Consider the following 144,179-nt stretch of genomic DNA (forward strand, 5'->3'; position numbering starts at 1 on the left):
TAGGTACCTGAAGTTTAAAAAATAGAGCATCATTAAATGAGATTTCCCTTAACAATACTTATTTAATTTTTTTTTTTTATTTTTTTAAAAAATATCTTTATTTATTTATTTATTTATTTTTAATTAATTTTTATTGTAGGTTGTTCAAAACATTACATAGTTTTTGATATATCATAATTCACACTTTGATTCAAGTGGGATATGAACTCCCATTTTTACCCCATATAATTTTTAAAAAAAGGAAAAAATTTAAAAACCGTGCAGGGGTTTCTTTTCTAATTTCGCTTCCTCTGTCAAGCACTATGAAAGTTCTTATCACAGCTGACCTCCGTTGCTGGGCTTTGCCCTTGGGGGCTGTGCTTGTCTGCTTTCAGCTTAGTCACTATAACCTCTTTACTGCAGCTGTTCTGCCTAAGAGAGGAAGGCAGGGTTATGGGTGTCTAGAAAATAGGGCATGAAAGACAGCAGGTGCTGGTGTCAGTAAAGGCCTTGCCTGGCTTCCCTGGTGAGAATCCAGGCCGTGTGTGTGTGTGTGTGTGTGTGTGTGTGTGTGTGTGTGGCAAAAATCAGTTCCTTGGGATTAGCTGGATTTATTTCAGCTTCTGAGTGAGCTTGTGTTTTCATGGAAAATGGACAAGAACCTTCCACAATTCTGTCTTCTGCAAGTCATGAGAACAGAACAAGATGTTCCTGTATGCTTTGGAATCAGAAGAATCATTTGGGTTTCTCTTCTTTCCTTTGATAACTCCTCCTACGCATCATTTTCCATGATAAAAATATAATACAGTGGTCCCTTGATGCTCATGGTTTGGTTCCAAGACCCCCCACCCTCACTCCTGTGGATACCAAAATCCTTAGATGCTCAGGTCTCCTATGTTAAATTGTAGTTTTTGCATAGAACCTATGCACACCCTCCCATGTACTCTTCTTTTCTTTTCTTTTTTGGTACTGGGAATTGAATCCAGGGGTATTTAACCACTGAGCCATATCCCCAGCCCTTTTTGTTTTTTATTCTGAGACAGGGTCTCTCTGAGTTGCTTAGCGTCTTGCTAAATTGCTGAAGTTGGCTTTGAACTTGAGATCCTACTGCCTCAGCCTCCAGAGCAGCTAGGATTATAGGTGTGTGCCTCCACACCTGGCCTCCTTGTGTACTTTAAATCATCTTAGTTACTTACAATACCAAAAAACAATGTAAACACTATGTAAATAGTTGCTGTGCTCTATTCTTTGGGAAATAATAATGGCAAGAAAAATATAAGCTCAGTATAGATGCAATGTTTTAAAGGAATATTTTCCATCCACAATTGGTTGAATCCACAGATGGAGAACCCCTGGATGTGGAGGGCCAATGGTTACTTCATGAGAGTCCCCTTCTGAGCAGCATCTGTGATTATGGTTTTTTTTCAGGTACTATTTATATTTAGGCCCCACATTCCTATGGAAGCTTCCCAGACAATGTCAGACAGATACCTGGGAATATTTAAGGTACCCTACCAAACCGTCAAGATACCAGTGCTATTGAACCAAGTGAGAAGAGACCCATCTGGAGTTCAGGACCCAGATTCTTTATATAGATTTGGAATTGATGTTGGGGTAAGTCAGTGCATTTTGTAGGATCTTGTCTTTAACTGTAAATGCAAGTGTTAACTAGAAACGACTGGGAGTGTATGTGTATGCATGTATGTGTGTGCAGTTTTTTTTCCCATTGTGGGTGTGAGTGATCACATGTGTGTAAATTTTCCCCAGAAGAGGAATACCCAGCTCTTTCTTCTTCAGTCGTTCTTTTTTTCTTTTCCAGCCAGATCCCCAGAGTCCAGTTTATAAAAGGGGAGTAATTGGAGATGCTGTTTGTTAGAACTGGGATCTGGATGCTGTACTTCCTGGCTTCATTCTAGTCTCAAGACTAGGGAGGCTGTCCCACCCCCCATCATGAGTACCACTAAAAAGGCTTCGGAGTTCTTTCCACTTCAGAGATTCGCTTGGCTGCAGTCCCTAAGCCTGGATCACCTGGTTCGCACCCGTGATATAACTACTAAACACAAACATCTGGGAAAACAGTGTCCCAGGCATGGTGTGACTTCTCACAGGCGGCCTCTTTGATGGTGATAGTGCTATGTTCATAATAAAGTGCTGTTGGAAGTCCTTTCTGCTGACCTTTAATTTCAAGGACTGCACAGAATTCCTGGCAAATCGAGCCATTAACTCCTCAGCTTAATAACTGTGTCGCCATTCTGGAGTTGATGGAAAAATCTGCGTAGGTGTGAAATTTTATCTAGAACATAAATTCAAACCGGCCTGAATTTAAGCCTGTGCACTCCTGAAATAAAGTCTAATAGAATGAAATTAATTGCTTGCTTACAGACCCGATAGGATTTCACCCTTGTTCTTGTCCATGTACCTACAGATTCATAGGAAAATACTAGATTAAGTACATGGTGTAGATTGTTGTTCTGGACAGTTACCCTCCCCTTCTAATTTTCTATTTTTCTTATTGTTTTGGTCAGCTTCTATAAGAAATTAGGACTGTAAAATCGAGAGAACAAGTTACCCTTGAATGATTGACAATTTAAGTCCTTTGCATCCTTAAAGACAAAGAATCAGTCACACTGATGAAGGAGTTGCATTTCTACCAGCTCAGACCATCACCCCCTGTATAACAGACTGAGGCTCAGTCTAAGTGTATGTTAATATGATTCCCTCAGATTTGTCTAGGACTCGAGTATTCTTGACCCACATTATGGGCCTAAGCATTTAGTCATGTGGTACAGAGAATCTTGTGTCTGGCAGGAATCTCCCAGGACCATACGGAGAAAGCAGTTAATATTTATTTAATGTTTACTCTGTGCAGACCTATGCTAGGTGCTTAAATATGCATTTCCAAAATCAATCTTTTCTTTTAAGAGAGAGAGAGAAAGAGAGAGAGAGAGAGAGAATTTTAATATTTATGTTTTTAGTTTTCGGCGGACACAACATCTTTATTTGTTTGTGGTGCTGAGGATTGAACCCAGGCCGCACGCATGCCAGGCGAGCGAGCTACCGCTTGAGCCACATCCCCAGTCCCTCCAAAATCAATCTTGACAACAGCTGTTTAAAGTAGGCTTTACTACTCTGATTTCATAAAGGAAAAAGTGAAGAAATAGAAATCTGAGAAGCTATAGAAAGGTGTCCATGTTGCAAGTTCTTGTGATGATCCCATATCATATACATTCATAATGACTACTATATTTTGTTTACCATTTATTCACTTTTATATGTGTAATTTTTTCTCAATTCTAGGGGAAAACAACTTCAAACATATAATGCTAAAAAATAAATTAAGAGAAAAGCATGATAAATGTAAATATAGTAAGTACATTGAATGTTCAAAGAATAGTAACAATGATAAGGCCTGATAGACAATTAGGTCTAATATTTTATCAATTATTCCCCAGAAAAAAGAATATTTATAGAAGGGTGATTTTGCTTCCTTGGTAGAATTCTCAGCAAGTCTCATTGAAATGTAAAATTTCATTTCAATTGCCAGTGATGTTGCATAATTGAATCATTTATTTTGACAACACCATTCTTCCTTCATAAATCCATCTGTCCTTGGATGTTGATAGTTCATCTATATTATTGAAACATTTATGTTAGTCTGCTTTCTGATACTGTAAAAAATTCCTAAGATACTCAGCTTAAAAAGGGAAAGGATTGTTTTGACTCACAAGTTTAAAAGGTTTCAGTTCATAACCAGTTGACCACATGGCCTTGGGCCTGTGATGATATGTCATTGTGAGAGAGCACAGCAGCACAAAACACTTAATCTCATGGCAGGAAAGTGAAAGAAAGACAAAGAAGAAGAGACTGGGTTCCCACTAGACCCTTCAAGGACACATCCTGAATGAACTGAAGACCTCCTAGCCTTTACTGCTTCAAGGTTTTACCACCTGCCAACAGCAACACAGGCTAGGGACCAAGTCTTCGACATATGGGCCTTCAGGGGACATGTAAGATCCAAACTGAAACAATAGGAGAAAATCATTATTATTATCATTATCATCATTTTAATGCATGGAAACTATAACAGTTAGTTGACCTAAATCATGGTTATCACTTCAAAACCATTATTGTAATTTTCATAAAATTCCAGAAGAGCACTGAAGATATTGAAAGCATATCATAAAACATGTATTTAAAATCAGTCATAGGGAGTAAAACATTCCGGACATTTGCAACATAATTTGTGCAGGAGTCATATTAATTATCTTTGCAAAAAAAAAATGTGTCAAAATTATCTTGATTCTCTGAACTGGATAATGAGCCAAATGTTCACTTTCTTTCCCCAGCACCATGAAACAAACAGAAAATGTATACTGTTTTCTAGAAACCTAAAAATTAAAAATGGGATGGCACACATAGAGGAATTTATCAAATCGAAGGTAACTTAATATATGGTTCTTCACCAACTTCCAATTTATCTTTTTTTAAATACCTTTATTTTTTTATTCATTTATTTTTTTGTGGTGCTGAGGATCGAACCCAGGGCCTCGCACATGCTAGACTAGTGCTGTACTGCTGAGTCACAACCCCAGCCCTCCAATCTATTTTTCAAAAGAGAATACGTGGTACCTGTGCATGAGGCAGAAAATGTCTTTGTCCTGATTTCCTGTGATTTTGATGTTATGTCTGTCAGATTCATATGTTTTGTACCTTCCATTGTCAGAATGCACTTGAGCTCTAATTTTAAATTTTGTGGCTTTCAATGCTAGGGCTTAACTCATGTGGAAACATTTGGTGGAGACCAGTCATGCTATAGGCACATTCTGGTCACTGAGACCAGCAATGCATAATCTCCGAACTCAGATGGCCAGGGCTGCATTGACTGCAGATAAGGTTGTGTTGCAGAAGGATTGAAGTGGTCCAGTGGGAAGGTTTCATCAACTGATAGGAGCTTTGCAACAGCTTCATTGAAAAGGATGGTGCACGAGGAAGAGTAAAGCATCGACTTTCACTTGAATGGTTATGTGCAACTGATTTTATACCTTACATTGAGGTTCTCACATAAATTGATCTTTTCATTTCCTTTTAAGTTAGTCCATTGACATCTTAAACCTAAGCTTTCATGTTGCCTTTCCTGTGGTCAGGAAGAAAGGACAGAACCTTTCCACTTAGGGTGCGGGCAGAGCAGTATTCTGTCAAGCCACACTGATTCTGAGACCAAAAGGAACCTGTCTAGAGAATCGAGACTGGGGAAATGCTGGCTGAATCCATACTCTTCTTCCACCTTATTAAATGGAGAAGATTTTGGTCATTTCTGACACACCAAGAAGTGGTGCTTTCAAGGATCCACTCTATCTGATATAGAAAACAGCTCTTATTGTGGTTATTGTATGGCAACAGGAAAAAGGGATGTGCTGCAAAGATCAAGCATTGCTGAAGAAGACTGGTTCCATAACTTCAGAAAATGAAAGTTTCCAGAGGAAGGGAAGTCAGAGGGGGACAGAACTAAACATTAGTGAGACAGTTCCCAGAACTCCTGAGTAGAAAAAGCCAGTTTTAAACTTGGACATATATATCAGAGAGCTCATTCTCTACCCCCCCTCCCCCAATTCTTATCAAGGATGACAAAAAATTTGAAGAAAGACAGAAGGAGAGTTTAACAGAATGAAAAAGTAACTCTAAGAACTAAGTAACAAAGGACTAGACAGCAAACCAGTACCATTTGCTGATTTGTTTCTCAGTCATTCAAACACAGGCTGAATGACCTTGATTCACTACTATTCTATGACCTTGATTCACTACCATTCTATGGAGCTCATAACTCAGTGGGAGCATCTCTTGGGAGTTTGGAATGATAAGGGGATGGCACACATAGAGAATGGGAAGTTACTCTACGACAGCTGTTCACAACAATGTTGGTGTCATAAGTGAACAGAGGGAGGATTCTCCATGATTATCTTATAAGTAAGAAAACAAGAGCTTAATAGAGCTATCTGCAAGGATTTCTCTTCTTGTAATATTGCTCAGAGTCTCAGAATTGACTAAAGTATCGCTAAACAATATCTGTGACCCAGAAGGAAACAGATTTTAAATCAAGGTCAAGGCAACTTAAAAAGAAAAAAAAAAACCAGCATGAATTCTAGTTCAGACTGCACATTGGAAATTACTTGGAAATATTTACTAAATTTAGCAATTTATGGTATTTTGTGGTATTTAAGTCTTGCTCCACATTGTGTAGTTATTTAAATTATGTCCTTAGGGTAGGAATTTTATTAAAAGAAAAAGATATCAAAATGGAATAATATTGGTTCAGGGCACTTAAAATGAAATCAGATCTCAGACAAATTGGCAGCTGAATCTTTGAACTGGGCAGTAAAAGTACCCATCCCAAGATGTTGGTTGACCTTTAAAACATGGTTGACCTCAGCTGACTTTCTGATATAATAGATTCCTCCCCAAGAGGCTGAGGCTACATTCCATACCTTTTGTTCAGGACAGTTTAACTTTTGCCCACACCAGTCATAATTCCTGACCTATAAGTGATGTCATTTCCAACCTCCTTGCGGCTTAAAGTTATTAATACAGCCGCCATTTTGTAAAATCTCAGAGCACATTTTCATGCCTGTTTAAATCTGTTTCCTTGGACTGCCATCCTATTTAGCCTCAAATAAACATAATTTTCTTTGATCTTGACTTGGTTGACTTTATTCTAGGTTGACAATATAAATAGCACATTTTTACTCAAGTATAGAATTCTGAAGAAATCCCAAGTCAAGGCCTTATATAAAACCATTTGTGACCGTAGGTTGATATAAATTTGAGTTTTCAAGGCCAGTATTTACAGGCAATTCATTTGCCTCTAGAGTCAGAACTATTTGGGGTCTTGAGATACCACATAAGATTTACGGCAATCTGTGCTAATCAGTTTTGTGTTGCTATGACCAAAATACCTAACAAGAACAACTTAGAGGAGGAAAAGTATATTGTGCTTCAGAGGTCTCCATCCATGACCAGTCAGCTCCATGTTGGGGGGCCTGACGTATTGCAGAATGGTAATCATGTAGAAGGGCATGGCAGGAGGAAATCTGCTTACCCTGTGGCAGACTGGAAGGAGGGAGCGAAAGTCTAAGAGAAGAAGAAAAACCTGCAGGGAAGATAAACCCTTCCAGGGTGTGCCCCCAGGGATCTAGTTCCTCCAACTAGGTCCCACCTCCCAGTAGATCATTCAGTTGCCAATGGGTTAATCCATCAGAGGAACCCACTGATGAGCTCTGTGCTCTCATGACCCATGGCTTGAGAGCCCCACCTCTGAAACTTGCTGCCCTGAGGACCAGACTTCCATGAACATCTGTGGAACATTCCAGCTTCCACTGAGAACAGAATCCATGGGAAAATGAGATGAGATCCATTTGTTTAAATGCTTCACGATGTCCAATCACAAGTGTCTATCACTATCAAAAGAAGCCTAAAAAAATAAAAAAGCCAGTTGTATAATCATTTATGGAATGAAGAAATCAATGGATGAACGAATTTCACAAGTTACTCAAATTGATGATATTAACTTTTGTAGGCTTGTTTTCATAAAGTATACATTAAGATAAACAAATTCATAAATAAATAAATTTAAATGTCCAACATTCCATTCCTGAATTCTTTCTTGCCATCTCACTCTTTCTAATACACCACAGGCTCAAAATCAATGGAACCATCTGGTCATGGAATGAAACATCTGAAACATTTCAAACCATGAACCAAAATACATCTTTCCTCCTTATAAATTGATTATCTCAGGTATTTTGTTACAGTGGTGAAAAGCTAATGCAGTTGGTTACTAGAAATAAATAAATAAAAACCCCGGAAGATCAGAGTTATGGCAACATTGTAATTATCATGACCATCCTTATCACCACCACTATCCTCATCTTCACCATCACCATCACTATCACTCACCTTCTTCATCCTCATTGTCATCATCATCATCATCATTGTTCTGTGGTACACCATTAAAGAGTACAACTTCTGGGGTTGAAGCACTTGTTTCAAACCTTGGCTAGCTGTGTGATTTTGAGCAACTTTTCTATTTTTAGCTTCTTCATTTGTGCTAATAATGACTATAATCTTAAAGCCTTATGGATATTTAATGAGAGAGTAGATGCTATAGTCAGCTTTATGTTACTTAACCAAATACTTGACAAGAACAATTTGAAGAAGGAAAAGTTTATTTTGATTCATAGTTTCAGAGATTTGGTTTATGGTCGGCTGACTCCATTGCTATGGCCCAAGGTGAGGCAGAACAGCATGGTGGAGGGAAGCTGTTCTCTGCTCTGCTTTGGGTGGCCATGAAGCAGAGAGAGAGGGGCAGAGGCTGCAAGGAAGATTCACCCTTCCAGGACATGCCCCCAGTTTCCCATCTCCTTGAGCATGCCCCACCTGCTTCAGTTACCACTCAGTCAGGCCATTCAAACTAGGATGGACTGACTAGGTTACAGCTCTCACAATCTGAATATCCCTCTGAATATTCCTGCATTAACACAGAAGATTTGTGGGGATACCTCATCCCCAAACTATAACAGTAATATTGTGTTTGGAGGGGGAAAAAAAGCCTATTTCAGTGTGTGCTTTCTGTAAATGTTAGCTATTGGTATTATTCTCTTTTCTGACCTTCTCTATAGCTCCTGAGGGCAAGATTTATGTGATCCATCTCTGTATCTACTACAGAATTAATGCTTAGCACACAGTTGGTTCTCAAAATACTAAGTTTTGTTTATATGACTAAATAATAGATGGATAGGTGGGTGAAAAACAGGTAAAATATAGGCCAGGCATAATGTAGTATGCACTAAAATTTAAACTGATGTCTCTTTTCAAGGCCGATAAGAACAGTAGGAGCTCAGGGACTATCGGAAGCATGGAGATTCAGAATTATATTCACTAGTTTGTCCTTGGAGAACTCCCAAGAAACCTTCCTCTGGGAGCAGTCTGGGTCTCATTCACGAAGAAACACTGATGAGACTTTCTCAAAGGTGATCTGCACAAGTGTGCATTTTAGAGTGACCTCCAGAGAGAGAAACGGAAACTCTTAAAAAGCTTCCGGAATTACTTAAGATCAGAGAGCAGTGGGACGTGTATAAAGTGCTTAAAGACTGGCATTTTTAACTCTGCACCCTCTGTTTCCAGGATTGAGTTTCATCAGATTCTTTGTCCATTTTCTGTTCCTATAATAATAGCAACAGACTGGGAAATGTACAAGGAGTAGGGGTTTATGTCGCTTGCAATTTGTGAGGCTGAGAAGTCCAAGACCATAGCACTGATATCTTGAGGATGTTCTTGCTGCATAACAATGTTGTAGAAGGCATCACATGGCCAGTGTGCCAGAGAGAGCTCACTTTCACAAGCCGCTCCCGGGATAACCCAGGAATCCATTAATCCATACATGGATTAGTCCAATCAAAAGAGCAGAAGTGAATGATCCATTCATCTCCCAGAGGTCCCCAATCTCAGGACTATTGCAGTGAGGACTAAATTTCTGAAACAGGAACTTTGGAGGGACACATTCAACCCAGAGCAATCAGACTTCTGTCTATTTCCGGTATGGTCGCATTTGGTTTAATTCTAGACTAAAGGAAGAATGCATTTGTAAAGATACTCTTTTTTTCCCTGACTCCTGTTTCTAGAAACATCTTTATCATGAGACCTTGAAGCATTCTTATTTATTGCTCCTCGAATGTTGAAAAAAAGACTTTGATTTGAAGGTGTCTAGCAACTATAGAGACTCTACAAATATCTGTTGAGTTGATGAATGAGTTTGCCGTACATGCAATAATTAGAATACTATTTAGAAGTTTCTATGGATTGTCTTTTTGCTTTTTGACTGCATTTTAGGTCAGAGTTGAGACCAAACATGGTAGAATTTTAAGGACGGCGGTCTCTCCTTCCATATGTGACATCACAGTACCTGGAGCAGGAGGAGCCAGGATGTAGGTGTGGGTCCCTTTTGCCCAGATAGATTTGAACCCTAGGTTTTAAAGCCTTTTATAAAGAAACATAAAGTGTCTGATTCCAAGTCCCTCATTTTATGGAGGAAAACTGAAGCAATTAAAAATGAGTGGTTGAATATCTGAAAAAAGAATCTTAGTTTAAATATACAATACTAGGAGCATTCAATATTAAATTTATCACTAGTTAAGGATGGGGCATATTTTATAAAACTATAGGCTACATGTCTAAGGGGTATATAAAACATCAATGAAATTTGTGTTTACAACTGCAAATATACAGAAAGTGCCTTTTTTATAAAACAAAACATTTCTCTGCTAAAATGAAACAGCTATCTCTGGACAAATGGATAGAAAAGCACTTAATTTTATGCATGTAAATAAAACATTCACTCCACCATGATCCTAGATAGGGCTGCTTTCTAAGAAGAGGGCTGCTGGTTACTGCTACAGACTGTCTCTTTAAAAACTTAAGCTGGTTTAGACTTTAAGAAGTTTCATATATAGTCACAAAATCATCAAGTCGACAACAATACAACTACTGACTTTTTATAGGGAAAGATTTTGAACTGAATACACAACTAAAGGTTAGTGATTGGGCAAGATGATGTCAAACAAGGGAGAATTTAAAATATGAAAATTATACCAATGTGGAAAGAACAATATGACCTATTGTTATCTATGATTAGATACTATCAAGAGCAGTATACAGGATGAACACCCCTAATCTGAAAGTTGAAAATACAAAATGCTACAAACTCTGCCACATTTTCAATCCTGATATGATGTTATAAGTAGAAAACTGCATACCCAACCTCATGTGATGGGTCACAGTTAAAACTCAGGCCCACTAAAAAGAATTTATAAAACTATAGGCTACGTGTCTAAGGAGTATATAAAACATCAATGAAATTTGTGTTTTGTCTGAGGCCCCCATCCTTAAGATACCTCACTATGTTCATGCAAATATCACCAAATCTGAAATCAAACTCCAAATCCAAAACACTTCTGGTTCCAAGTATTTTGGACAATGGACATGGAACCTGTCGTATTTAAGAATGGAGCCATGCACGGTGTCCCTGTCTATGGATCAAGCACACGCTGTGCTCCTCCTGCACCAGGAGCCAGGGAGGTGCTACCTCCTGGAGAGAGTGCTGGCGCCCCAGTGTGGCTTAGAGGAGCCACTGCCATTCACTAGCCATTCAAGTTCTCTCTGTCAGCCTCCACTCTTCACCTGAGAAACAGGGATAACACATTCAATCTTCTGGAATTGTTGCAAAAGAATATATTTGCTAGGGTGCAGAGTCCTCTGCTTGCTCCTTCATAGAGAAGCCCCTGGGGTGTCTCCATGCAGTTATTCCCCAAGCTCCAGGTTCTGTGCAGCAACAGACCCAGTTAAACATGGAGTCTTCTGGGAGTTTCCAGTGCAGATGGAGGGAATTTAAGACCAGTCTTGTGTTAGGCAGTGGTTCTAATTTTCTCTGCATAGCTCACATTTTCACTTTTAAGATGCATGTCCTCTTATACTAACTCAGCTTTATTTTCTTAGTTTCTTTCCCTGGCACTCAGAAATAATTCCAAAATCTTTTGTGATTCTTCACGATGCCAGGGATACTGTCCTGTGTGATGATTTATAGGATTCAGGAGCTATTTCCCTTAAGGAATGCCACCAAACACACTAATATTTGAATATACTATTGTAGATCAAAAGCACACAAAACATTCACAAGCTTCCATGAAGATTCATAAGTTCCTAGTAAATCCTTCTATGCTAATTAACAGTCAGCCTCAAATCAGGTAACTCTTTTTTTTCTGTAAATATTTAGAAATTCTGTAATTCAGTTGGATTCTCACATCATTTAGGTGGTACGGGATGAAAAGATAGAGATGTGAATCCTTGAAATAGGAACCAGGGATCACTGGACAGAAACATTTAATGTGAAATTAGAGAGGGTTCATGTCTATCCTGCAAGTGACCCAACCAAGTGAAAGGCCAGGAGTCCAGATGCCTAAGGCATGTGAGCTGCCGAGTTCTGGTCAAGTCATATTTTATCCATCCAACACATATCTAGTGGGTATTTGTCATGTTCCAGCCACTCCGCTAGAATTTAAGTCTAAAAACGTGAATCAAGTAGACCAATGGTCTGTTATCACTTTCATGGGGATTTTCATGGGAGAAAAGTAAAGTGATTAAGCACTGAGAGAAAAAAAGAAGAAGAAGAAATTACAAGAGATATCTACAGCATTAGAGTCGACTCTAGTCCAGAAAGTCAGATGCCATAAGACTTCCTGGACCTCCTTTGAGCTGAGACTCCAAGGGGAGTGACCAACGTAAAGGGCAATAATGAGAAAACGTTCCCCTGCACAGAGGACAGGACGTATAGAGGCCCTGAGGTAAGAGGAAACCTGGAACATTGCCCAGGGTTCATAAAGGATGGGGGTAGGGAAGGGAGGGAAAGAGATAAGAGGGAAAGAGAGAGGTCAAATCAGGTAAATCGTTACAGGGTTTCAGGTCTTTCCAGATGGCACTAAAGGATTATAAGCTGATAGAGATGTTATTTGATCCTGGCCTTGGGTCATTCCCTGTGTACAGTAATGGGGTGTGTTACCATCTCAGGGGCTAAACTCTTAATCATAGAGCCCTTTAAGAAATGGCCTGATCTAGTCAACGTTAGCAGAGGGGCTACTTGTGAGCTTCCCGTCACTGTGACAAAATACTTGAGATCAACCTCTAAGAAGGAGGAAAGATTTATTTTGTTCCACAGTTTTAGTCCATGGTTGGTCATTTGACCCTATTGCTTTTGAGAATATGGTGAGGCAGAACATCATGAAGGGAACATATGGCAGAGGAAACTACTATTTCATGGCAGCTGGGAAGTGAGAGAGAAAGGGGGGCGGGGGTGTGGGGTGGAGTCCCAGTATCCCTTTCAAGGCATACCCCCCAATAATCTAACTTCCTTCCATTGGACGCCTCCCCCACCCCTGTTTCCACCACCTCCTAATGGACATTAAAGATCCAGCCATAACAGGGGCATGATTTAAGTCTTATTTGCTCTAATTTAGAACAAAAATGAAAAGGTTATTTATTAAACTTAATCCTTTGTCATCCATTTACAAAAGCAAATAGAAGAGTAATTTTTCCAAATTTTTTTTAAAGTAGATAACCTTTACCTGTAGTAGCCTAGACCTATAAAGTGATTCCGAGTCTGTAATCTCTAAAGTGACGATGGGCACTAAGTTTCTCGAAAGGTTGATTTGTCACTCATCTTGTTTATGATTCACAATCATTCTTCAAAGCATTCTGTGACTCAAACTCCTAGAAATTATTGTTTAAAGGATTATTATTTCACTATGCTTGTAGAACTGGCCTGATTTGATTACCAGAAGTAAAACCTTATTCTGCTATGACATTTTTGAACAATCCCTAAACTACTTTTCTTTTCTTTTTCTATTTAAAAAATAACCTGAGGTTTATGGGCATCTAGTAATGAGGTGAAGGGGCATAGAAAGCCAGCTTTACAAGAGCAAGCCTGGGTGTGAATTCCTTCAGAACCTTATTTAATCTGTAAACTTGGTTGTTTGTTTTTGAAACATTTATGTTTCTGTATTTCTTTACTTATATGGATACTGTTTCTTTAGCTTTTTATGATGAATATATGCATGTATATACACATATGCATATTTATACATACGTATATAAACTTGGCTCAAAGCTTTCCATACAGAAATAACAATCAAAACAAGTTCTTATTTGCAAGCATCTTTCTCACAAGGGTATGTTAGGCACAGACCTTTAAGAAAACTCAATGAAAATGGAAGAGGAAACTGAGTTTTCAATGACTCAGTGATTCTTTTTAGGAAAATAGAAATATCTTTGGATTCAAATTTGTTTCCCATTTGAAAAATAGATACTTTGTAATATATTAACTAAACTGTTCCATTCATCTCTGAGAATCATTCTCCCTTCTTACCCTGGACTTGTCCCCACCTTCCTTTTAAGGCTCAAAGGTGACTATTGCTTACCTGCTTCTGTTCAGCTGGTGGCTTTATTTCTTGTACCTTTTGCTGACATCTCATAAATTGCTAGAGCTGGGGGGCGGGGGAAATCTGCTTTGAATATTGAGCTGCCTGGTGTTTTTGTTTAATAGTCAGAGCCACATGTTTCTACATTTTAAAAAAAAAGATGAGAAAAGAGAAGGATTTTTATATCACAAATATCAAAGGGGAAATTGTTTCAGTGAATGTGAGTGGCCGCTGCTCTCCTTTTTCTTGTTTGTTTCAATTTCTGGTGATAAAGATGCCTGAAGAGTAAGATTGCAACCAGCGAAGCATAAAACACCCAAAGGAGGAGGAGAAAGGTTGGCTGGAAGATAAAGCTCTTTTAGATCTGGGAGAATCTCGCGCTCCCTTTTCCTTTCCTTTCCAAACCACAGCCGGTCCTGTAATTAGCGGAGCAAGTCAATCTGAGCTAGGCAAATCACTGGTTTTCCATGAAATAATTATATTTCTGATGCTCTCAGACATGTTCACCTCTAAGCCTAAAAACAGAGAAAGATGGTTTTTATTTTTTCTTTTCATGAGCTGGGGGAGGGAGAAGAATAGTGGAATCGACAGTGTTACAATGAGCGAAACCAGTACAAGGTAGGAAAGAAAAGGATTCTGTGGGAGCGTGGGAACACTGCGTTCTGCACAGGGAGTTTCAGTGCACAGAGAGAATGCCTTGTATTCGATTTGCTAACTCTCCAAAGGGGAATAAAGTGAGGCTTTTCTAAACTTTCTATACAGCGAAAGTGAGCTCCTTGCTTGTTTCGGCCTCCGCAGCACCCGGGCCGGGGTGATAGCACCCCTCTTCCTCCAGAGCTGGGTTTCTCCTCCCTACCCTAAGCCTGCGGACTCTTCTCCCGTGCCCAGCGCACCCGGGTGTCTCCTTGCAGGACTGGGAACAAGAGTGCGTCGCGTGGGTAGCGTCGGTCCCTTCACTGGCTGGACGCCAGAGGCGGCCTCCGGGGCGGGGACAGCTCCGGCCACCATGCGCGCAGCCGGGCGATTCCACCCACAGCTCACCGGCCCCCGGGGGTGGCAGGTCTTGGCATACGGGACCGACAAGAAAGGCGCGCAGTCGTCGCCCCCGCGGCCACCAGGGCCTCGTGTCGCCCGCAGGCTCCAGCAGGTGCGCAGTGCACCGGCTGTGTCCTCCAGTCCTCCCGCCCCGCGGCCTGGGCGCAGCGCCCGCCCCGCCCTCGTCCCCGCCCGCGGGCCGCCCCGGGTAGGGCCTGCAGCTGGGGCCCGTGAGCCGCGGACCGGGCATGGGCGGGTGGCTGTCGGCGGAGGGCGGCTGAGTGCGGCCAAGGGTCCGCGCGGTGACCTCCTGTCGCCGTGCGCTCCCCTTCAGTGAGCCTGTTCGCAACCGGGACCAAGCCCGCTGGCTGCGGAGACCCGGCTCGGCGGCGGCGGTGTAAAGCTCTCGCTGTCTGGCTCTACGCGGGACAGAGCTGTCGGCGCTGTCCTGGCGCGATGCGCTGAGCGCGCGGAGGGCTGAGCGCCCGGCTCCCCCGCTGCACCCAGAACCGACCCCATGGAACCAGCAGGCACCGGGCGGAGCCTGCTGGCGCCGCCGCCTGGGCTTCTGCTGCTGCTGCTCCTGCAGGTGGCGGGGCCCGCGGGCACCCTGGCAGAGACCCTCCTAGACTCTCCGAAGGCCAGGGGCACCAGTTCCAGCCCGCCTAGCCCGGCCAGCGTGGTGGCTCCGGGAACCACGCCGTTTGAGGAAAGTCGTCTACCGGTGTTCACTCTGGATTATCCCCACGTGCAGATCCCCTTCGAGATCACCCTGTGGATCCTGCTGGCCTCCCTGGCCAAGATCGGTAAGCCAGCTGGACCTGCAGGGTGGGGGCGGGGACGATTGCGACGCAGACGCCTGGTGGGTGACCTAATAGGTGAGTTGACCTCCTAGTCCTGGCTATCTGCTCCTGAACAGAGGCGACTCATAGAGCAACTTCTGCCCATTGAAAAAGTCTTTGAGAAGAATAGTTTCATGCTTTGGTTCCTAAGTGGACATTGGCCTTGAAATGGCCCCAAAGGATTAATTAGCCCATTCAAATTTAGCGATTTCTGTTTTGAACGTCAAATTTGACAGCTCTTTGCCAAAGTGAGACCTGTTTGCTGAGGGAGGAAGTGGGTAGGCTGAAGCATATCAGTCGTACCTACAGGAGACAGGTGCAAGTGAGCACCAAGGCTGAAATCATTAAAGCCCTGGATGCTGGAGGAGAGAGGGCACTGGCAGTGACACAGACCCTGTCGTGGCCCTGACTAATGAAGAACACGGAAGGGGACCAGGACACTGAAGTGCCTGCAGCATGGACAGGAGTGCCCTGTCTCCTTCCCTCTTTTTTTTTTTTTTTTTTTTTTTTTTGAGCTGAGACTGTCACTCTCTAGGAAACATTTCCTTTAGAATGACTGAGGCCAATGAGGTGAGAGGCACATATTTAAAAATAACTAACTTTTCACATCATCTTTAACTCCTTTTTTGGAAAACAGAACACCTAGGATGTGTTTTCTCATCTTTACCCTTCCTACCGGTAATCTTTTACTTTATATTTGTGGCGCTCTCTTTCATTTTCCCCTCTACATTTTAAAGACTCCTGTAAAGCCCTTAAAGTATATTAACTACTATTGTAATGATTTGAAAAAGGTATAAGGTCAAAAGATCTTGTACATTATCTGTTCTCCTTGTGGGGTGAGGCAGTTTTCCAGAAAGGATGAAAGAACACATTACCTGTCACCCCCAGGAAATTTATTAATTAGTGGAGAGAGGCATATACACTAGGGGTTATATCACACAGGGAAGTGCTAGTAGGGTGAGAAATTCGTAAAATATAATATGGCAATATAGAGTGTCTGGGGTTACTTTCTTGGGAGAGGAAGCATGCAAACTGGGTTTTCAAGGATGACCAGGGACTGGTCAATTGGAGATGACAGGGAACAACATTCCAGACCAGAATGAACAAAGGCATAAATTGAAGAGGGCCTCAAGGCAGGCGGAAGGGATGATTTGTAAGAGGCTGGAAGTTGTGGGAGGTAAAGATAAAGCACATCTTCCATGTCAGATTAAATTAATTAGATTCATGGTGATCAAAGAAGCCACATAATATTTAATGACTTTGCAGTCTCTAATTGCTTGGCTTTGGCGTGATTCTGCTTGGTGAGTGTTTTCATTCCTCCTGAGCAACAATGTAAAGGAAATGGACTTCCCCATCTATCCATCAGATGCATAAACTCATGGCCTCTAATAGTAAAATCAGATGCCATCTCTTCTTATGAGTCTTATAACATCCCTGCCCTGTAGGGAATCCTGGTACTGACACTCTCACTTTATACAGGTACAAACTGAGGCTCAGAGAGTTTACACCCAGGGGCATGCCAAGTCAGGAGCTGGGTGCAGAGTTCTCTTCACCTTCAGGCTGAGTCTACAGGCTCCATCCCTGGCAGGCTCTTTGTGGTCCCTGTCCATTACTGCTTTTTCTGTTGCCTTTTCTATTCCACCCTCCTTCCTCTGTTCTTCACTCCTGATTATTTTAATCGGATTAATTACACTAATAACAGCAGCTAGTAGGTACTTAAGTTCATTATCTCTAATTTTCACGGCCTCTATGCTGGGTTGGTATGATGAGCCTGTTTTGTATAGTAGGAATCTGAGACGTGGGGAGGTTTATTTGAGGTTTGTGTGGTGGTGGGGGGGAGCCAGAATTTCAGCCAGGTCAGTCTGATGCCTCATCTTTGTGTGTGCCCTGGAGACTTGTTGTGTTGTGAGGATTGAGAAGGGATATGCAGAGCATTGTCAGCACAGTGCTGGGGCATGTAGTAGCCCTGCTTCAGTGCCCTCACCCTTAGTGGCTATTGTGATGGTAGACCCGTGAGAGCAGCAGTATTAATTGTGCTGTTTCTGGCACTTTAGTTCCTTTTCCACTGTCCTGGGCTGCCTCTGGTATTTCTCTCCATCTGACTTAGTTTCAGCCTTTTTCAAGTGTCCTTATTCTGTGAGTGATGCACTTGATGTCTTTCTGTGGTGTTCCGTTCATCTTATTTGACCTCATCACTTTCATTGTGTGGTATTCTGTTAAAAGTCATTCCTGCTGGCTTATGTTAAAAGTCCGAAGGTGTATCTATCTGCCCATCGGCAGTTTCTTAGCCTGCATGTGTTTCTCTTTCCTGGCCCAATTCTTTTCTACCTGGCACAGTTCCTCCATCCTGTATTGCATTTCACTGTGGAAATCATTACATATCCCACTTGCATCCTCCAGATCCACCTGCCATTCACCCAGTTCTGCACTATTTTATCTTTGCACCTGGAGCAATGAAGAGATACAACAAGAATATTCACATCTTCTGTCCAGAGAGGAGTCTGAGTTGCCAAGTGCAGTATGTGATGGGTGAGGTGAAGGGTATGGTTCTCGGGATGAGCAAACAGAGTTTTGGAATACAAAAAAACGGGTACTGAATCTTGTGCTGTTTTTGCTTTCCACAGCTCAGGCCTCTCCTGCTTCTTCAACTGTGTACCTAGAGGAATGAATACTCACAAAGTTCCAACCCTTGCTCCTGCCCCTGAGCCCTGAACTTTGACTTTGGGCAACACTGTCCCAGTGCTTTTACGACCCATTGAATAGTGACCAAGTCATTGAAATTCTGTTCTCACTTATGTGTTGGAAAAGCTATTATTTGGGGGTGGGTAACTTATGTATCCTAAATTGTTCCTATTTGGGAAGGAGGGTGAATTGGGCTAGGTAGGGGATGTGACCCTACAAGGTAACAAATGCTAACTCTTGCAGAGTGCTATGATTTTATTCGGGACACTTCATGCCATTTACCCAGAGTACCTGAGCTTACCTGCCCCAAGAATGTGGAGAGACATTACTAGTGATTATTCTATAAAAGAATAACAGATTCCCCAAAGTGGAAACGCCTCTTAGCATTAGTAGGAAGTTTAAATAATCCCCAGTGGTGAATTTATAGTGGTTTTCTAAATTGCAGCACATTATAATGTTAGAAATATTATAGTTAGAACTGAGAAAATACTAATTTGGAGGAGCATTGAATGATTCAGTTTAGCTGCTCATTGTTTTACCTAATTATCAGGGAAGAATCAGCCTCCTAATTATTCGGTTAAAAAATAGTAGTTTTGTAACTATAAAATTTCCTAAAAGTCTGATGATGATGATAATGGTGATGGTATGCATGTGTATGTGAAGTAGTCTAAAAAAACAAAAGAACATAGTAAATTTAGTACACTTTGGAGAAGCTTTAAACGTTTTGGCAAGAAACATTTCCTAGTTTGTTTATTTTCCCCTTAAGTCCTCACACACGTGAACTTTTATTATTCTTTCACTTTGAATATTTATGTTTTGAGCAACCCTTGATTTTTTTTTTTTTTTTTGTAGTTATAAATACAGTTTGCCTGGTCAACCCTGGATGCAGGGATGGAGTTCTACAGCTTGGAATGATAGGTTGCCAAGGAATGAATAAAAGGAAAATTTCCTCGTGTGGAGTAGGATCATCTGCTCTGATTTCTTGGCCCATGAATTGGGTCAGTGGGGTTTGTGCTCACCTGAGCGAATGGAAACTCTGGGTCCCCTGCTCTTTAAAGGAACAAAGCTCCCTTCTTTCCCCCACAGCTTCTTCATGAACTCTTCCCTAAGTCCTTAGGGTCTCCCGGGGCTGGTCTGTCTGCCTCTTCTCCTAGGTAGAATGGTCATTTGTCCTTTTCGTTTCCTTTGCCCTTATTCTTGAGGTAAGGCTGCAGAATCTTCCACTTCCTCCCATTCTGTTGTCTTAGAGTTAAATAACTTGAATTCTTATCATTTTAAGGGAATGGCAGAAAGCAATTTGACCCAAAGAAGATGTGGCCTCTGGGCTCTAGGCTGTCCTGAATCTGAAATATAAAACTTGAGAGTTACGTGTCTGCCTAAATTACAGAGATTTTTATCTCTGTGATTACCCATCCTTTGCAATCGGTCTGTTTCTTTGCGCTGTTGGTTTACCTGAAGTGTGTGGCTGGCCACGGTAGGAATCTCCTGATCTTCACCTATTATTTCAATGACATCTGGTGTTGAACACACTTTTAATGTCAGGTATTCCTTGTGGCATGTGCTGGGTCTCAGTTAAACTAAGAGTTGTGATTCCCTTCTTTCTGGAAACTTCCATCTACTCCCATGGGGGTGGGACATACATTTTGTGTGCCCTGTGTGAAGGAGGACTTCAGAACCTCTCTCATGTTTTTTTCTGAAGACCAACGCAGGTGTGTTCTAGAATTTTGTCACTATGCTCTACTACCCAGATGTTTTTGCGCCTTTTACAATAATAACAGATAACTGTTTGCCAGTTGAAAATGGTACTCTGTATCAACTTGAACAAGAAGAGTCATATTTATCATTGTTGGGATGTTTGATTTCTTTTTTTTTTATGGCAACTCTTAATTTTTTTTTATTTTTATTTTTCCTTATTACACATACAGAGCACAAGTTTTCACATCTCTGGTTGTATACAAAGTTTATTCACACCAATTCATGTCTTCATACATGTACTTTGGATAATAATGATCCTCACATTCCACCATCATTTCTAACCCCATGCCTCCTCCCCTCCCCTCCCACCCCTCTGCCCTATCTAGAGTTCATCTATTCCTCCCATGCTCCCGCTCCCTATCCCACTATGAATCAACCTTCTTATATCAGAGAAAACATTAAGCATTTGGGTTTTGGAGACTGGAATTTCTTACAGAATTTGACTTACCTTGAAATCCTAAGAAGTACATAAGGCTTCATACAGAACTTTGTATAAAATTGTTTGTTTTCTTGTATGGTTGGATAAACTAACCTATATAAAACTGTGTGAATTTAATGTTTTTTTATATATAGGTAGGTTTTTGACCAATGATTTAATTCCTTTAATGTTTAGAGCTCTGTTTGGTTTATTAATGGCTTCATGGGTCAATTTTGGTGATTTATGTTTTTCTAAAAATTATTATTTCACTGAATTTTTTACATTTATCAGAAGTTTTAAAAGTGATTTTAAAGATCTCCACTCTATCCACATTTGAGTTCTCCTTTTTATTCCTAAGATGTTTATTCTCTTTCCTTACCTTGATCAAAATTCTCAGAAGTTGATCTATCTCATTCTTCTGACAAAGAATTAGCTTTTAGTTGGCTTCTAATTTATTAGTCTCTCTTCCTGCTTACATGATTTACTGGGCGCTGCTTTCTTGGGGTTTATTTATTTAATTCTTCAATTGAAAGCTCATCTCATGAATTATTGAATTTACTTATTTTCGAGTATGTAAACCCCACCTTATGAGTGTAGTTAATCCCTGAAAAAAAATGCAAAAGGTTGAAAACATGACCACTCTTGTTTTCAATAGTCCTATTTGTATGGAATGCTATAGTTTTATGAATCCCTGAGCTCCTAAACGGACATGTGCTAATGCTAACGTGACATCACTCTTATTAAAATGGACCAATATTATGTGTATCTTTCAAAATTCAAATCCCCATGGTTTGCAGAGAGGAATATAATGCCATTCATTGTGAGCACTGATATATTTGGACTTATTTTGTCAGTTCACTATGTCTTTTAGTTGCTGTCTTTATTTTCCTTTCTTGCCTTATTTTCACTTGGTCTCTTTTTTTATTATGTATTTTTATGCATTGTGACCTATTCTATTCTTTCTGTGGTTACTCTTGCATTTTAATATGACTATCTGATTTGATAGGAACCAAGTCAGAGTGTTTTGATTCACATCTTAGGCATATTTTTCTACATATTTTGCAGTTGTGTGCTTTGGAGTGCATAACTTGATCTTTCTGGACTCAGTGGCTCTAGTGCTAACATAGAAATAATAAAAGCACCAATATCAGGCTGTTGTGAGAATTAAATTAGTTGGTAGAGTGTTAAAATAATTTATGTTATAAAATGTAGAGTGTTAAAACAATCTTCTGGATCATAACAAATATAATATCTGCTGTTTTATTATTACCCTCTTCCTGAATAATACTTGACATTTATAAAGTTTTAAATGCTTATTTCAAAATTCACATTATTTTGCCTTGTAATTTAGACCTGTATTTTTTTTTCATATTAATTGTGTGTGTGTGTGTGTGTGTGTGTGTGTGTGTGTGTTTGGTATTGGGGATTGAACACAAGGATGCTTTACCATTGAGCTATATGCCCAGCCCTTTTCTTTAAAGACTTTCTTTTTTAGTTGTAGATGGGCACAACACCTTTATTTTATTTATTTATGTGATGCTGAGGATCAAATCCAGTGCCCCATGCATGCAAGACAAGCGCTCTACCACTGAGCCAAAACCCCAGCCTATGCCAGCCCTTTTTATTTTCCATTTTGAAACAGGGTCTTGTTAAATTGCTGAGGCTGGCTCCAAACTTTTGATCCTCCTATTTCAAACTCCCGAGTTGCTGGGATTATAGGAGTGTGCCACTGTGCCTGGCCGTTTTATTTTTTATTTATTTATTTTTTTGCATACCGGGGATTGACCTCAGGGGCACTTGACCTCTGAGCCACATCCTCAGCCCTAGTTTGTATTATATTTAGAGATAGGGTCTCACTGATTTGTTTAGTGCCTCACTTTTACTGATTCTGGCTTTGAACTTGAGATTCTCCTGCCTCAGCCTCCTGAGCCACTGGGATTACAGGTGTGCTCCACCGTGCCTGGCTCAGTTTTCACTTTTTATGAGCAAATGTTACGTAGATTTGTAGCCATGTTTACTAATTTTTTAAAATTGTTTCTTCTACCTCTTTCTTCCTTCCTTTCCTTTGTATTGGAGTATATTCTTTAGTCGATGCTTCAGGAGATCTTAGTCTTTAGTCTTGTCTGAACTTGTCTTTATTTTGATTATACTTTGCATGAAAATATAACTGACTATGAAATTTGGAGTTTTTTTTTTTTTTTAAGATGGGCACAATACCTTTATTTTATTTATTTTTATGTGGTGCTGAGGATCAAACCCAGTGGCTCACATGTGGGAGGCAAGCGCTCTACTGCTAAACTATAACCCCAGCCCGGAGGTTTGGAGTTTTTACCATGTGGAAGATGTGATTTCATTACTTTCCATCCTGCTTTTTTGCTAAGAAAAGTTGTATTTTTATTCTTGTTGCCCTTTGGAATTTATCTGGCTTTTTTCTCTGATTCTTAAAAAGATGGTTTGTTCAGTTATTTCTAATTCTCTGCTGTTTTCTCAGTGTGTATGAATGGATTTACCTAGTTTTTCTGCCTTGGAACTTGTTATACTTCCATGTTTTTTAACTGGTTTCATGTTTTTTCTTTGCTTTTCATTTGTGTGCCGTTTCTTGGTGATTTCATCAGATCCTTATTTCCAGTTTACTTTCTTACTCTCAGTGTGTTCCTGAGCTTTAGTTATCCTCCTCCTTGGATTTTCATTTTAATTATATTTTTGTGTAAGCTTTTGTGATCTTTTTTTCAAGTCAATTTGCATTTCATTCATAGTGTTCTCCATAAATATACTTACTTCATTACCACTAATTACTTAATTTTAATTCATCTTTCATTCCTTGATTCATTTAAGCTATAGTCATTTTATAACCACTTTTACTTTGTTCTGTTTTTTCTTTCAATTTTCTAGTTCTTGGGGGTGCTAAATTTTATGTTCAGCACATCTACTGATTTTTCCTTTGCCATCTTTTCTTCTTGTATGGATTGTAGTTTTTATTGTGAGCTTAGCTTTATGGTTTCAAGCGTGATCTGTTTTTAGTATGTTTCTGAGCTTGGCCTTCCTCTATGACTCAAGTATTGTAATACAGACCTTAGACCTGTATGTGCTATAAACCTGGGTTTCAGACTCCACAGGTGCACTTCTCTCTGGCCCAAAGCTATAAAGATCTGGCATGTTTCCTTTTCTTTTTTCCTGGCTACAGGCATCACTTTCCCCCCTATTTATTTATTTAAGACAAAGTAGCTCTTTGAGACTTGGGGATTTATGTAAGAGGCCGTCCTAGAGTGGTCTGAAGTCAGACATCTTCTCTTCATGCAGGTGTTAAAGGTGCCAGGTCCTTAGCACATAGGACTTGTGTCCATATTTGGAACTCCCCTGGTCACAGAGGCTTGAAATCCTACTGATCAACCTCTATCACTTTGATTTCTATCCTTATTTCTGGCCTCCTAGACATTTTCCTTTATTTTGAACTTGGATAGGTATTAATGTTGTATATTTGCAACAAGAGAAGACTGTATCTCATCCATATTTTGCCTGATACCTTTGAAAGGAAAGCTTTCTTCTACACAGTGCTTACAGTTCATGGCTGTCCTTTGTTCACAGAATATCACAGAATATCTCTTTCATGGGAGATAAGAGTAATTGCATTTTCCTTATTCCTCCTATTAACTGCCTTCGTTGCATCTTCTATGTTTTCATGCTTGGGATAGAAAAGGAATAGCTCAGCAGGTGAGGAAGTTTCGAACCTAAAGTGTGGAAAAGATCCTTCCACATTAGAAGCAGGAAGGCCTTGTGGTGACTCCAGTTCTTCCATTAACCTGGTTTTGTGACCCTCGCCAGGCTTCACCTACTTGGTCCTGCCATAAAATTGGTCAAAATTGGGATAGATTATCTGTACCATTTGTTTAGAATTTTATAAGGGTAATATGAAATTATCTGTAAGGGAGGAAATCATTTATAACAAAGCTTTTGACTTTTATAGGAAAATAAGTTTAAGCCAAGAGAAGCATGTGCTTATTATATTGAAGTATAGACGTGGGTGTATTGTCATTCTAAATGATACCTGCCCAATTACAGGTTACTCTCTTGCAATTACATCTTTTAAAGATAATGAGTCATATTTGAGGTACTTCCTAGAATAGTCCTGTACATTGTTCTGCACTGTTCATGGGCTTTCCAATCTTGATTTGTCAAGTTCATACCTTGTATGAAGTTGTCTTATATTCCTCTCCATCTCCAAAAATTACAAGGGGTGGAGCCCAATGCCTCACATGCAAGGCGAGTGCTTTACCGCTGAGCTATAAACCCAGCCCTGACAGAATCATTCTTTACAGGTGAATTTCATGTTATTTCTTCATGTGGGCATACAGAGGCTCACTAGGGAAAGCAGAAAAGGGAAAAAAGCCATCCTACAATTACATTTAGAAATTTACACTGAAAATGTCCAAATTAACTAGGCCTGTTGTACATAGGAAAGCATTCTACACATGTTCAAAAGTTTTATTAAAAAGTTACTGAGGAGCCACAGGGCAAGAATTAACTCCCTGACCATGTTTCTGTGACTTCTTTTGGTAATTCTTCCATTCCCAATTCCTAGGCTTATTTCCTAGGGATCCACTGGCTGGGAAACTTGAGTATTGTATTGCAACCAGTATCATCTTTTCTTGTGGCCTTGGAGGGTGGAGATGGGTGAGACACTATCTGGGTGAGACTCTATCTATCACAGATTCTTTAATAAAATAATAATAATTAGCAAGGACAAACAGAATTCCCTGCCAAGTACTGCAGCAAACTACTTTGCATTCATTATCTTATTTAATCCTCACAGTCACTTTGCAAGGTAGGCACCATTATTATCCCCAGTTGACATCATTAAGGAGTTGAGATGGGTCCATGGCCAGTTCCTCTTCATTCTCTGTGTCTGGTGCTGCCATCCTACCTCTCACGGAAAAGAACAATCAAATGCAGGTAGCCCTTTCTTTCTGTGGGTTCTGCATGTGTGGATTCAACCAAGAGTGGACAGAAAATATTAGAAAAATTGTGTGTGTCCTGAATGTCTGAACCTGCACAGGCTTTTTATTTTTATCATCATTCCTTAAACAATGATGTATAATAACTATTTACATATCATGTGTACTCTGTGAAGTAGTGAATGTCATCTAGAGATAATTTGAAGTATACAAGAGGATGTGTGCAGGTTGTATGCAAATACTATACCATTTTATGCAAGAACTTGAGCTGCTGGCATGGATTTTGGTATCCAACAGGGGTTGTTGGGGATCTTGGAACCAATGCCTAAGGATACTGAAGGATGGCTGTACCATACTTCCATCTGTGGTCTCCACAGCACCTTGATGGGCTCTTTCCTGCTCTGAACCTGGAGCCAGAGCCGTGCACTTGACTCTCATGCTTGATTCCTGTTACCTCATTTTCACCCTGTCAGGGAGTCACTGTAAAATCTGACCATGAGGATAATTCCACCCACTTCCTTCATGGATCCCTGGGAGGGCCAACTGAACATGTGACAGCAAACTGTAACACCCAATCAAGATTCTCATAGGACCTCACAACAGATCTGCAAAGTGGGTAGAACACAAATAGATAACAAAAAGGCAAGATGGTGGAACTCCTTCTTCGTAGAGAGCTAGAATGCAACTGCAGCACTTCTGAATCTTGGTCCAGTCTCTTCCATGCCTTGGGGAGTATAGAATTTTAATGGTTTTGAAATACAGTCATCCTCCTCAACTGTGGTTTTGCTTTCCATTATTCATTTATCAGCAGACACCATGGTCTGAAGATATTAATATTCATCTTGACTTTTTTAAGAAAGACCACATTCACCTAAGTTTCATATGCCAAGTATATTATTCTATTTTATTATCAGTAATTTATTGTTGATCTTTTTCTGTGCCTAACTTTTAAGTTAAACTTTATTAAAGCTATGTGTAGGTGAAAAACACATTATACATAGAGTTCAATACTATCTGTGAACTTAGGCATCCAAACTTAGGAGTTTCAAAACATATCCCCCACAGATAAGGGGATACCACTGATGTTTAACATGTTAGGGATTCATAGGTAATAGAAAAAAATTCAACCTGTATAACTGTGCTAGAGTGTAGCTTTTAATAAGCCAAAGTTCAACCCTAAAGAATTATAGGAGAAAAAAACCTTAAATACGTTTTGTTGCTGCACACCCAGCTATGCACATACAGACAGGTATACATACATAGGTGATATTCATTAGTATATAACCTGTACGAGGTAAGACCCTTGTCTCTTTGACTCATGTTCCGAAAAAATGCCTGGAACACAGTCAGTACTCGCGGAGTCAATTACAGATTACATGTAGACACACTTTGTTTCACTACTTTCATTATGTGGTTTTTAAGGCAACCACACATTCTGGTTTATGCACAGTATCCATGGTGTATACTTGTCCTTGCAAATGTTTATCAATGTGGCCTTTTACTCTCAAATACCTTAGTTTAGATGATGATTTATTTATTTTTAATGTGCTTGCTATGATTGGACATACCTTCAGTGGTAACTTAAACTCTGGTACCCACATCTCAGCCCTGCCACTTACTAAGGATGGATTTGGGTGAATTAACTCTCAAACATCTATTTTTTCATCTGTAAAATGGGAAAATGCTAATGGTAGCTTCTTTGTTCAGTTGCTGGGATGCTAGAGTTCATGCACTTAAAAAACTTTCTATCTTAGAGACTTAGAGATTGGATAGCCTTGGGCCAGGACAGATTCCTTGCTTCCTTCTCCAAATCACAATAGCATTACACCATGGAAGTCCTATTTTGTCCATTTGTTCCATGACAGGTTGTTAGACTGTTTAGATGTTCTGGTCTCCTGCTGTTGGTATTATGGGTAGGTTTCTTTCCAAATCATACATAATTCAGTTTCCAGTGTTTCATAAGGAAAAAAAGAGAGAGAAAGAATCATCTTTCTGCTTTCATTAAGTTAATTTGCAATGGAAAAGCAAAGAAGCAGACACTCAATGTTTTATCCTAGGTTCCTCCTTGGAAACTGATGGGTGAGCAGCCAGCCGCAGTAGGTGGGGGGCTGAAGAGAGGCTGGGCAGGGGTCCTCAGGTACAGTTAGGTTAGCCCTCTCTGCAGGAACAGGCTCTCTCCTGGACCCTGCTCCTGACACTTCCTGGAATGTCCAGACCTGCTGGATATCCTTGTCACCACAGTCTGAAGCCATTTCAACTCATGCACAAGGTTGTACTCTCCAAGTTCTCTTTATACAAGCTTCTTATAACTTTTTGAGGGGCATCTCTAGATAGGAAATTATTTTAAAGCAAAATGACTCCTTAAGTAATTTTTGCTTTTTCTTTAATTTCCAAAGGCAAAATTATATATCCACTGACTATATTTTCTCCATGAAAACTCTGGAAAGGTGGAGAGAAATGCCAGAGAAGTGTCCCCCTGCTTTTCTATCTGATGGAAACTCCTGGTCTTCAGGGGTCAAGGTGGTGGACACGTTGTTAGTGTCAACAATCTTGGGCTGCTTACTTAGAATGGCATAATTCTTTGTCAGCTCTCTTGAGAAGTTTCTGGAAGGTTATGGAAGAATTTGACTCCAGTGTAAGAAACTCATGGTTTTAAGGGCAGTTGGAAACCACATGCAGCCATGTGAAACAGTTCTGGCCAGGCTCTCTGGATCCTGTTGCCCAGGCTTACTTTCCTGTGAGCGTTAGTCACCACCTGGTGTGATTACTTATTTATTAGTAGTGCTCACTTGCTGTGCTTCTCTCCTTGGGAGAAGCTCTGCACACAAGTTCTGGGCCTTCTATTTTTTTTCTGCTTACAATAAGCATAGTTAAAGCTAGGGATGTCTGCGTTCCCAAAAACAATTCTGTTTTCAGTCCTTTCGCATCGATCACCTGCTTTGGTCCACCTGAAAGTATTGGAGTTCTGTGTTACTGCCAACATTCATTCATTCATATGCTCACACCCTAAGGCCACTTGAGAGTGCTAGGATTTGACAAAAGTGATTTGGTTGGCTGATGAGATAGCTGATTTATGTATTTAACGACTTCAGTTATTATTAATATTATTTTTTGTCTTTCTGTTTGATCTTGACGTTTCAGTTTTGTGTTTTGAGGCCACTGAAACCAACGGAGTCATGACTGTGCCTGAGTCTCTGAATAAATGTGTGTAGCTGGCAAGACCCTGATTCTCCATTTCTCCACCAAATGCTTTAATAGGTCTGACTACTGTTTTATGAAGAATGGTACTTATGAAGGCGGTGTGATCTAAAAATCCCCACCAGGCTGTGAGGTACTTACATACCTCCCCATGCTCACTGAAAAGCCTTTAGTTTTCAATCATAGGCAGTAGAACAGCACATGCATGTAAAAATTTGCTGAGTTAGCAATCACAAGTCAGGGAGGAGGCAAAGTGAACCAAAGGATATGATTCTAGGTAGTTTAGAAAATAGTGTCGTTTACCAAATAGGGTAGTTTCTTAGTTTAGCCTGGGCCACCAGTGTGCAAATATATCCCCTGCCATGTAAATAACCGATGGCTGCAGTCAACTGTTAGCAACCACTTAATTGAAAAGAAATCAGGTAGCAATTACTGGCAATTGTGGGTTCATTTACTATATTTTTGTCAACTTATTTTAAGCCAGTGGTAGATTTGTTTAGCAATCAGGCTCCTAGAGGAATAAAAACCAAACAGAAAATAAAGCTCCCACACAAGGTGGTTGGGTGGGTGGGGTAGAAAAACCTTGAACAACTTAATGATGAAAGCGTGCAAGCCACAAAACCAAAATGGGCAGAGATCATTTACTGACTTAGGGGTTGAAAGAATAACAGGTCTTAGGATTCAGCATCTAACCCAGGACTATGGAGTAAAAATTCCTTTCAACTGTGGACCTGCAGGGAAAGTTTGGGGTCTAGGTTACAGTATACCAGAGTCCTTAGCCCTGGCTATTTATGCAAAGGGTCCACTCAGAAATAATCACCAGAATTTAATCACCCTTGGACTTTGTACGTCTCCCTAAGTAATACCTTAGCACTGGAAAGTTTTACCTGTATAATGATCTCTTCAGATTAAATCCTTTCTTGGTCAAACCCCTTCATCAGATGTTATTTCTAAAAAAGGGGGGTGGGGATGATGGTGGTCAAAACAAAAAGCAGAGAGCTTTGAGCCATATGGAGATGAAGTTGAGCAGAGATAAGGATGTTTGGTATCACGGGTGTCTGTAAGCATGAAGTCCCAGAGTATTCGGAACAAGTTGTGTGAACTCCACTGGGTGCTGTGCCTCCTGTGAAACTCTAGACCGGGACTTTTCTAAATAAGAATACTCTGTGTGTCCAAGGGCAGTGCCCAGTGTTTCAACAGCAAGGATCTTGTTTCCCACCTGGCTGTATTAGAAACTCCCCTGGCATCTGTGGATTGCTTTTCTCAGCTTGAGGAGATACACATTTCACAGCCAGACAGAACATATGCAGAAAAACTGAAAACCATCCAGGGTCATTACTGTAATTTCCTGGTTCAGAATCATAGTGTGGGTACAACGAAGGCCATTTTACTTTCTGGATTGTCCGAAGGTGTCCCGGGTGTATTTCATGTTCATTCACTGAGCTTTGGAGCATTTTTGCAAAGTTCATGTGACACAATCCTGGTATTGTTCTTCTCTTGAAGGCTGGGAATCTGAGCAGACTGGTGGCAAAAGCTGAAATCTTCCAAAGCAGACAGTGGTGCTTACCTGCATCCTTCCACCCCAGTCTATCCCACTTCCAGCTTCAAAAAGGAAAACTGAACTCATCAATAGAGTAATTTCAGATGCTGACCTTCAGCAGGAAGCAGCCAAAGTGCTCAAGTGTATAATTGGTTTTGTTTCTTTTGAAAGCGAGTTAGCAGCAAACAATCAAATATAAAATTAAAAAACCATGAGTAACCCTGTATCAAAAGTGAGTCATATTATCCACAGAAAGGTACAGTATTTATTTATTTTTTGCTGTTTCTTCATCATCTTTCTTAAAGCTGCAAGCTCAGTTTTCTTTCTTGGAAGGGAAGAAATGGTTTACTTGTTACAGGATCGATATGCAAAAGAATTCAACACCTATACTTTTCCAAGACACAGATTAGCCCTTCTCTCGCACGTCAGTCTTCTAATATTTCCGGAAAGACAACTTTGTTCTGTGGAAGGAGCTAGTTTCCTGCCTAGCGTTTGGGGACTGTGATTATCCCATCACAGGAATAGATTTTAGAGACATTGGACCGCTCTAGAACTGTGGAAGGTCACAAGCTGGGAACCGTAGCAATGAATTAGTTGATCACAGTGTGTTTCTCCTGCCTGTTGCTATGGCTTAGCCTCCTGAGCAGCCCGAAGAACTCCTTCAGTGACTGGCTTGTGCAGAACTGATTTGGGCAGCAGAATCCTGGAGAGACTTTGCTCCTCTTCAAAGTCCCTGTGAGCTGGGGGATTTAGTTCTAGGTGATCTACCCAGAGCATCCTATTGGTGCTCAAAGCAGCTTTTACAAAACACCTTGATGTGAGGGACAAAAGAATTCTCTGTCATTTGAAGGGATGGCTTATTATTTTTCCTATTAGTGATTTTCCTTGAAATTAGAAAGATTTTTTTCCTCTAAATCAAATTGTTGAAAGCAACATCTTCAGCTATCTCTCTTTAGCGACAGTGGATTTGCCCTTGTGTGTGACAGGAAACTCTATTAATGTTAACTCCAGGATGGGGTAGAATTACCCAAAAGGGCTTGTGTGTGTGTGTGTGTGTGTGTGTGTGTGTGTGTGATGCTTGCCACACTTCCATACACACTTCCATACACATTTGATGACTTTCAAGTCTGTGAAGAGCAATTAATTATGATATTACTGTTTAAAAACTATATCTGAAGTTTCTAGTTATGAATATTGGCAGCGTCTACTCAACAAAATACTTTTCCAGTTCATTGGATAGAGGCTAATTTGTTATACACAATATCTTGTGGAGAAGCAAAATATACTACTAAGAATCGATCTTATCTTGCTCATGGCCCAGTCTGTAAATAATGACTCTGAGGTTGAAGCAAGGATTTAACACAGGCAGTAATAAGGCCAGGGCATGAGTCAAATCCTGTTCCCAGCCCCAGCTCTGGGATCAGATCAGGATTCAGCTGCCTTCGATGGAGAGGGGACAGCCAGGGGACAGTTCACATTCGTTCCCTCAGCCTGTGGATGTGAACTTTATCAGCCCTGTGTGCTGCCCTGGACCTGCAGAGCTCTCTTCCATTGAGTGAAATCAGCTATTAGCGGTGGGGCCCCAACTGGGATGGGAGCCCCCTTGGCCCGCTGCTGAACCTTTTCCTAAGTGCCTAAGGGCCTATGGTTCAAGGAAGCTCAGTGCCTGCATCTGTTCCCATGGCTTGAGTTGAGATTTGAAGTCAGGAGTCTAAAAAGAACAGAGAGGAAGTGAGAAATGGAAGGGTTTGCGCTCTTCCACTCTACTCTCAGTCTTAGTAGCTTTGATGCTTGGCTTTTGGACTCAGGGTCTAGACACATAGCAGCCATTGGGGGCCTTGCAGGTACCTCTGCAAGCCCTGCAAGGTGGGAGGGGTGGGGAAATGGGAACAGGTGATCTGCAGAACCAGTTCTTGTCCTGACCAAAGGAAACCCCTGCACAACTTTGGCCAAATTATAGAAATTTGTTTGTAGAGGGTGACTGAGGGAGGGCCCAGTTCTGATGATCTTTCAAAGTAAGCCAGACAGGAGGATTTAGACGTGATCTTCTTAATTTCTAAAGGCTCATCTTTCAATATTTGAAAACAGTAGATAGACTGAACAGAAGGGGCTTGCAAGTCATGGAGTCTTGGCACATAATTTTCCACCTCTGTTCCAGAATTCTTTGGGTTACATTAAATTTTCTTTCTACTACTGACGCTTCTTGACTTATGATAGGATCATGTCCCAGTAAGACCATCTGAAATTGAAAATACCAGAAGTCAGGAATGCATATAATCAACCCAACCTGTGTAACAACATGCTTAGCAGCATAACTCACTCTTGAGTCTCGGTTGTTTCCTCTTGAGATCGTGTGGCTGACTAGGAGCAGCAGCCCCAATCACAAGAGAGGATTGTACCATGTAGCACAGGAAAAGATCAAAAGTCAAACTTGCAAGTCTGGTTTCTACTGAGAGCATACTACTTTTACATCATTGCAAAGTCAAAAAAATCATATGGGACACTCATAAATTAGGCCTGTAAGTTTTTGTTTTCCTTTTGCAGTATTGAGGATTGAACCCAGGGCCTCACACTTACTAGGCAGATGGTCTACCTCCTGGCTGCATCCCCAGCCCTAGGCATTGTCTGTATTTAAACCTGGTTATATTTAAGGAAGCTAAGCCTAATGGGTGTGACACCTATGTACTTGATAGACAAGTTAGTGCTGATCCAAATTAGTACAGTTCTCAGCGATTGTTACTAAAAGAGAAATAAATAAATGTATAGAGATAGCTATCATACTTTGGTCGTTGAAATGGGAAGGCTGTTTTGAAATATTTAAGCGAAGGGTATTCATGTTTTGCTCCTTGACTAAATAGCATAGGCAAAAGGGAGCCACACTGGGATAGAGCTCAGGAGGTCATGGGATAAGCTTTGAAGTGGCTTCATCATCTGACAAGTAAACTCTTTGGGTAAGTTAGACACCATCCTGGCAATTACTAATTACTTAAATCAAAATGTTACTTCCTCTCATTGAAGAGAGGTCCTTTCCTTCAGAAATACATCTCTAAAAATATCAATCTAGCAGTTTAAATATTAGAACAGTCCTTGTGCTCTTTTTCGCTAAGTATTACTTCAAATAAACCAATAGAATAAACATGCATTTCATGGAAGACTGAGCTACCATGTTAATGTGCTGTAATCTGCTCACGTCCATTTCCCTATTCTCTGACATTTTACTGAGACTGCTTTTTTTCATGTTACTTATTTTCCCCTTTCAAATGCCAAATATTCTCACATCTTGCTTCTTATTTTTGAACAGCCTACGCATTGCACATTTTAATTTGGCACTCCTAGACTTGCTACCCAGAAGCCCAGTTCATAGTCTCTTTCAGCAGATGGGTTAGTACTTTGGGTCATACCACACAGTGGCTGTGCCCACCAGCAGAGATCCATTTACCAGCACCCTCTCTTCTGCCTGTTTGTTTAGCAGTGTTTATGCAGTTATGTCAATATTTCATTTTGCTTTGCCATCATTATTTTATAACAATGAGAAAGAAAGAAAAAAATGACTGGCGATTATCTCTGTTATGATGAAATGCACGTAACACAAAGTTTACCATATTAACCATCTGAAGTGCACAGGTGAGTGCATTAAGCCTATTCACGTTGTTGGGCCACTGCCACCAACAGCCATCACCAGGACTTTTTCATCTTCCCTCATGAAACTCTGGACCTACTCCACACTCGTTTCTTGATCCTCCCGCTGACTTCTATTCTACTTTCTGTCTCAATTATGAACTGGTCGATTCTATTTCTATCCAATCACTCACTAAGTGGATTCACACAGTAGTGTGTGTGTGTGTGTGTGTGTGTGTGTGTGTGTTTGGTGACAGTGAAGATTATAAGGAAGAACAGTATTGTTCTTTCAACCTTAATGAAATTGAGGCAAAGGTGGAAATCACCAGCAGTCATAAAAGCATAAACCTTCTGTGTAATCAGGTGTGAACCAGTTGTTGTATATTCTATTGGGAAATAAAAGAACATAATTAAAGATTAAAGAAAATAGTAAGTGTTAGAACTAAGAATGTGAGGCTTGTGACAGAAGGTGAGGTTCAAGGTTCTGAGCTTTCAGCTTCGGGAATCCCCAATCAGAACATGCACATCTGATGTGCATCTTTTTAGACTCCGCGTATAATTGCTCATGGAGACTAAGGAGACCCAAGGCATGATAAGAACTTTTTTCTTCATTGCAATTTTTGTCTGCCTACACTAGAAAACACTCTGATTTCTCTACACTCTCATAACCCTTCTGACGCCAAATGTATGGATATTTTTTTTCACACCACAACCAATTCTCTGCTTCTCCGTGGAGGCCAACTGGGTGTCCTAAAATTTAGTTCTGTCATTAATTACCTGGCATTAGTGCAAAACTCAAGTTTAGGAGCTCAGTCCCACTTTGTATGCCATACATCCGAACAACTGGGTATAAACTGGGGTTCCATGATGTCCTCCACAGATTTGAGAATTTGCTACAGTAGCTCACAGAATTTAAAGGAAACACTTCAGTTTTCTGATCACCATAAAAGATAAAATGAACAGCTGGATGAACCACAGGGCAGGGTCTGGTGCAGAACTTCCCTGTTCCCTGCTGTCTCAACATGTCCTGGTGTTCACAAGTCAGAAGCTCTCTTAACCTCACTGTTCAGGGTTTTCATGGATGCTCCATTTAGAGAGGCAACTACCACTTAAGTCACTGGCTATTGGTGATTAACTGAACCCCCAGCCCTTCCTAGAGTTCAGGTGTGGGGGTGAGGTGGGGGTGTTAAGGTTCCAATAATGTTTTGGTCTTTATCACTGTTAGCTCTATCCTGAAGCTGCCCAGGGGTCCCCAGCCACCAATCATCTCCTTGGCATATACAAGAAACTCTTACGACTTCAGAAATTCCAAGGGGCTTGGCTCCTTCCTCTGTGTCAGGAACCAGGGACAAATATTATAACCAAAGAGGCTCCTGCTACCCTTATCATTCAGGAGATCACAAGGTTTTAGGAGCTTTGTGGCAGGAACTAGAGCAGAGACCAAATATGTATGTATTATGTCACAACCTGCTACGTATTGTATGAGACAATGGAAGCCAGAAAATGTATAAAATTTGCCCTGTTTTATTCACAGGGCAAGCTGTGAACATTTGTTATGAGGGGTGCATTAGATCCTCAAATGGATCTGAGAACTGTCCTCCTTGGATTTTAAAGATGAATGGGCTACCTTTCTATGTGGTGGTTGAAAGCTGGAATTTGGAATCAGTTGACTTGTTTTGTAGGGGTTCTTTACCAAGTTGAAGTTCTTTCTTATTCCTAGTTTGTGAGAGTTTTTAATCACAAATGTGTATTGAGTTTTGTCAAATACTTTTAATGTATCCATTGATATAATCCTATAATACTTTATTCTGTTGCTATGATGGATTTCATTGATACATTTTTGGATATTGAGTTATCCTTGCATCTCTGGACTAAACTTCATTTGATCATGGTGAATACCTAATTTTATGTACTGCTGCATAGTTATTTGCTAACATTCTGATGAAGATTTTTGCATCTACTCATAAAGGTCATCAGTCTGTTTTCTTTGTCTCATTTTGGAATGAGGGCAATACTAACAATGAAATGAAGTGGGTATTGTTCTCTCCTCTTATATTTTCTGGAAGAGGTTGTATGCAGTTGGTGTTATTTTGTGGAATTCACTAGTGAAATTACCTGGGCCTGACACATTTCTTTTTGGGGGCATTTTAAATTCATAATCTCAATTTTTAAACTTTTTTTTTTTTTGCTAGTGATAGGGGTAGTCAAATGATTTCCTCCATATTGGGTAAATTGTGGCTGTTTACAGTTTATGAGGAATTGGTCCATTTCAGTTAAGATAGGAAGAGCTTAGGGTTGATCAAGGCATTCCTTTGATAAGCCTTTGATGACAGGGTCTGTAGGGATAGCCCTGTAAATCAGTATATTTGTATCTCCTTTCCCTTTTTCGGTCATAGGTTGGGAGGGAGTTGTCTGATTATTGTAGAGTGGTAGGAATCCAGGTTTCCCAAGTTGTCTTTGCTGCCCCAAGAGGAGGGAGGATTCCTTAGCACCTAGTTTGGTAGAGAATCCAATCTCCCTCTTTTTGTTTTCTCCCAGTGGGGAAATTGGGGAGTTCCCTACCTTCTGGCAAAGGTGGAAGCTACAGGACCCACTCACACTGTGCTGGAGTCAGGCCAGGGTTTCATGGGCGATGTTTGGCTGGAGTAGAGCAACTATCGTCTAGCACTTTTCTTTCCTTAGACTCTTTCTGAAGTCCCTTATCCAGATAAAGCAGGGTATGTTTGGGAGTTTGTTGTCTGTGCCCATTGGCATTTTCTGGTTGCCAGTTTCTTCAGCTCCAAGTCTGGGACCTGTTGGAAGCAAAACAAGTATCAAGAGAACCTAGCTCACGGCATTATCATGCTCCTGGTCCAGAGGTCCTACCAGTCTTCCTTCTTCTCTCACCTTCTAGAATTGTCCTCTTTTTGTTTTATTTATCATGTCTACCATACCTGGGCTCTTTAGATGGACTGAGTGGGAAGAATGGAGACGTGTTCATTACACCCACAATGAATCACAGCACTTTCCTGTCCTTCTGTCCTCATTTCCTACCATGTTCCTTCATTTCCCAAGCTCCAGCCAGAGTAACCTCCTTGCTCAGATGCCTCTGGCTCAGGACCTGCATCTATGTTCTATAAGTAGACATCTGTTCTTTTTCTTCAATCTTAATTTTTCTTAGCTTTTATGTTTTTGCACAGATTTTAAGTGATTTCAAGACTACCTATCATCTATTTTGAAACTCTTTACTATGGCCACTGATGATGATCTATCCCCTCTTAGTAAGTGAGGATTATCTGTTAGTTTTGTACATCTCCCTGCCCCTGCCCCGCAGTGTTAGACTCTGGACCTTCATGGAATTTTCCACAGTTGTAGAAATAAAAGAGAAACTTGTCAGGGTTTGTTGGTTGTGTCTCTTTATCTACCTGCTCCAATAACCTGGTGCAGTTATGCTGTCTTTCCGTATTGGCGTATGGTTTCTAACTTTGTGTGAACTTTGGGTGCCTCTGCACACCATTATCTAGAGGTACAGTTTTATCCCTGTGATTCATTGTGGGTGTAATGAACACGTGGGCAATGCATGGTCAGTGGTGTTGGGCGTGTATTGAGTTTTGTCAAATACTTTTAATGACAGCATTACCCTTTAGGAAGCTGTAGCTCTCCTCTCATGTTCTATGGAAAATTTTTGCCACTCCTTCTAGCTAAATCTTCTATCAATTCATTAACCTCTGTGCTATTTTCAAGGAGATTCTAATTGATATTTTCCATCTAGATTTTTCTCCCCTGAATTTTTTTTTTCTTTTTTGTCTTCTCCACTTCTGTAAATGACCCTACTGTACACTCAGTTACTGGAACCCCAAACTGTGGATCCATCCTTGACCACCTGTCAAACATCCTCATCCGGCAACATATTCTATCAGAGCAGCTGTCAGAATACACCCTGCCTGCAACCTCTTGTCCTACTGACCCCACATCTTAATGAGGACACCCACCAGCCCTCTCCTGGAATACTGAGAAAGATTCCTGGCTGGTGTGCCTGCATTCATTCTTTAGCGGCAGCCAGAATGACCCTTCACAGCTGTGAATCTCATCATGACCTTCGTCTTCACCAAAGCCTCCCATGGCTTCTCATTGTTCTCAGGACGTAGCCATCATCTGATCATCATGGGCTCCGCATACTCCAGCACTTTCCTGTCCCTCTGTTCTTCTTCCCTACCATATTCTCCTTCACTCCTTAAGCTACAGCCTAAGCAGCCCCCTCGCTCAGGGTGCTGTTGATTCAGGGCCTGCATCTTTGTTCTTTGCTTCCTTATTCTGAAAAGTTCTTCTACCTTGTTTCTTCCCTGAAGAAACATTCATTCAGGGTTTTCATACCTGCTCCTATTTATGTGTTGGCTGATAGGTTTAATGTTTCCCACCACTAAATCGTGTCCTGATGGTGCAGGGACTTTGTGTAAGTCCCTGCTGTATCCCTTAGCATATCTGCTGTGATAAGATATCACATGTACATGATAAGATATCAGTAAATATATATGGAAGGAAGTAAAAATGATTAAATGAGGTTGATCACTTTTATTGTCCCCATTTTTCATAATGCCTTGATAAATAATCCTGGTACATGAAGCTGTTCTTGAATTTTTTCACTTACATCAACATGCCATCTGCAAAAGATAGAGTTCCTAGTTTTGTTAGATGTAGGTGTTCTTTTACACTGCGAAGTAGCCACATTCTTCTGAGAGTCTCGTTTTCCTGTTTCTTATGGGATTGTGTACAAGTCCCTTTGGGGTCTGGGCTGTTCTTAAGCTTTATACTCTCATGTTTACAGACAACTTCTTGTTTATATTTCTGCTGATGGTCAATCATATCCATCTGGCTCAATTTTTTCACTGAACAGTTTTGGATCGCTTGATTTCCAAATTCTGTTCTCTGGTCCCTTGTCCTTTGCGAGGGCTTCTCCCTGTCACTCCCGAGCGTGGAAGTCCAGGTGCTCTGAGATTTCTGCTCTAGCTCCCACTAGCCCTGGGGTAGGGATGCATCGTCCACAGTTAGCTTTCAGGCCTTGTGCAGTATGGCTTTTTGCTGTTTGTCTCCTGTCTCCTCTTCACCCTGAGCACCAGGCCAGGTACACCATCCCTTCCTCATGGTCCTCAGACTTTCATCAAGCCTTTGTAATGGGGGACACACAGCAGTTCTATTTTCTACTCCCCCTTGGAATAGAAAAGCCATATCCAGCAACCTCAGTGCCACCCCCTCTCCCCCAGCATTCATCACATCTCCTGTTTTATAGCATGTATCACTTTCTACCCTATATCATAATCAATTATGGTCTTGTCTTATCTTTTGTGCTAAATATAGGCTCCTTGAAGACAGAGTTCATTCTGATTCAACTCCAGGTCCCTCAGACTCTTGTACACAGAAGGCGCTCAGTATACCATCTGACTAAAGGTTTAACTCCGTGTTTTTTCTTTTTCTTTTTTTTCCCCTTCCAAAGTCTATCACGATGGTTCTTCTTCTTCTTCTTTTTTTTTTTTTTTTGTATGTGGCCACATCATTTTGAAAAATTAAATAGTATTCAAACTCTGCTTTGGATTAACCTAAATAACAAATAACTTTTTAACTTTTCATGTATATTTTCAATAAGTTTAGTATCATAAGTCCTCTGTAAATGTAACAAGTGGTACATTTTTTAAAAACCACCTCTTTATTTACAGCTGTATTATTTTGGGTGGAGTGGTTTGTAAATGTATCTTTTTATCTAGCATATGACTGAATGTTATGATAAATATATCCTCACTTTAATAAGTTTCTATATAGATCCATTAATTCTGCTCTATTTATTGAATTCTATTTATTAAATTCTGTTTATTTTATGTATTGTTTGCTTATTTCTGATTCTTTTGCATTATTTATTTGCTCAATAGAATTTAATTTTCAGAAACCAATTCTATTATACATTCTTTGTCCTCTTGAGTTATCACATAGCAGGTTTGTTGATCTGATTGAAATGGTGCTTTTCACTATTTTCTGTTTCTGTATGTCTCTTGCTTATTGCAGTTCTGTTTTAAGATCTATACTATGTGCATTGAGATACTTAAAAATCAGAATTTTTAGGCATGGAAGAATTTGCTTATCCCTCTTAATACTTTTTAAAACAAGTTTAATATGTCCAAAAATGGAAGCCTTCTCTTTCCCAGCCAAATAGGCAGGACCTTGGGTCATTCTTGACTTGCAGTCCAGGGCTTCCCAGAGTGTTCTTTGAGGATCACCAGCCCTGAGACCCTGTGCCTGGACCAGCAGGCACCATCAGTGTGTGGTGCCTGTTGGTACCCACAGGGACTTGCCCTGTATTTAACCTGAGCTTGGCAAATATTTGCTGATCCAATTGATGCCATTATTTTCTCTTCAAGCTCTTTTAAAATATAGAACAAAAAAAAAAAAAAATAAATGAAATCTAGAACATTTCATAGAATGTTTGTATTTGTCTTTGCCTAAAGCTAATGCTTGCTCTCCTGAGATTCTATCTCTACTCTCCACCACTATGTCACCTTCTTCTCATGCTAATTAGAACAGTGTGGTTGGTTTGTTTGGGGGTTTTGTTGTTGTTGTTTAGACTTATTTTGACTGTTTTTGTTGGAGGCGGTTTTCTGATTTTAACTTTTACATTGTTGCTCTCTGTGGATCCTGCTATCTGGAAGCTTCCTGTGTTGTCTCACACTTTGTTCCTTCCATAATTTGACAGATAGGTTATTTTAGATGTAATGAAAAAATACAGTGAATTCATCACATTGCACATATTCACAGATCTTTAGTTTTTAAGCTCAATTAATTTCAGCACTTGTATACAGAGAAAAACTAAAATAGATTCACTCGAATAGAGCAATCTCTTCACTGTATGTTTTGTGTAAGCGACCTCTAATCTTGTTTGCTTTCACACCACATTACTGCAATTAAAATAAAACAATAATTTTTTAAGGCACCAACCCTCATTGACTTTTATGTACTAGTAACAAAAGTTGAGTGACTCAAGATCTGTCCCAAATACCCTAAACAGAAATTAGCAGGAAATACACTAAGCCAGGAATTGGTAATGTTATTGCCTGGGGCCCTAATGTGGCCTGGCTTTATATGGCCTGTAAGGTAAGTTTTACATTCTTAAGTGATTCTAATTAAATCTAGCCAGTAATCCCAGTGGCTCTGGAGGCTGAGGCAGGAGGATCGGGAATTCAAAGCCAACCTCAGCAAATTCAGCCAGGCCCTAAGCAACGCAGTGAAACCCTGTCTCTGAATTAAATACAATATAGGGCTGGAGATGTGCCTCAGTGGTTGAGTGTCCCTGAGTCTAATCCCTGGTATCTGCCCCTGCCCCATAAAAAAAGATCAAATCTAAAGAAAAATATTTTGTGACTTATAAAATTGTACAGGATTCTAGTTTCCATATGCATGAATATGTAATTGGAATAAGAATAAACTTTGACTGAAACTCACTTGTTTTGCTATGATCTGTGGCTACTTTTGCACTGCAAAGACTAGTAAATATAGACCTCAAGTCGAAAATAGTTACCATGTAAACCTTTACAGAGAAAAAGTGATCAGTCTCTGGACTATACAGATTATAGCTCATGGTTCATCAAAGAAGGTCGGGTACATTTCTTGGTCATATTAGGTGGAATGATAATGCTGAGAAAATCCCATTCTACTAACTTTATTTTTCCCTGGAAGAAATACTTAAAGGGGAGGCATGAATGCATTGTACATTTGTGATAGATGACTTATTTGCTTTATTCTGTGAGTATTGGAATTTAAGAAGCCTTTCTAATTTGTTTACACCGTTTATTTTACTGATGCCTTTTTTTATTCTGGTGGCTCACAAAAGCACAGACACTTACACACACAAAGCCTTCCTTGTCAGCAGAGCATTATACTTTACAATTCAACAGTTCTGCTTATGTTCACCAAATAGCAAGGAAATAAGATCTATGGCCACCGCCTTTCATATCACCCCTTCTTGACCCTGGGTCAACTGGGCAGATTCAGCAGGGACTATCTTCAGAAGAGTAAATCAGATCGATTTTTGAATGACAAAATTGAAATTCCTATGAGAAGGGACAGCAGATTTTTTAGAAATGAGAATGCCTGATTTCCTCAACCAATGTTCCTGCATTTGTTGCGGTTTTTTCCTGATTGTAGTACGACCTAGTTTCTCTGTTTCTTGCTTCCTCCACACCCCTTTGGCCTTCTGTCCCAGTGGCCCTTCTTCCTAATTGCACCCTGCATATCGGTTGCTATATTTTATTTGCTTCTCCTTGATTGTTTCAGGCTGGCTTGGTCTCCTGGTGGGTCAGGGTCAGTTAGGTCGCTTGAGCTTTGGCTTCTGAGATGCATGTAGAGGCTCTGATCTCTGCTCTCCCAACCACCTGGATTCTTAGCTGGGGAGCCTCCATGTGAGAGCACTGGGTCTCCAAGGTCAAGGAGGTGAAAGGAAAGAAAAAAGGCACAAAAAGCAAGTGGGAGCTTCCAAAAACAGGCCTTGCCTATCTTCTGATTCATATCCAAGGGCTCCTTTTTAAGTGTTTTTTTTTTTCCCCTGGGCATTCTTTTAAAACTTTTTTTTTTTTTTGCTTTTTCCTGTAGAACAAGGAGAGGTGACTCAAGTTTGGAGGCATTTGTGACATTACAGGTGCAGTGAGAAATCAGAAAGTCACCCACCCAGTTATCCTTACAGATCTTTACCTGGGAGGTGCATTGGTCTCTATTATACAAATGAGTCAGTGGGTGCTGGCCATGCCGGTTACCTGTCCACCATCAGAGGCAGAGAGCAAGCAGGACTGCTGCACCTCAAGCTGGGGGCTGTTATCAGATGGCAGCTTTGAATGCAGGAAGACTTCAGGTTGGGGCTATGTTCCACAAAGGTGTGATTGCACTAGGATCCTGGGAGGCCAGGGAGATGCTCTTGGCAAGTTGCTTATCCTACAGGAAATGTTAATTATAAAAGGACCCAGTGTGTGGGGAGATTGCAAAGATGGCTGTCAGAGGATTTCTTAACTTCTCTGTTCATTGGTTAGGTCAGTGAACTGGGGGTCATGAGTAAAGAACAGCTGAGTTTTACTGCCTATTATAGGACGAATTATAAAATAAGCAACACTGAAGAGCAGTTCAAATACTCCACATACAGATGTCCACTTTATCCTTTAGAAATGAGTTCTGCAAATCCCTTCCAAGTATTGTTTCTTTAGCTCACCAAGTATCTCATACTGTGTTTTTAGTCCTGTTAAAAGGATTTATGTAATAAAACGTGTACGATTGTTTCTTAGGATTTACTCTGTTATTTTAGTGTTACTGTCCTATAATTAGATACATTTCTGTTTTAGTCAATTTATGCTGTTAGAATAGACTGGGATAATTTATAAAGACAGACATTTATTTTCTCACAGTTCTGGAGGCTAAAAGTCCATGATCAGGGCGCCAGCATTTGGTGTCTATCGAGGGCCCTTGTGTCCTCACATGGTGGAAGGCAGAAAGGCAAATCAGAGTGGAATAGTGCAATCACCAAACCCTGCAAGAAGTCTCTTTCTTAAAGGCCTTTGTTTTTCTCCAAGGTCCCACCTGTTAATACTATCACACTGGAATTTTGGAGGGGATGTATTTAAACTATAAAATGAACATATTCTGCTTTACTTCTAAAATATACTAAATGCCTTCTGAAGGACTTGCTATTGTCTTGCAAATAAACGCTGTTCTCATTTAAGCCCTGTCAAGTGATCTTCCTGAATTAGGTTTCTGTTCCTCAACTTTGCATCGCTGAAACAAAATATCTAAAGAAATAACTTAAAGGAGAAAGGATTTAGGAGGCTCACAGTTTCACAGATTTTAGTCTACGGCCGGCCAGCCTACTTCGTTGCCCTGGACCTGAGGCAAGGCAGAACTTCATGGCAGAAGGTGGAGAAAAGCTGCCCATCAGCTCATGTCAGCTGGAAAGCAGAGAGAGAGTGAGAGAGGGGAAGGGACCAGGGACAAGATATAGTCCCTCAGGGAATGACCTCAGTGACGTACAGTCATGCCCCACCTGGCTACAGGTACCACCCAGTGGTCCAATCAAATTATGAATCTATCAGTGGATTAATCCATTGATGAGGTCAGAGTCCTCGTGATCCTTTCAGTTCCCCAAACTCCACCTCGGAAAATGGCTGCAGTGGGAACCAAGCCTCCAACACCGGAGCCTTTGGGAGACATTTCAGATCCAAACCATAGTTGCCCGTTGGTGTTGGCCTTTCTCTGCCCCTTTCTGCCACAGGACTCCTCTCGTGCATTCTATGTGTTAAAGCTACACTGGACTCTATCTTGGTTTGGGAAGTGGATGTTTCCCTCCTACCTGTCTATCCTTTCAGTGTGCATGGATCCTGGCTCCTCCTTGGTGTCTTCCCAGCACATTGATTTCTCCTCTGTATTTTCACAGCTCTTAGCTGGGCTCAGTTCCACTTAGCCTTGTATATTGGAGTAAGTCACAAATAATAGATCCTATAACTTGACTGGAAGCTCTTTGAAATTGAACATCGTGGTAAACTTATATCTTTCATCAAGTAGCTATTGATGCATCTTGATGAACTGATTTGTTGTTTCTGAAGGATCATATATCTCAAAAATTAAATATATTCAGCATCCCCAGTGAAAGAATCTGAAATGAAAAATAAATATTATTATTTTTTATGAGTGCCAGAGATGGCAACAGTAATCCCCAGATGGGTTTGTGACCAGCCACCTTGGTAATACCCTAGATATCTTGGAGCCTTGGTGGCCCTTAAATTTTAAAAAATCATGAAAATGACTGCCTTGCTTATATGTAAGGGTTTTCATAAGGATGCAATGTTACATCTGAAAATGTTGGGAAATCGCTGAATTGTTTTACATACAAAATTTTGTTGTTTTATTTCATTTCCACAGTCCCAGCATTTAAGAAAAATTTAATAGGGGTTTACAAAAAAAAATTTTTTTAAAAAAAGTAACATGGAGATGATGTGTATCTGTAGCACTGTAATTTTGATTTATAGTCCAGTTTGTACCTTGATAGTGGTTAATGGCGTGGACATAAATAAATAAATGTGAACGGTGTTGAGGGAATCATCTGATTTACCTTGTAATCTGCAAAGCCAGTCTCTAGTGAATTATACTGGGAGACCTGGCAGATTTTGAAATTACACCCATTGGTTAGAAAAAAACAAATATCCCTTCCCCATAGTTCCTGCATAACCCAGATTTTTCGTGTTTTCGTTATCAGGCTTCCATCTCTATCACAAGTTGCCCACCATCGTGCCCGAGAGCTGCCTTCTCATAATGGTCGGACTTCTGCTTGGTGGCATTATCTTTGGTGTGGATGAGAAGTCTCCCCCCGCGATGAAGACCGATGTGTTCTTCTTGTATCTCCTGCCTCCCATCGTGCTGGACGCCGGCTATTTCATGCCCACTCGCCCCTTCTTTGAGAACATAGGCACTATTTTCTGGTATGCCGTGGTAGGAACACTTTGGAATTCCATTGGCATCGGGGTCTCCCTGTTTGGCATTTGCCAGATTGAAGCCTTTGGCCTTAGTGACATCACTCTGCTCCAGAACCTGCTCTTTGGCAGTTTGATCTCAGCCGTGGACCCGGTGGCCGTGCTCGCTGTCTTTGAGAACATCCATGTCAACGAGCAGCTCTACATCCTGGTCTTTGGGGAGTCCCTGCTGAATGATGCTGTCACAGTGGTGAGTAACACGTCATGGCGTTACTGTAGCCTAGCACCCGGAGTCCGGTGCTCACCTGCATCTTAGCAGGTTTCCTCCGAGGACGCAGAGGAACAAAACCAAATGCACTTTCTCCACCATATTGTGAGAACAAGGTGCCTCCGACTGCTGCTGTTAGTGGGTGTTTCTCCACCCAGCCACCAGCTAGGTGTCCTGGAATTCAATTCAGTTCTGACAGCCCACCTGCAGATAGCATCAGATCCCCCAGGTGCAGGCTCATCCCCAAGGGCTCCTCCCCCTCTGATGCCCATCCCAAGCCCCAGGTGTTTTACCTGTGCATCTGATAGAGAGGCCCCAAGTTGGAGGGTCTTATGACCTCTTCCTTGCCAGAGAAGCTCACAGCACTCAGGGAAACACATTTGCTGGTTTTACTAAGGATATTACAAAGGATACAGATGGAGAGAGGGAGCAGAAGCTTCCATGAGCTCTGTGGGTGCACCGCCCTTCAAGAACCTCCACATGTTCAGCTTTCCAGGTGTTCTCTGAACCCTGCCCTTTTGGAGTTTTATGGATGCTTCATCACATAGGTGTGGCTGAATGTTAAACCACTGGATACTAGTGATAAAATTAACCTTCAGCCCCTTTGTCCTCTTTGGAGGTCGGAGTAAAAGTCCCAACCTTTTAATCTCACCTTGGTCTCTCCTGTGGCCAGCTCCAATCCTGAAGCTACACTGGGGCCACCAGCCATCAATCATTAGCATGCACTTCAGAGATTCCAAGCATCTTATAAGTTGTCTGCCAAGAAAGTGGGCAAAGACCAAATACATATATCACAGTATCATAGCCCCTCATTTATATTAATGCTCCAGTGTCACTGCCTTGAAATTCTTTATACTTTTCTAAATGTATTGCTTACTTTTTATTTAATATTGTACAACTGGGCCCCCATTTTCGTTTTGCACCAGGTTTCACAAAATATGTAGCTAGTCCCTTCATATAAGAGCCTGGTCCTCAGAGGAGCATGAATGTGACTGTGGTCTTTGTGACTCGGATGATTTAGCATTTTGGCATTTTTAAATGTGATGGTCTTTCAGAGCAATGTAACACTTCAGATCCCAGAAGTCTTTGTGAGAAGTAATGCCACCCCACCGATATGCGATATGTATAACATCTGTGGAACAACAATACCTACTAAGTGCCCATTCTCTACCTGGTGGCAGCTTATGTATTATGTTAACAATCTTCATGAAAATTTTTGCCACATGTTCATTTTCTGTTACTACCCAACCAGCACATCCCTAGTTCTCATCATTTTCTCCTAAGTGGGTATTTAACTGAAAAACAACTTATTTTTAATTCTCTTTTAATTGCCACATAATTAGATTCAGAGGCTGTTATGATCTTAAGGTTTAGCACAATTCCACACTCAGGCAAGGGTGGAGAGAAAGGCTGAGGAAACATCCCCCCTTGCCCACAGATCTGCAGACAGCTCTTCCTGTAACATTTAGAGATTCCCGAGTGATCCTGGAATGATAAACCAATTAGCTAGCTCTGGCAGTGCTGTAGTGGGGTGACCGATGTGATAACCACTAACCTTTAGTGAATGCTTCCCTTGTGCTCAGCTCTGTGAGAACCTATGAAGCAGGTATTGTTCCCATTTGCAGATAAGAAAATTGAGGCAGGGGAAATGTTAAATAAAGCATGATTTAAATAACAATTTTAAATACCCTTTCTATTAACTCCTACCCTTAAAATGTTACTCCTAACTTAACAGCCTACATAGAGACCATTGTCCTCTGTTAATTATATTCTACGGCAAACATGGATCTCTGAAACTAAAATATCATCTCTAAGGCTATCTATTAATTCTATATGGATATTGTTATGTAGACAATTTATGGAAAGTTTATTGACCATAATTTTAGAGCGTCTGCTAAGATAGGTGTTTAAGATTGCTGTTAGCTCACTCCCAAAACCAAACCAAATTCATATATTCTATTATTTATTAACAGTCATTAACTTACCAATATTAAATTTTAACTTGAAACTGCCACAATATCGAAGACATTTTATAACTCACTGTAACTTCCTCAGGCATCAAGCTTTCCACAGTGACTTCAGTATGTAAATTTTACCCTTGTTGAAGGAGACTGTGGAAATTTGCATGTGGAATGCTTGGAGTGAATCTATTAATGAAAAGGAAACTTGACAGAGAAAGAAGAGCCCTTGCTGCTCTCCTTCTTGGGGGTGCTCAGCAGAGTCAGGCCAGTTCCAGAATGCTTCCCATTTATACTGCGTCCCTGCTTCTCAGAAAATTTCTCAAACGCCTGAGTCTCCATCCATTCTGAAGGCTTTTCCAGAATCATATTTCAGGAAGGGATCAGGATAAGTCAGTGTTTAGAGTGTGCTAAGGCAGCATCCAAGTCCTGAGCTTCCTCTCAGAGGCACGAAGCCATCCATCCACTGTAGGTTTATGGATGGAGAGTGGGGCCTGACCCAGGGAGGGTAGTGGGCCAGACTGACAGCTTGCCATTCCAATAAGGAAGGGGGACAAGGACAGAGAAAGGACACAGCTGGGTTAGAGGTGAAAGCCATTGTCCACAGCCAGAGCCAGTAAATCAGAACAACTCCAATGGCCCTGTAGAAAAGAGCCTTCCTTGATACCAAGACACTGGCTTGCAAGTATGCAAGCTCTCAGAACCCAGGCCACAGGATGTCAGGGTGTGCCCAAGGGTTTGCCTACCTAATGCCAAAGAACAAACTACCTGTTTCTCCAACTGAATTGGCAGAAGACTGTAGTTAATGGAACATGTCAGGAACAATGAGAACAATGGGGTCAAAATTATTACTTTTTCTCCTACTCAGATATTCTCAAAGAATAGGGGTGGAGATATTTTATTGGAGATTCTTTGATTCATTCTTCCAGTCTTATCTCCAGAAGAGGGACTTATCTCTAGGAGAGAAACTCATAGACTAGAGAAAGGTATTGAAAATGTGGATCATGATGCCTACAGTAAAGGAGTTGTGGTGGAGTGATTTAGGTAAATCAAAGAGAACTAATGTTAAAATTGTAGCTTTAGAGCTCTTAACCTCTTCCCAGGTCATGATGAATCTAATCTGACACGGAAAGGTGAAAGGAAGAAATTCTAGAACAGAAATGTCTCAAAGCAAGAGAAATTGTATATATACATGGTAGATCAAACTTCATGGTATTGTCCAAGACTATCATGTATTAAAATTAACCAAAAAAGGGCAACTAATTGAACAATAAATGTGTGATTTCTAAATAGAAATTTTGTGTTGTCTCTTATAGTTCATATTTTATGAAAATTTTTCAAAATCTGAAGATTCTTCCAGTTCTCAGCTATCTGAGATATCCTTCTACTTCCATAGTAGTCCATAGACAAATGACAAGTTCACATGGTAGTTGTCAACATCATTCTCAGAACCCATTAATGCAGCTATTGAGGAGTTTCACAAATTTCCAAGAAGTCTTAAAGAGCTTCCTCAAGCATTTCCTAGTTTTCTACCCTTAACTAGGCTTGGTTCAGGAAAGCTTGCTCTGAGACAGACGCTGAGATGTACCCCAGGGGCCAGTCAGTGGGGATTCTGAAGTGGAATTTTTGAGGAAGATTGGTAAGCAGTGACCACTTATAATTTAATTTTGACTTTGAAAATAGCAAAATAAATCTGAAATTCATTATGCAAAAGTGATTATCATTTATGTTTTATATAAGAGAAAGTGGCCTGAACACCTTTTTTTTTTTTTTCTGGAATAGAGCACTTTAATAAAACTGTATTTGCAGTTTACATCCTTACTTTACATGGTTCTATGGAATCAGTGCACATTGTAAATCAAAAGTCAAAATAAAGCCAGGCTAGTGGTGTACACCTGTAATCCCAATGGCTCGGGAGGTTGGGTCAGGAGGATGGTGAATTCAAAGCCAGCCTCAGCAACAGTGAGGTGCTTAGCAACTCAGTGAGCCCCTGTCTTTAAAGAAAATACAAAATAGGGCTGGGAATGTGGCTCAGTGGTTGAATGCCCCTGAGTTCAATTCCCAGTACCAAAAAAAAAAAAAGAAATAAAAATAACTAATTCCCAATTATTTATATATATATATATATATATATATATATATATATATATATATTAATCATAACAGACAGAACTTTGATTTCAGTTTAAAAGCATTCAGCTATCAAATTAGCTCACTATGGAATTTAGCAAAGTCATCACTGAAATTTTAATCTCCTAAAAATACAAGTGTCAAGTTGACCCCATCTTTGTATAGAATTGGTGGAGAAATGTTAGCAGCCCTCTTACACAATATATATATATGTACATACCATGCATATATACATATATATTAAAACTTCAAAGGACTTTTCTGTATCAATTCCCTTGGATAAAATTAAAGGATTTAGGTTGAATGAACAAAGTATGGAGATATAGCCAGTTTAACTAAAATAATTTTATCTTGAGCTGATCCACTGATGTCAGGTTCAGTGTCAACCAAGTTGGAGGTCATGGAAGGCATTCTGGTTGTCAAGATAACGTTTCTACCTAAGCCATTTCTTCAAACATGGTGCTGACATCTCAGGCGATTGGTCAAACTGGAGCTTCTGCCCAGTGTGCTGAAAGTCAAGTGCCTGCGACTCTTAATGACATCTAAAGGGATATTTAGAGTCGATTGTACCTTTGATAGAATGATGGATTGAGTTGCCCGAGAAAACAGTTTTGAAAGGATGTTCTTCTGTGACCCTGAACACTTATGTCCCTTGTAGGTCTTAGCAGAGTGCCAGATGGGGTGGGGGCAGGGAGAGGGGGAGGAAGACACCCACTTAAACCCTGGGCTCTGTGTGGGAAAGAAATTTCTGATTTTGTTGAAGAAATGAGGCCTTCACTCAAGAGGCAGTACCATCAACACAAGATGGTGCGTTGCAAAGCAGAGAACAGTCTGGGATGAATCCGAGTGTGCATTGTCAGAGGTCACGGTGAAGGGAGGATTCACAAGGGTTGTGGTCATCCAGGAGGGCTCTTGGGAGAGACAGTAGCGTTAGCTGTGCCTTAAAAAATAAATAAAATTTCCCCAGGTTTAGTGACCAAGTTTTTTTCAAGGGAAGCATCAGGAAAGAAAACCTGGGCAGGAATGAATAAATATAATGTGGTTTGGGAAGCAGTAGTGGAATCCTCACCCAGACTGTGTGTCAAGTGTATTGAGAATATCAGGCCTTCCGGAGTCAGGCAACCAAAGATTTTAATCTTGGGAGTGGAAAGGGCAGCATTTAGAGGAGGTTTCTTGGGGTGACTGTAGGGGGCATTATTGAAAGGAAGCAGTAAGACTCCTGGTGCAAACTAGAGGCAGGGAGCCCTGGAGCCAGGGAGTGTGGGGAGAGAACTTTCATGTCCAAATGGATTAGAGGGACACTATCAGGGTAGAAACAATGTATCACAGAATGGGGGGGAAACCCATCTCTCCTCTCTCTTTCTTCCAAGATGCTTATGACTATCACCTTTGGCTTTGTCAGTTGGAGGCTTGGGGTGTATGTAGCACATCTCTGACCCTCTTTCAGGAAGCTCTTGTTGTAAGCCACTGCTGTTGGTCTCCCATCCTGCAGCCAGCCTCTGGCTGAAAATAGCAAGCAGATGTTACTTGGAACCAGTTTCTTCTGTATTTGGCAAATGATAATGTCTTCAAAATATTGAATTCCTCAAGGGTGGAATTCTCTTTCGTTCTCCTCTCATGTTGTTTTTTGGTGGTAAGACACTAAGTGTTCTTGGGTGTTACATCAATAATCAGGAGAAAGGAAATGCCCACTGCTTTCTCAGGAATTACCCACTTTTTTCAAGCATTTATTGAATCTACTAGGTAACATGGAGGATGTAAACCATAAGGTATTGTTTGATCCCGAGGAACTTATAATCCAGGAGAAAAGAGAAAACAAAGTGTTCCAAACCCGTAATGTGGTATGCTATGTAAATTGTCTCAGGTGAAGCAGAAACTAGTATGGGGTAGCTTTTGCCAGCACACAGGCTGGTTAGCAGGAGGACTCTGACTCACTTGTCCACGTTGAACCTTGAGCACCTTAACCAGGTCAGGAGAACTGCGTTATGATATTGTCTGTGACATTATGTTTTCATTTGACCATGGACAGATTGGATCAATTTTGAGTCTCTCAGAATTGAAATGAAGGTATAGCACAGCCTTTGTCTCCTCTTTAGTTGGCTCACCCCAGGTTCCTAGGTGCTCCCAAAGTTGTAAATATCATGGTGAAAAGCTGTAGGGAAACTGAACTTGTATTTGACTTTCTGGTTTTGTGAAAAAAAAAAAATAGCAGGACTCAAACCATCCTTTCCTATTCTGTTGAACTCAGTACCCCTCCCCCTCCAAGGGTCAAAAGCACATTACTCAGTATGCATGAAGTGCCCAGCATTCTTGAAGTCTTCCCTATCCCAAAGCCACGTAGAGAAACCAAGAAACCAAACAACAGTGTTGACTCATTATTTCAGAGGTATAAAATATGGGCCAGTGTCCAGCTTGTGAGTGCTTTTTCTCCCTCCCCCTCCATATACGCACGCACACAGCCTCTTTGATTTAAGGAACTCTTCTAGCTCCCCTGCAGGCAGGAGGAGACGGGATATGGGGTGAGGACTATGGTGACCTGGGAGGAGGACTACTTTACTTGGGTGCTTCTACTGATGGGTGGGTCCCTTCCACCTTCCATGGAGTGACTCCATGATAGGACCTTGCAGATCTATCCCCAGGAGTGCTGGTAAGATTCTCTGTGACATGTGACTCCTGATGGAGGCTGGTGAACAGCTATTTTCAAATACTCATTCAGGTGATCCTGGAAAACGGGATGATTTCAGAGTAAGTGAAGTAATAACCCTGGAATCTCCTGGCCTTTACTTTTAAAAGTGGTTTTCCTGACAGCATACTTTTATCAAAGATTTGTGTGTGTTTAAAACCACGATATTAATATTTGCGACAAGTAGCTACATAGTGAGTGCCCTGAGTCAGCCTCTTGGGTTCCCAGAAGAAGCGTCCCTCTTAGAAGGCCAGGTAGGTTGTCCGTGTCCAGGAAGACAGAGGGGATCCCAGGGGGTCTTAACAATGTGCTTTCTTTCTCCCCCCAGGTCCTCTACAACTTGTTCAAATCCTTTTGCCAGATGAAAACCATTGAGACCATTGACGTGTTTGCAGGAATTGCTAACTTCTTTGTGGTGGGAATTGGCGGAGTGCTGATTGGCATCTTCTTGGGATTTATAGCAGCATTTACTACTCGTTTCACACACAATATCCGTGTGATTGAGCCGCTCTTTGTCTTCCTGTACAGCTATTTGTCCTACATAACAGCTGAAATGTTTCATCTCTCAGGCATCATGGCGTAAGTATTTCTTTGCTAAAAGCCCTTGATTAGTATATTCCATTGAATTTATGCATTCAAAGAGAAAGAGTAACATTGAATAGGTTATATCAAAGACTAGGTTGTCTTATTGTAAGAAAAATTGAAAATAGATTTTTCTTACTCTTTGTTATAAAGAAATGAAAACATCAGTCAAATGAATGCTCATCTAATCTAGGCTATGCTGGAAAGCTACCTAAAAGTTATCTCTTGAGTTTCACATGAAATGTGACAATAAGCTTGGCGTTGATCTTGATTAGACACCAGAATTTTGTGAGGTTGATCACCATTCAGCGGGGTCCATGTGGCAGGCTGTAAAATATTCTTAACAAGGTTGCATAGCATAAACTGTTCCACACATTCTGGAATTGCTTCTGTATATCCATTTGAATAACCTTAGTGGTAGAAATATGTTCTGTAATAGATTTTAATAAAGGCAAGAGCTAAAATCATTGAAAGCAGAATTCAGTGAATAAGGGATGTGGTCATGTGATTTCAGTTTAGTTGTTAGGATATTAAGATCCAATCATTATTATTAAAAATTACGTTAATGGCTGGTTGCAGTGGCATATGCCTGTAATCCCAGCGGTTCCAGGAGACTGAGGCAGGAGGATCACAAGTTCAAAGCCAGCCTCAGCAACTTAGTGAGGTCCTGAGCAACTTAGTGAGTCTCTGTCTCAAAAAAAAAAAAAATCAGTTAATGTATCATTCATTATGACTGACTGTCCCTAATGAACTGACTTCTCACAATGGGCTGAAGAGCCATGCGCGGTGTTGCACACCTTTAATCTCAGTGACTCGTGAGGCTGAGGCAGGAAGATCACAAGATCAAAGCCAGCCTCAGCAATTTAGCATGGCTCTATGCAGCTTAGTGAGACTCAAAATTAAAAATTCAAAAAAAGGACTAGGGATGTCAGTGGTTAGACACCCTGGGTTTCATCCTTGGGACCAACCAAACAAACAAACAAAAATGAACTGAGGATTTGGATCCCCCTGAGGCCTTCAGTGTGTTGCTTCAAAGCAAGCTTCTCCTTGGATGTGGATATTTATGTGGCTTCTCAAAACAAGCCTAAAATATTATGGTCACACTCTCCATAGGGTTAGTGAGAAGCACCTTAGTAATGAATAATGAACAGCTTTACATTTTCAAAAATGGTGAACAAATATGTATTTGCAGCCCCACATTGCACTAGGCTGCAAGCTAGGACTGCTAAATGAAGTTAGAATTTTGCTGCTCTAAACAAAGTCCTCGTTCTTCCTGGAAATTTCTCTCCTAACCTGATTTAGGTGATGCTTTGACGAAAGATGATCTTGTTTTCCACCTTATACTTTTGCATCAGCAGCAGATGAGGTTTGTGGTGGAGGAAATCTAGGCCCCTGCAAAAGGAGAGTGGGACTCACTGTTGTGAAAGCCCTGGGTTGAAGGCTGGGTGGTGTCCTGTTTCACAGAGAGCCTAAATAAAGCAACATATTAATCCAGTTTGACCCAGTAATGAAATGTCTTCCTGGTTACTATTCATATCATTTGTGTGACTTCCAGTTTCCTCTGTTCTTTGAAGAGTGTCATTGGCAATATGTGGTCAGCTAGTCACAGGTCTATGAGAAGAGTGTGGGGGTGGGTCTCCGTGTCTGGTTTTGCAGCAGTGTTATTCTAGAAACAGTTTGTCGGGGTGGGGACCTTGAAGTGCAGAGCCTAGTATATGATCCTGGCTTTGTGCATATGTACATGTTCTAAGAGAACACTCAAAGAGTAATTATGTGAAGAAGTCATCTTACGTGGTGTTAAGGTCAGGAACTGGGCTCTCCAAAGATCCATAGGATGGAGAGATAGTTGAAGAGTTGGATGAGATGGGAATCCTGGTGCCTGAGATATGTCAGGAGGCCCAAGGTTGGCTGGAGTCAGAAAGCTCATGAGCATCAGATCCTGACCACCCACGAAGGCTGGGTGCCGGGTTCACTTGTACTGGAAATTCAGAAATCAGAGAGAAATAGAGCCATATGCTTTTGCCAGCGCAGGTAACTCTTGGCGGTGGTTTGTGGGTGGATGCTAAACACTGCCTTTCCTTCCGACTTTAAAGAGAGCTTGTATTTTATAACACAGTGTGGAGAAAATTCCTTTAGCATATTTGAATTATTTTGTCCTTGTACCTAGTGCACCAAAACAATGGATGAAGCCTTACATAAGATATTGAGGAGAAGTCAACATTTTTTGTGTCTAGAGTTACCATTTGCACTCACTGTCCTATGATAGGAAATGAAGGGACAGAGTCACACTGGCTGCCCTTTGTCCTCAGAAGTGATGCCATTTTCTAATGTGAGGGAATTCATACAGTATTCAAAGCCTGGTGGTGTGTGATGCTTCCATGTGGTGTAGATCACAGTTGCACGTGACACCACTCCCGCCACCTTGAAGTAAGTTGTGGCCCTTCCACATGGTAATTACCGTATTTACCTTGGGACATGTGGTCCAAGGAATCCAGTTTAATGATGTTATTAAAAGTGCACGTATATACACACCTCTTAGAGAATGAATAATTGGAGGGAGACTTAAATTGTACCAAATTTAAGAAACTCCTATCATATTTCATGCAAATTGCACTTCTTGCCATTTAAAAACGAATTTTAAGGTTAACGGGAGTGAAGATGCTTGTGGTGACAAACTTGAGAGATTGGAAAGGAAAATCTGGCAGAGACAGGAGGCGGTTGAGCCTCTAAAAAGCCCACAAAGGATTTGTATAAGGCCTGTAAAACTTGGACCACTTGAGTCTTGCCTGCTGTCCTCCTCCTTGGCCTCCCTGTCTTCTTCTACCTATCTTTCCTTCTCCTTCCCTTTTTCTTCTCCTCAGTGCTGGGGATTGAACCCAAGGCCTCATGCGTTGGAGGCCCTTGCTGTCTGCTGAGCTGCTCCCCAGCTTCAGTCCTGTTCTCTCCACACAGGAGCCTCACCTTGGGTAGACTCTTGTCCTAGAGTGAGATGGTTTAATGAGAAGGTAGTGGGGTGAAAAATAAACTTCCTTCCGTGTGACAGGAGACTTAGCTTTGGATTTAAAATGCAGCCAGTCTTTTAGGTAGGAGAAGCCTCGGGCAGGATTTGTGTCTTGATTTGTGTGGCAAAATGTGGGAAGCAGGTTGCTGTTTCTGCTGTCGGTTGTTCTCAGACCTTGATTTTGTATGTGTTCCACTGACAGCCAGTAACTGAGTAGTAGGCAATGGGGTCAGGTCTGGGTTTGGGGAGATGAGTTCTGGGCATGCTTAAGATTTGGTCTCCTCTTTGTGGTCTTTCCTAATTAGCACTTCATAACTGAATTTAATGTTAAGGAATTGTTTCTGCTCAGGACGGCTTTCAATTCAAGCATGAAGAGAGAAGATGAAAATCCTTATTTAAAAATATTATTCTGCCTGTTTATTCATTGGAATTGATTGTTGCCGTAGGAAAAAGTGTGTAAAGTGTGTGTGTGTGTGTGTGTGTGTGTGTGTGTGTGTGTTTGAGAGTTTGGTTCCCTAGCGTGAGACCTAAAGTTCAGGGGTAGATTCTGTTGTCCCCCAAACAAGAAATTTTGCACATCAACAGCAGCAGACACCTTCCAGGATTGAAGCACTTTCTCCAGAGACGTGGAAGGGATTCCTGTTAAGGCTTCCAGAAATTCTTGTCTTTGCCCATGTATTTCAGACTTGACATTCAGAAAAATACTCAGAGATAAAGCACTGACAGTCCGCCACAGACAATGGGGGACTTTATGTCATTTTACTTTGTTTACCTGAGGGCCTTAACAGCTGCCTCAAGTGATTGCTAAAAATCAGATCTCTGCAGATAAAACTGTAAGTACGAGTCATTCTCCTTTTTGGACATCTGGCTCTGGTCCTTACCTTGTACCACACACAGTCACCTGGGCTCTGATTAATGGGACATTGAAGGCACACTGTCATGCAGAGTGGCAAAACATGGCAAGAGGGTGACTGAGTATAGTGATACCAGCAGCACCCTGGGTCTCCAATGATAGCAGCAATCCAGTCCATTAAAAGGGGGGAAAAAATCACATTTAAATACATTCTTAAAAGAGAATTTAATAGGAATTTCCAGGATGAGAGGTTCGGGGATGGGATCTAGGAGCCCGTCCAACTGTCTGAACTGAGATAGTCACTCCTGAAGGCTGACAATCTTATTCCCTCTGCTCCCTGTTTTGCTTTATAGAGAGGACAATTGCCGTCTCTCTTGTAGCTTTGTTACTGAACCCAGGTCCATTTACTCACTGCTTGAAAAGGGCCCAATGACTTGAGCACAAGTTGTTGGGGCAAAGAAAAAGATTTATTCGGCAAGTCTGCAAGACTGGGAAGATGGCAGAGGAGCTCCTGAAAGAGCATCTTAATTCAACACAGGTTTAAGCTCCTTTTAGCTTTAGGAGGAAATGATTGCTGAAACCTGGTGGCTGGCAATCTGTTGATTTGCATCCTTCTTGCAGGCAGGAGGAGAGAGATTAGGGAATTTTCAGGTAAATGAACCTCATTCTGTTAGGTTAAATGATTAATGAGGGCTGTGTCCTCAGGGAGACAGAAGCTCTTTCCAGCCAAGGTGCAGCCACAGCTTCTCTCCTAGTTCCTCTTAACCATGCTTTGTGGCATTAGGAAACCACCTCTTCAAGATTCAAGGATATGAAATCATTACCCTATGTATGAGAAGGTTCCAGAATGACTAGGTCATGTTTACTGGGGTTCTCAAAGATCTAAAAAAATAAAAAATAAAATCATTTCAGAACATTCATAAAACATTACACAGAACATAATATTTATAACACACTTTGAACACATGGAGCCACTAGATCGATCTTTTGAAGTGTGAAGGACTGGCAGGCTGAGAGTTGGATGGAAGGGCTGGAGGGGTCAAGGCTGTAATCTGAGATCTGTGCCTCCATGGTTCCTATACTTCACTGGTTCACTGTATCTTCAATTATCCTGGAAAATAATAACTGTATTTTTAATTATGGTGTATACCTTCACTTTTATCAGAGACTTTTCAAAACTAAGCCATTTAAAAATCAGGTATGCCCACCTAAACATAAATACTGAATAAGTGGTGGGATAATAAAATAAGGCCGGAAATAGATACATAATAGAAAAACAAAATATATGTGTCAGTCAGCTTTCAATTCCTGTGACATAATGCTTGAGATAATCAACTTAAAAGGAAGAAAGTTTTATTTTGGCTCACAGTTTCGGAGATTTCCATGTACCGCTGATTGACTCTTGCTTTGGGGCCTTTGGTGATGCAGAACTTCATGATAGAGCATGTGATGGAGCAAAGTTGCTTGCCTCATGGTGGCTGGGAAGAGAAAGTGAGATAGGAGACAACCAGGGTCCCATGCCCCCTTCAAGGGCACACCCTCAATGACCCACAGGCCTTGGCTCCTAAAGGGTCCACTACCTCCCAATAGCATTAAAGACTGGGGACCACCCCTTTAAGATGTGGGCATCTGGGGGACATTTAAGATCCAAACTATAACTGCATATATCCCTTAATTTTCTATGTAACTTAAGAAAAGAGTAAAGACAAAGAATGATCAGAAAGCTTATTATTGTCTTTGATTTTCTTTTGCATCAATGTCTAAACTGCTGGTACGAAAAGGAAGAAGGAAATCTGAAATGCTAAAGCTTTAGTAATGCTAAAGCTTAGCCCTGGGTTGTAAATAACTCGTGAAATTATTTGTGTTTATTTTTATGGCTTGACCTTTTTAATGGAATAGATTCAATTGACAAATCCTAGTGTTTTCTTGGTTTCTTAAAGGATAAGCAAACAAACCAACAAAACAAAAAATTCTGTCCCTTCTTTATTTCCACAGGCCCAAAGGATTGGCCACCAGTCAGCAGTGGCTTTGCAGCACTTGAAATGTGATTAGTCCAAAGTGAACAATGTTCTAAGGTTAAGACAGATGACAGATTTACAAAACTTAGAAGGAAAAATGATCGTAGACTATTGTTGATTTTTAGATTGGTTGGGTGATGACATGATGATCTATCATTAACATGAGTTAAATGCATACAGTTTAAAAATTCACTTCATCTTTTTCTTATATTTGAACAACAGTGACTAGAAAGTTGAAAATCACACACACACACACACACACACACACACACACACACACACAGCTCCGATTTTATTTCTGTGGGATAGTATATTGTAGAACTCACCATTAGTTTTTGCTCTTTGGATTTCTGAAGACTTGGAGGAACTTTTATTCCCAGTGATAAAGCAAAAGAAAAAAAAGTAGAGCTCGAAAACATAGGAAAATAGCAGAGAAATGTTTTCCCTCCATCAGTGGTCATGAAGGTCTTGGTAAGGAAGATATCTTGAGAACAGGGAATATTGGGAAGGAAGGAGGAAGGAGAGAAGGAGAGGAAAGTGGAGAATTCTTCTCAAATGGCTTGTGGTAATTAAGACAACAAATTGAAGCCACCTTGAGAAGAGACAGAGTGTTATCCCAGGGCCACATTCAGAGTTTTTGTTTTATTTTCAGATGCTAGGGAACCCTTGCTCCTGCTACAACCCTCTGTGCTGAGCCGCACCCCAGCCCTCAGGGGTTTTGATTGAAACATCTTCCAAAGTCGGCTGAGCGGTGGAACTCTCTTTGGGGAAAAGTTGTGACGCTCAAGGGAGTGAGAAAAATACTTTAAAACAGATTCCCTGGGCTGGTGTGTGTGTGTGTGTGTGTGTGTGTGTGTGTGTGTGAACTTATTTTGCAAACTTATTCGGTATTCAACATTCAAAATAATGGATTTTCTTGCCATCTTCTAAGAGGTAAAGCAACATAAAGACAATATTTACATCTTTGTTTTCACTTAATTGAGGAAGAGTAGAAGCTGTAAATTAAGGGCACTAGGTTTTTATTCTCAAGAGATCCTTGATTTTGGGTGGAAGCAAAAAACAAAAAAGAAAGAAAGAATAAAAGGAAGGGGAGAGATAGAAAGAAAGGAGGGAGGGAAGAAAACTCTAAGCATACTCCACAGTTAAAGATTATTACGGATAGACTTTAAGGCAGGGCAGTCTTTCCCTGTCTCCTAATGTGTTTCTGATTCTCTTTCTGACACACGAGCAGAAGAGTTCATTTTCAAGAATACATTGATAGAATTCATAAGTCCAATAAATTCCAGATGATTGGCTTGTGAAAATCAATGCATTACATTCCTATGGTGACATTTGTAGCATATGGATATTGTTTGTCAGGTTGTTAGGACTGTTCTCCTTTAGTGTAGATTATAGGGTTAGTAGGGAATTCTTCAGGTAAGGGAAAAAAGTTGTTTGTGTGTTAAATTTAAGGGACACCAAAATTCCAAAATTTGCTGCTGGATTAAGAATTGATTCTCCAAGATCTATTTGAAGAATGGAGGCATTTTCATGAAAGGATAATGCTGTCACTATGTTGCTTCTGAAATAGATTCTTGACTGTTCTTTATGGTCACCTAAAAAAAAAAAAAAAGATCATTTCACTGCTGGGTTATGTTTCAAGAATATTGTACAAAATAATATTACTTTCTCTTCTTAGGTAGGCCATAAGGTACAACTAGATAATAAATGAGAAATGAAAAGTTTTGCAGTATTGCTTAAAAATTTCTTTTTCTTAAAAAAAAAAAAAAAGAAGTCAGTGAACTGAAACTGCAATGAGGTGAACTGTTAATGCCTAGTTAGGGCTTCTGAAAATGACGGGTTAGGACACAGCTTTAAATCTGTTTCAGCACCTTGGAGACAAGGTGCTGCCGGGGATGCAGCTGCCAGGTTGTTGAGGCTTCCATCTTGATTGTCCCTCAGGGTCCCTGTGCTGAAGGCTTGGTTACCAGCCTGTGCTGCTGTTGTTAGTTGGCAGCCTTTGAGAGGTGGGGCCTGGTGGGAGGAAGTTAGGCCTTTGGGGGCAGTGAGTGTCCTTGCAGGGGATATTGGTCCCTCTGCCCCTTTCTCTCTCTCTCTTTGCTCCTGGCCACTGTGAGGTGACAACACCTCTGCCATGCACACAGGCTCTCCTGTGCTCCCCGACACAGGCCTAAAGTGGCAGAGCCAAGTGACCATGGTCTGAAGCCTCTGAAACCATGAGCCAAGATCAACATTTCCTTCTTTTAGGTTGTTTGTTCTGGGTATTTCAATGAGAGCAGTCTGACTCACAGAGAGGGTCAAGGACTGCTCTTCCATGACACAGTAGGCCTCTGAGGACACTGATATCCCTTGCCCTTGTCTTAATCCACCTCTGTTTACTTCTCAGCCACCCTCTACGCAGGGGGGAAGCTGACCTGGTGGGTTTCCTTGGAGAGGAGAGGCTGGGAGCACTCTTGCTGCCCTGGGGTTTCTTGTGGTCTTTCTTTCTGCGGCCACTTTCTCCTTACCTCAGTCACACATGGGGTCTGACTTCTTTCAGTGTTCCGGGGAGACCAGGCCAAGTGGCCAATAGTCTGTCTTCCCAAATGTGTCCTCTGAGTTTATCCCCAGCTATTTGAGGTGACTTGAGTCGTCTGGTGTCCTTGCAGCCAAGAGTCCAACTCAAACAGGAGAAGGAAGCCCTGTGTTAAGGAGGGGAACCTGAATTGAACCAGATGAAGCTAGAAAAAGAGGGACTTACTGAGTTCTGTAAATAAATAAATTCCTGAAGTGGACAGGTGTGGATCTGGTTCTAGGACGACAGGACTAGGGTCTCCCAAGTCCACTGGACCGTACCTCTGTCAATATTGTCTTTCTTTGTGTGACGGCATCTTTTAGGTTAATCATTTCCAAAGCATAAAACCAGAGTGACAGACAAATTGGGATGTATACATCAGAACCCTCGTCACTGAGAGTAGAGTGAGATCTAGCCAGAACCTGTGGGGAAAAAAGTTCAAAGGAAAGACTATGATTGGTCCAGGGCTTTGGAGACTCTGATTGGATCATACTGTGTCATAGGACCAGCCCTTGTGGGTGGAGAAGTAGGTCTGTTACCAGAGAAGGCAGTGAATTTCAACTCACTTTGAGATGGCCATCGCAGACGGTGTTGCAAGTTATCCAGGAAAGCTGACCCCCTATGATTGAGGCCTCGGTGATGAAGAGGAGGACATTGTGGGAAGAGGGAGAAGGGAAATCAAAGTTCTGCTTCTAAGAAGCTGAACTCTAGGGTGGTGAGAAGGGCCGTGCTGGCCTCTTGTTGTATAGTCAGTTGGGAGTCACTGGGATCTTTGAGCAAAGAAATAATTGGGTTTCTCTTTTATGGTGAGTACAGGATCAGACTGCTTCTAGAACTGTTTTAGACCACTACACATACACATACAACTGATGATAAGTTGCTGAGGCTGCCTTTGAATTTACCATCCTCCTGCCTCTGCCTCCCGAGTTCCTGGGATTACAGGCGTGTGCCCCCCATGCTGGGTACAATGATGATATTTTAATGATACCATGGAGGTACAAGCTGGAGGTCAGACCCCTAAGCTGGTCAGCTGCCCCAGGGCTCAGAAACATCTGTGCAGGGAGGAAATGACCCTATACAGCAGAGTGAAGATGCTCAGGTGAAGTCCCAGGAAGGAAGAATTGATAGCCGTGTCATTAGATCCATAGTAGTCCTCTAAGGTCTGGGATGGGGACCAGGCATTTGTGTTTTCCTAAGAATTTCCAGTCATCCTGTGGTCTCCAGACCCACTCTTCTCATACACGTGTGAGAGCTTTCAGAAAGCAGTGGCTTGTGCTGATGTTCCAGGGCTCATGTGAAACCCTGGAGGTACTCTGTATGTACATCCAGTTCAGGGCGGGTGGCCTCCTGTGGAGAACCCACCTGCAGCCTCCCTCCAGCACACACCTAGAGTTCTCCACCAGGAGAACTTTAACCCCATCATCCAGATCTTTGCAAATCTCCTGCCCTTCGAAGCCTTTCTCAACAGTTCCCCCAAAGTGTCAATAAACTCCATGGGTCCTATGTTGTTGCCTCACGCCTCATTACACTTTTGACAGCGAGTTGTGATTCTTTTCATGTTCTCTCCCCATGAAACCAGGATTGCCTTAGGTGCCAATAAGTGATACATAAACATTAGTTGAATTGCACTGGAAACATTTATAAAGGAGAAAAAAAAATGATCCAGAGAACCCCCAAAACGAGTTAGGCTACATGAATGATGCACCATTTATGATACTTCAAATTTCCTTATTTCATTTTTGGTATTTTTAAGAAAGGTTCTTCTTCGGTATTTATGCTTGGGTCCTCCTTTGAAAAAACAATTTTTTTCTTTGCATTTTCTCATATGTCAAGTTCACTTTCTCTTGGTTGTCAGGTTTCCTGGAGGAGGCAATTCACTCCATAGTAAATTCATGCCCTGGAAGAATTAATTTACTTCACATGAGTGAGTACTTGATTCTGAGCCCACTCAGTGTACACTGAGTCACCACAAGACCTGACTTTAATCAATACATGGAAAGTTTTTTAATGGTCTTCATCATTGCTAGTTCTTGGCATTGAGTATGCTTTCATATTTTGCAGAGTTTTAATTGAGGATGTATTAGTTAGACTATAGTTTCCTTTTATTCATACTTTTAAAGATCATGTACAGATATGGAAGAGGAACAAATGAATTTTGCAACATTTTATTGGTCTAACTCACTCTAAGCAGTTCAGATTCCAGGAAGAGTGTTCTGATCTGAGGACAGAAAGTAGAGAATTGACCACACTTTAAAAAAAAAAGAAAAGGCATTTGTATTTTAGAGGGAAATTACTTGTGTAGTCTCGTTACCATTTGCTGTGAACAGTATGTATACACACATGTAATTATATATTGACTTCCCAACCAGAAATCTGCCTTCACTATCCCCCTTCCACATTGAAACCTGATCCCTTGGATTTTGAAGATCAGAACCTAAACCAAGCACTCTGGACCTTCCTTATACTACTCTTGGCCAACACTCACTGAACCTGAGCGTGGTATCACCACAGACACAGAAACATGCCAAGCAGAGGTGAATATGGGACCATTCTATCCCAAAGCACACATTCTGAGGAAGGAAAACTAATTTCCATAGAAGGCAGGCTTCACTGAGCTCTATTGGAGTCAAGGAGTACTATAGAGAAAAGTATTGGTTGGGATTTTCTACTCAGATAATGGTCCAACAGCAGAATAGCTAAATAGAAAGCCTGTCTTTTCCCCTGAAGGCTCTGGAGGTGGTATTAGCTGTCCTGATTTTCCCCTATGCTGTATTTTGAGTGATACAGGAATGAAGAAAATTTGAATTGGTGGTGAGTGCAAAAACCACTAATTACAGTGCTTTCACTTCTCCATCTCTAAATTGGTGATAATCACCATACATTTATGTTAAAGCGAGTCAAGATAATAACAAAGCAGAATCCGCCAGTGAATTCTATACATGACTGACCTCCTTGTGGTCCCACAAAATGCAACCTGACACCTGTCAAAACATGGGCGTGTTTTGGAATGTCAGATGGACCAGGTGCTACAATGGATTCTGAAGATAAAATGAGGAATCATTGTAGGGAACAAATTATCTCCATCCTCCAGGTCCATGCCCCTCCAAATCTCTCCTCCACGTGTCCTTCAGAGTTCTCTTCCTAAAATATAGATCTTTTCACATCACCCTACCCTTTCTATTAACAATCCATCCATGCAGTTACTGACTCAGAATGCATTTGTGCTATATAATTTGTGCTATATAAAATAATTTTCTTTTTCTTGTTGGAGTTTCCAGTTGTATCTTTGAAGAGATGGAGATATAGACTAGAGATAATCTTACAATTTTAATATTAATTATATAATCAAAGATATAATTTTTTCATATTCTCCTTCAGTCTTTTGAATAAAATTTAAGCCTTTAAACTTTAAGTATTAACATGACATTATCTTGCCCCTAACTTCTTCCGTCATCACCTCTTAATATTGTCATCTCCCTTTCCTCCAGGTGGCAGAATCAGTCAGCAGGTTCCTGAAAATGCCAACTTCTTCATTTCCTTCCTACCTTTGTACATACCCACATCTTTTCCTTGAATGACAGTCAGTCCTCCATGTTTGCAGAGTCCACATCCATGGGTTCCACCAACTGCAGATCAAAAATATTCTCCACCTCCTAAATGATGATAATCACCATACATTTACATTACAGTGAACCAAGGTAACAACCCAGCAGAATCCACCATGAGTTCTGTACATGACTGTTCTATTCTAGACATGTGCAAACCTTTTCTTTCCTTGCCATTGTCCCCTTATCAATACAGGATAATAACCACTTCCATATATTTACATTATATTAGGTATGATAAGTCATCTAAATACATCTAGGATGTATGTAGGAAATATGTCAATATTAGGCCATTTTGTAAAGAGGACTTGATAATCCTCAGGTTTTCTATGGGGGCTCCTGGAACCCAACCCCTGCAGGTACTGAGGGACAGTTGACTTCCCTCTTCCTTTCCTTGCTTGCTGAGCCCTCATTTGCTGATGGAGATCTTGCACAGATGTCCCCGCTATGTGGCAGAAGGGGCCTTTCCTTCCCTGCACTTCCAAAGCATCCTTCTCCTTGCTCATCCCTAGACCATGCAGCTCTGTGTGACAAAGGGCTCTTCATGACCCTTTTCACCCTAAAATGAGGACTTCTGATGGTTCAGTACTCTCTGGCTTGCTTTCACCTTCCTCAATCCCAGCTCAGAAACTGGCCCAGAGAAGATGCTCAGAAAATGTGGGTTGATATTGAACTGCTATTCACAATCATGTTAACTCATGTGTACGTTAGGAAAGAGTGACATGCAGTGGAGGGGGAGGGGATGATTCAAGGACACAAGCTAATAAAGGCAAGGTTATCCTGGGAATATAAAAGGCCTATAGTATTTTTTTTTTCTGAAGAACACTTTGGGGTTAAGAAGTTCAACTAGAATTTTCTAAAACATAATGAGTTTAGGCTGTCATTTTAGTGTGGATGTTATGACATCGATGTTACAGAGTGAGTATAACAAGTTGTGGGTTTCAGGTATAAAATCTTCATGTGATGAGGAATGAAGAAATCTCACTTCTCCACGTCATGCTACTGTACTATGCCATGACATGAGATTGTACCCAAAGACACTCCTGGCCACATCCTCCAAACTGAGTAAAGCTGAGGAGTGGCACACCCTAGCCCACACCTTTTGCCAACTCTCTAATTAATTGTCTTGTGATTCTTCTAGAAAAAATGAAGGGGAATCTGATTTTCTGTGATGGAGGAGACAAAAGTTTTATTCTTTTCTGTTCCTGGGAGAATGTATTGCCTGTACCTCCCTACTGTAGAGAGATTAGCTCATTTGAAGTTAGTGTAATTACAACACTGTGAAGGCGAGGTGCTTTGACTTCTGTCACAGTAGATTGCAACAACAAAAATCTCTTGCCATGAAAACACCTCCAGTTCCCTTGCTTGAGTGGTTATGTGTGTCAGATTTACATGACAGACAAGAATGAGAATTGTGAAACATTTGCCCCCCAAGATGCTTCAGTGCTGTACACATGCACACACTTCCTGAGTAGGGCACTATTGGGTGCCAGGGCCTCCGGTACCTCCCTGGGGTGCTCTTCCCTACTAAGTGATGCTGGTAGGAAACTGTGTCAGGTTACAGCAGGGTGTCTGGCCAGCATGAGCCTCTCTTCTGGTGTCATGTTAATGATACAAAAGCAATGGAAAGCAACCCTGTGGACATTCGTGTAAAATTCATTCATTTATTATTCCTGCAACAAAGCTTTGCTTTCTATCATTTCTAAATAGAGATGTTTGTTATTTGCTCATGTAGTGAGCTAAAGATGAGTTTTTGCCCGAATGGTTTACTTCTTGCCCAATAAATGATGTGTGCATGATTTCAGAGGGAAGTGTTTAGTACATTCACAAAAAAGCACTATTTCTCAAACTTGTGAATATTAGTTTCAAATGATAAAAAAAAAAATCAAAATCCAAGAGGGATGTAAGAAACAAGGGCTTATCTAATAATAGTGCACATTAACAGGAACTTTGCTGTGTTGGGTACTGTGCAAACACATTGTATGGTCATGTCAATTAAACCTCTCAACAGGTTTAAGGGAGCATGTTCTGCTATCATTCCCACTTTTATAAATGGGAGAACAAAGGCAGCCAGAGGTTTAGTTAATCAAGATTACACAGCTAATCATTGTGGTCCAGGGTGTATTTCAGGTAATCTTATACAAATAAGGAAGAAGGGTCTCAACTCTATAACTAACATTGCTTAATTATGTAAAATGAAAGTTTCAGGGTAGAACTGGGTAAAGGGTGTTTTGGTGTCCTTTATTCTCCATATCTGTCTATACTATAACTTCACAGCACACCCGGTCTGAAGCACCTTTTGCATAGAATTAAAGAGTTTCCAGGGGTAAAATAACCAGTATAAATGATACCTGTTACTGATTTTCTACTTTCAGTGTTTGAGAAAGGCCTACTGGCTTGAGTTGGGTATATGTCTTTTCTTTACAAAACAGTTCCCATTCAGATTCTTAACTTAATCTAACTTTTGCCCTTGTTATTTTATATTTGGAAATCTTACTTTCATATAGTCTGGTTAAAGAAAAATTAGGCCAAAGTATTAATGATGAAAATTTTTAGCAATACACCTTAGCTCGTGGCCCCCAGAGATGCCCATATTTTAATTATTGGAACGTGCTAAGATCTTCCCTCACAAGGCAAGAGGGACATTGCAAATGAACCTAAATTAGAATCTTGAGATAGGGAGGTTGGACAGAATTATCCAGGGGGCTTCCAGTAATTCTCATGAGAGAGAGGGAGGGGAACTGAAGTCAGAGGAGATGTGGTTAGGGGAGCAGGGTGATATGACCACAAATCAAAAAATTTAAGCAGCCTCTAGAAACTAGAAAAAGTGAGGAAGAGATTTCTCTGGGACCCTCGAGAAGGGATTCAGCCTTGTCAACACCTTGAATTTAGCCTTGGGAAAATGATTTTTGGTTTCTGACTTCTGGAGGTAGAAGGTGATAAATTTGGGTTCTAAACAGCTTACATTGGTGGTTGTTTCTTCCAGCAGTCAGAGGAAATGAACACAGGCTTGTGCCCAAGAATGGATGATTCAGGGCATGTCAGGGAAAGGAAGACCCCTCCCATCATAGACCACTGGGCTCATCAAGAATATGGGCAGGGTGAGAGTTAAGTAGTCCTGCATGGGCACTGGTTTGCAAGCAGACTGCCTGCTGTACACCCTGGCACCGCCATTTATGAGCTGTGTAATCTTGAGTAACTGAACCTCTGTCTGCCTTTGTTCTCCCATTTATAAAAATGAGCATGATAATAGAACTTGCCTTGTAAACTTAATATGAGGTTTAACTGACATAATCCATACAAAGTGTTTGCACAGAACCTTGGCACATAGTAAAGGTGCTGTAAACATGGACTATTATTAGATAACTCCAAAGGTTTTACTGAGAGAGAGAGAGAGAGAGAGAGAGAGAGAGAGAGAGAGAGAGTATGTCTGCTGAAATTTATTAGCACATTTAATAAGGCCACTCTTTCTATTGGGAAATCACATAAATAGTGCTTTCTGTACTCACATAAGGCTAAAAAGAAACACCTACTTGTTCTGGAGGCAGTGGCATTGTGGCTAAAGTCATGGTCCTTGCATTGGTAGAATCTGTTTGTTTTAATAGGGGGCACAAGAATAAACACACCTGCTTTCTATGCAAGAAACAGGTCTGTTTTTTTGCAGTGAAACAAATTTGTGGTTGCCCTAACTCAGAGGACCCTAAGGTCCACCTCCTTCTGCCTGTTCTGATGCTCAAGGTAGGCAGAGCTCCTTAAAGTATCGGATATATTCTTGGGATAAGGGGGACCAGGAGGCGGGGCAGAGAGGGGAGGTGCGTGTAGGGTCACTGGGCTCTTGAGTTGTGGGAATGTGGAAACCTTCAGAGATCATGACTGGCAGCTGGTTGTCACTGTGTGAAAGGTGGGGTGGCTCACTTTCCTTCCGTCTTCCTCTTTCATTTTACAGCACCTTCAGACAATGAAGTCCTTTTGATGCTTTATAGTAACTGCTATAGGTGTCTTAGATGGAACCTAGTGTGAGTTGTCACCCAGCTCATACTAAATTTCCCTCTGTGGATGGCATTTGAGTTGGTCAGGGTGATATAGTGGATAGGGAGGAGGCCAGGTGCGCAGAAGGCAAGAAGGTGACCAAGATCAAGGGCACCTTTGGGGAAATCCAGACAGCTGAGGCATGTGGTGAGCATCAGGCTTGGGGCCAGTGATACTGCAGTTGTCTACCAAGGACAGTGTGTGAAGAGCATGGGGTATCCAACTTAGGACTGGGGACTGGATCTTTTTCCAGAGTGTGCAAAGGCTCCACATTGAAATAGACAGTATGAGAGTGGAATAAAGGTCCCCAAGTTTGGGAATCAAATGCTGGGGGGGTGGGAAAAGCAAAATAGTTTCTTTCCTTTAGGAATTCCCAGAGACTATTAGACATTTTGAATCTCACGGCAGTAGATATAATAGATAACACAGAAATGAGACCCAAGAGATATATTCAGGTTGAAGAATCAAAAACAACAGGAACCCATTCATATGATGAGGTGAGCAGGAGAGAAGGCCAATGAGACTTCAACTGCAAGTTTGGGATCTTATGCAATAGTTTAGGACTTTGGATAATAGAGGAATCGAGTTTAAGAGAAGAAATTGGTATTATAGGAAGATAATGGGTTTCAAATTTATTTTGAACTTGTTTCATTTGAGGCTTAAAAGGAGAGATGCTGATGTGCTGATGCTTAAGGACCTTTGGAAGTGTGTATTTGGGTGAGGGGTCTGAGGTGATGAGCAAACTGGACGGAGCAGGATGGTTCCAGTCCTGGTATTAATGAACATTTCTAGGGATCATCCTATTTACAAAGTTCATATGCAAATCACATTCACTCATAAAAATCAATCAGTGATCCAGTGGTCACAGGTAGAGGGTCAAATGCTAATTCAGCTCTCTGGAGTCCACTGTGGTATGTGGATTAGGATCCTTCTCATTTCTAAACAGAAGCCGTATCCTCTCATTTAGAATCACAGCTTGTGCCATGACGATGAATAAGTATGTGGAAGAAAATGTATCTCAAAAGTCCTACACGACCATCAAGTATTTCATGAAGATGCTGAGCAGCGTCAGCGAGACCTTGATCTTCATCTTCATGGGCGTGTCCACAGTTGGGAAGAACCATGAGTGGAACTGGGCCTTTGTCTGCTTCACCCTGGCCTTCTGTCTGATCTGGCGAGCGCTGGGTAATGAGCACTTGTTTGCTCTACAAACATCCAAGGACACTGACACAATGGGGCTTTCTTCTGGTCCCTCCCGGTGTGCTACAGCTGTGGCTTCATCTTGTTTCCTCTTCTTCCTTATATACTGCTATCTACTCCTCTTTCTTCTCCTCCTCCTCCTCCTCCTCCTCTTCTCCCTCCTCAACTCCATTATTTTCTCTCTCTTTTCTTCTTCCCTTTTCTCCTTTCTCCTCCTTCCTCTTGTTTCTCTTCCTTCCTCCTCTTCCTCTTCTTTCCCATCTCCTTCCCCATCTCTTTCTTCCTCTCCTCCTTTCTCCTCTCCTCCTTCCTTGTATATTCTTTTCTTCCCCAAGTATCTTCCTGGCTTTGCTGTAAGTCAAATTCGTCCCCCTTGGCTTCTGTGATCCCACATTTTCCCCACTTCACCTGGAGTGGTAAGAGCAGAGCCAAGAACCTAGGCGTGCTCCTAAGACAGGAAAAGGGGAAAGGCCTTGAGGCTCATTTCTTAAATACTTGGTTCTGTCACAGACACAGAAAGCAAGCCAAGTCCACACGTGGGCCCATCCTGACCCCACTCCAATTCCTTTTGGGTTGTCTTTCTTCGCAGGTGTCTTTGTCCTAACTCAGGTCATTAACTGGTTCCGGACCATTCCCCTGACCTTCAAGGACCAGTTCATCATTGCCTATGGAGGGCTCCGAGGTGCCATCTGCTTCGCTCTGGTGTTTCTCCTCCCGGCCGCCGTGTTCCCCCGGAAGAAGCTGTTCATTACAGCTGCCATCGTGGTCATCTTCTTCACTGTCTTCATCCTGGTGAGTCGAGTGCTTTCTTCCAAAAAGAGAAAAGAAATCTCTCCCTTTGCAAAGTGTGTTGAGGCTTTGGTGATCACGTTAGGAGGGAAAATGATATTTCCCATCTGGGTTCATGTCACCGCATGGGGTTCATGTCACCGCATGGTCCAGGGGAGTGACGAGAGTCCAATTTGGTCACTTGGCCTTCACAGAAGAATGGTTATTTAAGGAAACTCAGCTAAGTGAGCTCAGCTTACTACTGGAAACTTAGGAACTGCACTTCCTAATCCCAGTCATTTGCTTTACTTCTGACCTAGTGAATTACCCCTCAGATGCTGGTTGTGCATGGTGACCTTCCAACAGCTCTTGGACAGGAGTTGATTGCTGCTCACTGCTTCTCCCAAGACAGAGGACTGGGTGAATGTGAGTTTAACGCTGGGAGCAACCAGTGTGCTGGACCTGTGTCCTGGGCCTGACCTTATGAGTTCATCAATATACCAGCTCTCAGGAGATTATATTTTGCAGCTACTTAGTCAGTTATTTATTAGGTTCTGACTGTGTGCCCTGCAGTACTCTGGGAGCTTAGGATCTGCCCATGAGCAAGGTGTAAGAAAACCCTATCCCTGAAGAACTTATGTCCCTGGTATAAGCTGAAGAAGATTCTGGAGTCCTGGATCACGCAGGGCTGCTAGGGTCACTCTAACTTCCGTGGCTCTTCTCTGGAAGCCATTGGGTGGTATTATACAGAAGTTGGTGTGTTTTGACTAATTTTGTAAACACTAATTTTGTGTTGAGAGTAGTCTATCAAGAGGAAAGGGTGGACGTGGGAGATCCGTGGTGGAGGCCAAGTCAGACATCAGGCAGGCCCTGGTGGTGGCAGGAGAGCTCGTGAGAAGTGGCGATGTCCTAGAATGTGTTCTGGAGGTGGACACTGCCAAGTACCCTCATGGACTGCTGTGGGTGTGAGGGAAGGAGAAGGCCCAGATGATTTCAGGAGTGTGGCCTGAGGGATTAGAAGGATGGTCTTGCTCAGGTGAGAAGGGGAAGAGACAGTAGCAGGAGGTTTCTGGTTCAGTTGTGGGCATGCTGGGTTTAGGGGTGTCTGAGAGTCCTTCCAGTGGACATGCTGAGTGGGCAAAGCTTAGGGAAGAGATCAGTCATCAGCAGAGGGGATTTGAAGCCACGAGACTCGATGTGATTGTCAAGAGAGTGAAAACGTATGTTGAAGAAACCAGAAAAGAAGGATAAGGGTTGGTGCCTGAGATGGCCCAACCGTAAGACACTGGGGAGAAGAGGGAAGCCGATAAGCAGACTGACTCCAAGCCATCTTTGAGGAAGGAGGAAAGACACATTTTTTTTTTCTTTTTTAATTTTTTTGTTAACTTTCCTTTTTACTTTTATTGATAGCCACAGAATGCCTCCTAGGTGCCTATGTCAGACTTAAGCATCTTACATATTAACCCATTTAACCTTTGCAGCAATTCCATAGTGTGTCACTCGGGGAGTTCATTACCCCTAGTTTGTAGAGTGGGGCGTTGAAACTGAGGTCATGTTATCTTGCCAGCTGTACATAGTCAGTAGAAGGCAGAGCAGTCACTAGAAGAAAAAGCAGCTTGGTCTTTAACCCTAAAGGAAGTGCCGGCTGGAGAGTCTGGTGTGTAGTACATGCTCAGTATGGTAACACGTCATGGCTCCCCTCCTTCCCGTTAGTCAGTTCTCCAAAAGCAAGTCCCTACTTCATTGACCCCTACCTCTCAACAGTGAGCAAGCACCGTGAGCCCCAGGAGTCCTGGGGAAGGATGCCTGGGGAGACCCTTGCCTGAGTTAAGAAGATAACCACTTTCCACTACTGTCCCTGAAATTCACCCCTTTGTGGTACTGGGTCCTTCAGTGACTGCCCGCAGCACAGGGTGGCAGGCTCTCAGACAAGATTCTCAAGATTCTCTGAGGTGGAGACGAGTGTTAGCTCCTGCTAGGCAAGCTGACTTCCAGACAGAAACAGGCTGACCCCAGGACTCACATTGTAAATGACTTACAGGCTCAAAGTAGAGCCCAGGATTCGCTGCATAGACCAGGTTCTTCACTCTTTAGTGTCATCACTGAGAGAAGACAGCACTTACCAGGTGATGGTGAACAGTATATGTGTCGGTGAGTGATGGAAACACACTCTGAGAAAGGCAACGTTAGGATATTTCATCTATGAAGTTCGATGATGTTCGCACAAACCCAGGCGGTACTGCCTCGTACACACTGAGGCCATGTGGCATGACATGTTTTTAATTTGTCTAACTTTCAAAACATTTTTGTTAAACTAAAACACAAACACACCCATCTGCTTGGGCTTACACAAGGTCAGGATCATCAATATCATTGTCTCCCTTGTCTCCCACCCGTACATCTTGGAAGGTCTTCAGGGGCAGTACCCCACATGGAGCTGTGACCTTCTGTGCTAGTCGGCCTTCTTCTACAATCCCCCTGAAGGACCTGCCTGAGGCTGTTTTATAGTTAACTTTTTTTCAAAAAATTAGAAGGGGTGTATTCTAAAATAATGATAAAGGGTATAGTGTAGGAAGTAAGTAAACCAGTGGCAGCGGTTCATTATTATCAAGTACCATGTGTGGTACTGAGCATGGGTGTAGGTGCCATGTTACCTATGATTGGCAGCGCAGTAGGTTTGTTGACACCACCATCAAACACATGAGTAGTGGCTGAGCTATGATGTCACTACTGCTATGTTGTCCCTGGAACAGGAATAGTTCAGCTCCATGGTAATCTTATAGGGCAACTCTTACATATTTGACCTGTTGTGGACCAAATGTTCTGTGGCACTGACTGTAGTTTCATCTATTGTTATGTGTAATTATTTTTGTTCAAATCTCCCAGAGTGGTTGGAATCCCCTCCCTAAACTCATGAAATACCATGGAGCCTTCTGGGTATCCAAGGGAGACGCACTCCTTGTCTTCATCTTTTATCTTCAGAGTTCATAGGACCTTTGTAACAGGCCATCCAACTTGCCACTCTCACATCTTGCCAGAGGCACGATTGTGAAGGACTCCATTTTTCTTTGAGTATTTTAATCCTCCTTAATAGCATGCCTGAAGGGAAAGACCCCTCAGGAGCGAATGACCACCTCCTCTTCCTAGACTTGCTGCCTCTGTGCACAGTGAGTCCCGCAAGGTATTCAGGGCTTTGGGTCTCCTCTCCATCCTCTCAAAACCAAGACTGTCAAATACCAGTACCAAATGCAAAAATAGAATCATGTCAGTCTAGTGAGACAGGAACTCAGTCAAGGGGAGGTCAAGCCGTGGTCATCTACACGAGTGCTTTTCATATGCCTGCAGTGCAAAACTAGTCCTCCTACCCCATCATTGTGGCCTTAGACATTTGTAAAATATGACAAATGTGACTTCAGAGAAAGATAGAATTCAAGACAGGACAATAAAGCATAGGAGCTTAAATTTTTTAGTTAGGTTTATTAGACATAAGTTATGTTTTTATAATCAGAAAAAATATTGCATAAGGAAAAAGTATTGCAAAATGTGTAATATTATTTATGAAATGTGTATACAGTGATTAATGTAGGGTGTCACTGTTATACTCCTGATTCTTTGCCTATTTGGATTTGGGTGTTAATACAGAAATATAGGTGAAATACTGCTTGCCCATATTACATTCCTGTATACCCACTTTGAACGAATGCCATATTTATTTATATTTAAGTTTTAATGTGATCATTAAGCTTAGTTTTAAAATAACTAACCTAATAGAGGTGATTTTCTTTGTCAATATCATCACCAACTAATAACAAATAGTTTGCAGACCAGTGCTCTCCATGGAATAGCATCAGTTAGCAGACCATGCTTCAGGTAGGATTGGTCTAAACTTTTATGTCCTGTGCACTGGACTGGTTGCTGATACTCAAAGGAAACATGCAAAATTTCTGCTGTCAAGGACATAATGTATTGGGCATGTAGATCAGGTTTGCAAATGCCTTCCTGTGGAGATGATGATTAATCTGAGATATGAAAGATATGGAGTCAACTAGGACCTGAGCCAAGAGCATTCCAGGCAGAAGGAAGAGCTGACACAAAGCTCTAGCATGGAAAACTCGTGGAATAGACATAAGGAACCAACCGAGTAGTGAGTGAGTACAGCTTCCTCTGTCTAGAGGAAGGCATGCATTACTGAGCTTTGGAGGGTGAGGTGGACAGTGTGGTTTTAATTGAGGAGTGATGAGAAAGATTGGAAGCAAGAGAGTGACATGTTTTAAAAAGATATCATTGGCTGTTTGATGAAAGAATGAATTAATTATAGGAGACAAAAATAGAAGCAGTGAGACTAACTAGGGTGGCTTGCACGGTAGTCCAGGTGAGAAATGATGATGATTTGGCCTTCTGTAGTCGTGAGAGAGATGGAAAGGAGTAGATGAATTCCTGTTTGTCTTGGAAGAATCAAGGATAACCCTAAACAGATTCTGTAACTCCTATACCATGCAGAAGGCCAAGGGCATGTGGGAGGAGGAACAGTGGGAGGTGAGAAGCCAGGGAGTTCATGGGAGATGGTCCACCTGCTCCCAGTGATGTGGGAGCCTTCTCCAAGTATAGAGAGGAGAGGAGGAGGTAGAAAGGAAGAGAAGGATGAAGGTGGGTAAAGGCCCTCACAGGAAAATAGAAGGGATGGTTGAGCTGTATTGGCTGGATTCGGTATTGTGAACAGGTCAAGTTAATCCTTCAGAGGTGGAACAATTTGAAGGTCAGTGTTTGGAGCTTACATATGTGCTCATGGGTCTTTCCTTTGATTGGGTGGAAGGATTGCTCAACCAAACTCATTTTGATGTCCAGGGAAAAAAGAAAAAAAAGCTTAGTTCCACATGCATTGGAAGCATTCCTTTCCTGAGCTCTGTGTCACCATTTTATATGCACAGACTGGAGGCCCGAGTGTGTGTGTTGTTTGACTCTGATCACCTCCTCTGTGTCCTACTCTCTTCCCCGCCTCTGGCTCCTATGATGCTCTGCCTTCCCTAGACATGTGCACGCACACACACAAATATACACATTTACCCCCAGAACACATCCATAATTAAGGAAATCAGTGAAAGAAGCTGGAGGGAAATAATAGATTACAGATATGGTAAGAATGACTAATCATAAATTCATACATAAAATTTTGCCTTTCAAGTAAGAATTTTGTATTTTTTTTTCAAATGACAGTTTTTATGATGATGGACTTATTATTCATCTTTAAGATGTATGTTCTGCCTTTTGCTGTTGTTGTTGTATTTCTTAAAGGATAAGCTCCTCTGACCTTAGTGTTGTTGAGTTAGCACGTCTTTAAAAATAGAATTTCGTGTGATATATGGTTTATTATTTTATACCGTAAATTTGTCATGAGAATTTAAGCATTGCTTGAATCACGTTGCTAATTTGAATAACACATTATCATGTTATCAGGGTACAGTTTTGCTGAGGGAATATTGCATGAGTAAACAATTCTGATTCCTTAGATGTTTGGTAATGTTGGTGATGTTTTTTTTAAATAAAATATAAGCTGATTCTCACATTTTAAAATCATATTAAAAATTAAGGAAGGTAGAGTGCAGAATACAAAGCACAGATTTTGGAATAAGACCAATCTGATCTGAAATCTGGTTTTGGTCCTGATAGTCCCTGTGGCCCTCAGTTTACTTTGCTATGAAAGATCTTTAATGGAACTTCTCTCTCAGGTAGTGTATAGATGTACAGAATATGCATGTCAAGTGCAACACTGGACACAGGATTTTAATCTTGTGATTTGCTATGTTTTGATATGCAACATTAAGTAAAATAGTATTGGAGGAAAGGAAAATTAACTTCTTTTGATGTGCTTTTATTTGGAAGGAAAAATAGAGTATTACTTAGTATTACTTATTATTTATTACTTAGTTAATCACCATAGACACATGTCAGAGCAACAGAATTCCATAAATCCATGGTTTTCCACAAGTTAATATACTAAATTAAAAAAAAATCACAGTTAATCCACTGGGATTCAAGAGACGATAGTCTCTTTTGGCCACCATTGCAGATTTGTGATGTAATTTACTGTAAATAATTGTGCATGAAGCATGCAGGCTAACAAGTTATCCTATTACTGCTTTATAGATGATGGTAAAAGTTACAAGTCTCCTGGGTCAGAGACAAAAGACTTTATTACTCCTGGTGAAAGCCAGAATCTTTGTGTGGCCTTGTGTCAGTCATCCATAGCCTCTGATACCATGCAAGTGGCAGAGGATTCAGGATGAATGTTTGCTCATATAAGGCTACATTACAGGAGGTGGACCCTGAACGTGGGGATCTATTTACTTTATCTTTCAGTGTTGCTCCTTGCTTACAACCCTGAGAAATGGCCCAGGTAAAAAGCAGTGATTCTCAGGGCCCCCTACAAAAACATAGGGGACTCAGGGCTTGTGGTATCCTGGCAATTAAATAAACTTTTTTTTTAAATTTAGCCTCTCAAACTGAAAGGATGATGCCCACTAGTTTATAAACATTGTGAGGACCTTCAAATGTGCTTTTCATGTGTCATATATATTATTTCCTGATGACACTGTCCCTTTATTTGATGAACATACCATTACTAAGTAGAATTCCACAGAGTTCACAATAATTTATTCTACTCCAATAATAAGATATGCAAAATAACTAGGCATTTTTAAAATGGAAAGATATAGGTGGATAATTTAGGCAGTGAGAAGAACAATAAGTTTCCTAGTGTTTTTGACTGAGCAATCAAATAAAGAATGTGACATTTAATTTGGTGGAAAATACTGAGGGCACTATTGAGTTTGAAGGAAAATCAAGTGTTGAATCTTAGATGTGTACCCTTTGGAAGAGATGTTGAATAGGCAAGTATGTATAAGCCTGGAATTTATGGGAGAAGCCAGAGTGGGAAATGTAAATTGGGAATCCATCTGTCTATACGCAGCTTTGAAAGCCTGGGTCTGGAAGAAATCACTGAGCGAATGATGAAGAGGGAGTATACAAAAGAGACATTGGGGACTGAACCCTGAAACCCTGCGATATTGGAGAATTGAGAAGATGTTGAGAACCTTGGTGAGCTAGGTTGCAAGGAGGAGATTGAACAAAGGGAATAGTAAAGAACTAGCCGCAGGAGGGGGTGATGCAGCAGTACTGAAGGAAGTGTTCAAGAAGGAGAAGGTTCTAGAAACTCTGCCAAAGCAGCTATGAGTTCAAGCAAAGAGTGAATGGAGAGTGGACTGTGGGAGACCGCAATGTGGGGAGGAGCAGCCCCCCACAAGGACCCTTAGGGGTCTGATGGTGAGCGTGAGACTCCACTGATGGGTTCAAGACGAACAAGAGAGACGTTGGAGAGAGTTGATACTGGAAATTTCATGGAAGTCTGGCAGAGAAAGGGGTAGTGAGCAGAGGAGCATGTCTGTCAAAAGATGGCTTTATTTTAGTTTTTTTTTTTTTTTAAATACAGTGGTACAGTAAAAGAAGTAGTTTAGGAGAAGATGGATGTCCTACAGGTCACCACTGTGCAGGGTGGTGAGTGATCAAAGACCAACAGGCAGGGGCCAAGGACACCTGCTCCAACCCTCTATGATTCTTACTCCATGTATGCCATTCTCAAACAATGCTATTGGGCAACTGGGTTTGAAATCTTCGTGATCAAGTCTGTAATGTGAGAAAAGCCTTATGTAAGATAGGTTAGCAATGGTAGGGACATTCTAAAATAAATGAACATAGTTTCTTCAAGTTTTTCTGGGAATGGACTGCTAAGTCTGCAAGGAGGTAGAAGGCAGTTTCTCCTCATCCTTTGTTGTTTGATTTCCAAAACAATAATTCATCCCCTCGACAAAGAACACACCAAATGAATGCTCATTTTAACCACACAACAGTTTTTTTTTTCCTTTCTTTCTTTCTCCATCACATTAATGTAAGCAGAGGAATGTAGAGTAGGAGGAAAGCAGAGACAGAACAAGATGGAAAACAAATCTCACCTCCCTATTATTCTCCCTGCACTGCTGCCCAGTGAGTCTCACAGTTCATCCTGCCTGTAAGGTATGATGTTGACTGTGCCAAAGCCAAATGAACAGGAGAAAATTTAACTTACCTTTCTAAGCCTTATCAAATTGCTCTCCAGTTGACTTAACTAAAAATGTTCCACGGTGATCAAATAAGGTGCTTTGTCAAAGGTAACCTATGTTTTTTGTTTGTGTGTGTTTGTATTTCTCTCTCTTCCTCCCAACCAGAGATCCTGGCTCCTAGACTATAACAGTCAGCTTAGCTAAAAGTGGCATCCACAAATGCCATGTCTTCTGCCTCCATTGGACTGAAGGAGGAAGGAAAGGAAGAGGGGAGAGAAAGCAACATACCGTGACAACTGTAAATTATTCAAGGAGATGGGGCAGATATTAAAAGGAACTCTACACAAGCTCACATTTGTATGCTTATTAATGATAAACTTAACTGTGTCATACTTTAAGAAACCTGAGTTGATCCGGGTGGTATCCACACTTCCTTCTTGGAGTTGTGAGCTGTGACTTATTCAATTAGCACATTGACTTCCAGATTATCTGTCTAGTGGAAGGAAGCAATGTGAAGATTGGGACTGGACATGGGCCCTGTCTGGTTTTTTTTTTTTTTCCATATATATATATATATATATATTTTAGGGGGTACCATGGATTGAACTCAGGGACACTTAACCCCAGCCATTTTTGTATTTTATTAGAGACAAGGTCTCACTGAGTTGCTTAGCACCTCGCTTTTGCTGAAGCTGGCTTTGAACTCTTGATCCTCCTGACTCGGCCTCCCCAGCTGCTGGGATGAAAGGTGTGCGCCACTGTACCCAATGGTATTTTTCCATATTTCTTATTGGTGCATTACAGTTGTACATATGGTGGGATTTATTGCTCCATATTTATATTTGCACACCCTATCTTTTTTTTTATTCTCTGTATTTCCAAACACTGGACACTCACTTGTTCTTTACTAACTGAACACTGACAGGGAGACAAACATGAGAAGTGGCAGTTATTGTAGAAGATATTGTACAAGTTTCAATGTTGCCTGCATTCTCTTGACTTTTCCTTGAATTATTATCACGCAAGTGGCCTTTTGGAATATGCAACTTAGTGATCTCGGCCATCTCTGAAAGCCACATGTTTAGACCCATTTTAATTTACATAAATTAAAAATGACAGAACATATGTTGATTGGAAGCTGTTATTACTTCCTGTTACTGCAAAGTGGTGGACTGGAATACAAGTAGAACACAAATTGCCAAACTTGGCCAAGGTCACTTTGCCTTTCAGAAAGTTGAGATGAAAGTAAGCTGAAAAATGCCCAGAGCTAGATGGATGGAACAAAACCTAGGACCTCCTTTTAAAAGTGTGTGGGTGCTGGGTGTGCTGGTGCCTACCTATAATCCGACATCTTGGGAGGGAGGCTGAAGCAGAGGATTGCCAGTTCAAAGCCAGCCTCAGCAACTTAGTGAGGCCCTGAGCAACTTACTGAGACCCTGTCTCAAAATAAAACAAATAATAATTTAAAAAATGAGCTGGGGATGTGCCTCAGTGGTTAAGTGCCCCTGGGTTCAATCCCTGGTATCCCCCCAGCCCCCGCAAAAAAAAAAAAAAAAAAAAGAAAGTTGTGTGTATGTGTGTTTACATTGTCAAATGCATTCATTCTTAAAGACATATGGACTTTTAAGAAAGAAATCAAAATGCTATGGATTAGACCTTATTGTATCTTCCACTCCCCTCCTGCAAACTCAACATTCCTTCCTGTCCTCTACCCATGGAGCAAGAGCCTAAGCAGACTTCCTGCAGCCCCCCTCTCACTGCCTCCCCAACTGCCCTACTTGGGTGCCTTGTCACATGCTTTTAGGTATATTGGCTAGTGATTCATTCTGTATCTGTAAATTCCCCCCTCACCCTCCTTTTTCTATAATTTTCTGATTACATTTACTCTTTCAGGTTAATTTAAAATCAATTTCTCAAATTCTGTTAAAAATCCTTGTCAATGTAGTACTGGAATTACATTGCATAAACATGATAATTGAGAAGTAATTTGTCATCCGAATATTGTTATCCTATCTAGGAACTGTATATGTCTTTTTTTACACTCAAGTCTTTCAAATATCCTTTAAATGTTATAGTTTGCTTCATAAGAGTTTATGTGTTTGTTATAGGGTTCGTGTATATCCAAATCTATATTCACAGACATGCACACATACACATTTATCTAATGTGTGTGTGTGTGTGTGTGTGTGTTTACTATCTTTATAACATACTAATATATTTAACATATTATTGTATACTAATATGTCCTGGTTATACCATATACTTTTTTTTCATTGCTAATACATATTCTTTTACAACTTTAAATAAGTGTATGGAATGGATCGTGCAAGTTCATTTTGTATTCATCACTTTTTAAATCTTTCTTGTTATTTTTAAATGAAAAAGGATCATCTTCATTTTGTGGACCGAAAAGTAGATCATCCTCAATAGCAACAAAAATCTTCCCACCTACCCCTTCCTCGCCTGTTCTTGTTGAATGGACTGGGACACTCAGAACTGTGCTAAATGGCAGACAGGGAGCTCTCTCGTGGAAATGCTTTTACTATTCTATCATTAATTGAGATATTCGCTGTCACACTGTGGTGGAAAACTTTGGACACACTAGGGAATTTCTTTTTCTCTTTTTGGTTTACTGAAGAGCTGGTTATTCTTTCCGTTTCACAAGTTCATCCATGAACCTGCCCAGACTTACTTCATGCTCCTCACCGGTGCTGGCCCTTGGCCTTCCTGAGGTCACTGCTTGGAGATACTTCCAACACTCCTGTGGAGTGCTTCTCTGTATAAAGCATTCCTTGACCCCTGGCCTGGGTTCTCTTTCTCATTCCTCTTTCCCTGCTTTAGTTGCTGTTGGATAGATCTGACTTTGTATTAGACTCCAAAGTCTCAGAGCCGAGCTATTGAACTGTGAATCACTGTGTTCCAAATGCCCAAGCCCCTGGCATGGAGGCAGTAGGAACTTAGTTAAAATTGCCTTGACGAATAAGCAAATGAAAGAATTGTTGAAGTATTTCTGTGGACCATACAAGAAGTAGGTGATTCTTCCAAACTGGATAATACTCTAGTATTTCTTAGAATTATTGTCATTTCTTCCATTTTGATCTATTCTTTTGTGTTAAGACATGGTCTTCCAAAAAATAAGCCAGCTGTCAAAAAGGAAGAAAAAATTAACAAAATGTCCCATTTACTTTTTTTTTTAATTGTGGCAGCAAAATACATTTTGTTATTGGTCATCAAAATTTAGGAGGAGTTGTTATTGAATTTTTAATTTTATTTTATAAGAAGGTTCACATAATTTTTTTTTTCTTTGTAGGGGATAACCATCCGGCCACTGGTGGAGTTTCTTGATGTTAAGAGATCTAATAAGAAGCAGCAAGCTGTCAGTGAAGAAATCCACTGCCGGGTAGGTGCTGATGAAGTGTAACACTTACATGAACAAAGAAAGAAATATTTGAATCATTAAAACAACCTGACACCCAATTGCTCATTTGCAGAAGAAAGGAATGGCAGAGGGTGCCAGGCCTGGAGCAGGTCTGCGTGGGAGCATCATAATAATCATAATCCCACGATGGCATCTCCAAGCCAGCTTGCTAAACTCCTATATCAACAGAGGGAGCAAGAAAGTCCCTCTTTACTTCCTTCAATCTAAAAATGTTTCTACCTACTTTTTACCATTTTGACAATTATTGCCATTTTTCATATTTTTCAAACTTATGAACAAACTCTTATGATGGTCAGAATAATTGAGGTAGTAATTGCTTAATATTGATATAACCAACATCTCCTCTAATTGGAAGACAAATTGTTGGTTTTATTGCTTTCAGAAAAATAAACCAACAATATGAAACAACGACTATTAGGGTCATTGCAGTTTAGTCATGATTATAAATTAAAAATTGCTGACTTCAGGTAATAGCTAATCAATTAGCCTGCTTTTTCTGTTTTAGTTTTTTGATCATGTGAAGACTGGCATTGAAGACGTTTGTGGACATTGGGGTCACAACTTTTGGAGAGACAAGTAAGGTCATGAGTCATTGTGTTATGCAATGGCTCTGGGTCACTCTGGAAGCAGAATACTTTGACTTGTGTCAATTTTCAGGGTTGCAGATACTTATTATATTGTGCATGGTGTGTCCTTTCAGATAAAATGCAACTATAACAGATGTGGAATAATAGGTAATAATAGCTTAAACAAAGTAGATGCTTATTTCTCTTATATCAGTTGCCAGAGGTGGGCTATTGATAGATGAGTTCCACTCTGTAGTGTCCTCAGGATCCCGGGATCCTTTTGACCAGCTGAGACACCAAAAGTGGCCTCCATTTCCACATTTGCTTATTGGACAAGAATTGGTACTTTGGTATCAGCTATTCTAGACTGCATAAAGAAAGAAAGAGCAGATCTGCTATCTGACTCCTCAACAGAGCTATCAGAAGCTGTCACAGTCTCTCTACTTTTATCAAATGGCTAGGACCCTGGTATATGGCCCTTCCTCTGTAAAGGAGGCTGAGGAATGCAGGCTGTTTGTTAATAACAGGAGCTTCTGCCAGGTCTGATGGTGGACGCCTATGATAACAGTGACTGGAGAGGTTGAGGAAATAGGATCATGAATTTGAGACCAGCCTTAGTAAGATCTTGTTGCAAAATAAAAAATGACATGATCTGGTGACATAGCTCAGTGGTAATGTGCCCCTCAGTTTGCTGTCCAAACAACAGGGTTTCTGTTACTGCCATTCAGCCACACAGTGAGAATTTGTTGAATGCAGAGATTTAGAGCACCTAGGATGTAAATAAACTAGTAGAAGTCACAAATATCTAAAATATTTTAAAGGCTTCAATTAGATGAAAGATTGCATATGTTTCTGTATGTCACACACATACACACATGCATGCATGCATACAGAGTTGACTTTTTTGTAAACGGTTCTGTGGTGGATATATAGTCCTGTCTTCATAGTTCTTATAGTTGTAGTGGAAAGGTAGACTAGCCCAGCAGAATTAGACTGATGCAGTAGTTTAAATTGAAAAGCAGAGACATGGGGTCACCAAGTATCTATGAGTCATGGCAGCAGAGCGGGGGAGAGTGGGGTCCAGGAGCCAGCCCTCAGCAGCGAGCAGGAGCTCACCAGGTATGTGGCCTCCCCTCAGCACATATGGTGCCACCAGGATGGATGCTTCAAGCAGCCACGCCTGGAGAGCTCACAGCATGGATCTGACGATGTTATAAGTTGGCACCTTTGTTCATGGAGCAGTGTGTGGAGCATTTATAAGCATATCGCTGGCTAGATAAGACTTTTGAAGGAAGTTTCATGGAATCTGGATCCTGAAGACAGAAGAACCATATTCTAAACTATATTTGGAGGATCTCTCTTGCCTTTTCCTTCTGAATTTGCTAACAAAACTTTCTCTCCACTACTAATTTACATAAAGTTAGTCAACCTGCCCATGTGCATAATTTAACATCAGAGAATTTCTGAGACTTTGTTTGCTCACCTGTGCTGACAGGATATTGGCTGGGGCCTCTAAAAGTTTGCAACATAATAGAGACAATAAAACAGCCGCTTAGTAAACAGGTGTGTGTGTGTGTGTGTGTGTGTGTGTGTGTGTGTAGAGAGAGAGAGAGAGAGAGAGAGAGAGAGAGGAGTTAGAGAAGAGTCAGGGACAGAGATCACTAAGTAATACAATGAACCATAAAGACTGCAGAACAACCTTTACAAGGTTTGCAGTTCTTTTTACTAATGTAGAAAGGTCCCCTGGGCTTTGCCTTAGTTCATAAATAAAAGATAGTTTATGTGTGGGGAGAGTGCCCTGTTAGCCACATGGGAGCACAAGGTAATAAAATAAAGCAAACTACCATCTACATTGTAAAAATAGGCAGAAAAAAAAGCCATTTCTCCTGGGAAACATTCACGACTGACTTCAGAGGCCAGAGGTGAACCAGAAAACTTGCCCCATCTGCCCCACGTCTCTCTACCCAAGCCTGCTTCTCATTTGGGGGACCATCCTCACGTACATGGGTCCTTGCTTGGGCCAAGCCAGAGAACCTGACTTTCCTCTCTCCTTTCTCTATTGTTTTTGTAACCTTGCCTCTTTTCCACCAAGTGTCTCCCTTTCTACCCAACCATTCTTTTCCCTTTCTCTAGAATCCTATCAGTAGTCTCCCGAGGAGGTGAGTGAGAGGTGTAACCCAGAACAGTTAGGATCTCACCAAAAGTGAAGACTGGGCTCTCCATTCCCACCACTCCTGCCTACCTGAAGGGGAAGAAAATAGACCTGAGTCGGCATCCGACTCAGCTCAGCCGCCCGCAGGGCACTGGAAAGGTGGACGCTGTGATGGTGAGGGTTTGGTCTGGAACTCAGGCAAAGGAATGCCAGAGGAAGTCACTCTGTCCTGTTTGGGGGCAGAGACACTGTCTCTGGGTCCACAAGGTCATCCCAGGCAGACATCCCCAGGCAGCCAGGCTATGGACCGTGAGTGCCAAGGACAGCCGAGCCAACTGGCTCATGTCTGGAAAGTAAAGTTTCTCCTTCTCTAACACTTTTCTCAGCAGAGAATAGACTTCATTTAATAAGTTTGTAAGCATTTATCGATTTCCTTGCACAATTATTCCCAGGTAAATTTCAAATGATTTTCTAGATTGTTGTGTATACCTGTGCGTCTCAGGCAGAACAAAGAAGTAGGTGGGTACGGGAGAGGGAGTGCTAAAACAGGTTATTTTTAATACTGTGCTCAGAGTTCGTCTCTCAAAAATATATAATTATTTATTTGACTAAAAAAGACATACACAAATAAGTGATTGTTCTAGGCATGTTGGGTTTCTTTCTTTTCCCTCCAAAGACCTTATGCTGTGGATTTCTAGTGGTCCTGGCAGAGAGTCCATGAGGTCTTTGATCCTTTGGGAATGAAATGAAAAGGGTTACACAGTGGACACATTACTAAGACTTAGCAAAAGGGCTCTAATGATGGTGAAAGAGAACACCTATGTATAACTTGGCAGATAAATGAAAGAAGCAGAAATGAAGAGAGAGAGAGAAAAAATACACAATCTCTGCGCAGCATAGATCAAATGCCATTGTCCTCAATGTTTGTCCTCCCTTTTGTTTATCTCTAGTGAAAAAGCTAAAACAATAATAACAATAAAAGAAGTTCAAGATGCGATGCTGCTGTCAGGAATCCTGGCTCCATGGGCCTAACATGAAATTCAAAATAAACTGGGAAACAGTAGGCGCTCTCTTTAGTGTGGTGGCCAGTCAGTACCAAAGCCCATTTAGAATGGCTCCCCTTTCCCTATTGAGAACCCTCCAGTATTTAGAAGAAAGGACCAGTGCCAAGAACGTGGGTTAACATTTGTTCCTTTCATGGCACAGGTGTGCCTATAAACCTCTTCGGGTTTATGGTGATCACTGTAACGCATGTGTTTCTTTCTCAACGAACATTTATTGCACGCTGCTTTACTTACATGCTGGCCTAATAATGTTGCTCAAGAAACCATGCCAAAATACAGCTGCTCAAAACAGCCTTCATTTATTGTTCAGTGCATGAGTCACAAGACTGTGAGTCAGTTGGTCTGGGTTTGGGCTGTGCTGATCTGGGCTGGTCTTGCTCATGCTGCAGTGGTTTGGCTGGTGGTCAGCTGATCCTGGCTACCCTTGCCTGATGTGACAGGGGTGGGTTGACTCTGGCTCACTCATGTGATTGCACCTCTGTGCCACTCTGCACACATGTTCCCGTGAGGCCTGTGGAAGCACAGGGTGCAGGCTTCAGTGTGTAAGCCCATCTGAAGGCTCCTCTTCCCTCCTCATGCGCTAATAGCCCATTCATTAAAAGGAATGATATTATTGAGTCCAGTAGCTGGAAGCAGGCAGGGCATGTCACCAAGCCATGGCAGGATAACATTTCAGGTAAGATGGCAGAAAATGTCAACACAGGGAGACACTGGGACCAAATGATCTATTATACCTCATCAATAGTGTGCCAGACACTCTTCTAAGAAGATGTGATACAGGAGAAGACAAAAGTCCCTGTGTATATAGATCTTATATTCTAGTGCCAAGAGATAGAAAATAAGATAAAGAAATTACTTATCTTGTTAGAAAGTGATAAACGCTATGTAGAAAGATACACCTGGGAAGTGAAATAGAAAATGCAGAGGGTGGAGAAGGGGTGTTCAGTTATAAAAAGATGGATAGGAAGGCTCTATAGAGAAAATTACCATTGAGGAGAGACTTGGAGGGGGTGTAAGAATGAGTTCTTCAGGTATCTGGGGACAGACATCCTTAATAGCAGGAATAATAAGTATAAGGGCCCAGAGTGCCAGTGGGAAGTATCTAAGACAGAAAGGACCCTAGTGAAGCTACTGCCGAGGAAGAGGCACACAGGGCTCAGAGGCGTACACCCAGATTTTGGAAGGCCTCCTAGGCCATGGTGCTTTTTATTCAAGTGAGAAGTCATACTGTTTGACATTCTAACAGGAGCATTCTGTCTTCTGTGTTGAGAATAGGCCCTAGGACCAGGAGGCCATCACACAATGAGGTAAAACAATTCAGTGTGAGCGTTCAGTGAAAGAGGACTTGGACTATGGTACTGGCATTAGAGGTGGTGAGAGGGTGTTGGATTCTCTAGGTATTTTGATGCAGATCAACAGAAATTATTGCTAGAGTGGATGTGGAATAATAGTGCCCTGCACCTGCTCCATAGTTAAGTGGCTCCAACAACAGAAATGAGTTTTCGTACTGTTCTGGGGTGGAGGTCTGAGCTAGGGTGGTTCCTTGTGAGGACAGGGTTGCTCCAGGAATCTCCTTGACCTGCAGACGAAGGTGTTCTCCCTGACTCTTCACCTTGTCTTCCCTCTGCATGCAACTATGTCCAAATGTCTTCTCATAAGGACACCTGTCATATTGGATTAGAGCCCACCCTAGTAACTTCATCTTAACTTAATTGTGTTTGGAAAGACCCTATCCCCAGATACAATGACATTCAGATAAACTAGGAGTTGGGAATTCAACATATGAATTTTTGGTTGGGCACAATTAAGCCCATACTATGGAATATCATAGAAGAATTAAACACCAGTTTGGGACCCAGTGGAGTCACTCTTATCCAAGATTGGGAGGATTGTGTCTCTCCTCAATGGGTAATTTTCTCTATAGAGCCTTCCTATCCATCTTTTTATAATTGAACACTTACTTAACCAGTAAGTAGGGGAATGTTCATGTCTGGGTTTAGGGGAAGAGGTTGGAGCTGGAGAGATGAATTATGGAGTCTTGAATATAGAGATGTTGTGAAAAGGCATGGACCTAGGCAAGATGCCCAGGGGAAGTAGGCCAAGGATGGACCCCTAGAGGACATTCCTACATTGAGAGGTCAGAAAGAAGGCACGGAACCAACAAAAGAAGCCAAGAAGGAGGTAGGAGGCACCCGGGGTGTAGTATACTGGGAGCCAAATGAAAACCAGGTGTTAGGCAGGTGAGGCCAGGAAGGATGAGACTACCAGCTGGCCACTGGATTTCACTGTGGGGTTCACTGATGACTTCTGTGACAGCAGCTTCCGTGGAGTGTTGGAGGCAAAAGCTTGGCTTGTGACTACTCCATAATCACAGCAGAGGAAGTGGCAATGGCAAGTATGGATAACACATTTGCTGAAAGAGGAAGTAGGAAAATGTTAAAGGGATAAATATATAGAGATATACATATAGATATATTTAATCTTTAGCAAATAGTAGATACATGTAGGTATGTTCTGGTCATATACAAAACTATCCATGTACAAGTTTATGTATTATGTAGATGTTTGTGTGCATACATACACATAAGTATAGTATATATGTGTTTTATACACACATATATACCAGCATACGTATATAAAAATTGGCATTAAGATCAGATTAGCTAAATGCGGCTAACAATTTTTACCTGGGAGTTTTTTTCATTTGTTTGTTTTATCAGTCAGCGCAGTTTTCACTAATTGAAAGTTTTGACTTTTTTTATTTACAGGTTTAAGAAATTTGATGACAAATACCTTCGGAAGCTTTTGATTCGGGAAAACCAACCCAAGTCAAGCATTGTGTCCTTATATAAAAAGCTGGAAATAAAACATGCTATTGAGATGGCAGAGACTGGAATGATAAGTACTGTCCCCTCTTTTGCATCTCTGAAGTAAGTATGGCTTTTGTGAATAAAAGTTACGAGTACTGAATATGCTTTGATAGTTTTTTGAAACCAATCATTATTTTTTTTAAAAAAACTGGCCTGCATTCCATTGGGATGCTGTAAGATCTCCTAGGAGATTCTGATTAAAATGTAAAAGCTAGAAATGTGTCATGTTTTAAGTTACATTTGGCTATATTTTATGCTATCCTAGTTTAGAGTTGATGAGCCAGGAAATGCTGTCATGTTCAGGATGTTTATGCCTTTATTATATTTGCTTTGGGAAATTAAAGTCCCCTTAGCCCAAATTGTAAAGTGAAATTATTTTAATCTGTGCTATATTTGCTACTATAAATATGCATGTACTAACATAGCTATTTCATTATAGATTATTCAATCATAGTTGAAAGTTTGGGAAGAATAATAGTGGACATTTGGTGCAGTGGTTCTGAACACATTGGAGACACCTTGGGAGTCTTTAAATAATACAGATGGCTGGGCCCCACTCCCAACCAATTATATCAGAATTTCTGGTGCTGAGCTCAGGTCTAGGTATATTTAAAAGTTCTCCAGATGTTTCTAATATTCAGGTGGGGTTGAGATCCACTAATTTAGTTTGTCTCCCTAATTTTAAAAACAAGGAAGTTCCACCCAGCATGGAGAAGAGACTTTCCTTTCAATCACTATCAGCAGGATCATGAATACAGTCCCACCTGGCAAGTGAGGTCATTTCATCCTATCAACATCATTCCTTTTCTGTCACAAAGGTGATAGAAATTATAGGTTCCCACTGATTTCTTCTGATGTAGATGAGCTTGAAACTCATTGGAACTAAATTCCATGTAATTAAGAGCTAACTATGAAAAGTTGAAGTGAAAGAGGAAGAAGACCACATAATATCCCACCACAGAAATTATGATTTTTACTAGGACTCTAAGCCTCCTATAAAAATTATGGGAGCTTACACCTGGCACAATGATGCACTCCTGTAATCCCAGCAACTTGGGAGGCTGAGACAGGAAGATCACAAGTTTAAAGCCGGCTTTAACAAATTAGCAAGACCTGTATTGAAATAAAAATAGAAAGGGCTGGGGGGTGTAGTACAGTAGTAGGGTGCCCCTGGATTTAACCCCCATGAATGCAAAAAAGCAAAAACATAAATTATGGGAGTTTACATGGTTCAGAATAAAAAGGAATGATCATGAGGTCTCAGAAGTGTGGCATTACATTTCATCAGAAACAGCCCTGTGCCAGATAGTACAATGCCTAACTGAGAGCTTCAGCTCTGCAGGTATTTTGCTTTGTGTTCTTGAGCTTGAGATTCTTCAAAAGAAAATAGAATTGGGTTTAGATTGGATCTTTAAGGACCCTTCTAGCTTTACATGTTTATGGTATTTTTATTTATTAATTTATTTTGTACTGAGGATTGAACTCAGGGGCACTTAACCACTGAGGCACATCCCCAGCCATTTTTTTTTGTGTGTGTATTTTATTTAGAAACAGGGTCTCATTGAATTGCTTAGCACCTCGCTAGGTTGCTGAGACTAGCGTTGAACTTGTGATCCTCCTGCCTCAGCCTCTGGAGCTGCTGGGATTACAGCAGTGCTCCACTGTGCCTGTCTTTTATGATCTTTCTTAAACACTATTCTATTTACAGTTACAGCAAGGAACTCAGTAAAACAGCTTTTTAAAAGAGTCATGCTTTTTGTGATCTCAGATGAGGGGCATCTCAGTTTTCCTTTCTGAGAATAGTTCATTTTGAAATTGGTCATCAGTAGGGTAATGGTGAAGATTAAAGTTAGAGAAGGTAGAAAAATGTATGGCCTGCTGCATAGTGGGACAGACAAATGGGTGCCATACTGACCCTTCTACTTCTCCCAAAATATTTTCTCTAAAGGAAAATAGAGTCAATCAGGGAGGTAAAAAGAAATTGCATTTTTTGGCAATTATGGATTGTGTATTGATGGATCAAATAATCATCTAAGAGCATCTAGAAAAAAAGGACAAAATGTATTTTTAAGATTTGCTTGGAAGCTGGAGAGTACCACTGTGGTGAGCAATCTCTCGGTCAAGAGACCAAGAGAAATCCAAAAAGATGGAACTGGCATTTGGGGGCATTTTCATTCTGAGGTTATCTTTCAATTACAGGGAAGGTGTCTGAAAGTCTCAGAGGTAAACACAGGTTTGCCAGAGTAGTTGGCCTTAGAAAGTAAGATTGGAATTCGGGACCTAACAAGGAGGAGGCGCTCTTGTCCCCATAAAGGGTGTTACTTCCAGAGTCCTACACCTTACCCATCACCAGAAAAAGTCCAGCTGAGCATTATCTAAATCCATGGTGCAGAAAACCATCTGAGGTTGATGTTGCCTCCATCACAGGTGCTGCAGAAAAGTGAACTTAAATTCTCTGCATAAGAAAATAGGATTATAAAGAGCTTTAAACAGTGCCTCTATGTTTCTTCATAAATGCTGTTGAGCAATTGATTAAAAATAACCAAACATTTGAGCAGATAAGAAAATATGACTTAAAACATTGAGAAAAGAGAGAAACAAACCAGACAGTTGTGATAAGCACAAAGGGAATTCATATAATTTATTTATTAGACTGGACCGTTAGATGGAGGACAGAAAATGACACTGACACAATGGTGTCATGGAGATTACTTAAATAAAAATATCTGCTTTGAAATTATTGGGCTGAAAACAAAGTAACTGAATTTGGGATCTTATTGGATGGGTGGAACAGCAGAATCGATAGAGTTGAAGAAAAGTTCGATTGGCTAGAAGATAGGTCAGGAAGATAAAACCAAAATAAAGCATAGAGTGAAAAAAAAAAGGTTGAAAAATATGGGAAATAAAATACTAAATGTTCAGGATGTGGTGAAAAGGTTCAGGCAATGGAAGAGAAATTGGAAGAGTCAATATTTTAAGAGATATTGACTGACGGAGTCCTTTCTAAGATAGATAAGAGACAAATTACAATAAACTTCAACTAGATTAGATAAAAAGGTAATCAAATCTAGATAAAATATAGTAGTAAAAATGCTTTAAAAAATCAAAACTGAAAGGAATTTCTTAAACAAACCCAGAGAGGAAAATAAAATTCTTTGCTGTAGAAAAATCACAACAACTGATATTCAACGATATCAATGGAAACCAATGACACTTTTGAAACACTGAAGGAAAATAACTGGAAACCTGGAATTTCATATCTTGCAAAAAATATCATTCAAAAAACTAGATTAGAAGCATTTTCACACAGTAAAAATTATCTCACTAGAGTAAGTATGAAAGGGTATCAAACAGAAGGGAAAGAATCCTTGGGAAAAACTTGAAAGATGAAGGACAGAACTAAAGACAATGGAAATTATAAATATTAGGGAAAATCTAAATGAGTATTGATTGTAAATGTTAATGGCCATATTGTATAAGATAATATTAATGACAAATGTATATAACATTAACAACAATAATAGCCTTTAAATTGAAAGGTGTTAATGCGTTCCAAGGTCTTCGCATTGTTCCAAAAAGTGGTAAAAATAATAATGTATTTGGATCTTCACCGTTTAGTGTTTAATGTTGCAGCTCAAGGTAACCTCTACAAAATAACAATAATAAAGCAAACACATGTAACTGAAAAGCTAAAGTGAAGGAAAATTAAATAACAAAAACAATTGGATGGATGTGGTGGCACACACCTGTAATCCCAGCAGCTTGGGAGGCTGAGGCAAGAGAATTTTTAGTTCAAAGCTAGCCTCAGCAAAAGCAAGGTGCTAAGCAACTCAGTGAGACTCTTTCTGTAAATAAAATACAAAATAGTACTGGGGATGTGGTTCAGTGGTTGAATGCCCCTGAGTTCAATCCCTGGTACCTGCCCCCAAACAAAACAAAACAAAACAAAAAACTGAAGGGCAACAAAAGAGAGAGAGGGCTGGGGATGTGGCTCAAGCGGTAACGCATTCACCCGGCATGCTCGGGGTGCTGGGTTGGATCCTCAGCACCACATAAAATAAAATAAAGATGTTGTGTCCGCAAAAAAAAAAAAAAAAAAAAAAAAAAAAAAAAAAAAAACCTGAAAAATAAATACTAAAAAATTCTCTCTCTCTCTCTCAAAAAAAAAAAAAAAAAAAAAAAAAGAGAGAGAGACAAAAAACATAAACTATCTGGCACAAAGAGAATGTAAATAATATGATTGTAGATTTGAACCCAAAGGTGTAATTACATTAACTATAAACTTACTAAATACTCCAATAAAAGAAAGAGATGATCAAAATAGATAAAATTAAAAAATTAAAAAAAACTCATAGATGTACTCATACTTTATATGAAAGATTATAGAAAGGTTACAAAAAAGTGAAAAAAGATATACCATGAAAACACTAAGGAAGGTCTGTGTGGTAGTATTATTATCAGAAAATCTGTCCATTAAGGAAAAACGCAGTGCTAGCGATAAAGAGACAATTTTACAATGATAAGTAAGATTCCATTCTGGAAAAAGGTATGATCATTCTAAATGAGTATGCAAAAAACAAACTAGCTTCAATATATACAAAGTCAAACTAGAGAGAATCCCAAATAGGCACACACAAAGTCTGAATTATAGTGGAAAATAATAACACTGTTCTCACAATGACTGATACAATAAGCAGCAGCATCACAATAAGTAGGCAAATAGTCTTTAAAAGCTTCATATAAGGCTGCTGTTGTGGCTCAGTGGCAGAGCACTTGCTGAGCATGTATGTGTGAGGCCCTGGGTTCGATCCTGGCACCACATAAAAATGAACAAAATAAAGACACTGTGTCCATCTACAACTAAAAAAATATAATTTTTTTTTAAAAAGCTTCATATAAAGGTTGTTCTCATGCAAGAGGGAAATCAAAACCAAATAAAGCCCAAAATACTCTTTTATTTTAGAAGTTAAATAAAAATTGAACCAAATAAATTATGATAAAATCAGAAAATATTTTGAAATAGAATATGGTGAAAATGTGACACATCAAATCTTATATAAAATGACATATTTAAAAGGAAGTTTTTAAGCCTTACATGAAAATGTTAGAAATGAAGTCAGACTGATTATCAATAATTTAAGCACCGATGCTATAAAATTAAAAAAAAAAAACACCAAATTAAGCTCAGAAAAGAATAAAAAATGTAAGTAATCCTCTAAGCATCAGGTCTGTATATCTGTAATTAAAAACCTTCAACAAAGAAAACCTCAAGACTTCATGGCTTCATTTGTAAATCAGAATAAATATTTAAGAAATAATGCTAATTTTACACACTTTTTTAGATGTTATGAAGGAAAACATCCTGAATCACCTTATGAGACCAGCATAATTTGATTCTACACCTAACAAAGTTATTTACTGGAAAGGAACCTTGTAGAGTAGCAAGAAAGAAAGTTTACAGACCAACCTCACTCATAATAGTTCTGTAAAAATTTTAAATCACATATTAGCCAACCAAAACCAGAAATATATAAAAAGGATGTACATCACAATGATTTTAGGTTTATTCCAGGAACAGAAGGCTTTCTGAACTGTTAAAAATTAACCAAAGGTATTCACTACTTTAACAGCACAAAGGAGAAAATAAACCATAGATTGTCATCTATCTACAAAAGAAATAGAAAAATTATTAGATGAAATCTAATTTTTATTCTTTATTCTTTTTCAAAAAAAAAAAATCTGAACAAATTAAGAATAGAGAGAGCCCCTTCCCTAAGCTGATAAAGATTATTTCAAAAAAAAATCCTGTGGCAAATATTTTGTGTATTGAAATGCTGAATATTTATCCTGAGGTCTGAAACAATGAAAGAGACACCTGGTATCATCATTTCTATTTAATATTTTGACAGTATGAGGCAGGAAAAGGAGAAAATATTAAACATGACAAAGGAAGTGTAAAAGACGTCACTTTTCACAAACAGCCTGATTGTGACCTACAGATAAATAAAATGAGAAAATTTATCTGAAGGTCTGGAACATGGTTTTAAAAATTCATTGGTATTTGTACAGGTGACAACCAACAAGATATTTTTATAGATTCTTCATTTAAAATAGCATTCTGAAACATCATATCAACATCTGATTTAGAGAGAATATGTGAAACTTATGCACAGAAAGCTGTGTACAGAATACAGAAAGATAGGCAATGTTAATAGAAGGGGATAGATACTCAAAACTATAAAAAATTCAGTTTTCCTCAAGTTAGTCTACTGTTTTAAAAATGCCATTCAGAGTTCTAGTGGTGTGTAGATACTTGATTAAATGACAAAGTTCATAGTACAAGCAGAGGACAAAAGTGGCCTTTGAAAAAAAAAATAGTCATGGGTCAATTAGGTGTCCACGTAGTGATGAAGTGAAATTGACCTACCTCACCATACAGCAAGTCAAGGAATAGGTCTGAATGTAAGAGGTAAAACAGTGAAGCTTATGAAGATTATGCAGGAGAATGTCTCCTATATGTGTGTTAGGGAAATATTTTTTAATCCCCAAAAAACACTAACCAAAAAGATAAACACTGACATATTAAATTGTATTAAATTGTGAGGTTTTGTTTATTCCCTATATATCATAAAGGGAGCGAGGAGATAAACCACAGATTGGGGGAAGATACTTGCTTCACATAGAACTGTCAAAAAAGCAATCTACAATCCAAAAAGTGGACAGAAGGTTCCAGGTACTTTATAAAATAGGATATCCAAACAGCCCATAATTAAATGTGTGTTTATATATATATGCCTAGATATGTATATGTGTGTATGTACATATATATATATATATATATATATATATATATACATATATATGTGTGTGTGTGTGTGTGTGTATTTATAAAATTATTCAAGGAAACATTAGTTATCATATCCAAAGTTAGAAGTACACAAAATATCTATTACCAGTAAAATGAATAAATTGTGCTATCATCATACAGAGAGAAACTGAATGAGCATCTAGGAACACAGAAGACTGTCCAACAAAATGCTAAGCATTAGAGCAATGTTTTTCCCATGTTATGTGGGACTCCTGTTAAAATAAAAGTTCTGATTCAGTTGGTCTGGGTGGCCGCTGAAAGTCCACATTTCTAACAAGCTCCCAGGTGATGCTAAATCTACTGGTCCATGGATGACACCTTAAGTATCAAGGCCTGACCTAAACAAAGGATCTTGTTAGAAAGGCACTCCCAGGCTGCACCCCAGACCTAATAGATCTAAATGTGCACTTTAACAAAGTCTCAGGAGAATATGCTTTGAAAAGCCCCGGGGTTGGAGGGACATTTGGCTGGGATAAACAAATAAACTTTCCGTTGTTTTGCTGACCAAAAAAAAAAAAAAAAAAAAGTGCCAAGCAAAAGAAGCTAGATGTGTAAGACAACATGATGCAGCAAGCCTTTCAAGAAAACTCACATTCAGGCACAACTATTCTAGGACATTAGAAGTCAGTATAGGGGCTGAGGTTGTGGCTCAGCGGTAGAGCGCTCGCCTAGCATGTGCAAGGCCCTGGGTTCAACCCTTAGCACCACATAAAAATAAAATAAAGATATTGTGTCCAACTACAACTAAAAATATATATTAAAAAAAGAAGTCAGTATAGTCATGATTTGGGCAAAGAGGGAGAGAGAGACCTATTGACTGGCTTAGGGGTGGCCTCAAGTGGTTTCTGTGCTTCTAAGTAAGCTCCATTCCTTGACTTGAGTAGTAGTGGGGTGTGTGTTCACTTTGTGACGATCCATTGAGCTTACAGGAGGTTTTGTGCATTTTCCCCTTTATGTTCTTTTTCATCAGGACACAATGTCAGCATAAACCTGGGGGCATCAGACATAAAATAATTCCCACATGCCCTGGACACATGCCAACATTTGTTGGCAAGAACTTGCTGGGGACCTGGTACAAAAACATCAGACATGAAAAGAGTGTTAATGAACTTTCATGTTCCTTCTTTCTCTCAAATTCTGTGAATTGACTGCCAATCAAGAAAACCTAAGAAGATGTGTCTTAAAACATCATCTGAGCTATTGAGGTTGAGGCAAAAATAACTACCTAAATCTACAGAAGTCTGTCTGCTGCAGCCTTAGTTCTGTGCTCATTTACTCATCTTATTCCCTATTATACACTAGGATATTGAGCCCCAGTGATTCCTGTTATTGCTTGGTTTACAGTAATGGCAAATGTCCATTTTAAAATATATAAGAACATTTTCTGTAAGACATACATGATGTATATTATTATGCTTTTATATTCTTAATTTTATTTCATCTATTTATTTTGTTGTACTTTTGTAGGCTTTTTCAATGCCTTTTCAGAAGGAATCATAGTAAAATTTATAAATATATCAATACTCAATATTTAATATAGTTATTTATTTGCAAATACTGATACATTGTTCCTAGGAGACATATGAGGTCAGTTTCCTACAAGCCTCTGGTCACAACTGTTATCAGAAAATCAATACAAAACTTTGTTTTGTGTGCCTTTACGTATAGAAATACCTTGTTTAATATCTATTGTTAATTCATTAATACTTAACTCATGGAAACCGCAGCATAACTCAGGTGTAAATAAATCTCATTTAAAGATTTTTTTCCAAAGGTAATCACTGCCTTTTCGTGTTTAGGAACACTAGGTAGCATAGTATGTATGCTAGTATCATATGACACTAGGGGGCAGTTTAATTAGTGAAATCACCATTAAGCAGCATACAAGTGTTATTTAGTGGCAAAACGTAGCCAAACAGACTGTAATGAGAGCATTATTTATGATACAAGAAGAAGAAGTAAAGAAGCAGAATGTTACCTTGTTCAACATCATCTGGGAATGTGTGGAGGGTCTCAAATTCTGCCACTCTACAAATATTGGTATTAAGTTTACAGGTAAACTTCAGTGGGTTAGGAGAATTCACGAATATGGAATCCTCAAATAATGAGAATTGATTGTATTTACATACATACTATAAGTAGCATGTTCACAAATATTTATAGTGAGCTATTTAAAATATGAAGCCTTAGAAAAATACAGAGTTGTAGATTTCTGTTGGAAAAAACAATTCTATATTACTTCATAAAGTGTTAGAAATCATAAAATGACAGCATTACAAACCATTATAGATTTTCTTTCTTGAAATATAATTGCATGAATAGACTGAAAACTTGCACAGATTTGAACTTGTCATGAATGTTTGGGGCACTAAAAACTTGTAGAATTTTACATTATTTTCAAAGTTGGATATTCCCAAGTGTTATTCTTTAAGATTCTTCTTTTGAAGCATGGTGTTATATCTCTAAGGAAGAAAATGGGTGATTCTGATATCTGTTGAAAGATGAAATATTCTTTTTCCAAATGTTCACAGTGATTTCCGTGAAGAAAAAATAAGGAAGCTCACGCCTGGTGAAATGGATGAAATTCGAGACATATTATCCAGGAATCTGTATCAAATCCGTCAGAGAGTGAGATCATTTATTTATTTATTTACTTATTTTGGCTAAATTGTCCCTTGTGACTTTTTGACGTAATTTCTTACGTCTGCCTCGGTGGATCCCACGCTGGGCATCTCCTCTTATCTCAGAATCCCGTTCACTGCACCCCCCATCTAGTCCGGGTCCCACCATCCTCTTGGACACGTAGCTAAAGCTTTCAAGCCTTCTGCTACTGGGGTCTTGGAGATAAGAAATGCACACTGAACAGTTGTGAAGAAATGAGTTGATGGATTTCTTTTTTTTTTTTTTTTTTTTTTAAGGAAACAGCGTTATACCTTGGATTTCTAAACGTATTGGATCCTCCTTGTTACCCATGAAGTGCTCTTGTTTCCGTCCTTTGTTGTGTCTTTCAAGTTGCTTCTCTCACTGAGTTTCCATTGCTGCCACCCAGTTCCCCTAGAGGGCTGATGATATTGGTGATGTTTAGAGAGGGGGGACAATCTGCCAAGTCCCACTTCAGCACCTTGCTTTTGTCAATCCCTTTATTCCCATGACAAGCGATAGGTGTTGCTAACATCTCTACTTCACAAGTGAAAAAATAAACCGAGGCACAGGGAGTTGAACCTGGGCCCCACAGGCTTGCCAAGGGTTTCCTCATTCTTCGGGGGCCATGCCTGCAGCTTCTTAGGCATGGCCTCCTTGAAGACTGCCTTCGTTCCAGGTGCATTCTTGAAACCATCCTTTGTGGCAGCATTATCCTATTGAAAGTGGGGCAAAACAATAGTCGTGGCTTCTTGGGTACAATATTTTTTCAGAACTTAGGGTCTCTATTTTTAAGCTCTACCAGGCACCCCAGAGGGTGTGGAGTGACAGGTTCAGTCCTCCTCTGGGCCTGTGTGGTTCCCACACTCTTGATCTTCTCGAATGGACATGTCCTGTTTCCTGTCACCTGATTCATAGCCTCGAATCAAATTAAGTTTCCCGCCCCCCCCAAAAAACACCATATTATTTCCAGTCCTGCCCCTCAATGAGATAGAACTAGGTGTCAGTGATTTGGGCACTTAATTATATATATATATATATATATATATATATATATATATATATATATTTTTTTTTTTTTTTTTTTTTTTGGCTACACTTAGATGTCCAACTAGTTTGTAAGCACCTCAAGGCAGCAGACAAGATAAGTCTTACTCCATGTCACCTTTGCATGTCTCCACAGGGCACAGGGATAGTCTCATGAAGTACATGTCAATTCTACCAGAAAATGAACTTCCTTAATAATTATGATTTATTTCAGGAAACATATTTCTGTGTAGCCTATGAAACTAAAAACAGATGACTTGGACACCCCTAGTTTAGAAATTTCACTCTTCCATAAACTGGAACATGACAATTCCTGGTGGTGTTAACAACTTCTCAATGTGACAACCTAATTGAATAAAGGATCAGTTGTGAAGTTAATCAAAAGGACATGGCACCACCAAGTGGCTCAAAGTAGTTTGTTTTTATATCAGTAATTCTTGTCCAATAGAGAATGTGTGAAAATGATCTTTTTCCCCCTAGCTTTGGTGATGGTTGAGCTAATGCAAGGCAATTAAAGATAGACAGGGGCTCTTGGCAAATTCAGTCATTTTTCTAATTTTGAAAGATCACACTTTGCAATGAAAAACTTTCTTCACTGACTTTTATGAAAGACTGAATTCTTCCAGGACTTTAATTTTGTTTTGTTCAGTCTGCATGGAAGTTGTTACTGAGGTGTAAATCCCTTCCAGTGTGGTAAAGTTTTGAAATTTCTGAGGGAAATCATCCGTCTTTTGGTAAAGTGTCACTTGTGTGTTTTCATTTCAGACTTTGTCCTACAACAGACACAATTTGACAGCCGACACCAGCGAGAGACAAGCCAAAGAGATTCTGATCCGCCGCAGGCACAGTTTGCGAGAAAGCATCAGGAAAGACAACAGCTTGAATCGAGAGCGCAGGGTAATTGATATGGTGTCTCTGTGGTGTCTCTGTGTGTAGAAGGCTTCCGTGCGTGGAGCCAATCAGCCCATAGAGTCATTGACTCTTCTGATTGGATGACTGCTGAGGATTGACTCCCAGGAATTCAGGGGCAAAATTAATTATAAAAATATTTCTCCATGTGCAGTGGTATGCACCTGTGGTCCCAGCTACTCAGAAGGATGACTTGAATCCACAGGGATTCAAGGGCAGTCTGAGCAACATATTGAGACCTTTCAAGAGAGAGAGAGAGAGAGAGAGAGAGAGAGAGAGAGAGAGAGAGAGAGGAAGGAGACAGAGAAAGAGAAAGAGAGAGAGGAAAGAAAAAGAAAATGACAAAATAAAGTCTCTTCAAATGTTTCTTGAACACCTATTACATGAAGACACTGACATAGGCATAGGCACAGGGAATATATTAGTGAACAAAATTACAAAGACTCTTATTCTTGTAAGATTTCTAGTATCCTAGAGGAGAACACCAGGAATAGAATCAAAGTAGATTAGTTGTTATGCTCAAAGGTGATTGATAGATAGATACATAGAGATAAGGTAATACAGGGATTAGACAGTTTTCAGTTTTAATCGGAATGGCTAAGCCAGGCTTCTGTGACTGGAAAATGGTATGATTTGAAGCCATATAACAAAGGTCATTTTTTTCTGAGACATTGGTAGTTAGGCAGTTTGGGTACAAGAACATTATAGAGTGTACTTACACAAACTAGGGTGGCTAAAATGTCACTAGGCAATATAATCTTAAGGATCAGTGTCACAGATGGGATTGGCATTTGACCAAAATGTTATTATGTGGAACATGACTGTATTTGAACGTTTTGGGGGGAGGTGGCCTAGATGCAAGGGGCAGAAGTTGGGCAAGCCCATGTGTTCACTGGGGAACTTCAGGAAGCCTGGAGAGGCTGGGGACATGAGCAGTCACAGTGCAATTTGCAGCATTCCAGTTGGTTCAGGTCATTGCCAATAGATATGAAAGCCATTTTAAAGTGTTCTGATAATTTATTAACACGACAGGCATTACATCTTATTTTTAATAATAAATATTTAATATTGGGTCACCAGAGATTAAAATGATTATGTGTGAATAAGGAGATTTATCTTTTTTTCCACATAAAATCTAATGTCAATTAAAGGTTAATTTCAGAACCTATAGCAAATCTGAAGACTGTAGCATTCAGAAGTTCAGTAAATGAGATTTTGGAACATTTTTTTGTTCTCTCATTTTCAAGATTTATTAAAGTAAATAAAACTTAAATAATGCCACACATTTTATATACCTTCTTCCCCATACGGATAGGTTTTAAGTCTTTCTGGTAATACCTCATAAATAGGTATTCCTGTAGATTTTCTTTAAGAAGAATAAGTGGTTTTCTCATCTTGTTTCGAATGGTTCTATTTTTATTAGCATGGTTTGGGAAGGAATCTGGTTACTTAAAAGTACAATACTCCTGAAAAGTAATTTTGGAATGAAGAATTAAGATTTTACTTTAAAACCAAGTTTTGGTATAAAAGTTTCGACTTCTAGTATTACAATAAATACCATGTTTGTAATCTAAACAAGGTTTTCTATTTTTCTTACAGGCTTCCACTTCAACATCCAGATATTTATCCTTACCCAAAAATACAAAGCTTCCAGAAAAGCTACAAAAGAAAAAGAATATTTCTAATGCAGGTAATAAATATAACCGGAGCAGAAATACTTTAGATTCATTTACTAATGCTTATAAAATAGAGAATTTTTCCTGCTGTTTTTCTTCGTTAAAGATGAGTTCCATCATTTTAAATTATAAAATAATAACAGTGACCTTTTATTAGCCTTTTTGATTTGCATCAATATTTATAAATATTTCAATTACTTATCTTCCATAATGATTCTTTGATATAATAAAATCAAATATTGTCACTATGGAGTTATTGAGCAGGTCAATAGAAAGCTGCAAGTCTGAAAATGTGTGTTTAGTTTTACAATAATTCTAACATATTTTCATAGAGGCAACTGCATATTTTACTTCTGACTGCATTTGTTAAAGCTTTCTCACAAGGTCTGATATCTCTTTATTTGATGGTAATCTTTATGTAGACCTCCAAGCTATTTTCTTTGAATCCCAAAAGTATATTAGGATTCCGTGTTATTCAAGTGTGGGATGTAACAATAATTAAAAACCCTTTGCTTTTTTTTTTTTTTTTTTTCCTGCTTGTTTGTTTAATTAACCAAGAAGAGGAAAGTCTAAGGATTGCTGGTGATAATGGAGGGCGAGGTGAGAAATGAGAAGGGAGGGTAGGGGAAGACAAGGCCGCAGGACTGTATTTGTCCATGGCTATGGTACCCCTGTGTCCTGCAAAGATGTTCTAGGATCCTAAAAATCAGCTTAGAGCCAGCAGCTCATCCTCTCAACTATCCTACTCACCAAACTCTAGCACAGGAATCTCCTAATCCTGCCTCCTCGGATTAGTTTAGAAAGTGCATATCAATGATTGGGTCCTTCATGGAAATGTAAAGAAAACCAGCAAAACTGTGCCTGAGATCCTAGAAGGAGGGAAAGATCTTCATACCAGCAGATGACGATCAGACTGCTAACTGCTGGGGGGAATTGAGCCCAGAGGGGCCATTCCTATGGTGCCTGAGAGCACATAATCACCACTGGCCAGAGGACCTTAGTTGGAATTCCAGCTCCAGTGCTTTCTATTAACCCAGTTACTCCATTTGTAAACTGGGTGAGCATGAGGATTAAAAGAGTGGTGCATATTAAAATGCTTATGATTCCATGCCTGGCAAAATTAGCATAGTGGACAGGAATGCTCTCAGGTGACACAGATAGGACCTTAAGCTTAAGTCAAAGCGAGCTTTCTGACTTCCCCCCTTCTCCCCAGGGGCCCAGGGAGCATTAGTTGCCCGACCCACTGAGGTGCTGAGGTCACTTGGGACACCCCCCTCCCCCTCTGAAATGCTTGCTCACGCTATCCTTTTGCTCTGTGATAGATGGCAATAGCAGCGACTCAGACGTAGACACCGGGACCACCGCGCTTAATTTGCAACCCCGATCCAGGCGCTTCTTGCCAGAACAGTTCTCCAAGAAAGCCTCCCAGTCCTATAAGATGGAATGGAAGAACGAGGTAGATGGAGATTCTGGCCGAGGGCAGCCCAGCCCGTCCCCAGCACCCCGCAGCAAAGAGGGGGGCACCCAGACGCCAGGCGTACTGCGCCAGCCCCTTCTCTCCAAGGACGGCTTTGGCCGTGGCAGGGAAGACAGTTTGACTGAAGACGTGCCACCCAGGCCTCCTCCGAGGCTGGTCCGCAGGGCATCCGAACCTGGAAACCAGAAAGCCCGATTTGGGGGTGAAAAGCCCTAATGGAAACGGCCAAGGCGGGATCCCTTTAAAATCCTCTATCTGAATGCTGTCTTTGGATGGTAGAGTCAATAGTGATTGATGGGAAGAATGTTTACCCCAAAAAGGGGGACATCAAAGAAAGTTTAGTCCCACAAAAATCTCTTCTGTGACTTGTGGCTTGCAAATTGTACTCAATGCAAGACTGAAGAAAAAAAAAAAAAAAAGTGTGCCTTTAAAAATCGAACTTGAACAACAGAACTTGAAAATCTTAACACACCCTTGTTGGTGGAAATTTTAATATATTACATGTATGCCTCAAATTTTATTTATGAAAAAAATATATATATGTCCGTAGTGGGTCAGTTTTTAAGTGAATGGCACTAAAAGTTCCTAGAGCATCTTTCTGAGGGTTAGTGGTCAGTATCTAAAGGGTGAACCCTAAGCTCAGGTAGAGGCCTCTCCCTGTGCTGAGAGCTAAGCTGTTGGACCTGTTGGTAAAGGAGGAGCAAAGCCCCAAACTGAGGCATCTCCTGACTAATGAATTGGGAACACAATCAGGTGGGAGTGACCTGGCTCCCAGCATGTGGTCTAGACACCCCACACTCTTGCGAAACAATCAGAGTTACTGTTCTTAATTGTTCATCTTAATTGTACATCATGTGTTTGGGGGTGACATATAAGTTCCATCTCCCCTTCTTTTTTGATGTTTTTGATGGTGCAAAGAGAAATTCTGCCAGGGACAAAAATTAGCCTGTTGTATTTGATGGATTTGGTGGCAGCTGTTTAGAAGCCCCACCCTGGAGGGCTCCTGTGGCCAATGGTAAGGAGATAGGGTAGCACCTGCTTGTCATTAGTGGTGAGTTTTACATTGTGCAATACTGGGAGGAGGATGAAGATGATTCCTCTCACATCCATCTATGGCCACCTGCTTTAATAGAATTTTTCTGTAGAACATTCTAGAATTTGGAGTCAAGGTCAAGCAGACAAAGATGAATGTTTATAAAAACAGTATTCTAATGTTTAATAGATTGGTTAGATTCCAGGCTTTGACTTTTGTTCAGGAAGCACTTTGGAGAACGTGGGAATCCTACTTTTTTTTTCCTTTTTTGCACTAATCTATAATTTACCTCTTCACTTTCAGTAATGCAATGACTCAAATTCTTCATATACAATTGGATTCTACTCATTGGAGTACTTTTTAGAAGTAGGGCAGAAGGAAGTGGAATGTAATCATTAAGGAATATTTAAATCTCTGTCTCTTAAACTGCAGATTTTATTGAATTGTCACTTTTTTTTTCCCCCTGAATAATCCCTCTTTAAAATTTACCTGCGACAAGACTCTACATTTCTGGGCTTAGATATTAAATGAAGCTATTCATATACTTTCTTGGTTTCATATTGGAAACTTTCCACACCCAGCAAAGGGTACAAGTGGCCAAAGTATGACAGGGGGAGGAACATGAATAAATTAAACAGAAAGAGACAGTCCTCAGCAGCCCTTCTGCAGCCCCTCCCCCACCCCATCAACATGGAGAAAACTTCTTTCCTTGTTTCTTATGTTCTAAAATCTGGGAATACTGCAGGTGGCTTATATGAGACAGGGAGGAGGGTACAGAAGGGTCAAGTTTGTAAGAGCACAAGTCTTTCCCAGCAAACCTAGGCTGGTCAGTGGAAAGCAATGGAGAAGGCAATCTGAAAGCCACAAGCCTAGGACTCTGTGCCAAAAATCTGAATTTTAAATGAAAATATTAATATCAAATATACATTCCTTCTACTGAAAAGAAATTTAAAAGGATGCAGAATTTTATTATAGAAATGTAATTCATCAAGAGATGTGATGTGTATTTTTGAGAATGCCAGGGGTGAATTTTCAGAATACTTAATTTTTGAAATCTGCAAAAGAAGGTAGAAATTTAAAATGACCTTTAAAAATAAATGTCCTGGTTTCTATGTTCATGAACATTATACTTGAGTTTAATTTTCTGGAATGAAGGAGAAAACATGAAAAAAAGTAAAAGTCAAATAAAGAGTTTAAACGATCTTGTATAGATTTCTGGAAAAGAGTACTGGAGTCATTTTATCTTAATTATTATCTGTTTAATTATTTTTATTCATTGAATGGGAAAGGCAATAAAATAAATTTGACTTTAGCTTTTTCTCTAACTTTTTATTTTGGGGGTGGGTAGTTTTTGAATTTTAGCCTCTGAAAGGAGACAATATGGACATGAGCCCTTGTAAATACCACACCACTTAACTTCTAGAGTGTAGAAAGAGCCCCAGTCCTTTGTAAATGACTCCCTTAGTTCAAACAATGCCTAATCCAAAGTTCCAACATGTCTATAGCATTTGGGTAGGTTTTCTCTGTGTGTTGTAACAAAATTTGAACTATCTATAGATAGTGAAAAGTCAGGGCTTAATGCTCTCTATATAAAGCTAAGGGGTGACTGTTGAGAATAGTTGTGCCAGCCACGAAACTAGAATCAGCACCAAAATCTGTAAAGTATGTGTCTTGTGTCTGTGGATGGATGAAATTTCAACTTTTGCTAATAGTGAGGGGTTGCCATCTTACCAAGATGTTGGGTGTTTGTGCATATAAAGAGGGTAGAGAAACACAGTTACTGAGCAAGTTTTGTACTGCCTGCCCACGAATCATGTTGATGTTAAAACTGGCTTTTATAATCAAAATGACGAGAACTAATATTTTGGGTAATTCTGAGCGTGCATTGGAATTTATTCTTTAAAGAGTGATTGAAAAGATGATTTTGTCCAAATGAAGTAGCTGCTCACATTATCAGGCTGGGGCTAGAACACTCTTCAATTGTGGGTTCCAGGACACCCTGAGGATGCCAAAATTTGCCGGTGTTCAAGTACCTTATAATTAATGGCAGAGTGTTTGTATACAAACCTGCAGGCATTCTCCTGTATGCTTTAAGCCATCTCCAGCTTACTTACAGACCTCATACAATGTAAATACTGCACCAATTGTTGTTATACTGTATTGTTTTTAAGGTATAGTGACAAAATCTACTGGTTCAATACAGATTTTTTTTTTTTAATATTTTCTACCCAGAGTTGGTTGAATCTGTGGGATGTGGCACACGCAGACATGAAGTGGGCAGGCTTTGCTTTTCTCCCTGAAAGCTTAGGACCCAGAACCAGGCTGATGACCCCCATTTTCATTTTATGTTTTCTTCATTTTTAGAACAAAGTGTGTGTATAGCTCATTGCTACTTTCTATCCCACTTTTCAACAAAGCCCTTTTTTCCATTTCTTTCCAAAGAAAGCAGAAATTCCATTTGCCTGTGTGGCAGTCACCACGACTCTTTGTTCCAGAATTCTGACTCTTTCTTTCAGAATTCCTGATGTCATCCACTTTATATCTAGCTCATGTCCTCAAACCAGCTCAAGGAACATAACCTTGTTTTTGTTTTGGGGGGGTTTGTGTTTGTGTGTGTGTATGTGTGTGTGTGTGTTTCTGTAATGTTACACAGGTATATCTTTTTAAAAATCTTTTTTTTTCTTCTAATTTTCTGCCATTTTTCAACTAAAATTCTTTCTACCTACCCCTAAGCATAGTTGATATATTTTGGTTCAGTTCTCTTACCTTATCTTCTGGGTCTAGAGTTAACTACCCAGAAAGTGGATAATCAGATTTTAAATTTGCAAAGCACGTGGATCATTTTGAGCAGTTCAAAACCTACTTCAAGTCTGTGCAGGATGTTATAGAGGCTTCCTGGGAATCTGCATCCTCATACTGCAGAACGCTAGAAACACTGCTCCAGGAGACACCAGGCAGATGGAGCGAAAGAGACAGCAGCGGTGACTTTTCTTGATTTTTTAACTCAGGGACAAAATATTCAAATTTTTCTCCTTCATTGACTCCTGTTGAGTCATAAATATGACTGGTAACTAAATCTCTAATTTAAATGAGATTCTTTACATCCAATTATAGTTGTACTTCGTAGAAGTACACTGATAAAGGAAATCTTCCCCAGTTTCTGTGAAAATTTTTGCATAAGTTTAAATATAAAATTATATGTAAACATTTAATTAATCCCTCATGGAGAAAATAATATATCATAAGAAACTAGAGCCGTCCCATAAATTCTAATTTTTATATTGATGTGTCAAATCACTCTCATTCATAATAAATGGGGTCATGATGGGTGGAACTCATGGAAGTTAAGAATTTTAGAGTATTAAAAAACTTCAATTCTGTTAGTTCCAAATGCATATATCTCAAGAAGCTAACAACAATCTGATTAGAGGAGTACACATTTAATAGACCCATTAATTTTCAACATGTAAATAGACCCTTGTAATTCAGAGATAACATATGCTCTGAGATATTGAACACTGCCTTCCCAGACAACCCAAACCTAAAACAACAACAACAAAACCCTCAAAAAACAAAGCTAATGTCAATCATTGTCCTACAAATTGATTTTCATATTATGCAGAGGTATGTATCCACCAAAGTTAGATTTTCATTAACACACAGATTTGAGCATCTGAATAATAAATGTGTTATATTTATATTGCCTCTTACATTACTGTTGGATATCTATAAATTCTTACCTTTAGCTACAATATTATTTTGAGCAGCAGTTACCACTTGGTATACTGTCAGAATTTTAATAATTCCAAACAGATGGCATGGTGAAGACACTTTGATAGTGACCCAGAGAAAACACGCTTGTCTCTGACATCTCAGACCAACATGGGCAGAAGATGCAGTCTGTGATGCCCAGGCCTGTGCCTCAGCCGAATGGAACGAATTACTGAAGGAAAACATGTACCCAGTGACATGCATGCATACCCACAGGGACCAGGCCACAGAGCACATTGATGACACTGGGCTAAGGTACTTCATATGCCTTCAATTTCATTAAATGAACTTGAGACAGGTTTAGGTAGTCAATCTATCACATCAAAAAGTTATTCTCAGTTTAGATAAGAGTTTGAGATTGAACTCACAAAATGGAATATAGCAGCACTCTTTCCTTTTGAAGTGTTACTTCGTATAGCATCAGTTACTCTTGGCCAACCTAGATCTAGAAATATTACGTGGAGAATTTTGGAAACAAACAATTCATAAGTTTCAGATATATACCATTCCGAATAGTGTTATTACATGGAAAATTCCAAAAATAAACAATAAGTTTTAAATGCATATCATTTTGAGTAGTGTGATGAAATTCTGCACTACCTCAGTTTATCCCATCCGGGATGTGAATCCCCACCATACATGCTGCCCAACTGTTGGTCACTTAGTTGCCATCTTGGTTACCAGATATACTGCCACAGTTCTGCGGTGTTTGTGTTCAGGTAACCCTTATTTTACTTACTTCTGGTGCCAAAGCCCAAGAGTAGTGAGGCTGGCAATTTAGACACCAAAAGGAACCTGTAAAATGCCTCCTTTAGGTAAAAGGGTGAAAGTATTCAACTTGGAAAACAAAAAAAGTCATAAACAGGTTGCTAAGATCTACAGTAAGAACAAATCTTCTGTGAAATTGTGAAGAAGGAAGAAGAAATGCCTGCTACTTTTGCTGATGTAGCTCCGTCATGGCTACCATGCATGATAAGTGCTTAGTTTAGATGGAATAATATTAAACTTACATATGTTTAGGAAAAAAAAACAGGACATACAGTGTTCAGTACTAACCATGGTTTTAGGCATCTTCTGGGGTCTTGAGATGAATGTTAAGGCCTGAAGTGATTTTTTTTATAAGCCTGAAGGAAGGGTATATCCTATCTATGTTGTAAATTGCAAACATTAATAAATATTTTAACTATTTTTCCCTCCAGAGTATGCTTTGCAAAAAAGGATTTTATTCCTCAAGATGTAATATACTGTTAATCAAGATTGACAAAAATATAATTCTTTGTTCAAACCAGATCCTTACAGTGCCCTTTTATGCTCTGTAAGTTATTAGTACTAATTAGCATTCCCCCATAACAGCTGTAATTATCTTCTCCCCTCAAGGAAAAACAGGAACTGTTTCAAAGTATGTCTTTTCAAAGAATAAGAACCATTTTTTACAATATATTGAACAAGGAAAGCCAGTTTTATTATTTTTTTCATAGAAAGCTATCTATAAAATGTGTGGTGAATTTAGAGATTTATTTGGGTAAAAGCAGAGATCCAAAGTAAAAAATGTTTTAAAATATGCATTATATATCTGCTTCATTAGAAACAAATGCTACCTCAAATTACCCTACTTAATAGCCATCAGTATACATTTCAGATTACATATATTATTTCATATTACCATAGGGTTGTAAAAGCCCAAGTCTTATTACTGTTAAGCTGTGTTTTAGCATACTGGAGATTAGATTTTTCAAGCACTTTGGGACCCTGAATTTTAAATAAAAATATAATCAGGATACAACAATGACTTCTAAAAATACAATTTATTATGATCAATAGTGTTTAATTACAATTTTAAAGGGATTTTATTGGCAAAATTATATAACTGGCATGTTCTTCAGGAAAAGAGAATTGGGCCTAACTGAAAGATTTTTCAATTTATTACCCTGTTTTAAGAAGAGTTGCATCATCATAGATTTGGAGTCACTCATTTCAAAAACTTCTTAAAAGCATGTTGAAGTTAGCTTGGGAGGAACTGGGTGTGAAGAATCGCCCTGATGAGGTTTTTACTGCGTTTTCCAAATGAGCAGCTGTTTTCTGAATGAAGCTGCCCAAACTCCTGAAATATTCCCAAGCCTGGCCTGACTCTCACTCCTGGTAAGTTTCTAAATCTTTCATAAAAGTGTCCTCAGGAAAAGATGCCAGACAGTCTTTTAAACATCTCCAGTGTTCCAGAGAACAAGTTCCTATAAATGCCCACGCATGTTCTCTGCAGGTTAATGGAGACTCAACCACCAGCCTCTTTAACTTTGCCTAGGGCTCTGCCCAGACCAGACACTTGGGCGGCATCAGAGCACCACCTGGAATGGCCCTGAGGGCCCTCCTGCCCAGGAATCTGGTTCCCACAGTCTAGGGCATGCAGCCAGGCCAGAGAACCAGCGGTTTCAACCCCTTCTTTGGGCTCCAGGCATGACTCTTGCACACTTTCTTGTCTAGGCCACCCAAGGCAACAAGAACACCCTGCTCCTTTTTTTCTTTTCCTTTTCTAACCATGGCTTGAATCAGAGCTTGAACCCAGGTGTGCGTAACCCCTGAGCCACATCCCCAGGCTTTTGTGTGTGTGTGTGTGTGTGTGTGTGTGTGTGTGTGTGTGTGTGTTTTATTTAGAGACAGGGTCTTGCTGAGTTGCTTAGGGCCTCCCTCACAAAGTTGCTAAGGCTAGCTTTGAACTCACGATCCTCCTGCCTCAGCCTCCCAAGATGCTGGGATTATAGCACCCGGCTTCCTGTCTCTCACTAGGCCATGTCTACTGGAACTCCAAGCTCCAAGCCATGCTCCGCAGCATAACGTTGGAAAGGTCTCTGCTTCCTTCATAAACACCCAGGCAAGTTCAATATCTCTATGATTCCATAGAAAATTATTAAGTTGAACCACAGAAAAATATTTTCGACTTAGAAAAAAACAATTTCTTGTGACCCAAACTGATATTTTAAAGAGGATTATGGAAGTTACCCAAGAAAATTTAAACAACATGAATGTTAGTTGAACAGATTTAATTTCCCTGAGATTCACATTCCGTAAACAATATAAAAAGTATTCATTACACCAGTGGTTTTCAAATTTTACTGTGCAAACAAATCAGCTAGGTATCTTGTCAAAATGGTCCCTAGGAGGTCTGTGCTGGGACCTAAGCATCTTCATGTCTAATAAACTCCCAGAGATGATGAGGCAGCCAATTTCCGGACTACACTTTGAACAACAAGGTGCTAGACTATGTAAGAGGAACTGGGAGGAAATATTTTCTAGGGGGGAAAAAATGAGCTTAACAAAAACTCAAATCACCAGCGGAGAATAACATTTCTCTATTCTGTAGAGTAAGATCAATCTTTGGTTTTCAATATTTTCATGTATCTGATTAGTTATAAAGCCTCATTAAGTTTTAGGTTTTGTTCAACTTCAAAATAAAGTGCTAAAATTTAAATAATTAAAAAATAAATGGCTGTATTTAAGAGCTTTTAAGAAACTCACATTTCTGAGAATGAAGAAAAGCTAGTCTTTTGGAGGAAATCCTTGTGAATTACACTTCATTACAAACCCTTATTATTTATTGTCCCATTAGTCTAATCTCCATGACATTTAGTATGCTCCTTAAGGGGAAGGACATTTCATATATATTTTGGTCTCAAAAGCACTTAGCTCTTGTGTTACCATTTTAACACCTAATGAAAAGTTATTTTTCTTGAAGCCAGGTAAGAGAAAGGACAATCTTCAAACTAAAACATATTTTCAATTGTTATAAATATTTAGGGTCACGCCATTCAAGATTTCTGAAACTATGGAAAATATTTTTCCAGTTTACAATCAATAAATATTCAAGTTATGAAAAATTAGTGTATTAACATATTGTTAAGTTAAAAATAATATCCTAGCGGACTATCTAAAAGGATTAAAAGGAATGTGAACTTTGGCAGTATGAAGAAAAGTGGGCCCCCCCACGTGATTTTTATTAGGAACCAATGTAACTGCACTGGGTAGCCTGCCCACCGCATGCCTTTCCTGCAAGTGTGCTCAGTTCTTGCCCAGGGCCCCTTTCCTGACCCCTTGAATGATGCTAACTAATAGCAGTTTAGAGAGGGCCCAGGTAAAGACACACCGGAACACTTCCCTGTAGGTCAACAGGCTCTTCCTGGGAATAGAACTGAACTGAAATACAGGAAATGATTTTTAATACAAACCCCATGGAATCAAGTTCCTCCAATATGGCATGACACCTGGCCCTTACTCTGCATGAGACATTCATCTTAAAATGCATTCATGTACTTTGATCTCACCGCCTAGCAGCACCAGAATGACATAATGTGACTGGGACACAGGCTTCTAGGAGCAGATTGTCATGGCTGAAGTCCAGGGGGATTTAGTCCCAATGAAGACAGGGAGCAGGTTGAAGAACCAGTTCCTCCTATCATAGCGTACACTTGCTGTCAGGTGGGAGGAGTGTAACACATGGTGATTAGTTTTAACAGTCGAAACTTAATTAGCCATTGATAAAACATCCGGGTCTCAGGCAGTATGTCTCAGTGTGATCCTCCATCTAACTGCATGAGACCTCACCAATGGCATTTAAGACTCTGCAGATTTCTCAGTCTCATAGAGCCACAGAGTCTGTCCAGGGGTAAGGTCAGCATCTGGGTTTTAATCAACTCTGAGGAAGTGAAAGGCTGGTTTTAATAAAGCAGCTTCTTCAACCTCTAGGATTTGGACAGCAGCAAAGCTCCCCCTTAGCTTATGGAATTTACCAGGAAGCCCGTGTTCCAGGTGGTCTGCATGTGACTGTAGGCTGTCGCTGCACTGCTCAGTGAGGAGAAGACTGTGGTTTCCTCACTTTATCACTCACTATGTTCTGTTCTTCTACCATCATTTCCTTCTCTTGAGCTGGTAGTTTTTAGCTCAGGGGAAATTCAACCTCATGGACCCAGATGAGGAGAGGTAACCTCTGCATAGGGCCCCCAGGCAAAGGATCCCTCCAATCTTAACTCTCCTGCCTTCCATTGTGACTTCTGTTTGACTCAGGCACAGCTGCACAGCCCGGGGCCCATCTGGGAGCACAAAACCAGAGCCACCCACCAGGAAATAAGCTTCACTCCCACACCAGCCACCCTCTCTGAAGAGCCCTTATTTTATGGCCTTTGTCCCTGATTCACAGACCCCACTTTGCTTCTTCGTGTTGTCCAAATCCACCCTAGTCACGTTTTAATTTACCACTTCTACCACCTCCAGCACGAGATTTGTTTAGTGACATTATGAAAATAGCCACCAAGGCTAAAGCTGCCCCCAGAATGGGGGGACCACAAGGGCTGACCTCCTGGGCCACCCCTGAGAGGAGAGGGGCGATGATGCGGCCCACGGCTGTCACCGACTGCCCCATGCCAATGAGGGTGCCGCTGGCCTGGGCCCCGCCCATGGTCAGCTGGAGGTCTGTGATGCATGTCCTGCCGATGCTGGTGGAGAAGGACAGGAGCGTGGAGGAGAGGACGACCACACCCATGGTGTGGGCGGTGGAGTAGAGCAGCAGCAGGGTGCAGGTGAGCGCGCTGGAGTGCAGCAGCACCGCATGGGAGTTGTGCTTGTACAGCCGCAGGATGGGCCCCAGGGCAAAGCCGGCCAGTGTCCCCAGGGCGCTGCTGTAACTGATGAGGTAGCCCGTGGTCTTGGGCCGCACCCCAAAGCGCTCCTCCAGGGCCAAGACAAAGTTGCTATAGTACAGCATGACAGCCACCGCCATCAACAAGCGCACGAGGAATATGTCCCACATTTCGGAGAATATCAGGCTCCTCATGTCCCGCAAGGCCCACGTGACTTCTTCCCAGGGCCACCGAGCAGTCTCTTTACTCTCTGAGGCCCCAGGAGTGGGGGCTGCTTCCGGCACTTCATAGTCTGTCTCTCCCGGCAGCACAGGCTTCCTGCCCAATCTCAGGCCATTCTTTGTACCACTGAGTTTTGCTTCACTCCAAGGAAACAGCCAAACGAGACCTGTTCAAAGGGCACAAGACCTGTTAGCACAAACCCAAAGCACTGAGTTCCTACTCAGTGGCCTACTTCGTGGCCCACCCCTGGGCAAACAGCTTCAGAAACAAGACAATACACACTGTCCAGTTCCCCTCCTCCCCAACTGCACGTTTCCCCACTGCAGCTGTGTGAATCCTCACCCTCAGGGCATGCTGCTGAGCCAGGGGCTGCGTGGTTGAGAAGCAAAGTTCATAAATTTAATCTTAATCCTCCTAAGAATACTTACAAAACTACCACTTTTTTTCTCCTTGGGGGTATAAGCAATTATAGTGATAGGTTATGAATCTGCACTTTCACTTGCAGTTTGTCCACCATTCTCACAGCTCCCCTGTGATGAGGGGATTCTAGAAACAGGCTCCTCACCTTCCACAAACCCCACCAAAGCTATACCATGAAACATCCACTTTCTCCCAAGCTCAAATATTGCATCATTTAATATCTAAACTCACAAATTTAAATTTATATTTAAACTCTTAACTTTCTTAACTAAGGGTGGGAGGGGTGCAGAGGGGCATGGGGGCAGAAAAGATGGTGGAATGAGGTGGACATGTGAGACTTCGTGTATGGTGTGACCAGAGAAATGAAAAGTTGTGCTGCAATGTACAGTGAATCAAAATGCATTCTGCCATCATGTATACCTAATTAAAATAAATAAACTAATTTAAAAAAACCTTTCTGAATCCCTGTCTATCATGTAGCCACATGCCCACATATCTGTCATCCATCCACTTTATCCATCCATCTGAACATGCAATACTTACGGAGTGCTTCTTAAGTGCTAAGCCCTGTGCTTGTTAATATATTAACATAGCTGGATGCAGAATATAAAATCCCTGTCCTCAAAGAACTGAAGCCTCCAAAACAGTTCACACAAGTAAACAAGCAATTAGATTGAAATGTAAAGGTCATGTTGCGGGGAGGCTCAGTCTGCTGTGTACAGTGACAAATCAGTCTTGGCGTAGGTATAGGGAGACAGCTTGGCAGTACAGCCCAAGTCAGGGCCTCTGTGTGGTATCATAGGTCACACCTGCAAAAACTCAAGGGCTGCCATTCTCACAGAACACACTGCAGTTCTGACCACCATTAAGATAATCCTGCCCCTGCCATCAGGACTAGTGGGTGCAGATGCCAGAGTGTGGGTTCTTAACCAGAACAGAAGACATGGGGTACAAACACAAGAAAGGGTTTCTCGGGAAAAGTGGCAGATCTGAGCCAGGACGTGAGAAGCAGAGTAAAAGGGCTGAGCCAAACAACTAAAGTCACATGGGCAGGTGTGTCAGCCAGCTTTTCATTGTTGTGACCAAAATATCAGACAAAATTTTTAGAGGAGAAAAAGGTTATCTGGGGCTCATGGTTTCAGAGGTTTCAGTCCATGATGGGAACACTCCGTAGCTCTGGTGCTGAGGTGAGATGAGGCAGAACATCATGGTACAACAGCACAGCAGAGGAAGGCTGCTCAGCTCATGGGCACCCAGAAGCAAAAAGAGGTCAAAGTGTCAGGACAAGATATATCCCCCACAGGCACATCCCCAGTGACCTGCCACACTCTACCTACAGTTTCCACCCAGTATGACACTCAAATTATCACACATCATATAGATTAATCTACCTGTTAGGGCACAGCCTTCATAATCTAATCATTTTGCCTCTAAATATTCCTGCATTAACACATGAACTTTTATTTATTTATTTATTTATTTATTGCAAGACACCTTATATACAAATCATAATTGCAGGAAAAGACTGCAAAACTAGAATGACAAAACAGCAGTGAATCATGTTTACTGCACTGGATGGGCAGAGCCCTCTGTGAGACTATCTGCTGTCTCGCCCAGTCCTTCTCCCACTCCTCTGCTGAACCCTTCATCAGCCCAGGCTAAATGTGGGAAAAGTAAATCCCTATTGCTTTAAGCCACAGTGGTTGGGAACACCTGCAACTGAATGAATTCCTAACTGACCCATATCCATTCCCAGGCTTTAATTAGGACAAAATATTAACACTATCAATGGAAAATCTAAACTAGAACTCCATAATCATTTTTTGTTTATATGCTGACTCTGGGCTTTGAATAATATCACATTCACAAACTGGCCCCACTACTGATCGTGTATTTGAAGTCATTTTATCCAAATTTACCCAATCAGGCCTGCCCCCTGGCTGAGGTCATAGGTCAAGTTCCTGGCAGAAAACCATACATGATTCCTATGAGTACTAAGAGATTTAACTTCTGAACTTTACTTCCTGAATCTGATAGTTTAACCCAACATGGTTATCATTCAACATCATGCCCTGAGTGAGAAGATTCAGAAAGTTCTAGTAAAGTAGAATCTGAGTAAATACAATGTTTATGTGGCTGTTTATCCAAGGATTGGCTACAGCCCAGTCTTTTAGCAAAGATGGTGAAAGATGCTTTAGGCCACAAGCTCTGCAGCCAAGGACCACCCAGTCTGTGTCTAGCTTTGGATTTATTAAATGTTACTGAACATCTGCCATACGTCTGGTCCACCCTGTGTGGGGCAGCAGCAGTAAGCAGATCTGACAAAATAGCTGGCCTTGTGCAGTGTGTTAGCCAGAGGTGTGTGTTTGGGGGAGGGCGGTGGTGGGAGGAGGGAGAACAAATACAACACAAGCAGAACAATTTAATAAGAGAAGTGCTACAAAGAAAGCGCTATAAAGAAAACTGAGCTCTTTCAGGCAAAATGATTGGGAAGACCTAAGGCAGCAAATGTTTGAGACCTGAATAATGGTGGGAAGAGAAAGCCAGTAATATATGGGAAGAACATGGCAGGTAGGGCCAGGCACCAGCATATAGTGCTCTTCCCTGAAAGCCAGCCTGGTCAGCGTGAGGAGGACCAGGAACAGTGGCCAGTGCTCAGAGGAGGTGCAGCCATGCAGGCTGCGTGAGGCAGCGCACTACCATGATGGACAGAAAGCCACAGTGGGGAAGGACTGAGGCAGGGATGGGGTACTCTTTCCTTTTTAAAAAAATACCATAATCTTATTAAATTTTTAATAAATTAGTTTAAAAATGTTTTCATTTAAACCACAACTAAGAGAGTATGCATCACACAGAAGAATGAAACTGAACACTTACCTTACACTATACACAAAAATAAACTCAAAACAGATTCAAGACCAACATAATCCTGAAATTATAAAACTCTGTGAGGAAAAAGAAGGAAAAAAGCTTCTTAAAATCAGCCTTAGTAAGATTTCTTGGATATGACACAAAAAGCACAAGAAACAAAAGAATAAATAGAGAGCTATGACAATATCAAACCCAAAAGCTTCTGCACAGGCAAAGGAAATAGACAAGAAAGTAAAAAGGCACGACCATGGCATGGACATGAGGTTTGCAAATCCAATATCCAGTAGAGGAGTGATATCTAAAACATGCAAAGTGCTCCCACAACTCAACAGCAAAAACAAACACCAAACCAAAACAAACCAAACAAAAAACCTGCTGAAAAAATGGGCAAAAGCAAAAAACTTGTACAGATATTTCTTTATAAAGAATGGCCAATAGGTACATGAAATATGTTCAACATCACTAAAGATCAGGGAAGTGCAAAACCAAACCACAAAAAAAGGTTACCTCATTTCTGTTAAGAGGGTTATTTAAAAAAAAAAAAAAAAAAAGAAAGAAAGAAAAAAAAAAAAGATAGCAAGGATTTGAAGAAAAGGGTCGTACATACTACTGGTGAGAATGTAAACTGGTGTAACCATCACAAACAATGATTCGGAAGTTCTTCAAAATGACTTTAATTTTTAAACAAGTCTGCCTATTCCAACCAAAAACAAATTTTAGGAGATAAAAGTAGGTAGACATGCAAAGTCCATACGCATGAGTAATCAGTATAATCTTGTGCTTAGCCATCAACTTACCAGCATTGAGAAGGAAGACAGAAAAACAGATGAGGGCTGTAAGATAGAATCCACCATCTAACTCCGTGAGATATCCCCCGACCATGGGGCCCAGGATGAAGCCCACGCCGGAGGCTGTATTGAACTGTCCCAGTACAAGTGGCCGTTCTTTCTCTGCAACCAGATCAGAAAGCAGAGCCCTGGAGATGGAGAGGGTGTGTTTAAAAATACCTGCAAGAGGACAAGAAACATGCTCTGTAACTTCTTCCAGACCCAAGGGATCTCCCTTGTGGTCCTGCACTTCATTTCTGTCCCAGATGGAGTCCTGACCTCTACTTGCTTTGAATCTATAAGATCTACAGGTCCCAGCCCACAATAACTGTACTGCTGGGTTGGCGTCATGACCATGGTAGGTCACCATGTCTGGCAGCAAGCCCCTGAGCCCTCAGCTTCCCTGACTCCTGTCATGACATCCCAGCTTTTCTAGTTCTATGTTATCCATCTGCATATCCATATGGCGGCTTTCATGTAAAGCTATGGTTCTTTATTCATGTACTTACTGAATAAATATTACTGCAAGCCTACTATATGTCCAGCACTGATCCTGACCCTGAGGATAAAGCCATGGACCAAAGCCAGGAGAAAAAATATAAAAGCTATTCTTACAGTTCCGGAGCCTTGGTTTCCACTGGAGGGAACACAGAGTACACACTGGAAGGTGTAAAGGGCCATGGGCAGGAGCAGAGCAGGGAAGAGGACAGGGCAGAAGCAGAAAAATGGTGCACGTTCATCCACCCAATTCCAGCTGATTTCCACTAGCTAGAGTCATGGATTTGTTGACCAAACTACCTGAGAGCCGTGAGTTGATTCTGTACCTGCACAGTTCTGAGGATGTATTTGACTCTATGTCCTCAGACACCCCCACGTGTTGAACACACACACACTCGTGGACATACAGTGGCTGTCAGTCTGTGGATCACGCATGGCTACCAGCAGGTCAGCCCGAATCGCTTCTAACTGTGAGGTGACATGATGGCTTCTGATGAACTCCCCACAGGCAGCCTAATGGATCTGGGCCCAGATCTGCCTCAGAATTAGAGAGTGCATCTGCTGGACACTCAATGTCTTCTGGAAACAAACTTATAAGTCCCCTGTAGAAATTGGGCAGGTTAAGTCTTTCTACACTTGTTTTCTTAAATGTAAGGAAGGGCTAGGATGGAAAATGATTCCCAAGAGGTTTTATAAGAATTCTGTGATTTAAAAAAAAAATTATATCAATGTCAGGTTCACTTTACACATAGGAGGGAAGAGTACTACAGAACAACCCCAAGGAAGGTTCTCTAGTCTTTTACAGGCTGAGAGGGGAAAACCAGGTATCCATTTCAGGCACATTCAAAGTCAGTGACTCACTATTAGGATACAAATCCTCAACAGACGACATAGTAGTACCCTGGTGAAACCCTCCAGGGCTCCCTCCCATCCATGATCACCAAACGGTGTGGCAGTCACATGGGCCCTTAAGAAGAAATCTTTATGTATAGCTTTACTTGTTTGCAAAGATCGTGATGTCCATATAATAGAGCTATCAACACTTAACCAGGTTCATTTCATGCTAAAGGAAAAAACATTTTAATCTTCCTTATAAATCTCTACCCATTTTGTAACAAATCCCGGTTCTCCTCCAACTTCCTCCTCAGCTTCTTTAGCTATGAGCAGCTCGTACCAGTGAGTGGGCAAAGGGAGCATGCTGTGAGAAGCCACACGGCCAGCACTTCAAGTACACAGTACATCAGCGCCAGATGCACATGGACAAGCCATCAGTGGAAGTTTGTGTGTGCTGGGAGGGGTTTGTTAGGATTGTTCACCATGTTTGAGCTGAAACCTCAAGCACTTTTTTACAGTAAATGAAAAAACTGTGAATTTTAGAGTGTGAACTCAATAGACTTTTAGACTAAAGATGTGTGTTCCAGAAATGGTGTGAAAATTCCAAGTGAGATGATCATAAGCTAAATGTTTAATGCCTCATCTGATGCTCTGCTCCTTTGGGGTGTTAATTTAGACAAAGCAGTTTGACTGAATATGGGCAGACTTCCAGTCATCAAGACCTGGGGACCAGAGTAGCAAAGACTGTCAGTGCTCTCACAGGTACAGGATGAAATAAACACTGAAATTCCAGTCTCTGGATGCTCCAGGAGAGAATAAGGACTTCCATAGTAACTATCACCCACCAGACACCAGCTGCATTTATGGATGGTGTTTCTTAGACAAAATATTTCAACGAATGCACAAACTAAAAGCTATTTCAAAATGTTAGAAATAGTCAAGACCAATCCAGAAACAAAAAGACAACCCATGAGCTGTTACATCACAATCATAGCCTTATTCCCCAACAACCTCCAGATTTCCAGGAGTCTGCAGGAAACAGACTGAGGTAAATTTCCTGACTCCATTTGAAGTCAGAAAACCCAATTATAAAACTAGAAGCTCACTGAGAGAGGAAGTCATCAAAGCACTGGCCAAAGACATTTTGCACATTCTTACTGACTGTTGAGAAGACCCCAGGAAGCGGGCAGGTCAGGTGTAGTAGCACAGTGGTTCACAGACTCTGAGGGGCTCTGGGATCTGTCACAAGATTGAAGCTAAGTACTCAATAATCAGCAGCTGCGAGTGATAGGGTTATTATTATCATTGCTGTTATCAAGGCCCTTTCTTTAGGTGAGCTCTAATCAAAGTGACAGGCTTTATGTACAGAGATTTATTCTGAATGAAGACACACTCATGGCCCAGCACTTACCTACAGGGACCCTAGCCAGGGCAAACAGGAAGACATTGGTGGCCATCCCAAGGAGGAGATAACCCAGGGCGCTGAGCAGAATGCACACCAGCAAGGAGGACCGTCTTCCCACCACATCACTCCAGCAACCCTGAGGAAAGCAAGAAAAGACCCACAGTAACGATCACCACTGTGACAATGCCCAGGACAGCGTGACCCTGGTTTGAGGGCCTCAGATGTTCAGGTCTGCTACGCAATTGGCCAGGTTAAGTTATTTCCTCTGGCCCTCCCATGAGGGTAGTGGAAAAATATAATATATATCTATCTATCCTTGTGGATTTTATAGGATATATTTTTATATATCCACAAGGGATGGATATTGGGAATCAAACCCAGGGACTCTTTATCACTGAGCTAAAAAGTAAAGAAATATACTTTTCTTTATCTAAAAATTGAAGCCTGATGATCTGATAACTGAGAATTATCTGAAGAAAGGGTGAAACATCATTTACAAAGCCACATTTTTAAAATATGCAATTAAACTCCTCAGAGATAGTTGTCCATCGTCTAAAAATTTACAATATACTGAAAAACAAAATGAAGAACAGAAATCTACATGATCCCAAATCTATGTATGGTATATTTCTTTTACGAAAATGGTCTGTAGAACTCTATTTTGTAACTTACTTTTTTTGTTATTTGGACATCATTGCATGGCATTAAAAATCTGCCACTGTCACCATCTGAAGGGGTGGAAATTGGGAATTGAACCCAGGGGCTCTTTATCAATGAGCTATATCTCCAGCCCTTTTTATTTTTATTGTTCTAAATTTTGAGACAGTGTCTTATTAAGTTGCTTAGGGCCTCTTAAGTCTTTAAAGCTGGCCTTAAATTTGTGAACCTCCCCCCCTCAGCCTTCCAAGTCACTGGGACTACATGTTCTCATTTTTAATCATATTCCACATCCCACTATGTACCTATGTTTACTTAACTAATCTACTCTTTGTTAGACTTTTGGTTCTTTTCAATTTGTCAGCAAAATAAATAATGCTACAAGAGGCACCTCATAGCAAACATCCCTGAAAATGTTCTTAGAATAAGTTCCAGCACTGGAATTGTTAGGTTAAAAGATAGGCATATTTTCAGGTATCTGACATACACTGACAAATTACTTCCTTGAAAGATCAATATCCCACATTGGTTTGCGTGTCTCTATTCCCCATGTTCCAACATTGTATACTGTCAATGAAAAAAATTTGCAAATTTGTTAAGTGGCATCTTTTCCCTTTTATTTTACCTTTTTCCTGGAGATGAGATGAACTGTGTATGGGTACCATCTGCATTTTCTCCTGAGAACCTAGCACTGAGTGTGTTTGCATCTCACATCCACCTCAGAGTCCTGCCAGGTACGGGCTCCCCATTGTGCCATTCTTTATGTAAGGACACTTGCTGAGACCACAGGGAGGACCAGGAGGAGGCCTGCCCAGTAGGGAACTAGAAGGCTGGTGGTAACCAGCTGGACCTCCCAGTGCCTCTGCGGGAGGAAAGCAGAGCCCATGGGGAACAGGAGCTGAGAGGCAGACAAGGAGGTACTAAGCAAGCGGAGGCCAGCAAGAAAGAAACAGGCACAGGCACAGAGAGGCTGCCTCAAGTCCTGCTGCTCCCTGGGGCGGATCATAGGTGGAAAGAGAGCAGCAAGGTAAGTGGGGCTCCAGGCCACCTTTCTAGCTCATCTTTACTTGAATAGTCTCTGTTCCTCAGCAACACACCCAGCTAAAAGAACAACCCTCACTTGCAAGCAGACAGCCCTGGCTTATGAAGATGCAACTGGATGTTTCCAGGCAAGGCTCTGAGAAAGTTCTTCAGAGGTGGCTAGTTGGCCTTTTGTTCTTTCCTCATTCCCTTCTTCCTGCTCAGACACTTTCCACCATGAGGGAGGCTGAGCAGCCACTCAACGATGGTAGAAGAGGATGATAGCGGGGGTCTGGGCCTTTGAACTGGATGCTCAGATTGGGGCACTGAGCTTCACTTTTTGTCTTCACACCGTGGAAAGTGCTCTGCTACTAGCAGACAGACATAGCCTGACAAATAACACCCCGTAAACCACTGCACTGACCCATTTTATACACCAAGGTTCGGGGTGAAGTTCTGTTTGAAGGAAAACTGCCTTAAAATAAAATTTGCCAAATACTGTGATAGCAATGGAGCATCATCTGAGATGGGTCAAGGACTGGATTGCTGGGCCTGTGAAGCTCCCCGGATGAGCCTTGCGTCTTGAGCAATACACAGGTCTTCATCAGTCCTGCCTAGGAGGTGAATGAGACTGCATCAGCCCCCTCTGATAAACACAGGACCTCAGCTTGCCTCTCTTGGCCAGAAGCCAGCCACAACTGCTGATTCCCTTTCCCCATTTTTATTTATGTGCTTATCTTTAAGGATCTAAAAGATCTCACTGCACAAGTATATAACCTGTCCTAAAATTTCTCTATGAAACATTCTGAGGGCAGATCCTCCAAATATGCCATCCTTTTACAAGTGCCATCAATCTTCACCCCAACATACATTTCAATGGATTTAGAAATTTCCCCGTCCCTTCTGATTGTGGATCATTGGCTTCCTGAATTCAGGAGAAATCTGAACTTTTGATTCAGGTTCTCTGGCATCCTTGCAGCTAACATTGCACTGGTATAACCTGGTGATGGGCCGCAGGACCAAGTTATCTGGGTTCAATTCTGAATTTTGGACATATTAATTACTTTCTCTAAGAATAAATTTCTTCATTTATAAAAAAAGGAATAAATTCTACCTCAGATAATTTTCCCCTCTCCACACTATGTGCTTAATAAAAAATGATCACTAAAGACCAACAATGACCCTCCAAGTTGGTTATTATGAACATTAAACAATGTTCTCAGAACAGGACTTGATACATTTATATATAACACATATACAATTACGTATATATAAAATTTAATAAATGCTAGTCATAAAATATGTACTATAAAAGTATTGGTTAAAAAAGAAATTTTAATTAGGTGTTTCTCTGACAAATTTTTAAGAAAAGTTTTCATTAAATTCTAGCTATATGTGAAGAGTGCTTTGTAGCTATATGTGTAAGTGCTTTGTAAAACAATCGACTTGAATTGACCTTGGGCAGGGTCATAGTTAGCAGTAAAAACTCACATTCACAAAATGCTAAGCATGTGTCAAGTCCTCCAATAAGTGCTAGAGACAAAAGTCAAACAATTACAACCAGTCTTTATCTCCAGGGAGTCAGAGTGCACCAGGACAGAGGTGAGAGACATGCACCTTGGCCTCATGCTGGAATAGACACACATAACCAAAACTTTGGGAGGTGTTTACTAAGATATAGCCCAAATTCCACTGTCACAAGAGTATGAAAGGTGACATTCTGACTGATAAGTAAGTGCCTGCCTAATTTCAGTCATCTATTTCTATATCACTAAGGCAATGGCAGGTGACATCAGGACGTTAGGAGCCTTGAGTCTGGTGGATGATTCAAATTATTTAAATTCTAATGAGTCTTAATTTTCAATATAAAATGAAGATACCAACTACTTTGCTGGGTTGTTAAAAAATTTAAATGATAATAAAACTACGATTGTTACACAGTTAAATGAAGAAAAAATTTCCATCAAAAGCAAAGATCAATAAGGGAGTAGCTGTTATTTAAAATTTCATCATGGAATCCAACTGAATTTTTTTTAAAAAAATACATATATATATACATATACATATATATATATGTATATAAACGTATGTATATTAAAAACTCAAGGAAACAACTACTGGGATACATAAATGCAGAATATCTTTATCTTTCCTCTAAACATGTGAACATCAGGCCAGCTATTCAGACCAGTCACTGATGATCAATCCATGAGACTAAACTGATCATTCTATGGATCACTGGACCATGAGGTCCCAAGATCAGAGTGGCCACAGTAGAATCTACCAGGGAGAGAGAAGGGGAAGTCTCTGAATTTCAAATTATTGACTGGTCAAAAGCAGAGTGACAGGATTGCCTCTGGATCATTCCACACACGTGGGCAGATTAAAACCAACCAACCACTCCAAATGGCTTCTGTCTATTCACTTAAGTCTTGTAATAATAAGACTCTTAGTTCAACTTAAACAGCCCCAAACAGAATCCTAGAAATCCAAACAGATTAAACGTAACAATAAAAATTGACAATACTTTTGTTTACATTTTTTTTCAGTAAAAATGTAGCAGGGAATTATAGAAAAAGCAGATTACAATCTCATCCCAGATCTACCACTGACCCAGTGTGTCTCCCACAACAAGCCACCTGAGCCCTTTAGTTCTGCGCCTTCTCACAGGCCAAATAAAAAGAATGCATAACGAACGGATCCTACTTGATCTAACAACACCGCAAATTGCAACCATCTGCAAACCTACTTTTGTAAACCTTAAGCACTCAATCTAAGATGGATGACCCTTAGAAGCGTACAACTATGATCTTGAGATGAGCTGCCAGTTGGAAGATAACTTACCACCAATGTGCTAGAAAAGAGTTGCAAAATGCCATAGGAGGAACCTACAAAACAAAAAACAAATAAGAACATAAGCAAAATTCCCTAGATCTGGCCCAGAAATAATTTAATGGAGTAACAATTTCAGAGAAATGAACAGAAAAGCATAAGGACTGTTTTTAGTAAAGGAGATTGCCCCATATAGTTTTCTTAGTTGGAAAAAGACAATGACATTAGTTTTAGTATAAGGCTTTTAGGATAAAATTGAGAAAAGCAGAAGAGAGAATATAGACAGGGGCTGACTTCAAAAACCCTGAAAGACAGTACGTCTGTATGTGAGACGTACAGAGGTTCTTTTTTTGGGGGGGTTTTGTTTTAAACTCCATTATCATGTTACTTGTTCCTTCTGCTTTTCCTAAAAATCTTCATAAGTCTAGGTGGTCCAATATAATTCAAAGTGTGTTTCTCAAAGAAAATACCAATCATGGTATGGATCAGGATTTTAATAAAGGTTATTTACAAAACTCTCTCACAACATTTGCTCTTCTAGCTTGTGAATGCTTAAGTGCTGTTGGTCTTAAGGATTTTTTTGTTCATCAGCATAGTCCTAAACCCTGCTAAGTTCTGCCTCTTTCATTAATCAATCACTTCTGGATAGAATTTTTACATTGCACAGGCAGAGAAACCCCATCTAAGAAGTACTGGTGGTACTGCAGAGAGGTTGCAACTGATTTACCAAGGCTCACCCAAGCCCATCCCCACAGATGTGACTTCTGTAGACTCTCTCTGATCTCTCAAATGAGATTATAGGCTCCTCTAGGCAAGAGTTCATCTCTATCCTTTAACAGAGACAGATCCCTAGACAGGTTATACCAGTATGCTGGTTGCACCAGTGGTGGTATGGGATATGGGGTCAGCACTCCAACTTCAAAGTCATTCTAAAAATGGGTACTCCAGGAAAAGATGAATTATGTTTGCTTCAGAATTATAGTTTAAATATTCAGAAAATTCATTTTCTCTCATTTCTCATTTACCTTGTTTGGATTCTATCTGGCTGTAAGACTGAGATGTTTTCAGGTACTAAGTTCAGAGGATTTCAAATCCAGTGCTCTGTAAATGAGCACCAGTAACCACCCACCTACTATCCCAGCTACCGCAGGACTTGCTCCAAGGGACTTGACATGAAGGCTCAATAAAGGAACAACCATGCTGACACCAAATAAATCCTAAGAAAGAAACAGATTGAAGTCAGTATTGAAATCTACCAGTTTTTTAAGTGTTGATCCTAAATTATAAACAGATTTTAAAAATAAAACTAACATCTAAACTTCTAAGCATTCAAGAAATCAAAGCTTCCACAGTATGCCATATTAATCAGCTGAAGTTAGGAAGAAATCCTAATAAAACGTGTTATAACAGCTGTCAGGTATAAAGACCTGGGTTACCCTGACCTAGGATTGATTTTTAACTTCACCTTGTTTGTAGTTGACCCTTAACATTCAAGGAGGATGTGTAACAGAATTTTCTCAAATAAAACAAAAACAACAAGCAAATGAAAAACCCACAATGTTCTATGGAAGATGAAGGAAAGGAGGGAGGGATGCTTCGTATTTATTGGTGAAGCAGCGCTTGATTAAAAATAAGAATGTACTTGTGCAGGTAGAAAAAGCAGCAAATATGCTAGAACCTGCAGTTTATCTTCATAAGGTAACTCGTGAAAAGAAATTCTCAGGATAGCAGGAAGGAGAGAGAAGCATAGTGGGAAGGGTGATGTTTTGCAGTCAAGTCACAAAAAGTGCATGGGTGGATGGGTCGGAGAGTCAGCTTTCAATTCCAGCTGGGGCCCTCCGTGAACCTGTGCCCTAGAAACGCTACTTACTGCTACCACACTCCAGTGCTCTCTTCTGTGAAGAATGGATCTAATGCCTGTCTGGTAAAACCACCATGAGTATTAAGTGGCACAATGGCTGAAGAAGGTCTGACACACAAGAGAGGTCCAAATCCATGTCCTTTCTTGAGTTCTGAGGACAAGTATGTCCTTGCTGGGCATTTGGAGTTACTAGGAAGATTTAATTTTCCTTTAAGTTTTGCTCTCATTTCATTTGGTTACCTTCTACAACTGGCTTAGGGGAAGAATAACAATGCATACATCATACTTTTTATAAAGCCTGAATTCCCTTTTCTACAAACCTGGTTAAATTGAAAGAATATGCATACACACAAAAATATTTTGTTTAGGCCCAGAGCTAATATTGGAGCTTCTGGTAGCTGTGCATTCACATATGAATGTCCATATATACTTCAAGGTTCTATTTCATGGTTACATCTTTAGATAGCCATATACCAAATAACTAGTATTCTTAGCTCATAAATGTATACTTCCAAAACTATGGCTTATCAAGTCAATTTTATGATTACTTAAACTTTCTTTTAAAGGCTGCATCAATTTCTTTGGGGCTTTTCTATCAGTTCTGTCTCATCAGTTTTCTGATATTTCTATCTCTTTCTATCATGCTGGATCAACCAGCTACTGAGCATTCTGGATCTTTCAGAAAAAGATACTCAATTGCCCAATAAGATTTTTTTTTTCCCAGAAAGTGTCCCAGTATTGTGTCATTTAATATTCAAATGGTTAAAGATGGGAGAGAAATATTTATGTCATAGGCCAATATCAATGGAAGGTAAATATGAAAATACAGATTCAGAAGCAATAGCTGATGCTTAGTATTGTTTTAGTACTATGTGAGTCTGAAAAAGGCTATCTTTTCCCAAGGAGCCTGGCTGCTGGCTCTTTCAGGAAATCCTATTCTAAATCTGTTATCTCCCTTACTATAGAAGACAAGTCCTCTCTTCTTCTGAATCCATAGCTTCCCAAACCACCATCTTTGAAGGTACATTGCATTTGGCAACTGATCATATGCTTGTAATCGTTTATAAGAAAGTCAGGTCAGATGGGGTCACCTAAGCCTTTCACTGAACATGAATATCTCTCAATGAAAACTGATGAATACATTAAAAAAATTTGGCACCTTTTTCAAGGTAGGAACTCCTTCCTATTTCTTTGTTGGTGGACTACCACATCAAAAGTGAATTCCCACTTGCTAAAAGCTAATGAAACAGTAGATATCTCACCAGGGTTCTGGAGGAAAGACAGGATTAAAATCATATATCTTAACATCTTAGATTCCTAACCAACAAGGCCTATCAGGTCATCTTAGTTTTCTTTTTAAAATAAGTTAAAACATGAAAGTACAGGTAAGAGCTAAAATAGAACATTCTGACATATATTTCTAATCTTGTTCCCTTTGTCTCCAATCAGAAACCATTTTTTTTTTTCCAGGAGTCTTAGGCATCCTTACATATCTAAACATACCAAGAATAATAATTTGTATAGGATTATTCCTTAATGTACCTAGCAAAGGAGCATTAGAGCCTTCAAAGATAGACAAAGCTGCATATATTTTAATTGTTTACAACATTTTCCACCAAAAAGAGAAAAAAAAAACTCTCTCTACTCTTGGTTTTCAGGAAATCTTGCATTTTCCCCTGAAGATATTAGGCATCTATTGATTTTTTTTTCAAAACATCATTAAAATCACAAAATTTTACATCATGCTTTCTAGATTATACTCACCATCACAAATAATATGGAAAATATATGAGAGGCTGTGAATATAGCAATCCATATTGGAAGGCTGAGCAGCATGAATGATCTTTGAAATGATTTGTTGTACTGTAAAGCTCAAATAACTATTGTGAATTCTAGGTAATGTTAGTTTCCAAAACCTTTTGAAAAACAAATCTGGATTCTGCAAGGGAGGGCTCAAATTTTCTTTCCATTTGGCAAAAGTGGTCCAGTAGGGCCATAGTTGCTGGAAGTCCACATCACTTCTCAGAGGGTGGATGGCTTCACTAGTTTTGAATTCTGAGCATCTAGACTGAAATTAGGAAAAACACCTGCATCTTAAGATTGAATCAAGAAAAAGATGAAAGGAAGAAGGGAGCGGGGCAGAAGGAGTGCCAGGCTCTGATGTCAAAGGCATGGAGCCTGAGGACAGGACAGGACAGGACAGGCACAGGGTCTGCAATATTGACTGGAAACTGAGAGATCTCCCTTGTATACAGTAAGTCAGACTTGAAAGGGGTTGGGGGGTGAGGAAGTGGATCAGGGTCACTGCAGTTATAGTGGTTGGGCACTACCAAAGAAAGCTTATTGGTAAGATTTTTAAGTTCTTTGGTGGCAGGAACTCCATATTACAATACTGGAGTTCCATGGCACCTACCACATGGCACATGTTCAAAAATTCCACAATACTAAATTAATGGATTTACCCTACCACATCCTAGGTTCTCCAAGTTTTCAAATCCACTGGGGAAATGACTATTTCTGGCCCCAACCTGCGAGCGGGAGCAGGCGCGCACACACACATCATAATGAGAGGAAACCTGTGTTGTGCAATACATAGACGTTTTGTCCAAAGGAAGACGTGTAAGGGTTCACGTGATTTGCATTTTCAAACATCAAGTCAACGGGGAGCCCGAAAGAAAATGAGCCTGATTCAGTCCAGGTGGGATCATCAACAGACTTTCCCTACCCCTGGCCTTTCCCCAGGTAGCTCTCAGACTTGAACCTGCCGGAGTATTTAACCCCCAGGGTCACCCTCGAGAGCGGCTAGATCAATAAGGCACACCTGAGGCTAGTTCTGGGGCTCTTAAAACGGCAGAGGAGGTCAAGGGCGCCCAGGACTGGGTCCAACTGAAAGCAGGGAGGACAGTAGGCTGTGTGGCCAGATGCAGAGGGACGTGAGTGACGAGTGGCAGGGACAATTGAGGTTTGAGAGGTAGGCAGGCAACTGAACAAGCCGAAGGCAGGACCGCATCCCTGGCTGAGCTTTGCAAATCCCCGGAGCCTGAACAAAACATAGCCTCGCTGAGTCCCAAGCCCCAGACCAAGCCTACCTGGCCCCCAGCCCGGTTCGCACTCACCAGGAATCCCACCAGGTAGAGGCAGAGCAGGAAGCGGCGGGCTCGGACGTCGCCGGGGCCCGGAGGCCCCACCTTTGTCCCGGTCCTCGGCTCGGGCGGGGGCTCCCGGGTCGCCGAGGCCAGGCCCCGGCGACCCCCCAGCTCCATAGGAGCGCAGGCTGCGAGTGCTGACGCCGCAGCCGCCGCCTGGCCCCGCCCCCGACGCGCCGACCCCGCCCCAGGCGGAAGTGGGCAGCGCGCCTGCGCACGACAGTGGAGCCCTGGGGGCTCCGTGGCTGGAGGCTTGTCACCCAGCGGGTAGGGGTCCCGGGCTGGTCGAGAAATGGCGTGCCTCAGCGGGTTAGTTTTGTGTGGATTACGAGAGTGCTGTGTTTCCTCTGCTGCCCTGTCCCTGAAAAATGGGAGGGAATTTCATGATTCTTATGCTAGCTGGGGGTCGTTGTAGGTGTTGGCCAGCTCTGGCTTGAAGAGTCAAGATTCCGGTCCTTAGTTCACTGTGACAGAATAAGTGAATTTGGATCACCCAAGTTTTGGTGTGCTTGTTTGAAAAACAAGGGGAAATAATGTGGGCCGGTATCTAGAGTTGTGAGAATCCTGCATATGATCATTGAGCACTTTCTCTGGTGCTCTGCAGTGGGAACAAGACAGCCATGGACTCTGCCAGTCTCAGGGAGTAATGATAATCACATAATAAACAAAATGAAAATTTAAAAAAAAATGTAGACATACAATAAGTAGAAATAAAAACCAAGGACATTGTAACAGATGATATAAGGCACGGTCTTGATGTGGGGGCTAATGAAGTAGGGAGTGAACTGCTTTAGAAAGGCAGTTTGGAGGAGGGCACTGAAACTGAGTTGAAAAGAGGGATTTATGATCGAAATTTTCCGAAGAAACCGAGAGGTCAGAGAGGTAGGCAAGGACAAAGATCACTGAGGACCTAAATGTCATGTCAGAGTAAGAGGAAATGGACAGTGAGTGGTGGGAACATGAGGTTAAGGGAGTAATTCTATAAACTGGGCCCATTGTACTAACCTTCTCTTTCCTTTTTAAGAAGCAATTTACCTGCATCCCTGCCTGGCTTAGGTTGATGGGATTTGTTACATTCCTCATCAAACTACCAGTCATCTGCAGGAGAAATGCAGGCCCCAAATGCTGATATGAAGAGCACCAATTATACTGAATTGGGAGATTTTGTGACTGTTGTGTACACTAGAATCTGGAAGTCAGGATGATAAGGATAATTCCTCTTAAGCACGAAATCTGTAAGAACAGGTTTCAATTAGAACAAGTCAACATGGACCAAAGTGATCTAGAGGTACCATGTACAACTAGCTTGGAAGGTTGATATCATCCTACCGTCAGTCAAAAGTCAAGATGTGATCCTCAGCAGGACTGTCTGGAAACTTCCCTGGGACCCCTCCCCACCCACCCATTAAAGGAGGGTAAGAGAGACATACTTCCTCTCCTTCTGAAAGAACCCACTCTCTCCCTTGAGAGTGTCCTCTTTTCCCCTTTCCTATTCCCTCTAATAAACATATACTTATTACTCTGAGTGACATGTGGAAATCTTTCTGGCATGATGGCAACAATCAGGGATTGAAGAAGGGGTCTCCTCAGTTACATAGCAGGCCCCAGCCCTATAACTAGAGCCTTGGAGTTTCTGAGTGCAATGTTAAAAAATTAAATGGATGCATGATACCATATAGTGTGTATAAACCCCTAAGGGCAGTGCCTGACACATGTTAAGTACCTCATAAATATTAACTATGGTTAGGAGCCCCTCTTTTATTCAGCAACTCATTTTATTCCTTATTTCTCTCATTCTGATATCAAGAAGAGTCTTGAGATTTTACCAAAATTTTCTCAAAATCCCATTTTAATTGGGTCTACGGCTGAATTCTGAGATCTGATAAATTCAATCTTGCAGTGTTTCTCAGGGAAAAGTAAGGGATCTGTTTAGGGAAGGATGTGATACCAAAAGTTAGAATGAAAACATCTGACTGGATCCAAATGAAACTGTTGGTCTTTAACTCCTCAATCTCCTGAATCTCATTTGTCAGTAGCTGTAGTTTACTTTCCTGAATCTGAGGAAACTAGTCTTTTTTTTTTTTTTTTTTGCTTGGAATTTTGTTATTGAATCATCTGAGATAGATGTGTTGAAAGGTGAAGTTTATATTTTTCATGATTATTAATTACCCACCATGGCCACTAGACTCATAGCTAAGTTGAAATCTTTATGCTCTAGAGGGTAGGTACACACCATGACCTAGGGCATAATTGTTTACACATGAGAAAAATTGAAAGATTCTGCTAATATATAGTCAGCAGAAACCTTGGAACTATACTGGGGAGAGGTTTTTGCAGATATTAGATTAAGAGAGCAGGGAATTTTAAATTAGGTAAAATTCATTAATGGGTACATTCACTAGAAATTCCAGATGTGATATGTTAGCTTGTGCAGCTGGAGGTGGCTCTAATAGCTTACTTGTTTGGTTGGCTGAATCTTGTACTTAAAGTAGCCTACATTTAATGAAGTTTAGATGCCAGAGTTTTTCTGGCATAATATGAAGAAAAGAATCCAAAAGCTTGGGAAGATATGCATGGTATAATGCATTTATCATGTATGAACTGCAGTCTAATCTCCCAAAATATTTCACAAGAAGGCCCCCAAAGCCCTCCCTTCACTAAGACATTGAGAAATATGTTGTGGGAGCCTTGCTTGCATTCCTGTAAAGGTTTGTGATTTTGCCCTCTTTCATAGGCCAGGACTAGCCATGCATGATACCACTAGTGAGATGAGTTCCTGACTGACAAGAATGAGATTCTAAGATTATCAGAGACTTGGTGGTAGCGTTTAAATTCCAAAGATAATATGGGCACATTTCCCATAAAGAGCAGCTTGGATAGCCCAGTAATAAGAATGCCTTGATCTACTGGTATTTTTGACTAATTGTGTAGTAACCCTAAGAAGGAATAGGTAGGAGGCTTAAGCTTTATAATAGAAGAAATTCTAGAACTAACACTTCAAACTCTGACTTGATTTGCCACAAATGAAGAGAAGGAAAGTGTTTCCAGTTACCAGGCAAGGGTTAGTATTTCAAGCAGAAATTTCAAAAGATAATTGTCAGGAAGTAAATCTGGTTTTTTTTTTTTTTTTTTTGGTCAGGTGATAAATGGAATCCTAATTTAAGCCAATTCACAGTGGGCCCAATTGCTCAATCGATGTCCTTAGTTCCTGAATGTATAATTGGAATTGTATACTTGACAACTGGCAGTGTCCATACCTTAGCTCTCTGACCCATAGGGAAGCTCTATTATAATAGAAAAAGCATAAATAGAACTCTCTAAAATGTCCTTGTAAAGATAGTAAACCAGAAGCAATACTTTATTCCTGGGGAGCTGGAGATGAATGTCATCATCAAAGCCTATAAGAAGCAAAGGTAGCCAGACCTATTCCATCCCGTTTAATTCATCTGCATGTCCTATGAAGAAGTGAGGTACATCCTAGAGAATGGGTGTCATTTGTCATGAACATAGTCAGTGGAGACTTCAACTGTAACAACTGGCCTGGCTGATGCTCTTTTTCTTTTTCTTTCTTTTTTTTTTTTTTTTGTCCATACCAATTGGTAAGGGCAAATTGAAAACGAAATTTGCATTTACTTCACACTATCAACAGCACTTATTCAGTTTTGCCTCAGGCCAAGTAAGTTCTTCTGTCTCTTGCCATAAGAAAGTTGTTCACAGACATCTTGATCATCCTGACAATCCCCAAAACATCCCACAATACATGTCTGCTACATTTACAACTTTATACTGGTTGGATCTGATTTGCAAAATATAGTAAGAACTTCAAGTAACGTATTAAGATAAATGCAAACTAGCACGTGGGAGATGAATCCCACCAAAAATCAGGGCTGTTCACTTTGAAGTTTCTGAAGGATTAAAGATGTGAAGCATATACATGGATCCCTTTCAAGGGGAAAGACAAGCTCCTGCATCATTGTCATTTACCATGAAATAACAGGCACGATGCGTGTTAGGGCTGTTTGAGAGTTGAAGACAACATATTTCCATTTGAGTGTGCTACTTCAAACCAACTAGAATGTTACCAGTAAAACTGACAGTTTTGCGTGGGAAATTCAGTAAGAGAAGTTTCTGCAGCTAGTTCAGGGAACAGTAGAAGGTGCTCTCATAATCAGGACTCACAGTTCAGTATATCCACTGATCTTAAGAATATCTGTGGCAGAACTGGGGGTGTAACTTAGTGGTAGAGTGCTTACCTAGCATGCATAAGGACCCAGGTTCAATTCCTAGCACTGCAGAAAACAAAACCAACCACCCAAACAAACAAACAAAAGTCTAAGGCAAATAGGAAAACTGCCTGGTTCCTTTGTCAACGCCACTGTGAGAATCATAGCACAGATTGCTAAGATATTATCACAGATATATGCTCTCTTCAGCACATACCTATTATTCTTTTGAATCTTCTAGTTTGCTCCCAGGCCTTGGTGGGAACTACACAACTAACAATGGAACATTTGGCCTATGAACTGCATGTTCTCTGAATCTCCTTATTAGTTTCCTATAGCTGCTGTAACAGATTATCACAAACTTGGCAGTTAAAAATAACAAATTTATTTTTTTACAGTATTGACAGAAATCTAAAATCAGTATCACTGGGTTGTAATCAAGGAATTAGAAGGGCTGTGCTCCTTCTGAAAACTCTGAAGCAGAATGCTTTTCTTGTTTGGTTTAGTTTTGTTGTTTCAGCTTCTGGTAGCTGACAGCCGCCCTTGGCTTGAAGCTTTTTCACTCCAGTTTCTGAGTGAGATCTTCAAAGCTCTCTCTACTCTGTACTCATAGTACCTTCTCTTTTGTGTATGTGTCTTAAGGATTCATGTTTGCATTTAAGGACTATCTGAATAATTTGGGATAATCTCCCATACCTTGAACTTTAATCACATCTGAAAATAACTTTAATTTTTCCATGTAAGATAACACTCATAGGTTTCAAGGATTAGAACATGAATATCTTTTGAGGAGCCATTTTTTGTCTCACTATACCCACATAGAAATGAGATAGTATGTGTGCATTATTAAATGGAAGATCAGTTTTGAGCTATTCTAGAAAGGGAAAATAAATTACTTGTACTTATGGACTAAAGTTTGTAGCTTGATTCAAAATCCTTTAACACTGCCAAGTGAAATGATGCATGCCTGTAATCCCAGTGGATCGGAAGGAAGAAGCAGGAGGATTGCAAGTTCAAAGGCAGCTTGAGCAACTTGAGAAGGTTCTGAGCAACTTAGTGAGACCCTGTCTTAAAATTTCAAAAAATGGGCCGGTAATGTGCTTCAGTGGTTAAGTCCCACTGGGTTCAATCCCTGGTACCAAAAAAAAAAAAAAAAAAAAAAAAAAAAATCCTTCAACACTGAAACCCATTGCAATATCTTCCCACATTCTGTCCTTGCCCAAGCCTCCTTGAGGAGTTCATTATAACCAGCTGACCGAGGAAGAAACAAAGTTGAGCCTGGTTTATAAATAGCAATGCAAGGTATTCTTCACCACCTGAAAGTGCGCAGCTGGATTACTACATACTACCCAGAGGCAACTCTGAAAGATAATGGTGAGTAAAAGTATTCCCAGTGGTTGGAACTTCAAATGGTGCTTTTTCTTGTCTATTTTATCTATAGTGAGAGATGGACAAAAATAAATTATACTATTTGTGGACAGTTTCTAACAGGCTGGATGCAACAGATTAGTGACAAGGAAGTCTGTAGAAGTATGTTAATGGATATTTCAAGGGAGAACAGGAAGTGGAAGATGTTTTTGTCCTATGAGAATGCCCATGAATGAGTTTCCACTGCAGAGGCAGTTCTTAGTGATCAGACGGACATGATGATGCGCTCTTTGGGTGTCACCACTCACACAATGCTTCTCCAACAAGCAGAGGCTATCTATGAGCTTAACAGTATCGTCTTCTTCTTACTAACACTATTTCTTTACACCTGATCTGCCAACAAAACAGACCAAAATTGAGATCCTTCTATACCACCATTTCCTGGAGAAGACTAGTTAGCAACCTGGTAGATACATTGGACTTCGTCCATTATGGAAGGTGCAGTCATTCTCAGTGGAATAAACACATATTCTTGATGTGATTTGCCTCCTCTATTCAGAATTCTTGACACTGCTACCATTTCTGAGTCACAGAGTACCTTATTCACTATGGCACTTCACAAAACATTGCTCCGGATCAGTGTTCTCATTTAGCAGCAAAAGGAGTGAAACAGTGAAATAATGGGCCCATCTACGTTGAATTAACTGATCTTATTCATCATCACCTAGGAGAAACTGACCTAACTGAATGGAAGATTGGCTCACTGAAAGTGCAGTTATAGTGCCAGATTGTGATAACACCCTGAAAAGACAGATATGTCTTAGGGCATATAGAATTTGCTTTGAATCAGAAATAATTTATGGTGCTGTCTGTTCAATGGACAGAATACATGAGTTTGAAATCAAGGGGTGAAAGCAAGAATGCTTCCTTTTAATATTCAGCTAATAATTCACTGACAGAACAATTACTTCATAACCTGAGAATTTTGAGCTCTGCTGGCTTAAAGAGCTAGATCCCAGGGTGGAAATACTTCCACTAGGAGGTGTAACAAAAGTTCTGTTGAGTTAGAAGATGAGGCCACCACTTGGGCATTTTGGAAGAAAGAGAGATGACTCTTCTGATAGGAGTATTTAATTCTGATTACCAAGGAGAAGTTGAGTTGATATTATACAACAGTTGATACATATTGCAACAGTTGATATTATACAAGAGGACTATATCTGGAAAACTATGAAAACAAAATGGCGGAACTATTGAAGAATCACACCCTTCATGAATGAAGGATGCACGTCACTCCATGAACTACAGAAGACCAACAAGTTGATATTTCTGCTGAGTGAAGTATGAAATCAGTGGCAAAAGAAAAAATAGATGTCAACTATAACTTCATGATGTTACAGAATGAGGACTGTAGAAGCTTTGCATATTTTCCTCTTATTATGCCTATGTATTAACTATTTTCTCCTTCTGAACCTCATCCAATATAATTTTATATACAGGTAGTTGGAGCTTAACTTCACAATTTAGAATTTAGATAACAATATTCAGTATTCAGAGACTGACTAAATTTAAAGAATAATTAATGTAGCCCACAATGAGTACAACTATTGAGACTGTTTCTTTTTGTAAGGTAGAAACAGTTATTTTTATTTCATAGAATTGAAAGATGAATATAGAAGGATGCATTTGGAATCTGAGTAACCAAAGGGCAGAATGTGCCAGTTATCACTTTATATGAGAGACTTTGTTTCTCTCGGTTTCAAATATGCCCTTTATTGCCCTGCTTTGCACTACTGAAACTGAACCCCGTAAATGCTTCTTATTGAATGGCATGCCAAGTTTTGTCAATAGATGGTGCTAAGGGACACTGCATGAAGAAGGGGCTTCTCTTCTAGCTTCATCTGCTTTTCTCTCTCCTTACTTCTGTGGAGAGTGGTAGCCAGAAGAGTGCAAGACATCGAGTGGTCCTTAATCCCCTGGAGTTTCAGTAGCACCCATGTAGTCAGAAATTTCCCTGGCATCCCAGTCGGTTTCCAAGTCAGTCTCCCAAGTGCCCCAGCAAGTAGTTCCAAGTTATTTCCATAGGCAACCCTGATGATGTCTTCTCAGTGAGTTTTGTCAAGAGAAAGAAAAGATTGTGTACAATAGGCATGATAAAGAAATAAATTTATATTTGAAAAGAAGTAAAACCATCTTTAATCACAGATCACATAGTCTATGTAGAAAATTCTAAGAAATCTACAAAAAAAATTTACTAAAATTAATAAAGTGATTTGAGTGAGGTTGCAGAATACAAAGTTAGTATAGAATTTTATTCATATGTATTATTAGAAATCAGAGTTTGAGTACAAAACCATCTTTGAAATATTAAACATGGAAAAATAGGACCAAAATGTGCAGAGAGACAATCCTCCTTTGGTCTACTGTCCTACACTTCATGATGGGTATACCAGGATAGCACTGATCTGGCCAATCTTTTATTTTCACCAGGTGAATACACACCTTGTGACCCTGAAACATGAGATAATATCTCCCAACTGGTCAAAAAAGAAAGCTTACTGTTTAAAAAAGCAATGGATAAGCCAAGATCTGTCTTCTTCAATTGTAATGCAAAACACTATGTGTGAGGCATACATAGGGGTCTACCTCATTGTGCTTATGGGATACGGAGGCGAGGGAAAGCAATACAGATATGCTTGTGTTTGTGCCGATTGCTGTTTCATGAGTGATGAAGTTTTTTTCCTCTGGTGCTGTAATCTCATGTCTTCTTCTGACATCCATGAAATTATAACAGGCTTAGTTTCTAAATGGGTTAAGGTCAAACCAAAGACCCAACAACAGTGTTCTGCATACTGAAAACTATGTATGTAACTAAGTGTAACACCAACATGAACTGGAAGATTGCATATGATTAAGATGACCATTCTTATTTATAGCATACCACATTGACAACTTGTTGTTTTATTGGTTAAATATTAAAAGATTTTGCCAAGAGTTTGTAGGACATGAAACAATAATGCACAATTGCATAAGCACTTGGGAAAAGAGTTTAGGATTTCTTAGCAAGTGAAACAAACATCCACCTACCATATGACCCAGTTTTCATACTCTGATACATTATATCTCTCTGATACAAAGAGATATAAGAGGAGATATGGAACAAGATTTTTATACATACATATATTTACTACTCCCAAGCTGGAGACAACCTAAATATTGATCAATAAATGAATGGAGAAACAAATGTGGCATATCCACACAACTGAGTAAAACTGTAAACAGTTCCTATAACAAGATGAAGACAGGGAGTCCCTAGAGAAAATCCAAAGACAAAGAAAGAGAGAAATAAAACAAAAGTTCTCAAAGACACTAATGTCGCTGACACCTCTACCTGTGAAACTATTCAACACAGTTAAGCTGCTGGTCAGACTAATGTTCACGCTATCACTAAAAGCCTAGCTACCTGAGATTCTATTACTCACTACATCATGTCTTCACCAAAAAATTACAACACATGCTAAGAGACAAGAGAAACAGTCTGAAGACACAAATCAAGCCTTAGAGCCAGACTCAAAGATGACACAGGTCTTGAAATAATCAGACAGGGAATTGAAAATAACTACTTACTGTAGTAAGCATGCTAATAGAAAAAAATAGACAATATGAAAGAACAGAGATATAAAATAATCAGATAAAAACTAAGAAAAGGAAATGATAAAAACCAAGAACACTGTGACAGAAATACAGATTGCTTTTGATGGACTCGTCAATAGGTTAGACTCACTCATGGAAAGAATCACAGAATTTTAAGGTAGGTCAATAGAAGATTCCCAAACTGAAAAGCAAAGAGAAGAATATGATTTTTTTTTAAAGAATGGAACATTCATATGTGGTGGGACAATTTTGAGAATTGTAAGATAAGCATATTGGATTACTAGATAGAGAAAAAGAGAGAACAACATTTGAAATAGTAATGGCTCAGGGTTTTCTAAATTTAATGACAGATGCCAAATCACAAGCTTAGATAGTTCAGAGAACACCAAGCAGGACCAATACCAGAAAATTAACAATGCAGAAAACCAAAGATAAAGAAAATGCTGAAATAAACCAGAGGACAAAACTACCTATATAGAACTTTACCATTAGATGTACAAGGTTTGAAAAGTGAAACATACCACCTCATATGGATCTCCTGTGGTTGTAAATAGGACAGTTATGCTTGTTTAATTTTTCCCTGATGATGTTGTTTCTATCCCAAGGAAATTCTTCCATTTGAGTGTTCCCTGAAGAAAGACTTCTTTTTTTCTGGAATCTGGGATATTTTCCCTCTTCTTTTGTCCATCTGTCCGATTTATCACAATAAAACATTTTCCCAAATGTTAGAGTCAAACCCTATGGGAATGATTATTGGTGATTCTTCAAGGTCTTTGCAGGTATTCATGGGTGAATAAAAATTTATTGAATTGGTTTGAACTTAGGTATTGGAATGGGTATCACTGAAACCCAATCTCTCTCAGACTGCAGAAGTGTTGTAATGAATTCTTTCAAGAGTTAATGTACTTAAACCCATTAATTAATTGCATCAAACCCTTTTACAAAATGAAAGAAATGTTTTGGGGGTTGGGGGTACTGGGGACTGAACTCAGGGGCACTTGGCCACTGAGCCACATCCCCAGCCCTATCTTGTATATTTTTAAATTTAGAGACAGGGTCTCACTGAGTTTCTTAGTGCCTCACTATTGCTGAGGGTGGCTTTTAACTCGGGATTCTCCTGTCTCAGCCTCCCAAGCTGCTGAGATTACAGGCATGTGCCACCACACCCAGCATGAAAGATATATATTTTTTAACATTTATTTTTTTTAGTTAAAGGTGGACACAATAACTTTATTTTATTTTTATGTGGTGCTGAGGATCAAACCCAGTGTCTCACACATGGTAGGCAAGCACTCTACCTCTGAGCCATAACCCCAGCCCTGTGAAAGATATTTTTAATACAACTTCCTTTGAGCCATTTCTTGTGAGCCATATGTGTGATTAACTCTCAATATATTTTTGTTGTTGTTTTGGTACTGGGTGTTTAACCCAGGGGTACTTTACCACTGAACAACATTCCCATCCCTTTTTATTTTGAAACAAGTTTTCACTAAGTTACTTAGGACCTCACTAAGTTGCTGAGGCTGCTTTTGAACTTGTGATCTACCTACCTCAGCCTCTGGAGTTGCTAGAATTGCAGGCATGGCACAGCCGTACCTTTTAATTTACTGGACAGTAAACTGCCTAAATTCATGAAGTGAATGAGCCTGCAGATTTTGATACAGTTGTGTTCAGTATAAGCTATTCATCAAGACCTTCACACTACAGTACTAAACATATTAGTTAGGGCTATTCCACATCTTATGCCATGAAAACAGCAAATCCCTGCTCTGCAATATTTTTAATATACAAAAAGCTCAACAACTGATCATGTAGCACTGTAGAATGCAAATTTTATCTGTGGCCAGCAGATGGCAGTGTTCAAACCTATTCTATATAAATGGATAAGATTGGTAGTTCAGTTTAACCATCTACAGTATTGAACAAGATTTTAGGAATGCAACAGAAAACAAAAATAATAAGAACCACTTCTTACCCCCATAAAGTTTATCTATTATTCTTGCACCATATGTAAGTCTAAAAGATCTCTGAAAATGTCTCAAAATGCTTGTGATGTGGCAGTGTGGTCATATTGGTTAGTTGAGAGGTAGAAGAGTAGGAGGATGTCTAGGATGTATAACAGGAAGCTAAGATTAACAGCATTGATAGAGGCACAGAGAATGTGGGACATAGTAAGAATCTACTTAAATGATGTTCATAGGAAAGTGATATAGGGTCATCATAAGTTTGGTCATCATAGGGTCATCATTAAGTTTACAGTCTTATGTCTCAGACCTGGACACGATCACTTATCTGTAACCCCTGGGTACAGATGTGTTTAGATCTCAGAATTTGGAGGGATTTTAGAGAAATAGCCTAATGCATATACTATATGCTACCTAACACTATACACTTGCAGTGGTAGTTGGGGAGCCCTTTCATCAAACCTTCATATTTATGAATAAAATATAGGAGAATCCACATTACAGTTCATATGCAGCCTCATATTCATCAGATATGTGTTGGTAAAAGTTTTAGATTTCAGAGACTTTTAGGTATTGGATTTCGGGATATTGTGAACCTATAATATCACATGAACAAAAGAATGAACCCTGAAATTAAAAAAAAAAAAAGTGTCTCAGTTTTCTTTTGTATACCATCCCAATTTTCTGGAACATAGAGTCCATAAGAGTTTGATTTTATATTTGTTTTTGATTTTATATTTGCTTAGAAAAAAGAATCCTATCTTATTAACTACTTAGTTTTAATTTTCAGCATATCTACTGATGATCTATAATTTATCTATCTACATACCCATGTGCAAATACATGCAGAGTTAATTTAACAAAGAGGCCTTGGATCAAAACAGGAGAAATCTTTCAATGTTTAAGGTCCTCCAACCTTCTGGTTGTCACATTTAACATGTGAAAATCAAGGGAGAAATTTATCATACTACCTTGGAATGTTTGTGACATTTTAACTTTTATTTTTTAATTTAAAAAAATAAGAATTAAAAACTATCTTCACCACAATTTCTCTAGGTGACTAGAGATTCCAGAAGGAGAATTATTTCCAGGAAGTGAGGAGGATCTCCAAATGAAATTATGGCAGTAGACCTCATCAGGATGGTAGAGGAAGGGAGGGTTGACCAAAGAGTTTGAGGAGCTTACCCAAGTAGAAGAGGTGTTTTTGGTAGTAGTCTTCTGACACCTGAATTCATAAACTGTCTCTGTTGACTTGCTTCATTCTACTCTTTATCTCTTTCTCAAAAGCATTTGAAGCCCCTTACATAAATATGTAAAATAGCAAATCAAACATGTGTGTGAAAGAGACCTGGTAGACAGGAGGTGAATCCAGGAAGTCAGAGAAAAAGCTGGACACCGCCATTTGGCCATTTGCTGCTGGATTTTCCAGTTACCACAGCAAAAAGAGAAGAACTCTGTATATGAAAATATCACCTCATTGAGCACTGCTGTCCTTCAGAACACACCACATTCCTCTCTTAACGCAAGTGATACTTTACATAAATATTTATTAAATGAACCAAGATTTATAGTGTCTTTAATATTATAAATAACAGTAGTGCTCTGAGGAAAGTCAGCTTCTTTTTAGCATTGGAAATTTCCCTCTTGGCCTTTCTCCAAATGGAGATATCATAGAAGAAGGGACCATGGTCCCTAATAACATCTTTAAGAATCATGGAGCAATTGTTATATGCAACTTTCATTCATTTGTTCATTCATTATTTAACTGGTTTGTTCATTGAACCACCATTTAACCCAATTTGTTTCAAGACATATGAATTCAAAAACTATAAACTGGGTGCACACCTCTAATCCCAACTACTCAGGAGACTGAGGCAGGAGGATTAGCAAGTTCAAGGCCAGCCTCATCAACATGGTAAAACACTGTCTCAAAATAAATTAAAAAGGCCTGGGATGTAGCTCAATGGTAGAGCACTTGCTATGTAAGGCCCTATTTT

The 144,179-nt window shown here is 40.3% G+C and overlaps 2 protein-coding genes across 3 annotated transcripts; one reads left to right on the forward strand and one right to left on the reverse strand.

Annotated features, from left to right (window-relative positions):
* Window positions 1–15,278: 15,278 nt before the first annotated feature.
* On the forward strand, window positions 15,279–106,297 carry Slc9a2 (solute carrier family 9 member A2). 2 transcript variants are annotated; one of them, XM_076832695.2, is made up of 13 exons: window positions 15,279–15,838; window positions 45,289–45,752; window positions 52,870–53,120; window positions 70,151–70,368; window positions 70,973–71,175; window positions 82,555–82,644; window positions 83,189–83,259; window positions 89,234–89,395; window positions 98,735–98,831; window positions 100,656–100,787; window positions 102,399–102,489; window positions 103,034–103,075; window positions 103,798–106,297. In XM_076832695.2, exons 1-13 carry the CDS (start codon window positions 15,550–15,552, stop codon window positions 104,166–104,168), a joined length of 2,481 nt encoding a protein of 826 aa, XP_076688810.2. In that variant the 5' UTR covers window positions 15,279–15,549; the 3' UTR covers window positions 104,169–106,297. The 2 variants fall into 2 exon arrangements, with proteins under 2 accessions (XP_076688810.2, XP_076688811.2); XM_076832696.2 differs by lacking the exon at window positions 103,034–103,075.
* A 4,182-nt stretch (window positions 106,298–110,479) lies between these two features.
* Slc67a2 (solute carrier family 67 member 2) lies at window positions 110,480–131,126 on the reverse strand. The gene is made up of 6 exons (XM_076832839.2): window positions 130,944–131,126; window positions 127,096–127,183; window positions 125,979–126,022; window positions 121,464–121,593; window positions 118,691–118,900; window positions 110,480–114,768 (listed from the first exon to the last, which is right to left on the reverse strand). Exons 1-6 carry the CDS (start codon window positions 131,088–131,090, stop codon window positions 113,978–113,980), a joined length of 1,410 nt encoding a protein of 469 aa, XP_076688954.1. The 5' UTR covers window positions 131,091–131,126; the 3' UTR covers window positions 110,480–113,977.
* Window positions 131,127–144,179: the final 13,053 nt, after the last annotated feature.

The sequence above is a fragment of the Callospermophilus lateralis genome, chromosome 14 (assembly GCF_048772815.1).
Source record: "Callospermophilus lateralis isolate mCalLat2 chromosome 14, mCalLat2.hap1, whole genome shotgun sequence".
NCBI classification, from domain to species: Eukaryota; Metazoa; Chordata; class Mammalia; order Rodentia; family Sciuridae; genus Callospermophilus; species Callospermophilus lateralis.

Bases quoted from the DNA above. Each gene is read 5' to 3' on its own strand.
- Slc9a2 (XM_076832695.2), top strand. From the start codon at position 15,550: ATGGAACCAGCAGGCACCGGGCGGAGCCTGCTGGCGCCGCCGCCTGGG. The intron at 71,176-82,554 runs GTGAGTCGAGTG...TTTTCTTTGTAG, and splicing joins TCTTCACTGTCTTCATCCTG to GGGATAACCATCCGGCCACT. The intron at 98,832-100,655 runs GTGAGATCATTT...TTTTCATTTCAG, and splicing joins TGTATCAAATCCGTCAGAGA to ACTTTGTCCTACAACAGACA.
- Slc67a2 (XM_076832839.2), bottom strand. From the start codon at position 131,090: ATGGAGCTGGGGGGTCGCCGGGGCCTGGCCTCGGCGACCCGGGAGCCC. The intron at 127,184-130,943 runs GTGAGTGCGAAC...TTTCTTTCTTAG, and splicing joins TCTACCTGGTGGGATTCCTG to GATTTATTTGGTGTCAGCAT. The intron at 126,023-127,095 runs GTGGGTGGTTAC...TTTGTTTTGTAG, and splicing joins TGCGGTAGCTGGGATAGTAG to GTTCCTCCTATGGCATTTTG.